The sequence below is a fragment of the Acinonyx jubatus genome, chromosome B2 (genome assembly GCF_027475565.1).
Source record: "Acinonyx jubatus isolate Ajub_Pintada_27869175 chromosome B2, VMU_Ajub_asm_v1.0, whole genome shotgun sequence".
NCBI classification, from domain to species: domain Eukaryota; kingdom Metazoa; phylum Chordata; class Mammalia; order Carnivora; family Felidae; genus Acinonyx; species Acinonyx jubatus.
In genome coordinates this window covers 105,683,020-105,819,449 of record NC_069385.1, presented here as the reverse complement: position 1 = coordinate 105,819,449, position 136,430 = coordinate 105,683,020, and the positions used below count along the sequence as shown (strand labels likewise).

At 42.8% G+C, this 136,430-nt stretch overlaps 4 protein-coding genes and 1 long non-coding RNA gene across 11 annotated transcripts in view; 4 read left to right on the top strand and 1 right to left on the bottom strand.

Annotated features, from left to right (window-relative positions):
• The window catches only part of TDRD6 (tudor domain containing 6), a 15,377-nt gene extending 14,639 nt beyond the window's left edge, over window positions 1-738 (top strand). Inside the window, exon 4 of the mRNA XM_027057613.2 lies at window positions 135-738. Coding sequence (XP_026913414.2) covers window positions 135-158 — 24 coding nt within the window. The 3' untranslated portion in view covers window positions 159-738. The remainder of the gene's footprint in view (window positions 1-134) is intronic.
• Window positions 739-7,916: 7,178 nt separating this feature from the next.
• On the bottom strand, window positions 7,917-47,651 carry PLA2G7 (phospholipase A2 group VII). 4 transcript variants are annotated; one of them, XM_053222714.1, is made up of 12 exons: window positions 47,504-47,651; window positions 26,254-26,396; window positions 21,164-21,285; window positions 20,581-20,725; window positions 19,023-19,116; window positions 16,889-16,957; window positions 15,906-16,032; window positions 14,656-14,769; window positions 13,403-13,494; window positions 11,590-11,760; window positions 8,949-9,097; window positions 7,917-8,407 (listed from the first exon to the last, which is right to left on the bottom strand). In XM_053222714.1, exons 2-12 carry the CDS (start codon window positions 26,360-26,362, stop codon window positions 8,277-8,279), a joined length of 1,323 nt encoding a protein of 440 aa, XP_053078689.1. In that variant the 5' UTR covers window positions 26,363-26,396; window positions 47,504-47,651; the 3' UTR covers window positions 7,917-8,276. The 4 variants fall into 4 exon arrangements, with proteins under 4 accessions (XP_053078689.1, XP_026913412.1, XP_026913413.1 ...); XM_027057611.2 differs by lacking the exon at window positions 47,504-47,651 and adding an exon at window positions 47,191-47,349; XM_027057612.2 differs by lacking the exon at window positions 47,504-47,651 and adding an exon at window positions 47,191-47,349 and having other exon boundaries at window positions 26,254-26,393.
• Window positions 46,720-48,659, top strand: LOC128315624 (uncharacterized). The gene is made up of 2 exons (XR_008298575.1): window positions 46,720-46,922; window positions 47,617-48,659. It is a non-coding gene; the product is annotated as an uncharacterized LOC128315624 (long non-coding RNA).
• An 8,713-nt stretch (window positions 48,660-57,372) lies between these two features.
• ANKRD66 (ankyrin repeat domain 66) lies at window positions 57,373-71,522 on the top strand. 4 transcript variants are annotated; one of them, XM_015071169.3, is made up of 5 exons: window positions 57,373-57,523; window positions 63,363-63,527; window positions 65,375-65,603; window positions 70,111-70,308; window positions 70,852-71,522. In XM_015071169.3, exons 2-5 carry the CDS (start codon window positions 63,365-63,367, stop codon window positions 70,946-70,948), a joined length of 687 nt encoding a protein of 228 aa, XP_014926655.3. In that variant the 5' UTR covers window positions 57,373-57,523; window positions 63,363-63,364; the 3' UTR covers window positions 70,949-71,522. The 4 variants fall into 4 exon arrangements, with proteins under 4 accessions (XP_014926655.3, XP_053078686.1, XP_053078687.1 ...); XM_053222712.1 differs by lacking the exons at window positions 57,373-57,523; window positions 63,363-63,527 and adding exons at window positions 64,428-65,219; window positions 65,897-65,993; XM_053222711.1 differs by having other exon boundaries at window positions 57,376-57,523; window positions 70,111-71,522.
• A 16,869-nt stretch (window positions 71,523-88,391) lies between these two features.
• Window positions 88,392-135,655, top strand: MEP1A (meprin A subunit alpha). The gene is made up of 16 exons (XM_053223396.1): window positions 88,392-88,617; window positions 89,354-89,403; window positions 94,585-94,792; window positions 95,660-95,891; window positions 99,953-100,038; window positions 104,237-104,277; window positions 105,005-105,080; window positions 115,601-115,718; window positions 120,094-120,269; window positions 124,183-124,404; window positions 125,174-125,323; window positions 128,102-128,317; window positions 129,628-130,101; window positions 130,837-131,010; window positions 131,530-131,830; window positions 134,850-135,655. The coding sequence occupies exons 1-16, from the start codon at window positions 88,392-88,394 to the stop codon at window positions 135,004-135,006; spliced, it is 2,907 nt and encodes a 968-aa protein (XP_053079371.1). The 3' UTR covers window positions 135,007-135,655.
• Window positions 135,656-136,430: the final 775 nt, after the last annotated feature.

Sequence of the window (136,430 nt, the reverse complement as noted above, 5' to 3'; positions counted from 1 at the left end):
TAATTTGCCATAGAATAATTCTCACCATTTTGAAAGGACATTAAATTTGTTGTGGTAGCACTCGTGTAGATAATTTTCTTGTTTTTCTTTCTCAACTTGAGGTTTCTGTCTCTTCTCTCTCTCTTTTTTTCCAGAAAAGGGGTCTGGAGGTGATATAGATTTAACTGTGGATCCATAGACGTGGCCAATCTGTCCGAAACTGCTCTTAAACATGTGGCATCTTGCCCAGACTGACAGAGTATTTGAGCAAGTCGAGAGCATATGATCACAAGAAGTTGTCATTTTTGAAAACTCTGATATGCACTGAAAACAAAATAGATCTCAGGGCCACTACGAAATGTATTTATAGTGGTTTTGCCGTACATATGGATCTGGGATCTTTCTTCTCCCTTTAAATATGTTATGTTTCTAATCAGTTAAGTGGATTTATTTTGCTAAACAATATGCTAACACATTACTCAAATTGAAAAAAAAAAAACAAAAACAAACAACCCACCCCTATTTCTGTTTCTTTTGAATATAGTGTTTAAATTAAAATAGAAAATGCTAGGTTTATGGCAAGTATATTATATGATACTACTTATAGGGATGGCTTTGTTAGCAATAACTCCTTCAGATTTTTGTTTTGTTTCTGAGCTTTGTCTTGTTGGTCTAGTTAACATTTGATCAATATTCTGTTTGATTTTGGAAGTATTCTAATATGACACAATATTTGAATAAAGTTTCTCCTTAAAGGTGTGGTAGTCTCATTTTATTAAAAAGGAGGGGCGCTGGGGTGGCTCAGTCAGTTAAGATTCCGATTCTTAGTCTTGGCTCAGGTCATGATCTCACAGTTCCTGAGATCAAGCCCCATATTGGGCTCTATGCTGATTGTGCAGAACCTGCTTGGGATTCTCTCTTTCCCTCTCTCTGTCCCTCTCCGACTTGTTCTCTTTCCCTCCCTCCCTCCCTCCCTCCCTCCCTCTCAAAATAAATAAATAGACTTTAAAAAAATAAAAAGGAGGGGTGCCTGGGCAGCTCAGTCAGTTAAGTGTCTGACTCCAGCTCAGGCCATAATCTCACGGCTCATGAGTTCAAGCCCCGCATCAGGCTCTGTGCTGACAGATCAGAGCCTGGAGCCTGCTCTGGATTCTGTGACTCCCTCTCTCTCTCTGCCCCTCCCCTGCTCATGCTCTATCTCTCAAAAAATAAATAAATGTTTAAAAAAATTTTTTTAAGTTAAAAAGGAAATATGGGGCACGGCAAAGGCAGTCATAAGAGGGAAGTATATAGCAATCCAGGCCTTCCTAAAGAAGGAAGAAATGTCTCAAACATATAATCTAACCTTACACCTAAAGGAGCTGGAAAAAGAACTGCAAATAAAATCCAAAACCAGCAGAAGAAGGGAAATAATAAAGATTAGAGCAGAAATCAGTGATAGAAAAATCAAAAAACAGTAGAACAGATCAACGAAACTAGGGGCTGTTTCTTTGAAAGAATTAACAAAATTGACAAGCCCCTAGCCAGACTTATCAAAAAGAAAAAGGACCTAAATAAATAAAATCACGAATGAAAGAGGACAGATCACAACCAACACTGCAGAAATACAAACAATAATGAGAGAATATTATGAGCACTTATATGCCAACAAATTGGGCAATCCGGAAGAAAAGGATAAATTCCTAGAAACATATAAACTACCAAAACTGAAACAGGAAGAAAGAGAAGATTTGAATAAACCCACAATCAGTAAAAATATGTTGAGTCCGTAATCAAAAATTTCCCAACAAACAAAGAGTCCAGGGCTGGACGACTTCCCAGGGGAATTCTACCAAACATTTAAGGAAGAGTTAATACCTATTCTTTTGAAACTGTTCCAAAAAATAGAAATGGAAGGAAAACTTCCAAACTCATTCTATTAGCCCAGTATTACCTTGATTCCAAAACCAGACAGAGACCCCACTAAAAAAGAATTACAGACCAATTTCCTTGATGAACATGGATGCAAAAATTCTCAACAAGGTACTAGGAAAATGAATCCCGTAATACATTAAAAAAATTATTCATCACAATCAACTGGGATTTATTCCCACGCTGCAGGGGTAGTTCAATATCCACAAATCAATCAATGTGATACATCACATTAATAGAAGAAAAGATAAGAACCATACGATCCTCTCAATAGATGCTGAAAAAGCGTTTGACAAAATACAATATCCTTTCTTTATAAAAACCCTCAAGAAAGTAGGGATACAAGGAACATACCTCAACATCATAAAGACCATATACGAAAGACCCACAGCTAATATCTATCATCCTCGATGGGAAAAAATGAGAGCTTTCCCCCTAAGGTCAGGAACATGACAGGGATGTCCACTCTCACCACTGTTGTTCAACATAGTACTGGAAGTCCTAGCCTCAGCAATCAGACAACAAAATGAAATAAAAGGCATCCAAATTGACAAGGAAAAAGTCAAACTTTCACTCTTCACAGACAACATGATACTCTGTGGAAAACCTGAAAGAATCCACCAAAAAACTGCTGGAACTGGCCCATGAATTCAGCAAAGTTTCAGGATATAAAATCAACATACAGAAATGTTGCATTTATATACACCAATAATGAGGCAGCAGAAAGAGAAATCAAGGAATCTATCCCATTTATGATTACACCAAAGCCCATAAGATACCTAGGAATAAATCTAACCAAAGAAGTAAAAGATCTGTACGCTGAAACTATAGAATGCTTATGCAAGAAGCTGAAGAAGACACAAAGAAATGGAAAAACATTCCATACTCATGGATAGGAAGACCAAATATTGTTAAAATAGCAATGCTAACCAAAGCAATGCACACATGCAGTGCAATCCTTATCCCAACAATACTACCATTCTTCACAGAACTAGTACAAACAATTCTAAAATTTGTATGGTACCAGAAAAGACCCCAAATAGCCAAAGTAATGTTGAAAATGAAAACCAGAGCTGGAGGCATCATAGTCCCAGACTTAAAGCTGTATTACAAAGCTATAATCATCAAGACAGTATGGTACTGGCACAAAATCAGACATAGAGATCGTTGGAACAGAACACAAAACCCAGAAACGGACCCACAAATATATGGCCAACTAATCTTTGACAATGAAAGAGTATCCCATGGAAAAAAGACAGTCTCTTCAGCAAATGGTGTTGGGAAAACTGGACAGCAACATGCAGAAGAATGAACGTGGACCAGTTGCTATACACAAATAAACTCAAAATGGATGAAAGACCTAAATGTAAGACAAGAAACCATCAAAATCCTACAGGAGAAAACACGCAACCTCTTTGACCTTGGCCACAGCAACTTCTTACTAGGTATGTCTCCAGAGGCAAGGGGAATTTTTGGGACCTTATCAAGAAAAAAAGCTTCTGCACAGTGAAGGAAACAATCAGCAAAACTAAAAGCAACTGATGGAATGGGAGAAGATATTTGCAAATGACATCAGATAAAGGGTTAGTATCCAAAATCTGTAAAGAACTTATCAAACTCAACAGTCAAAACCCAAATAATCCAGTGAATAAATGGGCAGAAGACATGAACAGGCACTTTTCCAATGAAGACATCCGGATGGATAACAGACACATGAAAAGATGCTCAACGTCACTCATCATCAGGGAAACAGAGACCAAAACCACAATGAGATACAGGTGTGAGGACACTTGTCAGAATGGCAAAAATTAACAACTCAGGAAACAATAGATGTTGGGAGGGATGAAGAGAAAGGGGAGCCCTTTTGTACTGAGAATGAACACTGGTGCATGCATTCTGGAAAACAGTATGGAGGTTCCTCACAAAAATTTAAAATATAACTACTCTATGACCTAGCAGTTGCGCTATAAGGATTTTATCTAAAGGACACAAAAATGCTGATTCAAAGGGGCACATGTACCCCAATGTTTATAGCAGTGCTATCAACGATAGCCAAATTATGGAAAGAGCCCAAATGTCCATTGACTGATAAATGGATAAAGAAGATGTGTATATACAATGGAATATTACGCGGCACTCAAAAAGAATGAAATCTTGCCATTTGCAACAACGTGGATGGAACTAGAGTGTCTAGTGCTAAGTGAAGTAAGTCAGAGACAGATAAATATATTTCACTCATATGTGGAATTTAAGAAACAAAACAGATGAACATGAACATATGGGAGGAAAAAATTAATAAGATAAAAACAGAGCGGGAGGCAACAATAAGAGACTCTTTTTTTAAAAGCGTATTTATTTTTTGAAAGGGAGTGAGGGAGGAAGGGAGAGAGACCGAGAAAGAGCAGGGGAGGGGCAGAGAGAGAGGGAGAGAGAGAGAATCCCAAACAGGCTCCACGCTGTCAGCACAGAGCCTGAGGCGGGTTCAAACTCACAAACTGTGAGATCATGACCTGAGTCAAAATCAAGAGTTGGATGCTTAACTGACCAAGCCACCCAGGTGCCCCAAGAGGCTCTTAAATACTGAGAACAAACTGGGGTTGCTGGAAGGGTGGGTGGGGGATTTATGGATGATAGGCATTAAGGAGTGCACTTGTTGGGACTGGCAATAGGTATTATACATAAGTGATGAATCACTAAATTCTACTCCCGAAACTAATACTACACTATATGCTAACTAACTTGAATTTAAATTAAAAAAAAGAGAAGAAAAGAAAAATTCCCTGTAAACTCACATTAGCATCGTTCATGTAAAAAACCTGAAATGGGGCCCCTGGGTGGCTCGGTTGGTTACGTGTCCAACTCTTGTTTTCTGCTCAGGTCATGATTTCATGGTTTGTGAGTTTGAGCCCCGTGTCAGGCCCTCTCTCTGCCCCTCCCCTACTCGTTCTCTCACTCTCTCAAAATAAATAAACTTAAAAAAAAAAACTAAAAATAATCAGAAATAAATGGTGATGAGAGCCTAAAACAAATAGGAAATACGATTGTGGAATATCTGTGGTTCTGGATTATCTGTAGTAATGGAATCACAGTTCTAAAAATGGGGGAAATAGTAAAGTCAGTATTAGCTCTTATGTGTCAGTCACTCCGCTGGTACTTTAAATGCATTTCCTCCTTCAATTCTGAACTCTGAGGGGCGAATTAATATTATCCATGTTTTATCGGTGAGAAAATTGAGTATTTATTTTTGAGAGAGAGGCAGAATGCAAGCGGGGGAGGGGCACCGAGAGGGGGACACAGAATCCGAAGCAGCTCCAGGCTCCGAACTGTCCGCACAGAGCTCCACACGGGGCTCAGACTCACAAACCACGAGATCACGGCCTGAGCTGAAGTCAGACACTTAAGGGACTGAGCCACCCAGGCGCCCCAGGAAATTGCAGGTTTTGGGAGAAGTTAAATAACTTCTCTAGGTCAAAGAGCTGGAGAGTCTCAGAAACCTGATCAAACGCAGACCGATCGAACTTCAAAGCCCATGCTTTGAAAACATGGTTTTGTGTAGGTGGTGAGACAGGTCCCAGCTTTAGGACCTCAGCTATATGCTACTGATTAGATATGCGACCTGGGCAGGTGATACAATCTGTCTGAGGCTTCATCTTCCTCATCTGTCAGATGGGGTTAATGAAACCTTTCTCGAAGTGTTTTTAAGATTAGAAATAGTATTCTTTTCCCTGAAAGATACTCAGTGCGCGCACTACATCATTATTGTATTTGTAACCTTTAACTCGGGTCTTTCTCCTGTCAGCATCTGCATGTACCACCCACAAAGATGCTACCGAATGGGCCATCACCACAATTGGAAGGACCATCCATTTCTAAAATGAGTAGAGAGGTTTGCTCCGTGAGCGGGGAAAAGATCCCTGCCTCTGAGACATTACCAGACCCTGAAGCCTGATGGGGTAATGGTGAGAACTAAGGACATTAAAAGCTGGGTGTAATTTCAATAAGTAGAAAGGAGAGGGTTTTGCATTGAACAGAGCTGAGGGAGAAAGCGTGTTACCTGTTCCTGGGATGAGAATAGACAAGTTTGGTTCATTCCTGTAGGAGATACAGTTGTGGGGTACTCGCAGAAAAGGTCAGAGAAGATGCATTTGGGCCAGATGGTGGAGAGGCTTCAGTGTCCTGCTAAAGAGTTTAACTCTTAAAAATTTTAAAAACCGGAATTGGCTATAGGATTGAGAAATTAAATTTCTCAAAAAGAGCGATTTTGCACCCTACCACATTAGGATAGCCCGAAGTGCCAAATCAAAATACACCGTTGCTTATTAACTGAGCACAATAAGTAGGTGATGGAATAGTTACAGTTAACCTGGTTTGCTTATGAAGTCCTGGTTATCCTGTTCACACAGGCTTAAACAAGCTTAATTATGAAGAATTCATAGGAGCCAGACCATAATTAAGCCAAAATATACTTAACTATGAGTGGCATAAATTTTTATATTCATTGGGAAACAAACGATTTCCCATGACGCCCGACGTATAAGTGCGTGAAGTTTTAAGCCAGCTTTTTACCTCCATTTACAGCTATACCTGAGAGAGATGTGGGTTCGGCTCCAGATCGCCACAAACACCACAATGAAGCAAGTCAAATAACTTTTTTGGTTTCCCAGTGTGTATACAAGTTATGTTTACACTAGAGTGTAGTCTATTAAATGTGCAATAGCATGTCTAAACAAAGCAACGTACATACCTTAATTTAAAAATACTTGATTGCTATACAAATGCTAACCATCATCTGAGCTTTCAAGTGAGTCATAATCTTTTTGCTGGTGGAAAGTCCTGACTCCATGCTGATGGCTGCTGACTGATCAGGAGGCTGCTGATGGCTCGGGTGGCTCTGGCACCCAAAATGGGGGCGCCTGGGTGACTCAGTCAGTTGAGCACCTGACTTCAGCTCAGGTCATGATCTCACGGTTCGTGAATTCAAGCCCCGCATCAGGCTCTGCACAGACAGCACAGAGCCCACTTCAGATCTTCTGTCCCCCCCCCCTTTTCCTCTCTCAAAAATAAACATTTAAAGCGTCTTTTAAAAAGACAATGAAGTTTGCCACATTGACTCCCTTCCATGAACAATTTCTCCGTAGCACGTGATGCCGTGCGGTAGCCTTTTACCCCCAGTAGAACTTCTTCCAAAATCGGAGTTCATCCCTTCACGCCCTGCGGCTGCTCTGTCAACTAAGTGTACCTGGCGTTCTAAATCCTACGTTGTCATGTCAACAGTCTTCCTGGCATCTTCACCAGGAGTAGATTCCATCTCAAGAAGCCACTTTCTGTGCTCATCCGTAAGAGGCAACCCCTCATCCGTTCACATTTGATCGTGAGCTTGCAGCCATTCGGGCACATCTTCAGGCTCCACGTCTGATTCTAGTTCTCGTGCTATTTCCACCACAGCTGCACGCACTTACTTCCTCCACGGAAGTCCTGAACCTTCAACGTGTAAAAAATGCAGTATCTGCCCTGTGCCATAAAGCAAGGTATATGCCTGTGTTGTGCTATTCCACTTCTACCACTGCATACACAATGTAAAACATAAATAAAACCAACTGGAAAAACAAACCAATTAAAAGCAATTCTGTTTCCTTTGTTATCCTTCACAGGCTTCGGCTGCATAACTAATATGTTGTAACTGGAATCCCTGGCCCGGGTCCCGTGCACCTTTCTTGAGTAGGTGGAATCCATCAGAGATAAAGCATTAAGTAAATGCAAACAAATTATAAACTCTCTTTAATCCATTTTAATCTGCTGCCTTTGCCTTGTCTCCAATAGTCTCATCCTTGGCCACTCCCCTAATTTAGTTTTCATACTGAAATTGTACAGTATCCCTAATCCTGTGGTAAATCAGTGCTTTAATCATCTGTGTGATCTGATTTTTCTCACCATGACCAAAAGTCAAAGGGGAGTGCTTCCAAAGTCTACCTAGAATACCATATTGCCAAAACTCAATTCTACTCATAATAGAAAAGAGAGGCAAAAAAAAAAAAAAATCTGTATTTATTGTATTTGGGGGGAGTTAGTTATGTCATTGCAACATGTTTTCATTAGCATTGTGCCTGTTTTGATATACTTGTCCACTAAAGAAATGTAAAAATAGTTATTAATTTTGGCACTGAAAAAGTATCATCTTAGTAAAATAAAAATTTAGGCTGGTATGATTGTTATACATAGCAGTCGTTCTTTACATTTAAAGAAAAAAATTCCAGTACGAGCTTCAATCACTGTCATGATACAGTCTACATTTTACAATAGAGTTATTTGAGAAAAAAAAAACATTAAAATCACACACATACACACACTTTTAGACAGCTTTTTAAAAAGTGCTCTTGATCTAAATTCTATTTCTCTCTTCCTGCAGAGTTCTGTAGAGTGACATGCTGGTTGGTTGTGTCAATGTTGGTCCCTGGAATAAGATTATCATCTTCTCCTTCAATTAAAGAATCCCACTGATCGAAATCTTTCTGCAGTCCTGGAAGAGAAAAATGTTAACAAGAATATGAAGCTTTGGAGAGTACGAGACAGCTCAGTGCCTCTAGGTGGCAGGACAGCCTCACAAATTACACCACAAACGGCCACCAAGTCTGCACAGAAAGACAACAGGATTCCACAAGCTAGACTTCCAGGGCGCCTGGGTGGCTCAGTCCCTCAAGTGTCTGGCTTCAGCTCAGGTCACGGTCCCACGGTTTGTGGGTTTGAGCCCCACGTTGAGCTCTGTGCGGACAGCTCAGAGCCTGGAGCCTGCTTCAGATTCTCTCTCGTTCTCTCTCTCTGCCCGTCCCCTGCTCATGCTCTGCCTCAAAGATAAATTAACAAGTAGACTTCCTATCTGTGATATGTAGCATGAGAAGCAGCAAAACTCAATCTCTCAAGTTTCTTTCTTCAAACTGATTTACTGTTCTGGGACATTGTAAACCAACTGGAGACAGTTAAAATGGGACTCACACTGCAATAAAACAGTTTTGTCTTAAGAAGCACCTGGTTTGTGTCCTGAAACACTCTTAGTTTCTTACCTAAATGCTTTTGTAAGAATGCTAATGAAGCTTTGTTGCTAAGATCAATTGCTACATTTGAATCGATATCTCCTTTTAAAGTGAACATGTATCCAATTATTTTGCCAGTTGCAAAAGTGAAATCCACAAAATTCTGATGCACTGAACCCCTGAAAGAGAAATGAGAGGTTTATAAATCACATTGTTTGACAAAATTATTTTGGTACTTAGGGTGCAGGAAGGATAGTGGTCTAGGTAGCCTATTGAGTGAAAACTGAGGAAATAAACTTGTAGATTTGATCTCTGTAGATGTGTTTGTGGGTCACAGGCTGTGCATCTTAGTATCTATACATCCTCCCCTCTAGATAAACAAAGATTCCTGAGTTCCTTGGCATCTTGGTTTTAGAAGAAATGATTCCAGCTTTTCGGTGGGCTAGAATAGTCCCAATTTGAGCTGACAAAATGTGTTACGTGTTGCAGGGACTGTATACTCAGAGCCAGAAGCCTTTACCAACACTGTTTAACTTCGTATCTATGTGATGCTATTCAAAACACACTGCACCTAAACCTTGGATTAAATATTTGGTGGGGGGGGGGAACCTCTTTTCCTTGTATTATTTAAGCTGTAAACACCTTACAGATATCATTTACACTGCTCTTTAAATCTACCTAACATCAAGTAAATGGCCTTTTTTAGTGATCACTTTCCACTGCCTGTAAGAAGACATTTGACACTTTCTTGCCGTTTTTTTTTTTCCTTTTGTTTCTTTGATCTCCTTTCCCTTGTTTGTACCTTCCCTTCTTCCCCTAACAACTCTGTTCTCTTCACATACATATAGACATTCCTCGATATTCTGCTCTCAGACCACTTCTTCCCCTACTTGGTGGCTCTTATCTACTTGGTGGTCTTATCTACTCCCAAGGTTTCAGGTGTAAGACACAAATCTGTCCTGCCCGGTTTGTGGCCAGACATCTCTACCCTGGTTTCCCCGTCCCAAGCTAAGAAATTCCGAGATGAAAACATATGTCTCCAGCCCCGAATGGTGCAACTCTTCCTCTTCACTTTGCTGCTGCTTCTAAGCAAACACCACTCTTTCAGTTATCTGTACTCAAACCAGAGCCACCTGCCTCCTGCTCCTTCTTCCCTGCTTCCAAACACAACGTGAGTGTCAGAAGGTAGAACCGGGTCATGAGAGGGCTGGGAGTAGAAGGCTGGATGCTACCAACAGTGGAGGAATGGCCTCAGGAGAAGGAGAGGGTCGGGGAGAAAGGGAGGGTGCAGTCTAGATGGAGCAGGAAAGAGCAAGGGTGTGGTAACCAGGGGAGGAGAAACAGGGGGAGTCCACAGTGTCTAACGGATGCAGAGAGCAAGCCTGAGGCTGCGAATAGGCTGCTGGGCCTTTTATGTCCTCCACAGAACGCATTTCGGCACATTGGTGGCGTTCAGGAAGCTGGTCCACAGGAGTCAAAGTGGAAATGGAAGTCAGGATGAGCTCTTAAGTATGAGCTATTCTTTCCAGGCTCCTCACAGAGAAAGGATGAAAAAGGTAAAGAGCCTAGTAAGGAAGTGGGGTTGAGGGAGGCTAGGCGCTCTGCATTACCTCTGTTTCAGAATTAGACTTATACATACAAATATTGAAGTCCTTAACTAACTTGAAGCTAAATTGAGGTCCTTAACTAAACCACCTTAGACCCTCCTCACTATCCGTTTAATGTCTCTTGATCCTTCAAGGCCAATTCTATTCCCGTGTCTTCCAAGGCGTCTTCTGACCACATCAGATAAAAAAGACTCCATTCTCCGACCCTATCACAGCGTTTATCACCTATGCTCTTTGTGTTTCCTTCCTGCTATCACTTGTCTTCTTTGAAATAAACCATGTTTCAGATAGAAGAGGAATGCCCCCTACCTTATAACATCACATTGTGAGTTCAAAACTCTTTGGGGATTTCTTTTTCACATTCGTGATATACGCGTATCACGGATGCTCAAGGGGGTCCCATTATAGCTTTTGGGAATTTCAAGATTCTTTCCAAACAGGTAAACACATTGCCGATCTCAACAGATGCTCTGACTTTTTTTCCAAAGAGTTCCCAGCCTGGCTTAATGATACAATACCTCTCCCTACCCTTGCCCCCCAAATTGCATAAGCCTGCTCTTGTGTTTACATAAAAATAGCATGTATCCTAATGCAAATTTTAATGATCAATATATGAATGACATATGTTAACACTACTCAAAACATTTGCATTTTATTTTTTTTTAATTTTTTTAAGGTTTATTTATTTTTGAGACAGAGAGAGACAGAGCATGAGTGGGGGAGGGTCAGAGAGAGAGGGAGACACAGAATTGGAAGCAGGCTCCAGGCTCTGAGCCATCAGCCCAGAGCCTGACGCGGGGCTCGAACTCAGGAACCGCAAGACCATGACCTGAGCTGAATTCCGACGCTCAACCGACTGAGCCACCCAGGCGCCCCAAAAACATTTGCATTTTAAAAGAGTAAACACAAAGGCTCTTAGACCCTGAAAGTATCTAATATTCTCCCTTATTGAAAGTCTAAACAGTGAATTTAACAACTCTGGGACGGCTACCAATGGTACCTTGGGATGCTTATCCAAGTTTCAAGTTTCTTTTCAGAGGATGAAATAAATCACTAATACTTACCGGATTGTAATCATTTTTCTTTCTTTGTCAGGTGAGTAGCATTTTTTCATTTTTATGATATTAGCAGGATATTGGAACCGTTCCGAGTTGATAAAAAAGAGGGGCTGAGGAATTCTGGAATATACTTCGTCACCCAATGGAAGCATCCATGCATCCAGGGCAATACCACACCTGCAGGTGTTTGTAGACAATGATAAAAGAAAGCTGGTTACACGCTGGCCGACATACAGTGTTCCTGATGATGCCAGGATTAATGGACATGCACCACACTGGTTCATTACAGGTTAATCTCACTGGTACTATACTTCAGTGTGGGAAGGGAATATGATTAGCTTCATAAGGCGGTCGACTTGGCATTACATAATCATTTTCTTTAGGAGACATTTAGGAATCGTGACCTTTAGAACGATATAATATGCTTAAAATGTTTTCATTTTTGTTACGGTCTTCAAAATACATTCTCGAACAAGTAACGATTTCTTCAGAACTGTAGGGTGTCTGAAGAAATACAATACATGCACTATTGCCCCTGTTTCCAGCACGTACGGCCAGTCTGCGGTTGATTTATTATGCCTTTTTCAGAGCAACCGTTGGACCACTTGCTTTGAGGTACTACACCTGAAAAAGTGGGGCTTGAAGAAAAACATAGGAGGCGTATCATTCGAAAATGTAACTTTCTTTTTAAAAGTATGTTTATCCTGTTTCTGGACCTTTTGGACACTCTGTTTTATGTGCTAAATGGGCAAACTAAGATAATTCCCTTAAATGGAAACCGATTTTAAGGAAGAAATGTGAGATGAAGTTTCAGAGATGATCCTACCCACTTTCTTTTTTAAATTTTTTTTTTTCCCAACGTTTATTTATTTTTGGGACAGAGAGAGACAGAGCATGAACGGGGGAGGGGCAGAGAGAGAGGGAGACACAGAATCGGAAACAGGCTCCAGGCTCTGAGCCATCAGCCCAGAGCCCGACGCGGGGCTCGAACTCACGGACCGCGAGATCGTGACCTGGCTGAAGTCGGACGCTTAACCGACTGCGCCACCCAGGCGCCCCGATCCTACCCACTTTCTTACTGGTTGGCTCTACATGATCTCATTAGTCTGTGATGACATAGTTCAAGAAAGAAAGTATTTTTTTCTGGGGTCTGGTCCTGACTGTCACCCAAGTTAAGTGTAATTTAAGACCTCTGTCCATCTTAAGGATGGGGAAAAAAAAATTAAAAATGCCCTGCATATTGAGGAAGTCTAGAAATACTACAAGACGCATTACTGGCATCACAATCATATGTCATATATGAAATGTATACGGGGGCGCCTGGGTGCTCAGTCGGTTGGGCGTCCGACTTCGACTCAGGTCATGATCTCGCGGTCTGTGGGTGCGATCCCCACGTCAGGCTCTGTGCTGACAGCTCAGAGCTGGAACCTGCTTCAGATTCTGTGTCTCCCTCTCTCTCTGCCCCTCCCCCACTCACGCTCTGTCTCTCTCTCTCCCCAAAATAAACACTAAAAAATAATAATAAAATAAAATGATGTATAAAGATAAATTTCCAAGTGAAAATGTTAAGTCCTTAAGCAGATAAATAAGAATGATGAAGAAAAATATATAGGAATGGGGAGATCTTATGATAGCAAGAGAAGTAGATTATTTCTGTCTAGGAAAATTCATATAGAGTACTTATGGAGGCAAAAGAACAGACTTATAAGCCCTGAAGGGATCCTTCCTCCTTAAGAATTTGAAAAATACTCTATCTCACATAGGTTATCACTTCCTCTCTTCCAATAGCTTACTATTTTCTCTCTTTGCCTCCTCTTACCTGAATCTCTGGTCTTCACTAAGAGTCTGAATAACTGTGGCTCCACCAAAAGAATGTCCAATTACTGCTAATTTATTCCTGTCAATAGAGTCCTATATGAAAAAGCATGATATATATTCATAACTATCTCACAGGTTGTTAGAATAGACTAAATTAGTTTTTAAATTATAAAATTATTAATAATTTCATGGGCATGGTTAAGTACCTTGATTTCTTATAAAAGAAATACATACATACATACACACAAATACACACATATACATACATGTGTATGTACACATATATGTATATACGTATACACAAATAACACACACACACATGCACACACATTGAGCATTCATAGAAGTTCAGAAGTGAACTTAATGATCTTCCTAGGCACCCACACTTGCAACACCAGCATCATTGCTGACTTCTGCCTCTCCCTCCGTCCACATTTAATTAGTTTGTTCATTTCATGAGTATCTATTGAACACCTGCTCTGTGCCAGGCACCGTAGTTCATTTTCAATGAGCTCCCAGTCTATCAGTGAAGAAAGAGACATGGACACGTGATGCAAATACAACAGGGTGGTGCCAAGGAGCTAGGAGGGTGATAGATAGTTCGCCAGTCCAGGGCGGGGGTGACAATGGGGTCCAAGAAAGCTTCTCGGAGGAGGTGATGCCTGACTTGAGATGAAGATTAAGCAGGACTCAGGGAGAAGAATGTGTCAGGCCAAGGGGAAAACATGTACAAAATCATGGAGACAGGAGAGGGAGTAGACGGTCGAGGGACAAGAAACTCTTCACTGTGTCAGGAGAACAGACGATCATCTTCTATCCAGACTGAAGCCCTTCTACCTAGACCCCTCTACTCCCTGTCCTCCGTCCTCCATACACACTCTTGGGTCTTTGTGCATGCCCTCCACTTTGATACTCTTCCACCTCCTGTCCATATTCTGCTGAAAACTTTTGGCCACCATTTCAGGATCACGCTCAACAATATGCAGGAGCCATCCGAGAAATGACGACACTTCTGCTGGAGCTCTCGAGTTGAACCACAGAAACGGCTGCTTCTGTAGCTCAAAGGTGACTGTGGGCAATCTCATCTACAGTTCAGCCTAGTTCATTCCTCATCACTATAATACTTCACATACACTTTTTTTTTTTTAATTTGCAGCCTTTTGTCACACGGTTCCATGCATTACAGCAGAAAAGCAGATGACAAGGAACAATAAAGAACTACAGGACAATGGAAATGACTTTTTTCAAGCTCACCTTCAGTTGTTCCACATCAAACTCTACATCTAATGCATTCTTCACTGGCCTTCCACGATCAATGTCCAGAATCAAATCGAGAGCCTGGGAACACTCCTTTGCCCTTTGGCGCACCTAGTGTGATTATTAGAACAAGGAAATGACCAGTAAAGGAGCTGCGATACTTATTTTAAAGTGTGTGTACGAGTTGCGTGTGGGAAAGACGATTGATTGCTTATAAACTACAAATGTCTCAGCGATTAGTGACTGGAACACAACCTAGTGTAAGGACACAGGCTTTAGCCCTGCAGGTAGTTACAGCTGAGTCCAGATCCTGTCTCTGCTGCTTCCCCACGGTGTGACTTCAGACGGTTTCCTTAACTTCCGCAGCTCCCATTTGTTGTGTAATAAGGCTTACCTCAGTGAAATGTGGGTGGGGTTAGATGCAATGACATATGGAAAACGCCCATTGTAGTAAAGCTTGGCACAAAGGTGGAAGCCAATGTGCCCTCTATCACTTATTTTCCAGACTCCCCCGTGAGCCAAAGACGGTTATTATTCACTACTTTGCAACAGGTAAAACATAGAAGCAAAATAGAGTAAGTCGCTTGATCGAGATCATCCCACTAGGAAGCGAGGGCATCAGGATTCAAACATAGAAATTTGGATTCTAAGGCCTGGACTCTTAATACTGTCCTATACTGCTTCTCCAAAAAGTAGTGCTTTTAATATGGCCTTGGCAGCAAGGGTATTTATGGATTCCTTTTCTAGCACCTCTGAGATTCTAAAATTAGAAGTTCTTTTTTTTTTTTTTAATTTTAACGTTTATTTTTGAGACAGAGAGAGACAAAGCATGAACGGGGGAGGGTCAGAGAGAGAGGGAGGCACAGAATCCGAAGCAAGAGCTGTCAGCACAGAGCCTGACGCGGGGCTCGAACTCACGGACTGTGAGATCATGACCTGAGCCGAAGTCGGACGCTCAACCGACTGAGCCAGCCAGGCGCCCCTAAAATTAGAAGTTCTGATGCCAATGATTTCTGAATATCTACTGTCATCTCTCAAGATTTTTATGCTGGTCTTTTGTTTTTACCATGATCCAGACTTTTCATCAAGGGAGCTGTATCACTCTGAAGATCTTCCGACAGGCCTTTTGGGAATGGGAAATGGGAGAGCTCGGAGCAGACCTTACCATGTGCAAATTAAATCAGCAAGCATCATCATCGTGCATACGATTTTTAGTCACCACGCCTCCTCCTGCTGCTGCAATGTACCTGCTCATTTCGTAGAGGCACCTCCTGGTCCCCTGGTTTTAGGGTTTTAAGATAGAGCCAAGACTTGTTCCCTATTTCTACAGCAGACTGGTCCCTGAAATAGTAAGTCGCAGACGCAGATCCGTCTCTACAACACAAACAAATCAATTACTTACATTCACTCTTCCTCATCCCCATCCCGCACTTCACTCTGATCTTTCCGACTTCCCTTTCTTCTTCCACTCTACCTTTGTTTTAAAACCGTTCTCACTCGTCTGTGGACTGTGAGGAACTTAACAGAAGACCGTGGGGGAAGGGAAGGGGAAAAAAAATAGTCACAAACAGAGAGGGAGGCAAACCAGAAGAGACTCTGAAATACAGAGAACAAACTGAGGGTTGCGGGGGGAGGGGCGGAGGAGAGGGGCAAAATGGGTGATGGGCATTGATGAGGGCACTCGCTGGATGAGCACTGGGTGTTGTAAGTAAGGGATGAATCACGGGAATCTACTCCCGAAGCCAAGAGCACACTGTGTGATGGCTAACTTGACAATAAATTGTATTTTAAAAATAAATAAATGAAAATAAAAATAAAACCAAAGAGGCCCCCAAGGGAGTCCTCAGAAAGAGCCATCGCTGCAGGTCAAGTCAACCCGTCCTATAGTCATTGTTCTAGGAGGCCCCCTCGCAAACTCATGCGTGGAATCCAATCCCAGTGCTGCCATTTTTTCACTGTGTGATTTACAGCAAGTTACTCAACCTTCCCCAGCTTCATTTTTCCTCCTCCTTAAAAGAGTGACAACAGTAACCATTTCAGAGGGTTGTTCCAAAGATTAAATGATGTATGAACACGGCACACAATGACAACTCTAGAAATGCTAGCTGGTTTTCAACTCTTGACAATTTAACTCAGTCCCCTTTTATCCCCTCATCACGTAACCATAGTTGACAATTTCACTGATTTCTTTCTATAAATCTTCTTGGAAGTTAGAGCCCAGGCGACATACCTGTGTTCTACAGCAGCAACTATGAACCCATGAGATGCAAGATCAATGCCAACAGCAGAATAAATTGTCCTTCAAAACAAAACAAACAAACAAACAGGAAGCACTGAAATAGCTGTCATGCAAAGGCGGGGTCCACTAACGAGCCTCGGAATGTGGAAGCCATCACACCCCTGTGGTAGTGCCCAGGGGTACACCAGAGAACTGTGGTTCTCAAAGGGGGCACACTTCTGCCTCTTGGGGGATACCTGACAATGTCTGGAGGTAACTTCATTATCATGACCGGGCAGAGGGTGCTGTTGGCATCCAGTGGATAGAGGGATGCTGTTAAAAATCCTACAGTGCACAGGGCTACCCTCCACGGTAAGAAATTCTGAGAAATGTCAGTAGTCCTGAGGTTGAGAAACCGTGATGCAGTGATTCTAAATATTGCCTTTGAGAGCGCTGGATTTTAATCTTGGTCCTACCACTGACCAGGTATATAACTTTAGGCAATTGCATGACCAGATCTTTGTCTGCACCTGTAAAATGGGACTTTATAAAGCCTTTGCTTTAGAACAGTTAGAAGGTTTTGCTAAGACAGCGTATGTAGGAAGGCAGTGCAGTGTGGTGCTGAAGAGAACACGACCTGCTGTCTGACCACTACATTTGAATCTACCACTGCTTTGGATAAGTAACTTATCTGTCCTCTGCAACACTATGATAACTGGTGGGATTCTTGTAAGGATTAAGTACATTAATATGTTTTCAGTGCTTATAACCACATCTAAAACAGGGGAAAGGCTGAACACGTGTCAACTGTTATTTATTTAAAGGACTGGAAACAATCATGTGCTAAGTAAGCTGCATTGACCCCTTCCAGTTCCTCATTCTGGACGATCTTCTCGTGTCATGCATTCAATAGGAAATGGCAATAGAGAACCAAAGAGAGGTAGTGGGAACGATGTCCTCTATTGTTGAAGATACGCAATCTACCCAGGAAGGGGAAATGGGTCTAGTACAGGGATCAGCAAACGTCTTCTGTAAAAGACCAGAGTGTAAATATTCCCAGCTTAGTGGGCAATACGATATCTGTCACAGCTGCTCAACTCTGCTGTCGTAACACAAAAGTCGCCGCAGACAATGCGAAAGACGAATGAGTGTGGATGTGTTTCAGTAAAGCTTTATTTATAGAACTGAGCAGCAGGCTAGAGTTGGTCCTCAGATTCTAACGTGCCAACCACTGGTCTGGTAGAAATCAAAGAAATGGCTCCAATTGAAGTACCGAAGATAATTTCTTATTGCAGAAGCTACCCAACTTCTGGCCAACTAAAAGTCACCTTTTATTTTCTGAAAGTCTTATAATCCTCTGAGGTAGAAAGAAAGGTAGGCAGTTGAGAAAACAGAGGAGGCGTGGGTGTGGCAGTCATGAAAACGTGCCACTCTGAGATCATGCCACAGAGAGCATAGTTGACTAAAGACCCCACTGAGCCCCTTCCCCTTTGGATCTACCACCACCAGCTAAGCTTTCCGTGGGCTGTGCCCAGTGACTGGGCATGGCATGGGTAGCAATAGAGACCCATTCCTGTGAGATGCGAGGCTCCTTTGATGAGCAACTTCGAGTTAAGCACTCTCTCATTTGGCCTGGTCCAGTGTCTGCTAGAACTGTGCTGTAATCTGGGATTCTCCATACCCAATCTCTCCATTCCCCATCTCCTTCCCAAGTGTCCAACCTGCATCATGATCTGAAGATTCTGTCTTTTCCTCTCTGTTCCCTCTATCCTTCACGGGCATTTCTCTCCATAAATGTCTTTTATAGCCAATCCAATCTTGGTGCACGCTTCTCAGAAGACCTGAGCTAATCCAGGGGATGGTTGTGAGAGTGTATTGTACTATAGAAGGGTGACAGCCCCAAATGCCACCTCTTCTGTCCTCATCATGAGGCTAGTCCCCATGAGCTGGAAGGAGAGAACAAACTACTTGACCAGATAGGGCTGGACTGATCAACAGACCATGGTCAACATTTGAGGAACCCCAATTCCTCCAAGACGGGGGTGACCATGATACTCCAAACTCTGCTTTTCTTTTTGCGAGGGGAGGGCAGGGAATGCATTGCCATTGGACCTTAGGGGTTAAAAGTTTTCCTCTCACACGTTACCGGAATGCTCCGAGACCATGAGAAAAAACTATTAGTGGGTATTTTTCACCAGTCCTCAGAGGAGAATTCCAGTTTGCAGGAGTTGTCATTGAACCTAGACAACAATGAGAGATTATAATTAGTGTTTGCTCCGACTTGAATGTTGCCGCCTAATTTAATTTACATCTTCTTAGTAGAAATCCTAACTCATGGAATTTATACTTATGTTTTTATGTACTAATAGTAAATTCATTAAAAAGTCTGCTGCTAGATACTTAACACCCAAAGACCTGAAGCATGTAGTTTTTCCTAAGACGGTAAAATCATGAATTATCAGCTTTCACTGCCAGCTCTGAACTGAGGGTGAGACTTTACCCCTTACAGGTGTATTCAGAAGGCTGTTCCTGAGCACCAACCCCGGGTCTTGGTGAAACTTCAAAGGGAATATTCTGAAACCAAACTACCGAATAAACCTCAGGAGTGTTACCCTGAGAACCAGAATCTTCAAATCTCCTTTCATTCCATGCTAATTTGGTAATGATCAAGACAGACCGCTGACTTCATACTCGGATGTGCCTTTGGATGCAGCTCTACCACTTACTATTGACCTTGAGCAAGTAAGGAGAATTCTCTGAGTCTCCGATTCCTCTTTTGCACAATGGAGGAAATGATACCTGATAGGGCTTTTGTGAGAATGTTATCTAAGTAGGCAACATATGTAAAGCGCCTATCTCGTGCCGTAAGAAGGGGCTCACAACGTGGAAGGCTTTGTCTTCCCTCGTTTCACTTCTCCATTGCTATTGTCATTATCACCATGAGTTATTTGTGTTTCATTTTCTCATTTATAAAATGGAGAGGCAGTCATAAAGCTTGAACGTGATGATTGCCGTGGAAGTGATCCGTTAACTTATTCGGCAACATAAAGAGGTGTTAGTTACGGTTCCATCATTTCTGTTATTAGGTGGTTTTTAGGAAAACTCCAAGGAGATGTTTCAAAGAATGCCAAAAGTGGCAGGTAGTTTTGAGAGGGAAATTTGAAGATGTAGTCAACACCGGCCCAACAGTAGTGTCTGGTCAAACAGATAAGGAAGGAAACGTCTATATTAGTTATAAGTAGACAAATGAAGTGGGGAATGCACATCAGATTGTCTTGGTGAGGGAGGCTGGTCCCTTGGCAGGTAGGAGATGGGAATGACAGCGGAGTCTCATCATTTATGACGGGTGAGAAATTAGTTTTCACTTTCGCACAAAGCATACAAAAGGGAAGTGGGCACTTACCAGATTATTGCTTCCCTGCAGTATATGAGCAGGAATATCAAAGAATATCTGCCACAGGCAGATATTACAGCCGTCTTAAGTCTGGCACTTTCCCTACCTCCATATACCCCGATATATGCAAAACGAACAAAACGAGAACCCCTGCTTCTCTGACAGTTGCCTGGGCTTTTAAGAAGCAATTTGTCATCTTAGAAGTTTAGACTGGAGAAAATCTACTTTGATCTTTGCCAGAAACTCCTGCTGTTTTCAAGGTTTTCTTATATTCTAGAGCCTACCAAAGCAGGATCAACAGAAATCTTACCAAAAAAGAAGCTCAGTATTTTGCCCATAAGCCAGTGTGTTCCAAGAAATTTACTAAGACCAAAAAAATATTCTTTGTTTGGGATCCAAAGGGTGTCAGAGTGGTCATCCTCTTGGGATGGATAATACAAACGCAAGAAGGTGCCCTGGAGAGGAAAAGAAATCAATGTACTTTTAGTGAAGTTGCTTCTCCATTATGTCCCAACAGCTATTTGGCATATTTAATTAGAGGGGAAACCTCGGTTGTTCACAAGGAGGTCCAGAGAGAACTTTTTAAGCTGCTGTGGTGCCTGAATACAGTAGAAAGAGAAGGGGAAACATGTTTTCTGAGTGAAAAGAAAGCATGAGCAGGCTGGTTTCAACCATTAAGGAAGGGGAAAATAGAGCTTATAGATAAATAAATCAGATGATAGCAACAAATCTGGGAAAGACTTACGTAGCAAAAGGCTTCTTATGCAACAACATAAATAACAACATGAGTCATTCTCAGGTGAGGGCAAGAGCAAGTTTCAAAACCTTCTAGGGGACCACAGGAACAGTCAATGTCAGAACATAAAGATTAGTGCTATTAATCAAAGCATTACCTTATTACTGTAGTCAAACATCAAGTCTGTACAACCGACAGAATAAGAGCCATTTCCTTTGGGAATTTCAGTTTGGCCTAAGCTTGCAGCAGCCATCAGAGCTTGTATTTTATTGACCCATGCTGAAAAAAAAAAAAAAAAAAGTGAATATTATCTCACTGTCATCCATTACACCCCAGACTTTATCATGCAAAAGGAAATTCCAAGGGAATTAAGTTACACCCCTTCGTTTTTGGCCTCCTTCATTTCTTTACCTAACTAGTAAAATATGCAAATAATTATTAAAGGCCTGATATAAGCAAAGTATTGTGGGGGAATAAAGATAGAGGTAGACATTTCTTAAGATGCTTAAGACCATCACCTCCTAACACTTACAAACTTGCCCTTAGCCTCTGCTCTGATCCAGATCATGTTAAAGACCCCTTCCCCCGACTGTTTTTCCCAAACAGGAACCTTATCTCACACTTCAGATTTGGGCTTACAACTTCCCGTTGGGTGCCTCTACCTGCTATCCTTCCCTTTGGAACATCAAGGCCAATGGTCCAAAATAAGATCGAATGGCCATCTCGCAACTCTCCTTCCTCATCCCCCAACCACACAGCCTGCAGCTCCAGCATTTCCTAGCTCGTGTAGCCCGAGTCAGAAACCTGGGAATCCTCCTCCTATGTCCTTCTCATCAAACCCCTCCATCCAACGAGTCTCAATTTTAACATTTTGTTTTTAGCCTAAAATTCTCTCTCCAGTATAGCCCTGATCCCCTAATTGTCTATTTACACTTTCAAGGTCTCAGACAGTTGTCATCTCCCCTAACTGTCCTATTCATCTTGGATCTTAACCTTCAAATGCATCCTTCACATTTTACCAGGCTACTCTTCTTAGAATTTATCAATGGCTTCCGATCACTAAGTGGCTATTTCTGAAAGAGGAATATATTGGAATCTTTTTGGAAGGCAGTCTGTAGACGGTATTTAAATCTACACGTCTTCCTAAGCTACTTCCGTTGCTACTTGAGGCACAAATGTGGCCTATCCTTCCAATGTTCTGGAGTTGAAATGTGTAGATTTCATAGGGGCATAAGTTACATCCCAAGTTCTTGGGCACTGTAAGAAAGACCCTCAGTGATCTGAAGGTCTACTGCCTTGTACTCTTCTGCTTTTTCTTTACCTGCCTTCCGTGGGCTCCAGCACTCCTGAGCGATACACGGAGCTGTTCGACGCCTCGGCACCTTTATAAATTCTATTCCTTGTGTTTGAAATCCCAGGGGCAAATTCCTGTTCACCCTTTAACATCTTGATCAGATGTCAGGTCTTCTCTGAAGCCTTCCCTCATTCCCCAGACTTGTTTCATTCTCATTATTAAATCAGTTCCCTCTATGTGTTTCTATCATTCTTTTTTTCCTATCGTATTAAAATTATGTGTTTGTACACTCTGCTTCCCACACTAGGCTATTTCTTAAGAGCTGTGTACTTTTGTATATTCAGATCCTAATGTTGGCACACAGCTGGTGCTCCATAAATCTTTGTGAAAGTAAGCTGAGCTGAGCTTTTCCACGGCTCACCAGGCTCTCATCTGCATCAATCCCTTTATGGTATATATTCTTTTACCCACCCCCTCTTGAAACTGTTTCTCCTTCTTTGGTGCCTAAACTCTTCAACACACCTGCAGTTTTGCCTGTTACCCTCCTTTCTGAATCCCAGTTGAATCCGTATTTACTTGGTAAGATGGTGAGTCCAACTATCATTATAGCCAGACTTTCACGTTTCTATTTGTCTTTCTGAGCTTGCCTACCTGATACTGTGTGAGTCGATTTCACTGCTCGACAGACTCCTTCAAGCTTTCCATCGCATTCTGCCTCTGCCACTAAGACACAGGGAGCCGTTTTAGGTATGGAACTTATGTCGATATCATGGGGCATCACCCAGAAATGTTCTGAGGTCTGAGAAGAAGCCTGTCTTTCATGTCGGTGACTAATGTGTGAAGCACTTGCCAGCGATGGGCCCTTCAATACATGAGGCTTGCTAGTCAAAGTTGGTCCCTGAATCAGCATCACTGGGAGCTTGGAAATCAGGATCTTCAGCCGTACCCCAATTCTACTAAATCAGAAAGGCTGTGCCTATTCAAGTTTACAAAACGACTAGGCGAAGGTACCAGACCACCTGATCTGCCATTCATAGTCCAATAGTAGGAGCTAGTTCCAAGGAAGGTGGGAGTGAGGTGAATGGCCTGGGGTATTAGAGCCAGGTAGTCCTATTTTGGATTCCAGCTGTACCCCTGAGAAGCTATGGCGCTCTGGCCTAGGCAAGTTGCTCCCCTCTCTTATTCTCATTTGTCAAATGGCGGAAAAAGGCACTTGACAACCTGCAGGACAGCTGTGAGAATGAAGTGATGGTAGAAGTCAAGGGCCTAGCACAGGACACATCAGCAGCAGACAACTGACACTGTGTGTCCCTTACCTAGAGGGAGTTAACTCTGGCTACCCAAATTCAAGCCCTCAGAAGAGTTTGAGCAGATGGAAACTAGACCATACTATTTTCCCTTTGGGCAGATTCAAAATCCAAAGTATTTCCTCAGACGTTTAAACAACAACAACAACAACAACAACAACAACAACCCACTTTACCTGTAAAGGCTAACGGTTTCAGTGCTATTTAGAATCACAAAAGGCTCTTTCTTTCCCATTTAAGATTGTCTACCAAGTCAGGCTTCGTGGTGTAACAGGGAGATGTTAAGCCCTGCCTTTCCCTCTGTGAGGGGCAGGCTGTGTCCAGCTGTGCCCCCACCCACATCAGCCATGATGTGATGGTACGGGCATCGAAGGGGAGGGCTACGGCTCATGGAGTTTGGTGAGGAGCGCAGAGAACGCACAGCCGCCTTGGAGGTACTCTACCTCTGGAAATTAGGAGTTCAGTTCTAGAGTAATGGGAGGGTTCCAAGGCCCACAAGGTTTCTCTTGTGAGATCTCAATTCCACCTCGGCTCTGGGAACCTTCTCCAATTACCTAGGAGTGCCCTGGTTCTCTAAATCCTGCTCTACCAAAAAGCCCCCTTGCTCAGCATTCAGGAGCCGCAGGTCAAGGTGAGTCTACAGTTCTGCCCATTTGAAGACGGCCCCTCAGGAATCTTGGAGCTAACCCAGGTGTGGGTGTAGGTCTACAGAGCCCTGTGGCTGTTCAGTGCCAGGGGGTTACAGAAAAGTTTCATCAGCCTGCAGGTAATCCAGTCACTGTCCCCGGTTTCCTGTTCTCCAATCATCTATCAGGACTCATCATGAAGGGAGAAACGAGGAGTCTTATCAGGTTGAGCATCCATCCTCTAGATGATACAGTTTGTGGTTCAGAACTCATACATGTCACTCCTTGTTTTTCTTCAACTTTATTTTAATAGGAGCGTTGGAACCTCTGGACTATTTATAGGCTATTAATCTTACAATACATTTTTTGGGGTGTCCATTTGTCAAATATTCCTGATACTCACTCCTGGGTTTCGAGATGGATTGTATACACGCTAGGAACATAACATTTTCTTATACAGCTTTATGTCCTCCGTTAACAAAAAGGATATTTCTAGCCCATACTTTACCTGCATAACCATGTTTTCTACATACTCACTTAGTTAGGATATGAACAACCATCTATTATCCTAATCCTTTATTTAACCAAGGATTTCTAACAATTTACAAAATATGTATGCATTCGGTTGCTCAAGACCGAATGGGACACTGGCCTTGACTGTGGGACTACAAAAGATGAAAAATGTAGTGTCCCTGTTCTTAAGTTTCTGCCAGTCCAATGACAGCCTTCCCATGACTTTCAAACATGGGATATAAAACATGTTTTGAAATTCCCACCCTGATCCAATAAAAAGTGCATGATGTAAACGTCTCCTAGCTGATAATCTGTCCGTCGGGTAAGATGTTACTCGTTTCCAATCCTTGGAAAAGGTAATGGGAAAATTAACTTCACTAGGCTGGAAGGTCCTTGAGCTTGACCACAAGCTCACCGTCTTAGTCACCGGTGTATCAGCGATGACTCAACTTCCTGATAAGTGTTGTTGAATGAATGCACCTGTGAGATATTATGCCATTTCCTGTGTAAATACAGATACAACATATAGTCTGTCCGACCGATGCATTTGCTTTGCCAACTACAAAGCAAGGCAGTATTTATCAGGTGCAGGGTTATGAAAGCCCTTTTGTAAATGTTACAGTAAGGAGTCACCCATCAAACCTGAACAGCTAGATCCAGAGTCACCAGGTCTGTGGCTTCAGAAGCCACCTACACTGCTCACCTGAGGAGAAGCTGGACAGAGAAGACCGTGCAGCACCATGCTCTGGGATTCGCAGGAACCCACAAAACTCCGGAAGCAATCTCTTTGCAATACAGGTCCTTCTCGGTGATGGCAGATGTACCTTTCTAGAGGTGGCTGTCCCACTCTGGCCACCTCTTCTGGGCCTGACTAAACCTTCCCCTCCTCCCCTTCCCTCCCACCACAAGGTAAGAGAGAGCAAGAGATGTGCATCCATTGTCCCCTGGAGCTCTTCAGCTGGTCCCTGCTTCCCCTTGTGATAACATAGAAAACATGGTTTCCCTCTGGACCCCAAGAGCCTAAATGGCCGTCTTCTCACATCAACCCCCCCACCCCCCCAGAACTAACCAAGACTACACCTGTTGATTAAGACACCTGCCTCTCCTTCACCTTCATGGGAGCAGGTTTTGAGGTTGCCTCTGAGAGAACTCCAGGGGCTTTGTGTCACTGCGCCTGAGTGAGAGTGGGCTAGGGCAGTGAGGGACAGAAGGGGCCACGTTGAGGAAGTTCTTCACAGTGGTTGCCAGCTGAGCTTCCAGTCTGTCTGAAAATGCCTCATCTTGTTTCTGTCCTGCAGTCATGATATTGAAGAAGACAGGTGCTTCTTCAGTTTCAGTTGCAATGAGGAGAAAGTGAGGCTCTCTCCCCAACCCCAGGAGAACAGGTCTCCATGAGCCTTTTTATAATAGAACTTGGTTAGAAGTCCACACATGCAACTTCTCCGGGGCCACGTGGAATCTGGCCACGGATCAGTTGCTCAAGCCCTGGAACAAAGATGCCTCTTACCTGATGATCTAATATGGGCAACAGGATTTAGGTCTTGCCAGTCAAAAGGATGAACCAGTGCGAGGCTGCTGCAGAGGCAGAAAAGCGCATGCAATTTGGATGGCAACATCTTGGAAGCTGAGGAGTGGTTTCAGCTTAACCTTCTTCAAGGCAGGTTATTAAAAGAAAAAAAAAAAACACATGCAATCAAGAGGACTTTAATAGGCTGACAAATCAGAGAGATTAAGGCACTAGCAACACGATTTTACATACAATTATGGGAAGAAACCACCTGGAAAAAAACGGAATATGCATTTTCTGGGCCGGGTTTTTGAAAGGCATCAAGGTGGGCAAATCCTTGGGAATGCCGGATCATATCATAGCGTGTAGAAATAACACGTTGAGGCAGTCATATTAGGTTTCTGGTCACTAATTCTCTAACTCTGTAGCAGTCTAGTTTGGTTATAAAGAATAGCATCAAAATAGAATAATTGTAGCAATCACAGATGGCAGTCAATAATGTCCACACACATGTCTAGCACATTCGTAAACGCTCCGGGAGTTCTGGCTAATGTTTCCGTCACAATTATAAAGTCATATTGCTGCAGAAATGATGTTTCATTTTTGGTGATCTCTATGCCTCTTCTACACTGAAACCTTCCCAGAGGCAGCGAGGTCAGGCCTTATGCATTCTTCCCACTGCCTACCAGGGGCCTGGCATGCCGTGGGTGTTGCATAAATGTTTACAGAATTTGTGAAGGAATGATTATAGTCCAACACGTGGTATATTAGACTCATGATAATAACAAATGATATTACAACTGGGCGCTATGCTAACATCTTATTAGCAAAAGCCTATCTTGTAGTTGTGCATCATCTTTACCTTCTAGAACTTCTCCCTTCATAAAACTGAATTGTTTCCTCACTGGTAATAACTTGCTAACAGACTTTTGTTTTCAGATGTATTTCTATGCTTGAATACATGCATAGAATACATACATAGCTATAAATACACACATACATATAAATATCAATATGTAAAACTATACTCTTAAAATTTATTTGCAGAACTTCATTTCAAGTTACCCTTTTATTTATTTATTTTAACGTTTATTTAGTTTTGAGAGAGAGAGAGAGACAGAGCATGAGCAGGGGAGGGGCAGAGAGAGAGGGAGACCCAGAATCCAAAGCAGGCTCCAGGCTCCGAGGTGTCAGCACAGAGCCCGATGCGGGGCTCGAACTCACAAGCTGTGAAATTATGACTTGAACCGAAGCCAGACGCTTAACAGACTGGGCCACTCAGGTGACCCTCAAGTTACACTTTTAATCTGATAATATGGTTAGAGTCTTTTCATATGAGTATACGGCACTATAGTTTGTCTTTTTATGTAAAATGGCACTTAGGAGTTCCTCAAAAAAGCTTGTTCACTAAACAAATGACAATATTGCCAACATTTGAAGGCTTATTATGCACCCAGCATTTTTCATAGTTTCTGGCATGTGTTTTCTTATTCAGTTGGCCCTAAAACAATCTGTGAGGGAGATTTAATCATCCCCATTGTATTGATGAGGAAATTGAGGCAAGGAAAAAACAATTTTTATATAATTTATCAGGTTGGCTAATATACATCGTATCCAGTGTGCTCTTGGGTTTCGGGAGTAGATTCTTGTGATTCAACACTTACATACAACACCCAGTGCTCATCCCAACAAGTCCCCTCCTCAATGCCCATCACCCATTTTCCCCATGCCTTCCACCCTCAGTTTGTTCTCTGGATTTAAGAGTCTCTTATGGGGTGCCTGGGTGGCTCAATCGGTTAAGTGTCCGACTTCAGCTCAGATCATGATCTCACAGTTCGTGAGATCGAGCCCTGCGTCGGGCTCTGTGCTGACAGCTCAGAGCCTGGAGCCTGCTTTGGATTCTGTGTCTCCCTCTCTCTCTGCCCCTCCCCTGCTCATGCTCTGTCTCTCTCTCACAAGTAAATAAACATTAAAAAATTTTTTTTAAAAAAAGAGGGTCTCTTATGGTTTGCCTCCCTCTCTGATTATAATTTTTTTTCTTTCTCTTCCCTCATGGTCTTCTGTTAAGCTTCTCAATTTCCACATATGAGTGAAAACATATGACCCCTATCTTTCTGACTCATTTATTTCATTTAGCGTAAGACCCTCTAGTCCCATCCACGTTGTTGCAAATGGCATGATTTCATTCTTCTTCAGAGGCAAGGATAATTTAACCGACTTGTCCTAATCAAACAGTTAGCAAGTTGTTAGCTGAAGTTGTTAGCCCCGCTGGAGGCGGGGCTTGAACCCAGACTATCTGAGGCCCTGCTTTTAACCACAACTTTGGGCGGCACCAATTTCTCTTCACCTTAAAATGATAATCTTCTAAAGTTAACGAACACAACGCCTATTTTAATGACGCTAATGTGTCATTAAACTTCCTGGATTGAAAAGATGGCTTAATAGGGGCGCCTGGGTGACTCAGTAGGTTAAGGGTCTGACTCTGGCGCAAGTTGTGGTCTCATGGTTCATGGATTCAAGCCCCACATCAGGCTCTCTGTTGTCGCTTGCTTCGAATCCTTTCTCCCCCTTTCTCTGTCCCTCCCCCCAACAAACAGGAATAAACATAAAAAAAAAATTTTTTTTAACGTTTTTATTTTATTTTTTTTGAGACAGAGAGAGACAGAGCATGAACGGGGGAGGGTCAGAGAGAGGGAGACACAGAATCTGAAACAGGCTCCAGGCTCTGAGCTGTCAGCACAGAGCGGACCGCGAGATCATGACCTGAGCCGAAGTAGGCCGCTTAACCGACTGAGCGACCCAGGCGCCCCTAAACATTTTTTTTTTAAATGACTTAATAAAGGGCTAGAAACTGTTCTCTAAAGAGGGGAGACTCTGTCTCATCGTTCTTGCCCTAATTCATATTTGGAGCAACATGCTAGAACCCTTGGAGACGGCAGAGTGCTGTGTATGCATCCAGAGAAACAGCTACTGAGTTTCCCAAATAAGCAGCAGACGAAGTCGAACAGAAGTCAGGCGATCCGCTCCCCAGCCTCCACCAACCACTCTCCTGTTATACAGTCACAACTGGGGTTTTCACCAAATGACACCATCCGCAGAAAGTATTTACAGGGCCATGAGCAGAGGGCTTTAGAAAATTCTGCCCCTGGTGCTCCAGCCCATGGCTGAGTTAGAGGAGCTTCATTTGGCCATCTGGAAAATCACTGGGGATGAAGATGAGGAAGAAGGAAGGCCACGTGAAACACACAAGGAGATCAACAGAGAGTTTTAGGAACACTGCACTAACCCAAAGAAAGTTAGCTTTTGCCCACAGCTCTGTGGTACTCATGACAGCTTCCCTGTTAACAACCTCAGGAAGAGCTAGAGATGGCCAGTTGCTGGAAGGGCTTTGCCAGGTCCTCCACGCAGGACTGGGGTGCTTTGCCCCCCCCCCCATGTTTCTACCAGACCTGTGCCAACACCATCACCGTCGGTCCTCAGAGTGAAGCAGGACAGACTGAAGGCCAGGTGAAATGGCACGTTAGAGTTCCCACCCTGACCTCATGCTAGCTACAACGGCTCTTGGGGAACCTCAGAACAGACTGCTTCCTGAGTCCCACCCAGACCTACTGATTCAGAATTTTTATAAGGCACGTTGGGGCATCTGCACTTTAGCTCTTGAGGGATCCCGACACAGCCACTCCCAGAATGTAGCATTTGGAAACTGCTGCAGTGGGACAAAAAGAGTACTATTCAGTTAGCATTATTAATTAACTCACTATTTTTTTATTTAAGTCATCTCCACTCCCCCCGTGGGGCTCGAACTCATGACCCCAAGGTCAAGAGACACGTGCTCTGCGAACTGAGCCAGCCAGGCACCCAGAGAGTACTACCTGTTTAGAGGTTTTCACCACCCTCTTATAATGTGCTATCTGATCTCATGCTCAAGAGAGTAAGCCTCTAAATAATTTAATAATTGGCTGACTCATTCATTCGTTCATTTGTTCACGTACTCATGCACTCAATTTTAAGAGCGCCAATGTCACATTTTGGGATGAGCACTGGGTGTTGTATGGAAACCAATTTGACAATAAATTTCATATATTGAAAAAAAAAAAAAGAGCGCCAATGTGTCAGCCCATGTTTGGGATAAAAATACTTTTTAAATCAAACTTTTTTTTTTAATAGATGTGATTTTTTTATACTAAAAATTCTGGTGGGCAGAGAGACTTTCAAACAATTGTGGTAAATGCCGTAACAGATTATTTACAAAATGTAGGGGGAATAAAGGTTTAGTGGACATAAAGGAGAAGCAAACTTTAGCACCTGCATTTTTCCTTTTGGGGGAAGAAGGTCAAGGAAACACAGAAAGGCTCCGGCTCCGGCCTGAGGTCACCTAGTCACTGTTTGCGGCCAGGAATGGACGGCGGGTCTTCTTCCTTTGGCCCCCGTGTACCGAGTGATAGAAGGATCCAGATGGGATCCTGCCTGCTTTCCACGCCCCCCCCCCCCACCCCGTGCCACAGAATGAACTGCCTTCCCCTGCTGCCTCCTGCTGGTGTGCTTTGTGGGATGAAACGATATGCCAACACTGTCCCCAGCTGATGGCAAGACAGCTGGGTCCAAAGCAGTGGACAATCGTCACCAAGGTTTCCTTGCAGTTGGGAAAGGAGGCCTTCTCTGGGCCTGGCTCCTCAAGGACACCAGGGAAGAAGGCATTTCCCACCCCAGAGAACAGGGGCTCCTGTGCCCTGGAGCCACTAGCAACACAGAAGTCTGCCCCCCCTCTGGTAGCATTCTTGTTATTTTTTTTTAACTTTTTAATTTATTTTTGTTAACGTTTATTTATTATTGAGAGACAGAGAGAGACAGAGCACGAGCATGGGGTGGGGGGCAGAGTTGGGGGGAGGCACAGAACCCGCACCAGGCTCCAGGCTCCGAGCTGTCAGCACAGAGCCCGACGCGGGGCTCGAACTCACAAACTGCGAGATCCTGACTTGAGCCGAAGTCAGATGCTCAACCGACTGAGCCACCCAGGCGCCCCTCTGGCAGCATTCTATACACGTCCTCCTTTGGATACTTTGCAGCCTCCAGTACAATGCTCTGTTTACAGAATTGTTTCACCCTTAGCCTGTGAGCTCCTCCAGGGCAGGGATTGGTCTCATTTACCTCTTCACTACTTACAACGGGGCCAGTATATAGCAAGTATGAGTAAATACTTCCTTAATGAGGATGAAGAATCCTGTTTTCTTTTTGGTACAGGCTACCAAGCAGCCCAGAAACACATTCCCAGATGATTTCACACCAGGGGTGACTTCTCAATACACCAAAGTGGGTAGGGGTCAATTACTTGGGCTTTAGTGCCTAGAGCCCAACTGCCTGGGTCTGAATCCCAGCCTGGACGCTGGTAGCGTGACCCTCAGCAAACTATGGAATCCCTCTCTGCCTTATTCCCTCATCCGTAAAATGGGGCTGAGGATGATAATAATATTACCCAGGGTTAAGTGATTAACATGCGTAACACAGTGTTTTTGCATGGAGCTAGATGCAAACATTAGCATACTCGTTTTGCATTCCTAGCACCGTGGGTCACTCCCAGGTAGGGAGTTGCTCAATAAGTGTCATCCAAATAAAAGCTAGTGTGCCAATCGAGACCTTGAGATAGAAACAGGAAGTCATGCTTGGTCATCATCCCCTTTGTCCATAGGTGGTTCTGCTGAATAGATCTTCTAGGTTTCATTAAGGGCTCCAATATCTTCCAAACACTGTAATTAGCATCTCCCCTATAATTCTGGGGGAACTTTGTATTCACTGGCCTTCTCCCCCTCTGCAGGCTGCTGGTGCCCCCATAATGCCTGCGCACCTCTTATCATCTACAACCTGCCTCTTAAGACTTCTCAAATGTTCCACCTTTCAGCTTCTCACGTGGCTTCTCGGAGTGACAGCTCCCCAGTCTCGCAAGCTGCTAAAAGGTACTGGTGTGTTCATGGGGGCTTTCCTCATCAACTTCCAAAATAACAGCCCCTTCCTTTAGCCAAGCTCTCCCAGAGGCAATCTATCAAAGCCCCTGAAGATTTACTCCCAAGGAAAGAATCATAAACTATTGGGAAGAAATGCTTTGGGGAAAAAAGGCTTTTCAAAGTCCTGCAAGTCAGATCCTGTGGTCAGTAATCCACTCTGGCTACCCCAGCACCCTCTGGCCTCCAAGCTTCAGGCAAGAGTGAGCGAGCTGTGCTCTACCATTCGGTACGGCACTGAAGAGACACTCTATAAACTAGGGGACTAAATTGTCCCGAGTATAGTTTGTGATGTAACTTTTGTGTTTGAAGGAGATAGGTAACAGACAATACTTAAGGGGTACGAACAGCTCTGTTCTTGGGATGCAACTTCTCATAATTAAAAAAAAAATAGGAAAGTTGGTTTTTTTGAAACCATTTTTTTCTCTCTGTATTTGGGACGGTATCAGCGAGTACTCTCTCAGGAGGTTTAGTAGTGAAACAGGCAATCCTGGGCAATAAGTCCTTTTAAAACTAAACTAGGGAGGGGTGCCTGGGCGGCTAGGTCCGTTGAGTGGCCGACTCTTGATTTCAGCTCAGGTCATGATCCCGGGGTCGTGGACTGGAGCCCCACCTTGGACTCTGTGCTTAGCAGGGAGCCCACTTAAAATTCTCTGTCTTCCTCTGACCCTCTCCCCCAGCTCGCGAGCACACTCTCTCGTTCTCTCAAATAAAAGAACAAACCAAACAAACTCGTGATGTTATGAAAAAAGCTAAAGAAGTAATAAGATAATAAGAAAGAGGATTTTGATACACATTTTTAAATGCATTTTAATCAGTTTTACATTTTCTTTTCTTTTTTTTTTTTTAAGATTTTATTTTTAGGTAATCTCTACACCCAGTGTGGGGCTCAAACTCACAACCCTGAGATCAAGAGCCACATGCTCTACAGACTGAGCCAGCCAGGTGCCCAGTTTTACATTTGCTTAAAACCTGAATGAGCACTCCCTGGCCCAGGAGAAGGACTTGCTGAAGCATGCTTCTGGAAGTCTCCAGGAAGGCTCCTGATTAACATATCGTAGGCATCTGAGAAAAGACTTGGAGATTAGTTTTCCAGTGTCTCAACTTGTTGCCTTTGGTTTTGGTTTACGTGACTTTTCGCAGAAACTCTAAAGATAAACAAAGAAGTATGTTCACTGCAACTCAGTTCTCCTGAATATAAAACCTGATTACTGGTTAAGAAATTTTAAAAAGGATACGAGGTGTAAATGACTATCTTACCTACTTAGGTGAACATGAGCCCCACTCTGGGTAAAACAGGAGTCCTGCTTCAGGTGAGCCCCGCTTCTCTCTCTCTCTCTCTCTCTCTCTCTCTCTCTGCCCCTCCTGGGATTCTCTCTCTGTCCCTCGCTCACTTGTGCCTTCTCTCTCTCTCAAAAAAAAAAAAAAAAAAAAAAGTGGGCGAAGGAAAAGACAGGCCTATCTTATCGACGAGATGGGGCAAAACCACATAGTCAATAAAGACCAGAGTTGAAAACCATTGATTTTAAGAGAAAGAACTTTAAGTATGAGCCCTCTTGCTAAGCAGGTAGGTTGATCTAACAGTAAACATAGGGTTGAGTGGTTGGTTTAGGTTTACTAAGAGATGTGAATTCTTCAGTAATGTATTCAACTTGTGATATGCACGCGCCCTCACACTTGCCTTTCATCTTACTCTCCCTGTAGTCTAGTTGGGGATCTTTTGCCGAGATGCCCATGATGGTTTCCCCGAGCGGAGGCACCTGCCCCTCCCCACAGTGCCCACATATTTGTTCCTCCCAAATGGTGTGTACTCTCCCCCACAATGCACTGTGCCACAACAGCCTCTATGCCAGGCCATCCGTTGGCCCATCCCTCCACTCAAGCATTTCCTAAGCACCATCACTGTGCCTGGTCTTGAGAGCTAAATGGATGGCTGGCACCTATAAGCCAAACCCTATGATATATATATATATATATATATATATATATATATATATATATGCACGCCAAACCCTATGAAGGGAAATCGTGTGGCAAGGGCTCCAAAGCTAGGAGAAAATTTCAGTTTTGATAAATTTATTTATAATATTTCAATCAAAAAGTCTAAATGAATTATTCTAAATTAACATATACACAGGTTTTATGTGTGATTTTTGGCTTAGGATAGTCTTCATCTTGCATTACAGGTAGAGGACGGGGACGCTGTAGTATATTTGCAACACTTGTAGCTTCTAAAGGTCTTAACCCTCCTTTGGCTAAATGCAGAGGAGGCACAGAGAGAGCCAAGGATTTATTAAAATGCAATTTGGAGTATGAGATGTTTTGATAAAAGTGTTTTCGGTGCGGACAAAGGTCAATTTCAGGGGGTGGGCGATGCCGGGTGGTGTGGAAAGCCCTAGAAGAGGAGGTCATGCTGGAGCTGAGGCTCCCAAGAGGAGGACGCCTTAGCGGACTGGCCTGGGTTGATGAGGAGACGGAAGGCATGCCCCAGAGGAGGCTGTAAGTGAAGGCACTGTGGGGATGCAGCCTGGGAATCGGTGAGGCGTAGAGGGTGGTAGGAGACTGGAGGCAAGCGCAGGGGCCAGAGCACAGAGACCCTTACAACAGTGCATCTCAGGGGGGACTTTTGTCCTGCACGTAGTGATACGTCCCGCTGCGCCCAGCAGTGAGGGCCTTTCAACCAGCAGGTGACCAATGAAGATGTGCTGAATTAACACAGGAATGACTTGGGCAGTGCACAATGCTGTCTGTGGGTGTCCTTAGCCCAGTGACGTGTGTATGCATGTGCACGTGTGTGTGTTTGGGGTTTACAGGGGATGTAAAGTGCAGGGCTCTGGGGCCTCAGCACCGCCACCGAGCACAGTTGTGTCCCCAGGCCACAGTTCAGTCTACAACTCGTGTCCCCATGATGTCACGGCAGCCCCTTGACCCTTAAGCTCATTTCTTCCTGCTAGGTGAAAATTGTGACTCCTTGAATGATGCTCTCTCCTTCTCCCTGCCCTCCTGTTCCCTACAACTGAAGATGTGAAAGCTTCCCCAAGGAAAACGGAAACCCCAGGAGGACACTCCCTCCGGAGCCTTTCTCTCCGCCTTTGATTCAATTCCAGACCACGGCTCATCCCCCCCCCGCCCCCCCGCAGTCCCAGGCTGTGGCCCCACACCTCCTCATCAAGGGGATCTGAGCTCCTTAACGGTAACATCCGTTCCCCCAGTGCCTCCTCAGCACCCCAAAACCATGCTCACTCTATCCCATTACGTTGCAGTTAATTCGTGTGTCGCTTTGTCACATTTAAAAATCGTGTCCATTTTCTTACCCCAAATAGACTGAAGCTGCTCCTGAAAAAGGTCCAGTATCCTTCACCTTTTCAAATTTCGCCTTTTTATGGACCTTCACAATACATTCTTTTGGTTTCTAATCCATTTCTCTAGCTTTATTTCTTACATGAGCTGTTTTGTTGCTTCACGTGATTTTATTATAAGCAACTGACAATCCTCTCTGGAGGTATTACCCATTTTAGATCAATATGACCAAACAGTTCCCATATTATTAAAATGAAAAGCGCCAAAAAAAAAAAAAAAAAAAAGAAAGAAAGAAAGAAAAGAAAAGTGCTTCTTGCTTTTCTGAACAAAGGGCTACTATCACCGGCTACAAGTCCCTGGCTTTCTCAAACACTGGCTTCTTTTATCTTCTGATGGCCATTGAGATGTCTGAGAAGAGGACTAGGGAGGCCTCTGAATCCAAACAGAGGGATAATTCATAAGAAGTCTGTTAGCTGTCATGGTTCCCCTTCCACAGAAAAATACCTTTTTCCTAACCACGGGCTTTGAGTTAGCTAGAAATGTATTTACCTCTGAAAACGAGGGCCCTGAACAGTCTAATATTGACTTTGGACATTTACAACTGGAGAATCCAAGGCGACAGTGCTAAAACGTTTGATCCTGCAACCTTACTAATCATAATGTTTGAGGATTCGTTACTAACGGCGCCAGCCAATACAAAATCTTCATTGAGAAAGAGGTACCTGGCCAGGCAGAGCAGTAACTGGTAAGCCAAAGGCTGGAGAACACAGGATTTACCTTTTTCTTTAACACTGTCAAATTTACCAAAGCAAAGTCAGCAGTTCTAGCGGGAGTATAAATAGGTACTCTGACTTTTGGAAGGCGATTTGGCAAGCTTTAAGTTGTCCATATCCTTGGACCTTTTCACTTCATTCCTGAGATCAGCACACATGAAAAAATCTTATTCACAGGGAAAGAAAAGCCTAAAAATATAATGCACTATGGTGTTCATTCCAATTCCATTTATGAGAGCCAACCCACACATACACACATGGAAACCCTACGGATTTCAAGCAATATGAGAGTATCGTCAATGGGATTTTATTCAGTTACTAACAACATATTTACAAAACAATTCATTATGACTTAGGAAACCTTTACAATGCAATTTTGATTGGAAAAAAAATGATGCTGTGTAAAAATTCACACTAAAAAGACTATTGATATAATAAGGGTGATAGAATTATGTGATTTTCCCATGAAGTTTCATATTTTCTTTTACAATAAAACATAATGCTTTATTGTTAACAATTTAATTTTTTTCTAAAGTTGATTTGTTTATTTTGGAGAGAGAGAGAGAGAGTGAGCAAGTGAGAGAGGGGCAGAGAGAGAGGAAGAGAGGGAGAATCCCAGGCAGGCTCCGAGATGCCAGCCCAGAGCCCAACGGGGGCTTGAACTCACGAACGGTGTGGTCATGACCTGAGCTGAAATCAAAGGTCGGACGCTTAACCAACTGAGCCATCCGGGTGCCCCCTAACAAATAATTTTAAAAGAATATTTAGTAGAGTTGGTATGACCATGGAAAGTGTTTACGTTTAACATTAAGTAAACTGTTACGTGGAGAATAAAAAGGATTACCCACAATCTCAGATACATAAAAGAGGAAGAAGGAGTGCGGGGGATTGGGGGGCAGGGGGAGGACGGTGGGACAAGAAGAAGACCCAAAATCAATAAAAGAAATAACAAACATTTACAAAGTTTACCTTCTTGGAAGAGTTTTGTATAGGTAAAAACTGAAGGTAATTTTCTATCCTTTCTACTTTTCCCTTGGCCCAGATCTTAAATCAATGAGAACATTTACTTCAAAAAAAAAAAAAAAATCACTACTTTTTAAAATAATAAAACCTGAGAAGCATTTTCTTCAATTTTGACGCCCTGACCATGACATAAAATGCCATGTTGATAGATCAAGAAGACCCTGTAAAGAGAGCTCAAAGAACATCTTCTTTCTAAATCCATCTAAAAGTTAATACCTTCTTGGGGCGCCTGGCTGGCTCAGTTGGTTGAGCATGCCTCTTGATCTCAGGGTCATGACTCCAAGCCCCACGGTAGATACGGAGATTACTTAAAAAAAAAAAAAAAGTTGATACTGTCTTTTCTCCTGTACTTCCGTCTGTCCCTCAAGCCACAGTCCCCTACTTGCCCTTCTAATCTCAGCTGAGATCTCTATATTATTAACGCCGTGACCTCTGCTAACCCTCTGTTCCCCTAACGGTCACTAGTAAACTCTTATCAGGCATCATTTCCGTTTCTGAAACAAAAGACAAACCAAAATAGTAAGCAAGATGCCCACTCTTGAGTCCAGGATTTATGTCAAGAGGTGATAGGTAAACCTGTGTAAATCCCAATGCTGGTGAGAGATTAGGGCATGGGCCTTAACTCTACTGTTCTTGGTAAAGAGAAAAGAAATGGTTCTTTCACAAGTGCCAGTACTCTGTTCCTCAGATTCTTTCTGAAGAACTTCTGGAATGGGGGTATAAGGCAGACAGAATAGCGACACGCCCCAAATTCCACATCTTAATCCCCAGAACACGTAAATATGTTTTCACGTGGCGAAAGGGAATCACGGTTACAGATGGAATTAAGGTGGCTAATCCGTTGACTTTAAAATAGATTATCCTGGGGGTGCCTGAGTGGCTCAGTCGGCTAAGCGTCGACTTCGGCTCAGGTCATGATCTTATTGTTCACGGGTTTGAGCCCCGCATCGGGCTCTGTGTTGACAGCTCGGAGCCTGGAGCCTACTTCAGGTTTGTGTCTCCCTCTCTCTCTGCCCCTCCCCTGCTCACATTCTGTCTCTCTCACAAAAATAAATAAACATGAAAAAGACAGATTATTCTGGGGACGCCTGGGTGGCTCAGTCGGTTGAGCGTCCCACTTCGGCTCAGGTCATGATCTTGCGGTTTGTGAGTTCGAGCCCCGCGTCTGGCTCTGTGCTGACAGCTCGGAGCCTGGAGCCTGCTTCAGATTCTGTGTCTCCTCCTCTCTCTGCCCCTCCCGTGCTCATGCTCTGTCTTTCTCTGTCTCTCAATAATAAATAAATATTAAGAAAAAAAATTAAAAAAAAATAGATTATTCTGGATTATCCAGGTGGGCCCAATGTAATCATGTGTCTTTAAAAGTGAAGAGGTGGGGCGCCTGGGTGGCGCAGTCGGTTAAGCGTCCGACTTCAGCCAGGTCACGATCTCGCGGTCCGTGAGTTCGAGCCCCGCGTCAGGCTCTGGGCTGATGGCTCGGAGCCTGGAGCCTGTTTCCGATTCTGTGTCTCCCTCTCTCTCTGCCCCTCCCCCGTTCATGCTCTGTCTCTCTCTGTCCCAAAAATAAATAAACGTTGAAAAAAAAAAAAATTAAAAAAGTGAAGAGGGAGGGTGGCCAAAGAGGGCTTTGTGTCTCGAGACCAGACACCGTGCTGTGCAGTCCTTGGGTGCAAGCCAAGAACCCTGGGTTCAACACAGCGAAGTCCCCAGTCCCTGGCAGTCCCTCGAGGCTCTCCGAGTGCCTCTGTGGATGCCTGAGACACACACGCAAGGTGACCACCGCAGTGGGTGTGGATGCATCCGACAAGATGATGAGCCAAATCCTAGTGGTGCTCCTGGTTTGTGGCTCCCTCAGTCCCATCCCCAACGAGCAGCGGCGTCTGTCTGAGGTGGCCAGAGACTGCCAATGCCAAATGAGCAGGTCAGTTGTGGGGGGGCCAGGTCCAACGGAAGAACCAGTAGGACTGGGCCTCCTTGGGCTTTGCTGACGGTTGTCATCATTGCCATTATTGACACTGCTCAGTTTATGAACTCACGGCATAACTGGGGCTGTACGTTTCCTCCATCATATTTGAAGAGCTGACGCCCCGTAGCCCCGTGACATGTGTACAAGTCATACCCCCGGCCATAGTTGAACACTTCTCAGTGTCCACCACCCACTGCCATCTCCCGTTGCCCATGAATGCCAAAAAGACCTTGGGCACTTTATGGGGTGCCTGGCTGGCTCGATCAGTAGAGCTTGATCTCGGGATTGTGAGTTTGAGCCCCGCACCGGCTGTAGATTACTAATAAATAAGTAAGAAAATAAAATAAAATAAAATAAAATAAAATAAAATAAAATAAAATAAAAAAAGAAAGGTGCTGAGCACTTTCTAGAAACTGCATCTCAGGGCATTCTTTCTGGTATTCCCAGGAAGCATCTACCTACATAGCCAGATGAATGGGTAGCATGTGCCTCTAAGAACTCTTGGGATTCTTCAGTGGGAAAGCAAATATGCTGTAATGGGAATTTCGGCATTATCTCCTTTGAAAGACTAGATGTTAGACAAGTACAAATTAACCATCTGGCCTGTGGGGCGTTTCCAGTACAGGTGGTATGGCTTTGCTAGACATATTTAATCAGCTGGGAATAGTTAATCTCGAAATACTTCATCTCTTTGACTTCCCAGTTTATCTTTAAGAGAATAAGACGGCGTTTGGGATCTGAAAAAATAAATAAATAAAAGTGGAACAGGCTGGAAGAAGAGGAAGTCAGAGTGATGAGATGTGAGAAGAACTTAACCCACAATTGGTGGCTTTGAAGATGGAGGAAGGGAGCCATGAGACAAGGAATACGGGCTGCGTCTAGTGCCTGGAAAAGGCAAGGAGACGAATTCTCCCCTAGAAACTCCAGAAAGGAATGAAACCCTAAAGACACCTTGCGGTTAGCCCAGGGAAGTCGTGTTAGACTTCCGACCGATGGAACATTAGGGTAATAAAGTTGGGTTGCTTTAAACCAATAAATTTGTGATAAATCATTACAGCAGGAATAGAAAACTCACAGAGCACATAAAGCTACAGAATGAAAGCAGAGAACAAATATAGGCTGATTCACTTTCAACTAAAGTTAAAAAATAAAAAGTGCTTTAAATATCTCAAAATTGACCCAATATCAAACTGAATGACTGAAGAAGATAAAATCTTCCGTTTTGGATCTTTTACAATAGGATGAAGGCAGGAGACTGTCAATTTTCCAGCCCTGATTTCTAAGCAATCTAGTACTTTTTTTTTTATGTTTATTTATTTTTTTCTTTTTTTCAACGGTTTTTTTTTTTGGGGGGGGGGACAGAGAGAGACAGAGCATGAACGGGGGAGGGGCAGAGAGAGAGGGAGACACAGAATCGGAAACAGGCTCCAGGCTCCGAGCCATCAGCCCAGAGCCTGACGCAGGGCTCCAACTCACGGACTGCGAGATTGTGACCTGGCTGAAGTCAGACGCTTAACCGACTGCGCCACCCAGGCGCCCCATATATTTATTTATTTTTGAGAAAGAGAGGGAGAGAGACACAGCACCAGTGGGGGAGGGGCAGAGAGAGAGAGAGAGAGAGAGAGGGAGACACAGAATCTGTACTAGACTCCAGGCTCTGAGCTATCAGCACAGAGCCTGATGCAGGGCTCAAACTTAAGGACTGCAAGATCATGACCTGAGCCGGAGTGAGATGCTCCTCACTCACAGCGTGGAGCCTGCTAGGAATTCTCTCCCTCCCTCTCTCTCTCTGCCCCTCCCCCACTCACTTTCTCCAAATAAATAATAAACTTTTGAAAAATATAGGGGGAGGGGCACCTGGGTGGCTCAGTCGGTTAAGCGTCCAACTTTGGCCCAGGTCATGATCTCAAGGTCCATGGGTTCAAGCCCCACTTTGGGCATTGTGCTGACAGCTCTGAGCCTGGAGGCTGCTTCAGATTCTCTCTCTCTCTCTCTCTCTCTCTCTCTGCCTCTCCCCCACTCATGCTCTGTCTCTCCCCATCTCTTAAAAATGAATAAGCATTAAAAACAATTTTTTTTTAAATATATAGGGGGTGCCTGAATGGCATAGTCAGTTAAGCATCTGACGTCAGCTCAGGTCATGATCTTGGGGTTTGTCAGCTCGAGCCCTGCGTCGGGCTCTGTGTTGACAGCTCAGAGCCTGGCGCCTGCTTCAGATCCTGTGTCCCCTCGCTCTGTGGCCCTCCCCTGCTCACACTCTATCTCTCTCTCAAAAATAAATAAACATTACAAAAATGTTTAAAAAACTTAAAAATAATAAAAATAAAAATAAAAGCGTCAGTAAAAAGTTCTTGCCTCAGACTTGCTAGTACTGAAACTCAAAAAGAAAAAAGATAGTACCTAATCTATTAATATCATTTTTGCTCTGCCGTTTTAGCTAAGGGAATCAACACTTCATCTGGACATTGTCTCAAATGAATGCAAGACTCTCAAGGGACTTCTGCAAAGTCTCTAAAGCCTCTTATCTTGGGCACAGCAGACACAACTCTTGTGTAATCATTTCACAACCCAAGAAAAATGATAGATTCCAAAAAGCAAGATAAGGAGCAGTTCCCTGTTGTGCGAGTAATTTAATAAAACATACGCTCATAAGCGTAAGCACTGAACAGCTGCAAACAAAACGCGATGAACTGATTCTACTCACACGCTGAAAATGTGCACTCACCTGCATCTGGTTTCCAAACGTTTGGTGCCCTACATGGCTTCCAGGCCACAAATGTTAACAGTTACCTAAGATCGCTGGACAGTTTGCGGCCGTGCTGGAAGCATATCGGTATATTTCACCCCGGTTAAACCCCACCTCACTGAACTGGTCAGGTTTTGAGGACTTCAACAAATGACAGTTTATGCAGAAGGACGATCGCTGAACAATAACCAGACTGATAAGGGAACAAGGCAACAAATCAAAAGAAGAGCTGTTCAAGGCACCAGGGATGTTTTCTCTGGGGGAGACACGGATGGCACACGGCCACCATAGTTCCATGGAAAGAGGACATGTTGTATATACACCCAGACTGGAGAACTCTGTATCAGCAGCCTTTCAACAGTTACCATGTTCAATCAGAGGAGCAATGTAAATGCAGGTCTGGGGACTCCTAGCAAAGACACTGAAAAGGGGACTGTTGCATTGGCTAGAGGTAGAAATGGGATGCACAGGCTGGGCTAGGTAACCCTAAACCTGAGGTTTAAGATCAGAAGTCTGCAAGGGCCAGCCAGGTAACTCAGATGAGCTAAACGGGACGTGCGAGAAAGGAAAAAACAGTGGTGGGGACAGGGGCAAACAAGACCAGCTGAAAAGGAACACCACCACCCTGTTCCAGTTGATTGCTGTCATGTAAGGTTGATAGCTCCATGGTACTAGATTTTCTTCTTTCCAAGAAAAGCTGGGAAACCGTATTTGTATGTACAATCTACTGACTCTATTGATTTTTAAAGGATAGTGGCTAATTCAACATTTCAAAACATTACGGAAGTCAAAGAGAATAATTAGTCGTCTCTAGGAGAAACTATAATCTCTCCCTCAAAGATGCCCCCATTGGGGCGCCTGGGTGGCTCAGTCGGTTAAGCGTCCGACTTCGGCTCAGGTCACGATCTCACGGTCCGTGAGTTCAAGCCCCGCGTTGGGCTCTGTGCTGGCAGCTCAGAGCCTGGAGCCTGCTTCGGATTCTGTGTCTCCCTCTCTCTCTGGCCCTCCCCCGTTCATGCTCTGTCTCTCTCTGTCTCAAAAATAAATAAACATTAAAAAAAATTAAAAATAAATAAATAAATAAAAGGAATGATTAAAAAAAAAAAAAAGATGCCCCCATTACTCCCAACCCCAAGGGGAGATACAGATCCCACAATTATTGTCATATTTTGCCTGCAGTTTGAATCACCAGACTGGCCACTTCAAGCTAAAATCAGATGCCCCAGCCAATAAATAATTCATGGGGCCTGGGGCGCCTGGGTGGCTCAGTCAGTTGAGTGTCCGACTTCGGCTCAGGTCATAATCTCCCGGTTTGTGAGTTCAAGCCCCACGTCCGGCTCTGTGCTGACAGCTCGGAGCCTGGAGCCTGCTTCCGATTCTGTGTCTCCCTCTCTCTCTGCCCCTCTCCTGCTCGTGCTCTGTCTCTCTCTCTCTCAAAAATAAATAGACATTAAAAAAATAATTAATGGGGTCTGGCAAATGAAGATAAATGACGGCCCATTCCCAGAGCAGAATCCTCCACTGCACACAGTGTAAATGAGGAAGGACTTCTATTTCCTTGTAAACAGATACATCCCCTCTTAGTATGTTGCATGTCAAAATGAGGCAGGAAAGAGAAATAGCGTTGCCTCATTGTGGCAGTTAGTTGTCCCGTCCCTGAGACGGTCATCCCTACCCCAGTTGGTAAACAACTTTGAAACTCCTCCCTGGCCCTCTAATATTTAGTCAGTGATCAATCAGGGAAAGTTCAAGAGTCCCCTCTGAGAGAGAATGCTTCACTAAGGGAAGCAATTCCTATTCAACTCTGGGTCACAGCCCTCTCCAGAAATTCTGCTGCCACGTATAGACTTTCAATTATCAACAGACCTTTGCACTCAGATCTCTGCATACAGCCCTATCCAGGACAAAAGGAAATCTGCTAACTTCCTTGTGAACTGTTTTCAGATTCAAATACTCTGTTTTGAACTTTACCCGATCACATTCCACTCCTCACTCGCATCCTTTTACTCCACTCTGAGATGGCGCGTTTAATTGGTAACTCTTAGTTGAGATATTCCAATCTTCTGAGCAGATCAAAGTATTTTTTATGTGCAATACACATAATTTATTGTAACGAGTAAAGTAAGTGAAAAGAATGAAATCTATGGTAAACTTTTTGAAAACGAAGCACAGAAAATTCCAAGTAATGCGGCATTAGCAAATAATGCCAGTAATAAAGTCTTACCTCACCCTTAAGAGCATAATCAATCGCTAGCTTATTTATTTTTACAAGCTAAGTGGACCAGGCATAGCAATGGCATCCCCACCAAGTAGAAGGGAAGTTTGAGAGAAAAACATTAAGGAACTTCCTACTCTGCTTCCCCAAACAGCTTCTGCCCACCTACGGCTACCATCATCTTCTAGGTCACCATAAAAAGCCTGGGGCTAGTCTCCTTCTTGCCCTTCTTTCCCTGCAATCCATTCTTCACAAGGCACCGAGAGTAACTTCTGAGGAAACGTTAAGTCTATTATGGCACGCCCCTGCTTTCGGTTTACCACTGCCCTTGAAGTCCAGACAGTGTGCCCGAGCCCAAGAGGCTCTGCATGACCTGGCCCCTGGCCCTCAACCTGACTCTCTTCCCTCACCCTGTTCCAACCTTCGCTCTCTTCCCTCACCCTGTTCCAGCCACGCTGCCCTCCGACTATGTCTGGAACACACTGAGCTCGTGGTCAGAGCTGTGTGATTGTGGTTCCTTCACCAGAACAATCTGTCAATGTTCTGGGAGCTCATCTCAAGGCCATCTCTCAGAAAAATCTCTCCTTAAAACCCAATCTAAGAAGCTGGGCCTCTCCCACCATCTCTGTCTCTGTCTCTCTCTCTCTGTCTTCCTCCCTCCTTCTTTCTCTCTTTCTCTCACACACACACTCATCACAGTACTCTACCACAGCACTCTGTTGCCTTTGCTTTAAAACATCTAGTGGTATCTGAATTTACCTTGCTCATCCCTCGATTCTAGAAGGTGAACTCCCTAAGAACAGAGACCACATCTGTCTTATTCACTGCTCTATACTCAGTGCCAGGCACACAGTAGGTGCTCAATAAATATTTCTTGACATCAATGAAGGAATGCACAAACTTGTTATGAGGAATCAACTGGCCCATTGAATCCAATCACTATTGATTCTTACAGCTGATTTTTTTTTCTCAACTAAGTTTCTTTTTTTAAAAAAATGACAAGCCCATATAAGACTGTTTCGATTAGTGTGCTATGAGTCATACCTGTAAAATGGAGCAAAGTGACAGTGAAGGTACATAATAAGTGCCTGGCTTCATAGAGAGAGGCGGTAAGAATCTGCTGCCCGTCCCTTCAAAACACAAAGGTTCCTCAGAATTCTGGTACAATGCAGTTTTAGAACCAGACATTCCCCTTCAATTGCCCTTCACTCAATACTTTCTCTTCAATGCTTCACTTCAATGTAAATTTCTCAATACCTCCAGAGGTCAGTCTAGCCAATAACCATGGATCTTGGGGGAAAAAAAAAGGTTCATCAACCTTCAGATGAATCAAAGTACAAATAACCTGATGATCACCTTCCTTTCCAGGAAATAATCCGTTTTCTGGGGTGTCACTGAAAGGAATACAGATTCCTAAGCTCCGGTGACATTCCCAAGGGTTGCACTCGTGTTGCTCAGGTACCTAGTCGGCACTTGTCTCAATGCTCTATGATGAGACTCTCAAACAGTATGGTAAAACCTAACTGGGTAGGGAAGGCGTACTCCTCACTACTGAAGTTCAAAGGGCACAGACATACAATGGACAGGAAATGAGGAGCCAGCTGTCCAGGGCTCTCTTTACAGGAAAGCCTTGGGGTGCTGGGCAAACCCCTTCGACACCTCGGAAAGGATTTCTCTACTGTAAAATGAGTGGCTGAACCAGATTAATATCCCTCACAATTCATAGTGTCCGCCTTGAGTACAAAGGGTCCCGTTCAATGAAGAGCATCACCATGCCATCCACGGCGGCAACCCCTGCCCGAATGTCTGGGGAAGGGAGAGAACCTACAGTGCCCACACACAATGAGTGGAGGCTGGGAAATCCAAGGAGGTAGGTTCTCACCAGCTTCTAGGGGACCACCAGAATTCCCTCCCTGAGGAGATCTGTGGGGTGCTAGCAGCTCACCAGTCCCTTGTGGTGGCCAATACTTAATGCCCTGGTCTGTTGAGTTCAAGGGGAGCCCAAGATTTGGTCCTGAGCCTTTTGGGATTGTCAACACTTTAAGGGATACACTTTCCAGCTCCTACTCCCATACCAGTCTGTCTCCCAGCTCAGGATTCTCGCCTAGGTCAAAGGTAATTTGCACAAGTCTGATTTGTTCACACAAATCTCTCCCAAACCCGAGCTCACGTGTCCTTCAAGAATGGTGAGCTCCCCTTTATGAACCCTACACACCTCTCCCTCCTCCTGCCTCATCACCTCTGCGGCAACCGCAAGAACCAAAGACCTGAATGAAAGCCTGACCTTTTCGTTCTCTGGGGCTAGAAACTTCTACCAGAAGCTCCAGAGTATGATGGGAGGAGAACGCTCTCTGCTGTCTGGTTTCGTGTGGCTTTTTACAAGCAAGCTTCCCCTTTACTCTGGGTAGAGCCGGGGTGATGGTGTCTGAAGGGGGGGGGGGGGGCGGCGGGGGGAGGCGTGGGACCCGCGGAGCCTGTGAGCAAAGCAGAGGTAGTGCTTTTTATTACCCTAGTGGTACGGCAGCTACTCGGAACTGGTCTGGAAAACGCCACACGCCCCAAAGAGAAGTGTCCGTTTTGTCCCAGCACAGGAGACCTAGAGATGAGAAACCTCCCCGTGTCCCCTGATTCCCTCTGGGCACCGAATTCTTAGGTTAGGAGGGTTGCCTCCTCGGTGGGGGGGGGAACAGGCGTGGGAGAACTGGGCTCCAATTCCGTGACCCTCCCCGCAAAGATGCCAGCGTGCTGTCGCCAGGCGGCAGGGACGGCGAGCCGACCCCGGGCAGGACGCGGCGCGGCTGCCCCCCTCCCCCCCACCCTCCAGACGCCAGTGGCCGTGGCCGCTCAGGGATCGCCGGCCTCCCGCGCCGGGGCCGCGAGGGTCCGGCACGAGCCCGGCGCGCCCCGCGTTCGCTCCTCACCCGGGCGCTGCGGTGAGCTGCTCGTCTGAACCAGGAGCCCTGGACCGCTCCTCGCCGCCAGCGCTGCAGTTCCCCCCGGGGCGCGCGGCGGGCGGGTGGGGTGCGCGCAGGTTTTGCCCTCGGTCCGCCCCGGTGGGGGGTGGGGAGGGACGGGGCGGAGCGTGTGGCCGCCGGCCTCCCATAGGCAGACGCGCGTGGGAAGCCAGCGCGCTCGGGCGCAGCCGGCACCCTCCCCGCGGCCCCGGGGTCCCGCACCCCGCGCCCCGCACCCGCTGGATAACGCAACACGCCCCGGGGACGGACCCTAACGTGCCTCGGGTGGGTGCTGTGGCGCCCAATTTCTGTTCCCAGACTCCGGCCTGATCAGATCCGCTCCCTGCTGCACTCCGCATCCAGCCAACCTTGTCTGTCCTGCTCACTTTCCAGGCACTCTGCTTCCATCTGTAATCCCAAATAGCCTGCGCCTTCCTCATTTCCCGACCCTTGTGCGTTCGACTCCGACTCGGACACACTGGGCTGTGCTCAGGTTTGGAAAGCCTGCCACTGTGTCGGTTTCATTTCTGCGTGGAGATGCGCGGGAGGGCCATCAGAAGAGCATTTATGACGGGAAACGTAAGAAGGGCCAATCTCGTAGCTCAATTTAACACAATTATTTGGGGTTTAGCTGACATTTCCTCCGTTTCCCAATGCCTTCTCCTCAATCTGCTTTCTAATGAAAACATACTCATTTAAAACTTCATTTAGAGACTCGGGGAAAATAGTTTGAAATTCCTGCGTGGCGTTATTAAAGTTCTGTACGTTTAAAATAGTGATTTTTGGTTTGGGGTGAGGTGACGGAACGACTCTGGGCACGGTTTTGTTTTGTTTCGTTTTGTTTTGTTTTTTCACTTAAATCCCTTCTGCTTCTCAGTTTCCTCACCAGTAAAATGGAGATAATCAAAACACATCAGTCGACGGCCTCTTGGAAGAATGAAATGCCTGTGCATGTGAAATGCAAGGACAGAGCAGTCACCTGGGCAACAGTCACACTGTTATCTCATATCAGTATCTTTAAAGAAGCAGGCACTTATTTAAACCTAGCAGTAGATGAAAATTTAAATAAAACTTGATCAGCTTAACGACATTTTCCTGTACTTCCTGGGCTGACCTCCTGTGAAGCAAACTGTCCCAGAATATTCATGGAAAAGGGTACATGTGCCCTACGTAAGAGATCTCTAAGGACCTCAAGACCCGATGAAGAAGCTGGAAATTCAGCATCACACCTAAAAATGTGGTGGGCTTTGAAAGCAGGTCTGGAAGGCGAGTATGAAATACTGTATTTGTTTCTTTCAGTGCCAGCCAGCTCTATGCTTTTCCCATCATAATAAGGTCAGATTCTCTGATGGGATGACAGTGGTTGGCATTTTATAGGTTAGTGCCCTGAGAAAATACCCAGTGTAGGGTTGCCAGATTTAGCAAAAAAATAAAAACAGGATACCCAGTTAAATGGAATTTCAGATAAACAACAAAAGCTAAAAAGCTTTATACATATGTATAAGTAGGTTCCATGGGACTTGGAAACAAATGAGCAGAGAAAGGGAATCCCAAGACGACAGCTAGGCCTAGCCTGGAAGCCAACCCATCCTGATGAAAATAATAAGCTAGAGGAGAAAATGGGATTCAATAAAACTGAAGATATGATTGGGAACTTGGAAACCCCTGAAGCTCTTAGCTGGTGACAGAATGCAAAAAAAAAAATTAAAAGATTGTGGGGGGAATAAGCTTAGAAATTCCCTGGCTTACACCAATGGGTTACCAAGGCATAAATAAATACAAAGCCATAGGATGCCCACACACTGAGCTCACAAGATTAGGCGAATAAGGATAGAGAAAGGGGGCTTAGGCCTCCAGAATGGGGGGGGGGGGGGCGGTGCAGAGCCCCCAGGATGGAGAGGGAGGGGCAAAGGTCCCAAAATAAGGGCACAAAGGTGAAATAAACAAGATTAGGTGTTCAGGGTGGAAGCACCCCCCCCCCCCAATTTAGTACTATAGCATCAGGAAGATGCTATCTTAGTACTTAGATATTAGTACTATCTTCACAGGAAGAAAGGATCAAGTTAGGTAAACAGGTAAATTGGGCTATAGACCACTATGCTGCAGGTAAAGCAGCCCAGAGCAAAGATGATTAACAAAAGAAAAGGTGCCTTGTTAATTCTGAGGTCACATGTCCTACCTGTCCCATCCCCTAGGCTAGCTAAGATAAACAAGGGGGGTGCCTCAGTCTTCTGTAAACAACCTTCTACCTGACTGCCCAGTGTCAGGATTTTGTTTTGTATTAACCCAAACCCCTAACCCCGAATATCTTCAAGACCTCGTCCCTCACATCCACAAGTTAATGTTCACAGATTCATTGTCTCTTTGTGCACACCCATCACCATGTTTGTAAGCCTTCTGATCCCAATAAAAATGGGGCAAGTACCCTTATTTGAGGCTCTTGTCTTTTCCTGGACGTTAGCCATCTCTTGCTTTTCATCCTGCATCCTGCTCTTTTGCTGGCCAAAAGAGAACTTCAGATTTAGAGTCTACGACAAAAAAGAAAATTAATTAAATTTAAAAATTTAAAAATTATCCTTTGGATAAATACCTAGTAGTGCAAAAATGTTGATTCAAAGAGGCACATGCACCCCAATGTTTATAGTAGCACTATCAACAATAGCCAAATTATGGAAGGAACTCAAATGTCCATCAACTGATGAATGGATAAAGAAGATGAATCAGGAAGATGGAATATTACTTAGTGATAAACAAGAATGAAATCTTGCCATTTGCCACAATGTGGATGTAACTAGAATATATTATGCTAAGGGAAATAAGTCAATCAGAGAAAGATAAATATCATATGATTTCACCCATATGTGAAATGAAAACAAAGCAGATGAACATAGGGGAAGGGAAGGAAAAATAAGATAAGAACAAAGAAGGAGGCAAACCATAATAGACTCTTAAATACAGAGAACAAACTGGGGGTTATTGGAGGGGTGTGGGGTGGGGTGGGGCTGAGCTAAATGGGTGATGGGCATTAAGGAGGGCACTTGTTGGGATGAGCACTGGGTGTTATAGGTAAGTGATGAATCACTACATTCTATTCCTGAAATCTTTATTAAACTGTATGTTAACTAACTTGGATTTAAATAAAATTTAAAAAATAAAATAAAATAAAAGTAGGAGCTCCAAGGGAGGAAATGTCCAGGAAAGGCCTAACGCTAGTGTGACACAGCTTACAATAGATTGATTTTGAACTACTGAGTCGTATCTAAATATAGAAACTACATTTAAACCAGAAATCCAAGAATATACCTCTCTGAATGGCCCAAAGAAAAAAAATATGAGCAGTGTGCTCTATTAGACTATTGGAGACAATATTCAGATAGTCTAATAATGGGAACATTGCTTATTGGTTTTCAACTTTTAGAATCACCTTATAAACAAGCCAAAGTAGAATAAACTATGATTGTACAAGACAATGTAAATAGATTAATTTTTAAATGTAAAAATAAAGGTAGGTAGGTAGAAGGAAATAGAACTGGGGAGGAGGGTGGAGAGAAGGTTAGGTTACTAAGGGTCTCATTTTAGAAAATCGAGAGATTCTGTCTACAGTTGGTAGGACAGAAATAAAGTTCTGGATGTATAGCAATTCTGCAGAGGAGAGAACAAGTAGACAGCATGAATATACAGAAGTAATTCTATCAGGAGGCTCAGGGAAGAGAAAAGATAGGGCCGGTGTGTTTGTGAGCCAAATGCTCCCTCTCTTAGTAGAAATTAGATAGATAGTGCCTAAGATGACCGACTAAGAAATAATAGTACCAGGTATTATTTTGGAAACACAGGGAGATCACCAAAAATCCAACAAGAAACACTGTTAAGATTGATTATCTTTGGGGAATTAGACTGGGGTAGGGATGGAAGAGTCTGACTTTTCTGTTCTAGTACTTCTTTTCTGTTCTAGAACACCTTAACAATTTGAAGTATGTGCATGATTATGTTGAATAAATATTTGAAACTTTTTAAAATAGGAATTTGTCCAAAGGAAGGCTTCACAGAGAGTGGCTTTTGTGAATGAGTGGGAGGTCATCTGGAAGAAAGAAAGCAAGAGCACGTAGAATGCTGGAACAGAATGTAGAACTATATGAGCAAAGGCACAGGGACCTAAAGGTGAATGACGTTCCTTGGGAATGTCAAGTTCCCCACTGTGGCAAGCATCAGCTGTACAGATGGGGTGGGCCAGAAGTTAAGGATGACAAGATAAGCTGGGATTACTATAAGAGTCTTCCGAGTGATGCAATGGGGTGTAGAGTGTGAGCTCCTTAAGGACCAGAACTCTGTCATTTTTATTCCCCTGCATCCAGTACGAAGCCTAGCACACATTAGTTGCCCTCTGGAATATTTAAATGAATGCAAAACATCGTGGGGCGATGGGAAACCATCAACATTTGTAAGCAGAGCAGTAGCATTACTGATTTTTGGAAAACAATACTGTACTAAAAAAAAAATGAGATTGGAGAAATTGAAAACAGGGGATGAATTGGGAGACTATGGGGTGAAAGGTGGTGATATAAACTGGGATAGTGACAGTGGGAACTGAGGTAGGAAGATCTACTTAAGGGATATCAGCAAGGTATAAAGGATAAAGCAGAGGGATGAGTCCAAAATGGCCCCGAGACCTCTAGTGGGGAAACCAGGTAGATGATGGAGCCATTAATTGAGAAAGGAAAAGCAGGAAGAGGAGCAGGTTGTTGAAAGTGAGATAATAAATGCAGTTCTGTACACATTGAGTTTGAAAGACTCGAGGATGATGTTTTTAAATTGTGAGTCTTGAACCTTTAATGGCTTATTAAATGTACTTGGTGAGTTGAGACACATTTTTTAACGAAATGAAACGTGATAGACTTCAAAGTATATCACAGGTGATAAGGTTATGTTGTTTCACAGAACAACTTTGTTCCAGTCGTATACATATTCAGGTAACTGACATAGAATGTGTTTTCTACCATATGTTAAAAAATAATGTTTGAGAGCCTTTGGCCTTGGATACCAGGCAGAACGAGTGGGGGCGTGGAGTTGACTTATTCCTCTTCAACCCCTGCCTGTGCACATCTCTTTCCAGCTCTGTAGTCAGTGACTTCGCTCTGATAGCTTGAGATCAGCCATAGGGAGGGCTTCATGTCACAGAAATCAGCAAACACTACAAAATGATCCTTTCTTCCAGTGAGCTAGCACATCTGGGTGGAACCATCTCCTGGGCCGTTAGTTGTGCAGGTCCAAAACTCAGTCTCAAACCTGTGCAGAAGTCATTTATTTGGAAGTGAAAATGCTGAGAACTCATGGGATTGGCCATCAAGGGTTTGCAGAGAGAGCAGAGGTGGAAGAACTCTAAAGAACATCACAGTCATGGACGGTAGGGGGAGGAGAAGCTGGTGAATGAAATTGAGACAGGCTAGTCACAGTGAGGATAGAAAATGGGAAAGAGAAGCTCTGTGGAATCAAGAGAGAAAAGAGGTTTTAAAAGGTAAGTATGACCAACACTGTTGATGAGATAGAAGGAATGAAGGCTGAGGAAAGGGTCATGAGGCTTAGCAATTAGAAAGACGTGGTGACCCCTAAAACTAACAGTATCATGACTGAGGGGTGAAGTCAGAGTCTGTAAGGAGTAGAAATGCAGATGCAAAGACAGTGAGTGTAGACTACTTTTAAGATAGTTGATGGAGAAGAAAAGGAAGGAGATACGGCTGTGACTTGGGTAACAGTAAAGCATGAAGAGAGTGATAATGTGGGAGATGGTCCTGGGCTCTGTCTGAGGCTGTTTGAAGCTTTCTGAGCCCCATGGTGGCTGGAATTCACTCCTTAGTCATAGAGTCAGTCTGTCTGGTGATGTGCATTCCCAGATGATGTTTGCTCTTCCAGGAACAAGGCCAGAGTGGCGGCTTATCTGGTCTTGCAAAATTAGACAGCAGATTGACCAAAGGCAGAGAAAATGAGGGAACTGATGGTAATTTGAAAAGAGATTTTTTTTGTAGTTAAGATGAAATAATACATTCCTGTTATTAGAAATCTAAACCAAACAGCAAACATAGGAAGTGGGTGGGTCACGCAACCCCAACTTCATGAAGTAGTTATTTAACATTTGGTGCATATCTTCCTGACATTTTTTCCAGACATAGTGTGGTAATTAAGAAGGCTGAGTCAGACAGAGCTGGGCTTGAATCCAGTTCTACCTTTACTAGCTCTCAAGGCCTTTGGCAACTTCCGTACCCTTGTAACCCTTCAGTTTCCTAATCTGTGAAGCAGAAATAAGAATAGTATTTGTATCACAAGGTTGCAGTAAGAACTGAAAGGGATAATGCATGTAAATTGCTTAGGACAATACTAGGCAAGCAGAGTGAGCATTTGAAATACATATGCATGTGTATGTATGTGAACATACACATTATACGTGTATATGTACAGTAAGACCTTGGTTTGGAAGCATAATTCATTCCAGAAACATGCTTGTAATCCAAAGCACTTGTATATCAAAGCAAATTTCCCCATAAGCAATAATGGAACGCAGACAATTCCTTCCACAACCTAAAAATACTCACACAAAAATGATTACAATACTGTAATATAATACAAAATAATAAAGAAGATACATAATAGAAAGAGAAATAAACAGCACTTACCTTTGAAAACCTTCCTGGAGGGTGTGAGGGAGATAAGAGAGAGGAGGGTTACTGTGTAGGAGATCTTTCACTATCACTAATGGAATCACTGCTGTCTATTGGCTCAGTGGAATCTTTCCCATTTTGTGCAACTTTAGCAAGGAACCTATCTAATGACGTTGGTTTTGCCTCCCTTTGAGGCTTTCGCAGAAATGTGACATTGCCTTGTCCTTAAACAGATTCACTGCTCTCACTGCTACAGCCTTATTCGGGTGGTGCTTTCCTACAGAATTTTGCACTGTTTCTCACATTTTACACATCTCCCTAATCTCATTTGAAGTGAGGGATCCAATTCCCCTGCAGACGAGGTGGAGATATAGACTTCTCATAAAAAAAAATCTTGCAATTTTGGCCACTCGCATACCTTGTACATACTTCTTGATGATTTCCTTCTTAACTTCCACAGCAATCATCTCCTTCTTACCGCCTTTCTTTTCAACCTTTTTCTGCATGGGGGCCGTCGTATACACTCACACGGATGTTGACTGTGATACAGTGTTAATAAACTCTTGTCATATACTGTATTTAATGTAACTGGCAGTAAGAGGAAAGGGTATATATCTTCAGGCAGCCTGACCTAGAATGAAGCAAAGCATTCATCAGCTTCCTCTTGAATGGAAAAGCAAAGGACTGTCCATAGGTGTTTTGAAGTGACAAAAAATACATTAGTGCCAGGTGTGGGCGCCTTCCAACGTTCCGAAAAATCACTGGTTTCTGCCAAACACCGCAGCCTGAGACCAAGCATCTGGGCATTCCATAATCTCACAGCGAGAGAGAAAAGAACCATTGGCTCAGTTGTGATCTTGTGACATTCGGCATCCCGTACTACCACTCGGGTTGTAAGACATCACTCCTTTATCAAGTTAAAATTTATTAGAAATGTTTGCTCATCTTGCGGAACACTCGCAGAACAAGTTACTCACAATCCAAGGTTTTAGTGTATGCGGGAAAGAGAATTAATATATATAAATGCACACATACATACATAACATGAATAACCAAGAAGAACTGAGAAATATTGGTCACGTGGGTGGGTTGAAAGACAAGAGAGAGGAGAGTTATTATTGTAAGCCTTTGACTCTTGGTTTTGGCTCAGGTCATGATCTCATGGTCCATGAGTTCAAGCCCGGCATTGGGCTCCATGCTGTGGGTGTAGAGCCTGCTTGGAATTCTCTCTCTCCCTCTTTCTCTGTCCCTCTCTTGCTTGCTCATGTGCTCTTTTTCTCTGTCTGTCTCTTTTTCTCTCAAAATAAATAAATACATTTTAAAAAAAGATTGATGAGTAATATCCCAAACACCTAGAATAATGCCTGATGCACAAAGGCATTCAACAAATATCTCATTTTTTCCTGTCACTCCCAGATGCCAGATCACCATTCTGTCCTCCCCACTGTATTGCCTCCTCACAAGTATTGCTTTGAGAACAAAGTCTATATAGGTTTGTTGTTATCAACTTCTTTAGCATTGGAGGGAGGCAGAAGAAAATCAAATCATGGTGTTCTCAGCAGAGGTCAACAGTAAGCAGTAAATATACAATGGAGTGACAAAGCGGCCCAGCCAAGCTTTGAACTTGTGGTCACTGAGCATCTCTTATATATCCTGAGTTTAGTTAGGGTGGGGATTGTGGGGAATAAGTTTAGGAATTCCCTGAACTTGCACCAATGGGTTAAGAAGGTTTAGGCTGGAAGCATCTGAGATTAGGTAAACAGAGCAGAAGCGCCCCCAACATAGTACAAAAGCAGAAAGCTGCTTTCACAGGAAGGAAAGTCCAGAATAGGTAAACAGGTAGACAGGGCCATAGACCTCAGTAGGGTGAAACTGACTGGAGTAGGGCTAATTAGCAAAAGTAAGGTGCCTTGTGGACCCATGCTCTGTCTTACCCCTAGGCGAGCTAAGATAAACAGAAGGCTCTCCTTGTGCCTGTGGTAAACAACCATCGGCCCAGTGCCAGGATTTTGTTTTGCATTGACCCAAACCCCTATCACAGGATATCTTCAAAACCGCCTTTCTCTCACACACATGAGTTAATGTTCGTGGTTTCATGGTCTCTTTCTGCACGTCCGTCATGTTTGTAGGCCTTCTGATCCTAATAAAAATAGAGCAAGGACCCTTACTTGGGCCTCTTGTCTTCTCCCAGACATTACATCCTCTCTCACATTTTAATTCTGTGTTTGCTCTCTTGCTGGACAAGAGAGAACTTCAGGCTCAAAGTCTGTGACAGGGGGAGATGGTAAGAGATGCATTAAAACACAGTGGCTGTGTGAATTAATCAAATCACATAATGTCAACGGATCGCAACATTCTCATCTCTAAATGAATTTTTGAATCACGATTTCTAAAGTCCCTTCCTGATCTAAAAATGGCTTCTATGGAGAAGATACTCAACGGCAGTCACTTCAGCCAGAAATGCTCGTCCCAGTGCTTGAGCCAGTGTGACCAAAGGTCAATGTCTGGCCCATAGATGTTGCCGGGTGGCCTCTGTGTCCTATCACAATATAAGCAAGTGACCCTTGAGGGTAGATTATTGACATTCACCCCAGATGAAGGCATTCATTCAGTCATAATTTAAAAAAAAATTAAAATTTTGACAGAAATAGCACACAAAGCTTTATAAACATAAGATGAAGATAAATTCTGATCTTGCAACAATATCAATTCTTTGTACACTGCAAGAAGTGGACTCTGCTAATGGAATACTGAATTTGTGTAGTAAATGCTTTCAACATGGTCTGTCTTTTATTTTGGACTCTCAGCTCGAAGAAGAAAGGAACATGAGTCTTGTTCTCCACAGAGCCTAGTACAGGATATAAGGCATTCAGTAAACACATGTGGGAAGAAAGGTAGCAGAGAAATGATAGGAGAAAGAAAAAAAAAAGAATGAAAGAGGGGGGAAGAGAAAGAGAGGGAGGGGGAGAGAGATAAAGAGGGGGAGGAAGAAGAAAGGAAGGAAGGAAGGAAAGGAGGGAGGGAGAGAGCGAAAAGGGAGACAGGAAGACCAGCATCACCATAAAGATAGGAGATGCTAGAGTAAGGGATCAAAAACGAGGAGGCCATGAGACATTGACTGAAGGCTTTCTCCTTCCTCCACCCTGTTAGCAGGTGCTTTATCAATTATTTCAGCTACGCATCTTTTGTTGCCGAATGAGAAAAGTGTTAAAACTTCCTTTTATTGCTGAGAATTGAGTTTCAGCAAATTTAAGGGTCTTGCGCAAGATCCCAAGCTGGTTCTGAGAGTGCGGGGTGCATGTCATCTACGCCACCCCGCGGTGGTCACCGGGCAGCGTGTTTCCTTCACAGTGCCCTGTGGACTGGCAATCTGTTTTTCCATTTTCATGCATTTGGATGAAATGCTACTTGAAGAGAAGCTGTCAAGGACCACACTCAGACTACAGAAGCAGGCCAGGACCGCTGACCAGCTTCAGTGGAAGCAAAGGGGCAGTCCCCTTTCCTCCAGCAAGCACCCCCTCCCGGAGGCCTACCTTGATTGACAGGCTTTACTGAGGAAGGAGGGGCCAGTTTCCATGGTGCGAACAAAACAAACCTCTGGCCCCTAAGACGCCTGCCCGTGCTGGGTGCCTCAGATCTCAAGCAAGAGAGTAAGTATTTTTATATTACTCCTGCCTTCAGCTTTTTACACCTATTATGGATCATTCATATTATTAGAACTTATATTTACTGGCTACTTCTTTACATTTGGGCGCCTGTACCAGAAAGACAGAAATTCAGGTGCACTTCATGAAATTTATGAAGATTCATGTGAAGGAAAGTTTGCTAAATTTCAGTAGTCAGTTGCAGGCTAGTGAATTGGACGTTTTCTACAGTTTTTTTTTTTTTTTTTTAAAGAAAGCCTCTAGCAGTATCATTTATTTTTTAATTTATTTTTTAAAAATTTTAATGCTTATTTATTTTGGGGGGGGGGAGGGGCAGAGAGAGGGCGACACAGAATCGGAAGCAGACTCCAGGCTCTGAGTTGTCAACACAGAGCCAGGCAGGGCTCAAACCCACGAACCATGAGATCATGACCTGAACTGAAGTCGGAGGCTTAACTGACTGAGCCACCCAGGCGCCCTCTCATTTATTGTTTTTAAACAGCTTTATTGAGCTGTAATTCACATACCATAAAATTCATTTATTTATAGTACATAATTCAGTGGTTTTTAATATATTCAAAGTTATGAAAGCATCACTTGCCCCTGCCTAATTTTAGAATGTTTCATCACCCCCCCAAAGAAATCCTATCCCCATTAGTAGTCACTTCCTACCCCCGCCTCCTCCCAGTTCAGGCAATCAATAATCTACTCTCTATCTCTGTGGATTTGCCTATCCTGGACACTTCACATAATTGGAATCTTACAATGTGTGGTCTCTTGCGCCTGGCTTCTTTCCTTTAGCGTGTTTTCAAGGTCCGTTCGTGTCGTATCAGGTGTCAGTACTTTATTCCTTTCCTTTGTCAAATAATGTTACATCGTATGAACTCCCACATTTTATTCATGCATTCACCTACTAAGGGACATTTGCGTTGTTTCCACTCTTGGCTATTATGAATAATGCTGCTGGAAACATGCGTGTAACAAGTTTTTGGGTGGATATATATTTTCATTTCTGTAGGTACATAGCTAAGTGTGGAGTTACAGGTCATATGATAAGTCTAAGTTTAACTTTTTGAAGCACTGCCAAACTGTCTTCCAAAGCAGCTGCCCCATTTTATATCCCTACCACATCTGTGAGGGGTTCAATTTCCCCACAGCCTCAGTGACACTTGATATTGTCTGTCTTTTTGATTACAGTTATTCTAGAGGGTGTGAGTGGTGCTTCAGTATGGTTTTCATTTGCATTTCCTTCGTGACTAATGATGTTGAGCATTTTTTTCAGGTGCTTATTATTTTGTGCGTATCTTCATGTGCCTATTCTTCTGGAGAAACTTCTGTTTATATTCCTTGACGATTGTTAATGGAGCTTTTTTGTTGTTGTTGAATTGTAAGAGTTCTGTATTCTGGATACAAATCTCTTATCAGATATATAATTTTCAAATATTTTCTCCCGTTCCATATTTGCTTTTATACTTTTCCTAAGGTATTGTTTGTAGAAAAAAAGTTTCTACTTTTGGTAAAATTCAATTTATCTGTTTGTTCTCTTTTGTTTCTTGTGCTTTTGCCGTCCTGTCTGTGAACCGTTTCATTGTCTGACCCAAAGTAATGAAGATTTGCTCCCATGTTTTCTTCTAAGTGTTTTAGTTTTAGGTCTTCTAGAAGTCTGCAATTCATTTTAAGTTAAGTTTTGTGTGTGGCATGAGGGAAAGGATTAACTGAATTCTTGAGTATGTGAATACTCAAGCATTCACTGTGTCAGTGTCTCTGTGTCACTGTGACCCAACTGTGTCAGCACTATTTGGAAAGACTACGATTTTCCTGGCACCTTTGCTGAAAACCAAATGACCATAATGTAAGCGTTTATTTCTGGACTCCCAATTCTGTCCCTTTTCTCTCTCTGTATCTATTTCTATGCCACACAGTGTACTTTGTATCACACTTTTTTCGTTACTGTATCTTTATAGTAAGTTCAGAAATCGGGAAGTTTGAGTCCTCCTACTGTGGTCTTTTGCAAGATGGTTTGGCCTATTCTGAGCCCTTTGTATTTCCATATGAAGTTTTAGGATCACTTCATCAATTTCTCTGCAAATAAATGTAGCTACTCATTGGAAACTTCTACTTGAATTGTAGCTTCTCTGTGGGAAGTTGTGGAATTTCCTTGGTATGAACACAAATGTGACCCCGATGGAGTTGATTTAAGCCCAAACCTGGTTAAAGGTTGGCGTGAAATGTAAGCAGAGGCTTCCAGACAACTGATTCTAAAAATGGTTTGGTTTTGTGACACCTGCAGGTCGGAAAGCCTCCAGCACTTGTTCACTATTTGATTTATCATCGATCAAATCTTCCGGTGTAAGGGTTTTCTTACTAAAACAAGCCAAAAAGAGGAAACACATCCCATGCCATCTTCTCTTACCTAACATATACTGAGTGCTCACTTCATGCAAAAAGGCACGTCCTTGTCCGACACATCTAGTGACTCTGAAGCACTTCAGGCCGAGGCCCGGGCATCTATTTTTTAAAAGTCACCAGTAATTTTCACACAGTCCTTCAGTGAGGAACAACAGCCGCATCTTTACTGCTTCTCCCTTACTTCAAGTCTCTCCCCTGCCTTGTAGCCAGAGACATTGCTACTCAGTGCGGTCTATGAACTGGTAGTTGTCGTGTTGACTTGCTACAAATGCAGGCTCTCAGGTCTCCTCTTAGACCTACTGAATCAGAATCTGCATTTTAACAAGATCCCAGATGCTTTATATGGACCAGAGGTTGGTAAACTATGGTCTACGGGCCAAGTGTGGCTCACTCCATGTTTTCAGGCATGCGGTCACCACTTATGATGGTGGCTCTCGGGGGGCAAGCACAGTGAGCTTTGGAGAGCTAACTGCTCTCTAGTCTGCTCTTAGCACTTGTCCGCTGAGCTCACGGCTGTGCCTAGTCCCTGCCCAGGACCCTGCTGGTCAGCACCTACACTTTGGGGACTCTGCTGTCGGCAGTGAGCAATAGGAATGGTCCAGCCAAGTTACCTTGCCTCCCACCAGCTGTCAACTTGAACCGATTGGGCTGTTGGAGAGGAGAGAGGGCATGCTGGGATCTGGGCATCACTGGAGTAAAGGGCAAGTGACCATCCTTTCAGCCAGACCCCTCCTCCCTGGGCTGGTTGCCCTTGGCCCTGAGAATGTCTCCAGCTGAGCGTGACTGGGCACAAAGGACGCTCACCCACCACCACCGATCCTTCCCCTCCCAGGATGGCCCGCCTCTGGCAAGAGGTTTTCTCTTGTTGCATAATAGTTAGGTAACATTAAATAATAGCCTTGAGTTTTGCCTCTTGGCCTATAAAGGCTAAGAAGTTTCCTAGCCAGCCCTTTATTGGAAACATTTGTGGATCCTTGGTCTGTACGTCAAAGTTAGAGCCACTTGCTTTTTGCAGAATGTGCCTCCCTCCCCACTCCCGATGTGCTGTTGCCTGGGCTGGATCTTCCACTATGGCCATGCCCGAGAAGACTCTTACTCATCCTTTTGGGACTCGGCTTAGGTCACTTTTGGAAAAAAGTCCCTTTCACTTCCTAGTCCTGGGGAAATGTCCTTTCCTTCTGTCCCCAGAAAAATCACTGCCATTATAACACTTAGGACATTGCATGTTAATTATGTTCCGCACTTCTCTCCCCCTCTAGGGCTGTCCTCATATTTCCGTCTACATCAGGAGGTCTGATATGAGGCTCAATAATTCACATTTCTAATAAATTCCTAGGTGCTGCTGCTGCTGCTGGGCCACAATGTGTCTGGCTGACTCCAAATTCTTCTTGAGATCTCAACATTTCAGTTGAGACATTCTCGCTGGCCCCACCACACGTGGCTCTCTCCTCATTCTTTAATTCTATCCCAACCCCTGGGGCGCCTGGGTGGCCCAGTTGGCTAAGCGTCCGACTTCGGCTCAAGTCATGATCTCACAGTTTGTGGGTTTGAGCCCCGTGTCAGGCTCTGTGCTGACAGCTCAGAGCCTGGAGCCTGCTTCGGATTCTGTGTCTCCCTCTCTCTCTGCCCCTTCCCCACTTGCAGTCTGCCTCTCTCTCTCTCTCAAAAGTAAGTAAACATTTAAAAAATTTCTATCCCAATCCTTATTTTGTTTATATCTGTAATTCCCAAACTTGTTGGTCTCAGGACTCTGTTACCTTATTATTTACCTTATTAGAAATTAAAACTGAGAAAAAAATTAAATGTTTATTAAGTCACTTACAAAAATCATAACAAGCCTAATATACAATAACAAAAATATTTTTATGAAAAATAATTACATTTTCTAAAGCAAAAGAAATGAGAAGAGTAACATTGTTTATGTATGTATGTATGTATGTGTTTATGTAGTTGAATCCCTATAATATGTGGCTTAATAGAAGATAGGTGGGTTCTTAGATCTTCTGTATTCAGTTTGTTGTTTTGGCTGAAATATTGAAAGAAAATCTGGTTCCACATATATTGGAAAAGGGAAGAGTATTTTGTAGCCTTTTCAGATAACTGCGGATATTCTCTGATACTATGCCCAAACTGACACATGGCTGTGCTTTTTAGTGACTTGGAATCTGAAACAACCTCAGTGTATTTTTTGTCCTCTGTCTCACTACAATCCACAGGTCTATCTTGAATGGGTCTCTTTACCCATGCATGATTTTGTAGCATCATCCACTTGTCATTTGGAAGACATCAGTTCAGGGAGTTATGCAGACTTCCCAAATGTTGACACATTTCGTTACAGAATCTTTTAAAATAACTTTTGTGAAGTCATGCAATTAAGGGTCAACATACATAGTTCTTACTACTTTAGTTTCTTGGTTGAAACTACCTTTTCGTTTTTTTTTTTTTTTTTTTAATATTTATTTATTTTTGAGACAGAGGCAGAGCATGAACAGGGGAAGGGCAGAGAAAGAGGGAGACACAGAATCTGAAGCAGGCTCCAGGCTCTGAGCCATCAGCACAGAGCCCGACACGGGGCTCGAACTCACGAACTGTGAGATCATGACCTGAGCTGAAGTCGGACGCTTAACCGACTGAGCCACCCAGGTGCTCCCCTTTTCGTTTGTTTTTGACTCTCCGTGTGTGATGCCACTGCCTTGCTTCATGCTGAGGCAACAGCAGCTTTGTACCTCATTGCTTTTCAACCCTCAGGGCAAATGTCGGCACAGTGAACAAGGCCAATGGCATTTTCACATTATAATGAAAATAGTTTTGACTTCATGCATCCCCTGAAAGAGTCCTAGAGATTCCTAAGCATCTGTAGACTATAGTTTGAGAACTGTCGGTTTCTGCATTGATGTTGTAGATAACTTGTAGCTGTGTTGTTTCCATGTTTACATCTAGTCCATCTGAATTGGTGTGCCAATAGTATTGACTTTCTCTGGAGTCCCTTCTCTGCATTCAGTCAGTAGACTTTTCACATAGATTGTCATTGTACCCTCACAACAACTCCGGCAAGTTGTCTCCAGGTTATAGATGAGAAAGCCAAGGCGCAGAATCACACAACTAATTCAGAATCGCACTACCAGCCCTTTGGAATGGGAACTGGAGATAGCACTGGAAAGTGGTTTGAGGCCAAATAGAAAATGCCAGCCCATGAATTCAGCCTGTATGCCTGGAGGCAGAGGGGAGCGTCGATAGATTTTAGGTAAGGGACTGGCATGTACTAACCATGGTGGCTGAGATCCAAATACACCCTCAGCAGCGCACACACATGCGAATTTGTGAGCTGAGAAAGAAAGTAAATGGTAAAGAATCCCGTGGAATCACTTACTGAGAAGAAAGAGCTGTAAAGAACTTCCTAAGGGGCATGTTCCCCCCCCCCCCCCCATTATTTCAGTCATGGAATCGACCAAAATGTCAGACATGACAAAGCTCCACCAAGCTGTGGCTGTTGGGGATTACAGTTTCGTGAAAAAGATTTTGAAGAAAGGTCTCTGTGACCCAAACTACAAGGATGTGGACTGGAATGACCGAACTCCACTTCACTGGGCTGCAATCAAAGGTGAGTGGGCAGTGCCTGGGTAGAATCCATCTTTTTGGGAAGTGACCAGTCTGTGTGGGGTAGTAGAAAGAACATTTCTTGAGAGCCAAATGGAACATTTCAACCCTGGCACCACCACTTACTGGTTGTAGCACCTTCAGCAAATTATTTAATGTCTCTGGGCCTTAAGTGAGTTATCTACATAATGGAAACTGATGCTACCTTGGAATCTTGTGGTGAGGGTTCACTAAGATAATGGATGTACAGTGCCCAGCCCATAACTTGCTCTCAATTGGTATTAGTCTTCTGCCCTCTTGACCTCCAACAAGAAAGGGAACATCATTGCCGAGGTCGGACGGGGACTCTGCCTTGTTCATTGCTATAACCCCCATGCCTCACATGGCTCAGTTACAGAATTCAAGGAGGATAGTAGCAAAAGCAGCCAATGGGCCTATCAAGGCCTTCAGCAATGGAACACCATGGAAGGATGTCAAGTAAGAGAGTGTTCCGTTTGCTTTTTAAAATTTTGTTTTGACTTCTATATGGAGAATGGATTGGCAGGAAGCAAGACTGGATGCAGAGAAATCAGTTGGCAGAATTTTGCAGAAACTTAAGTACAAGGTGATGGTAGCTATAATGAAGCACCTTTTAGTGAACATTTGCTTTATGCTGGGCACTGCGCTGTATACATTATGTCTGTGATTTCATTCGTACTTCACAAGAACTCACTGAGGGAGGTGATAATATATAATATATATTATATATAATAGAATATATTATTGATTATATATTATATATAATAGAATATATTATTGATAATATATTATATATAATAGGAAACTGAGCCTCACACCTTCGTTTCTCGTCTGGGATGCCGTAGTTAGCAACTGTTATTTCCTGGCAGGTATGAGCCCACATCCGTCGTCCCCAAAAGCCTGGGCTCTTAACTGGTGCTAACTATAAAGTCGGTGGGACTTAAAATATTTTTTATGGAGGTGTAATTGATATACGGCATTATATCAGTTTCAGATGCACAACAACACAGTGACTAAACTTTTTTATGCGTTGCGAAATGAGCACCACAGTAACTGAAGTTAAAATCTGTCACCATTTGTAGTTACCAAAAAGTTTTCTTCTGGTAAGTTTTAGGATCTGCTCTCTTGGCAGCTTTCCAATCTGCAACACAGTCTCGTTAGCTATAGTCACCCTGTGGTACGGTGCATCGTCGGGACTTACTCATTTTATAATGACGTTTGTGCCTTTTGCCGGGCTTTACTCGTTTCTCCGGCCCCTTACCCCCCACCTCTGGCACCCACCAGTTTGTTCACTGAACCAGTGATATTGGCGTGTTTGTGTGTGTGTGTGAGGTTTCTGTTGTTGCTGTTGTTGTTGTAGATTCCGCGTCCAAGTGAGATCCTAAGGTATTTCTTTTTCTCTGGCTTATTTCCACTCAGCGTAATGCCCTCAAGGCCCATCCCTGTTATTGCAAAATGTTTGTTTTTCAATCACCATTGACACTGCCAAAAGCTGAGTGAGCCTGACCAGTGCCCTACAGGCATGAATACAGCGCCTTAGGAGGGAAAGCAAGATTCCTAGGAAGGGATTGGGGGGAAGGGAATGCCCTGGAGGGAGGGAGTAGAGGGAATAGTTGGAGGGCCCAGGCCCCTGGTAGGAGCAAGGTTCATGGGGTGAAAGTGGGGCACTGAGTCCCTGGTAAGAAGGGGAGGGCGGAAGGAGAGGGAGGGTGAGGAGGGGCTTCCCAGCAAATGTCTTCCCTTCTTTTGGACAACCTAGGCTAGTTCTGGCCTCCGCGGGGGCAGAGACATTTTAGTCTTAACCTCCTCCCATTTCTTCCTGTTACATCTAAGGGCATGTGGAGGTGATGCAGCTCCTTATAGAATACGGAGCCAGGCCCTGCCTGGTGACTGATGTGGGCTGGACCCCAGCTCATTTTGCAGCTGAGTCAGGCCATGTGAGTGTGCTCAAAATTCTCCATGCATTGCATGCGGCCATCGACGCCCCCGACTTCTTTGGAGACACGCCGAAGAGGATCGCACAGATCTATGGGCAGACCGCCTGTGTGGCGTTTCTGGAGAAGTAAGTTTCCTTTATTTCCGGCTAGAGAAGTGGCAGAGAAACAGGAGCCTGTGATCAAGATATCTGCCAACTCAGTGGTCTCGGCTCCGTCCAAGGGAATGAGCAAATTCAGCTAACTGTTGTCTGAGTTGTTTTTATGAACTTTTCACAGAAATGACTAGTTTGGGTGGAAGCGACATTGCTGCAGATTATGTGAAATCTATTGTTTTTGTATTATACCAAAATTAGTCATTTTAATGATACATATTTATAATAATGTTAACAACATCTCATTGTTATAATTACTATTTTAGATTGTACAAAAATTATCTCAGATAAGAGAGGTGAGACACCAAGTTTGCCAATGGGACGTGGGACAAGATTCATGCAGCCCCTGCAGATTCCTGAAAGGTATTCATACTAGCTCTGTGACCTTGGGCAAGTTAAGCCACCTTGCTGGCTCAGTTTTCGTATTAAAAATGAACCTGGTGAATTAGGCTATCAGCTGTAAGGTCCTTTCTACCTTTTAAAACTGCTGTTCGCCTATGAATCTTCTATTCTCACACTCACCAAACATAAGGACTCTTCTAGCACTTGTTAATCTTTTCTCTCACCCACACATTCAAATGGAATTAAGTGTCAGTTACGCACGTGACAGTTACAGCTTCGGGAGGCATGGAAATAACGTTTAGGAATTTATGATCCGGTTGGGTTAATCAGTAGTTCGTACACGAGGCAGTAAAGTAACAGAATGAGGGTGGCGTTGCCTGAAAACCAAAATGAGATGCGTAGCAAATCTGACTCCAGGGCAAGGCAGTTCATGGTGGGGAGGGGGGATGACCGTGAAATCACCTTCTAAGAACTTGAAGATAAAGTTATCTTCTGTAAAGTAAAATAGTAGCTTACAATGAGGTTAGATATCTGTAGAAGTAACCAAAGAGACCTTCTCTTAAGAAGGTGTTCCACAGTAAAAAATACTCAAGCAGTGCCTGGGTGGTTCAGTCTGTGAAACCCCTGGCTCTTGATTTTGGCTCAGGTCATGATCCCAGGGTTGTGGGATCAAGCCCCGTGTTGGGCTCCGTGCTGAGCACAGAGCCTGCTTGGGATGCTCTCTCTCCTTTTCTCTCTGCCCTCTGCCACATGTACACATGCACGTGCTCTGTCTCTCTTTCTGTATCTCAAAAATAAATAAATAAATATCATGATTGAGGTGATTTGGAGGTTAAAGAGACAGAACCTTGAGTCCTGACTCAAAGGCTCTTCTCCCCAATCCTGCATCATCCCCTACATTCAGTGAGCGTCATCCATTGTGGACCTCAGCATCTGCAGCATTGTTCTCTGAACTTGTAAAAACTCTTAACATATCACTATGTGAGCGTGGTGCCCTCTCTTCGTTTTGCCAGTTCCTGGATCACCACACGGGGATTTGAATGCATCAAGACCTCTCCTCATTCAGCTTCTTCTTTCCTTCCCGATCCGTCGTCTGCCTGAAGGTTCCACGATCTTCCGTCTATCTGCCATGTGGACGCCATGATACACTGCTTCTTCCACTCTGTTCCCATGATTCTTAAGTTTCCAACCGTTTGTCCTTCTGTACCATATGACCCAGCATTCCCACCCTTGAGTCAGTGTCTGTCTTCTCCACTCCTGTGCCTGTTCTGGTTGAGAAAAGCCCACAACGACGTACACAGGCACCATCAGAAATTCTGGGATTCCTGTCTTCAGCTGAGCCCTCAGGACAGTTGGACTATCCCTTCTTGTCCTGCTCCCTCATTGACGACTCACGTCCCCATCGTACTTCCACCTGTTCCTCAGGCAGTAGGCTTTCCCCTTCATAGAGAAGATTGAAGCCAAGAGCATATGTATTTCAACCTCCTACACCTACATGTGGTATATACACCACATCTGTTCCTTCTTACCTTCCTGTCTGTCCTTCTGGGAGAAGTGTTATCTGTCCATATAGGCCCTGACCCAAATCTTTGTACCTCCTACAAGGCCATCGTTCCCATACTCTCTGTTGCATCTTTTATCCTCTCTTCTGTCTTTTTGGCTTTTTTTCTACTCCTTCCCTTCAGTCCTCATTGGCCTTTGAACCTGTTCAAATAGATCTTACGGAACAAACACACAAACGATTGGAGGTCCTTCTGCTGTCTGCTGTTTCTTTTCTCTTCCTGCATTTCTGTGCTACTTGAATGTTAATCTGTGTAATCGTCTCTCCTTCCTCACCCACCTTTGTGCTTCTTCCCCACTGTTGTATGAATCAATGCTCATCCGGGGAGGTCCTTGTTGCTAAATGAGTGACCTCTTATCAGTTCTCATCTCCCTTAATTTGGTATTTGACTGCCCTTCTCTTTTGGCATTTCTCCTTGGATAACTTTTTATCCTCTCTGATGCTACTCTCTTCTATTTCTCCTTGTACCTATCTGATCATTTCTTCTCATGATTCTCTTGGGCTCTGATTCTCGCTTGCCTTTTAGATGCTGAAATTCCTCAGCATCTTATCCTTGGCTGTCCTCTGCTGAACCTCTCTGCATAATCTCATCCCCTTCCTAGTGACCCGTGGGTGGATAAGCATGATACATGAGCCCAGCATAACTGAAGTGGAGGATGGGTGGTTCCTCCAAAGAGCGGGGGGGTGGGGGTGGGGTGCTATTACCAGGAAAAGTGGGCCTGCAGGGCTGAGCCGACAAAAACAACAACGATCGGCCACATCACGTGTAAGTCATGTTTGGGTATCATCATCTTCCATGTGGAACTTCCCTTTTGACAGTTGAAAGGGGTTAGAGAGAAGGAATCCTGGTTAAGAGGAAATTAATCTGGACCTTGAAAGATAGCTAAGGCCTGACTAATGCAGAAGGGAGAAAGATTCTTGATTTGGAGAGAAGGGCACCAAGTTGGAAGTATGCAGAGGTTGTGCATACGTGTGAGGGAGCGGAGGGGGAGTGAAAGGATGAGTGGCCTGGCTAAGTACACCACTCATGCTAGAGAGAAGTGGAGAATAAGGTTGGGTGGGTGGGTGACCATTATGGGATGGGCGAGCAGATGAGTGTGAACTCATCCAGGCATTGAGGAGAGGTAACAGATGCTCTAGCAAAGTCCCTTCTGTAGGGGAAGAGACAGCAGGGGTGGTATGCAGCTAGGATTGGAGGCACTCAGACCATAAGTAGGGAGGTCACTGAGGAATTTCTTAATGCCTCATGTTGCAAGTAGGTGATCTCCTGGGCTAGGATGACGAAAAGAAAGGATATAAGAGAATTTCAGAAAAAGCCTAGACAGTATTTGACAACTTGCTGAATATCCTAGGGGTCCTAGTGAAATAATTCAACTTTTGATTCGGCTTCCTCTAAGCCGTGCATTCAACAAATATTTTGGAACCCTACCTACCATGCCCATTGCTTCGAACTCGATACCACAAAGGATTTAAAGATAAATCAGATACAGTGTTGGATGTCAAGTTCCCTGTGTGAGAGGAGAGATACTTGTTTACATAAATAGTGCTACTATGGGATAGCAAAGTCCAAAAAGAGCAGGGCAGAGGAAGGATGTTATGTGGTCTAAATACAGAGCGGTCACTTCTTGTTGTTAAGGGGACAAGCAGGTTTGCTATCTCCTTATTGAACTGTGCTTTTTATAAAACTTTGTACCTGAACTACTTCAAATGATACTGTTGTCTGCTTTCCTTTGTCCATGTGTGTATGATGATCTCTTTACCCATTCCTCTCTTACCTCTTCTATTGTTCCATATCTATCACCTGTCTATATATCGTGTAAGTATTCTTTTCACAAATCCTTCTATGTACAAATAATACATATATGATTATGAGTACTTTTCTTTCTTTTTTAAATGTTTCCATAATTTCAATTCTTATACAACAAGGGTGCCTGAGCGGCTCAGACGGTTAAGCACCAACTTTGGCTCAGGTCATGATCTCTCAGTTCGTGGGTTCAAGCCCTGCGTGGGGCTCTGTGCTGACAGCTGAGCCGGGAGCCTGCTTCGGATTCTGCGTTTCCCTCTCCATCTGTCCCTCTCACACTTGCACTCTCACTCTTTCAAAAATAAGTAAACATTTAAAAATTTTTTTAATAAAAAAATAAAATCTTATGCAACAAATGTACATGGTTTTATAATTAAGGAAAAAATACAAGGGAAAAAGAAATGAAGGAAAACAGCATCCTAGTAATATGCTGGTGGCTCTGTGAATGTGAGTCCTTCAGCATTAACAGTGTCGTGTTCACGCTAAGCGCCCATCCTTCTATGAACTTCCCACTCTGGGTATGCCATTTTTCTCCACCTCAGTAGCTTCTTTAGTGTCCGAGGTCCCGAAGCGTACACTTGGAGATGCTGGAGCTCGGCCCCCTTCTTTCTCTCCGGGACTCCTGAGGTGGCCAGGCTGTGTGCAGAGGGCTGGAAGAGACACCCACGTCGATGTCAGCCCAGGATCTCCCATCCGGGTACTGAGAGCCGCCATCTTGCCCACACAGGCTGTCCCATCTGGGTACTGAGAGCTGCCATCTTGCCCCTCTCCAGGGCCGAGCCCGAGTGCCAGGACCATCGCCGCACTGCCAGGCAGAAGGGGCTGCCTCTGGACCAGAGGGACGAAGACTGGGATGCCAAGAAAAGGGAGCTGGAGCTGTCTCTTCCCTCCTCGAATCAAAAAACTAATAAGAAAAAGATTAAAAAAATCCGAGGCCCCACCAGGCTGAGCCATCCCAAGGAGAGGAGAATGTGAGGACAGCGTTGGTGGCTCTGGCACCCATGTTTTCGGCGGAAATAGCTTTCCCTGGCACCAGACTAGGAGTGGTTAGATCTGTGCTGTCTTTACATGATTCTAGAGAACATTCTGTAAGACCATTCTGTAGACCCGCCTTCTACCGGCAGCTCATGACCTGTCATTCAACCCAAAGCCTTGCTGGGTGTTCCCTACAGGAGCTGCTGCCTCCTTGCTGATCCAAGCTGTCCACAAGTATTGCCAGGAAGGGACAAGTGTTAGCTGCTTGTGTTTGGCCACGAGTCCTTTGCACTGTCAGCACTCCGTGACCCACTATATGCAATTATTGAATTACAGGGGCAAAGAAAGAGCTCTCCCTAAGGAAATTGGATTGTTTCAATGAAAAAGAAAGTAACAATACAATCCCAATAATTTCCAACCTACTCAGTTCAGTTAATCTATGAAAAAAAAAAAAAGGTATTTGTTATCACGTAAACCAAGCAAGGAGGTGAACAAATGTAGCTCCCAGTTTCCAGCTTTTTTTTTTTTTTTCTTTGCAGAGTAGGGGCTCACAATCTCAGCATGGTCATTTTGATCCATGATCACTTTCACATAAGAAAAACGGTGTGGGTGATGGACCAACTCAGTGAGCGATAACCGGAAACCCCGACAAGAATTCATTTCATCCCACTTAAGAAATGAGAGGTAGCAAGGATAGCGGATCATGTGAATACAGCTGTATTTGTGCAATGTGTATTTTAGGGACTCTGAAGACAGATCAGGTATTTCCAATGAAAATATTGCATCCAAATTGAGATCTGCTCTAACTGTAAAATATATATCAGTATTTGAATACTTAGAAAAAATGTAAAACAACTCATTAATGTTATTGATTACACGGTGAAATGATAATATGTTAGATGTTGAGTTACATAAAACGTATTACTAACATGAATTTTATCTTTTTCCATCCACTTTTTGAAACACGTGGCTGCCAGTGGGGTGCCTGGGTGACTCAGTCCGTTAAGCGTCTGACTCTTGATTTTGTCTCCGGCCTCAGGTCACGATCTCATGGCACGTGAGTTCAGTTGGAGCCCTGCATCCGGCTCCGTGCTGACAGCACACAGCCTGCTTGGGATCCTCTCCCACCCCCCCTTCCTTCTCTCCCCACCCCGTGCGTGTTCTCTTTCTGTCTCAAAAATAAATAAAAGCTGAAAAGAAAAAAAGAAAATATGTGACTGCTAGAATGTTTGAAATTCCAGGGGCGCCTGGGTGGTGCAGTCGGTTAAGCGTCCGACTAAAGCCAGGTCACGATCTCGCGGTCCCTGAGTTCGAGCCCCGCATCGGGCTCTGGGCTGATGGCTCGGAGCCTGGAGCCTGTTTCCGATTCTGTGTCTCCCTCTCTCTCTGCCCCTCCCCCGTTCATGCTCTGTCTCTCTCTGTCCCAAAAATAAAATAAAAACGTTGAAAAAAAAAGAAAAAAAAATTAAAATTCTGTAGGTGGCTTGCCCTTTTTTTTTTTTCCTCCTGACAGCACTGCAGAGATTTGCTAGTTTCTAGATTTTCTAGATTTACTAGTTTCTCTACCTAACTCAGTGTCTTTAAGCATCTAACGTCTTCATTACGCCTTCCTCAATCCATGTTTGTGTTAATACAGGCCGCGCTCGGTTTGAATTACCTGAAATGAACAAATGCTTGAACGTCTAATAGGAAAGTAGCATAGCTGTGGAGGGTACGCTTTCCAGTGTCTATATCCGTCCTGAGCATCAGTCCCCTTTCTCCTTGCTCAGCAATGCACCAAGGTGGCTCCTGCTCCCCTTGATCCTGTTGGTCCTCAACCAGTATGAACTTCGGAAGGCTCCTGACTCAAGCTGGTCCAATAGGATTCTTCTCCCGGGAGGGTCAAAATGGAGGCTCTGGGCCAGCTGGTTCTGGGGTATGAGACTAAGCTCTGGGTGGAGTAGTGTCTCTGACTCTGTCCTGACACCACCCCACCTGCCCCCCCCCCCCCCCCCGCCCCACTGCCCTTGATGTCTGCACAGAGCCCATCTTCTCTCTCTCTCTCTCTCTCTCTCTCTCATTCACACTTCCCTCCACTTCAAGACACAACACACACAGAAGATTGTAGGTGGAGGTCTTGGGGGTAGGATGGAAAAAGGCCCAGGCTGCAACACAGAGCCCCCTCCCCCACCCCCACTCCCCCAAGTTGGGGGGAAAAATGCCTGTAGTTTTCTGTCGTCACTCATCCCGAGACCCAGTCTTCTCACCAGTCACCCCCATCCCACCACTGATGGACCCTTCACAAATAAACCCCCTCCCTCATTGAACCCTCATTCCTCTCACTAAACCCCCTCCATCTCAAAGCCCTCACCCCCCTCAAAGAACCCCCTGTCCACAATTTCCCCTCCACCCACAGCACTGGCTAGGCCCTCAGAAAGACCGCCATCAGAGCCTGTGACTGAGCTGGGGCATGGTCGGGGTTGGGCTCTGTGCCTCCCCTCTTGACTGGGCCTTTCTGGGGTCCCTGCCTCCCTGTGAATCCTCAGGAGCAGAGGAGTCCCCATTACCACCCCCTGCCTCAACATTGCCTCTGCCCCTGAGCAACCCACAATGGGTCTTCCTCTGGAGCAGTATGTCCCCCTCAGCACCAGCCACCGTGTGCTGGGCTGAAAACCAGTAGGGAAATCTTGCCCAGAGGTTGGAGCTGGAGGGTGGTAGTCTCACCTGTTTCAGAGGAACACTGATGACCGGAGCTTGTGGCCCAGGGGCTGGGGTGGGACGAACCATGGGGCTGAGGCCACCTCCCAGGCCTGCCCCTCAGCCTTGGTAGGCCCCATGAAGGAGACTTAATAAAGGTAAGAACAGTGTAAAGGAGGATATTTTAACAGCCAGGACGCCCACAATTAAACTGGCTGTCTTGGAGGTGTCTACACTGAGGTGAGCACACTGTGGGGGTATACAAGACTCCCATGTACGAGTGGGCTGGACTCAAGAATTTCTGTGGCCCAGCTCAGATTTCACACCCCTCAGATTTCACACCTGGGCCATAAATACATACATACATACATAAATATGTAAATAAATAAAAGATTCTTCTCCTGCTAACTGGAAAAGAAATCTTCATGAGAGGATGGGCCAGTTGCCTATAACCTCAGAACTGTGGAGTGGCTAATTCTACACAGGGCTGAGGAAGTTTTGGGAGGTGCTCCACGGAGAGAAAGAAAAGACTGAGGGAAAAGATGGCGGGTGGGGGGGTGTGGGGGGGATGAGGGTGGGGACGGGGTTCAGTGAGAACACGCATGCACATGCACAGCTTTCTAGTTTCCAGTTCTGGTTCCTTACTCAGGAAATGTGTGAAAAACTACTTTCATAATAATATTTCCTCTTTTGCTTACAGCGTATTGAATTGATCCCTCCCCCTCTTTTTTTTTTTTTTTTCTAAAAAATCTTTTCTAAAAAAGACACTATTTTAAGATCATAGGCTTAGGAGTCAAGTTGATTTAGGTTTATGTCCTCCTCTATGAAATAGGCAAAATAATCCTTACTTCTTGGGGTTGTGCAGTGAGGATGAGATGAGATGTGCAGCCTAATGCTGGCATTGGCACTCTAACAGGTCGGTGTGATGGCTATTATGTTTCTATAGGAGTGAGCTCAGTTTTCTCCTGAGAATCCCAAAGGGGTCCAGGAACAATGCTCTGTAGGGGTCAATTGAGGGTCCCCCATTGTTCAGTTCATAAACACGCCCGGTCTAGTTTCCGTCTTCCATCAGCTTCACAGACCCGGACCAAACTGATAAGTGTTCTCAGGGTCCTTTACTGCAGCTACGGCCTCCCAGTGTCCTTGCAGAGTCCTTTGTTCATGGTTAGTCTCATTGAGACGCTAGAAAGGAGAGATTGTGTATAGTAAATGAAAGCAATAGGAAGAAGACACTGAGGGCTCTGCTGGAATGTGGATTCTGTACTAAGCATGTATTATATCTAATCTCCATGACCCACCTGCAGAGTAGGTCTTACTGTCCCCCTGTGACACCACAAACTGAAATTCTGAGAGGTTGTGTGACTTGCCCTAAGCCCCTGGCTAACGCTCCTATAGCCTTGAAATTCTGCCCACATTGGAAGGCGTTCTAACCCTTCAAGCTCTGGGATCTCAGTCAGATTGCTTAACTTCTCTAGAGTCCTCACCTGTTAACTGAATTTTAGCTGAGTTCACAACAATTCTGAGAATTTGAGACAGAAGACACGCACTTCCTCAACCCCCTCCATTTTAAATAATGCTCTCAGCAATGCTCTCAGAGATGTTTACCCTCATTTCTCCTCTGTATTCCAAGAATCGTGACCAGCTGAGGAAATACACAGTGGGGAATGCAAGTGGTTAGTAATAAACACCAGCTATGACCATGTGATCAATTTCAGAGATAAGGACTGTGATTCTCATAAGTATCCCTCCTCATTTTGTTATGAACATGTTTGGTGTGTGTGTGCATGTGTGTGTGTGTGTGTGCGCGCGCGTGTGTGTGAATGCAAAATGGTACAGCCACTTTGGAAAGCAATTTGGCAGTTTCTTATGTGGTTAAATATACACTTACCATATGACCCAGCAACCCCAATCCTGGATTTCACTCAAGTGAAACAAAACTTACATTCATATACAATCTGTAAGTATTTATAGCAGCTTTATTCATAATTGCCAGAAATTATGGGGACTATCCAAACATCCTTAACTGGTGAATGGATAAACAAACTTGGTGCATCAATATCATGAAATAAGTATTACTTAGAAATAGAAGGGAATGAACTACTTTTGCACAAACACCATGCATGAACCCCAAGTCCATTATGATAAATATAAGAAGGGCAGATCAAAGCCTGTATGAATCATTTGTAGGACAATCTGGAAAGGACACAACTAGGACAGAAAGCACATCAGTTGTTGGCAGGGACTGTCTACCAGAGGGAAGAGAGAGGGAAGGACTATCTACAAATTTTACCTGTATAAAATTTTAGGGTGATATAACTGTTCCATATCTTGATAGTTGTTGTGGATGTATGATTATCTGATACATGAAAAAGTATGAATGTTACTGTATGCAAATTATATCTTAAATACTTTTTTTATAGGAGGAAGGAATTAATGACTACTTAACTCATACACTGAGATAAATCTTTCAAACTACCGGGTCCACGAAAGTTGAGAGTGGAAAAGGGAATATATATCAGAAATTCTTGGAGAAATTCCTTGGAAATACTAAGAGTTCAATGAATTCCTTGATTGCCTGTGCAACAGAATCACCTTTGGGATTTATAGAAAATGTACGTGGCTTTGGCTTCAGAGATTCTAATTCAACAAGTCACGGCTAGGTCCCAGGAATTTCTATTTCTTCAATATTCACTAAATTGTTGTGAAACCCATCTTGGTTTAGAACCCCTGAGACATAATTTCTAACGTCCTTTCCAAACTAAGCATTCCCATGACTGCATAGAAATTAGAATTTATGTCAACTTCTCTGGTGGAAAAAAAAAAAAAAACAACAAAACAATCTTTACTTTTACTAATACTGATATTTAGCATTTCTTTCAATTATGAGTTGGGTAATAAAACTCAAATATTAAGGGTGCTTGGGTGGCTCAGTCGGTTGGGCGTCTGACTTCGGCTCAGGTCATGATCTTGCGGTCTGTGAGTTTGAGCCCTGCATCGGGCTCTGGGCTGACAGCTCAGAGCCTGGAGCCTGTTTCAGATTCTGTGTCTCCCTCTCTCTCTGCTCCTCCCCTGCTCATGCTCTGTCTCTCTCTGTCTCAAAAATAAATAAATGTTAAAAAAAAAAATTAAAAACAAAACAAAACTCAAATATTAGCAGTTTCTATGACTTTGCTGCACACAGACACCTCATGTATTTTCATTACATATTGACATAATATAAATCATGGTATTTCAGATTATTAAATATCTAGATATGTTAGATCTCTTGAAATAACATTAACACTCATCATTAGTTGGAAATTATGATAACTATTAGAATTATCTTTGTGTCTAGTTATACAATACATTAATAAACATACATATTATATCACAAGCTATTATTTCAACATTTTGATAATTGCATTTTAATAAAATTAGTTTCCTTTATACTCTTTTACATTTTATTTTATTAAAAAAATTTTTTTAAATGTTTTTATTTATTTTTGAGACACAGAGCAACAGAGCATGAGCAGGGGAGGGGCAGAGAGAGAGGGAGACACAGAATCGGAAGCAGGCTCCAGGCTCCGAGCTGTCAGCCCAGAGCCCGATGCGGGGCTCGAACTCATGGACCGTGAGATCACGACCTGAGCCGAAGTCAGATGCTCAACCGACTGAGCCACCCAGGTGCCCCTACATTTTATTTTATTCATTTATAAACACTTATTCTAAGGTTGGCTCAGTTGGTTGAACTTCTGACTTCAGCTCAGGTCATGATCTCACAGTTAGTGAGTTCCAACCCTTCTTCGGGCTCGAGGCTTTCAGCACAGAGCCCACTTTGGACCTTCCGTCCCCCTCTCTTTGCCCCTGCCCCACTACTGCTCTCTCTCTGTTACAAAGAAATTAAAAAACATAAAAAACAATTTAAAAACACTTTCTCTAGAAGAGGTCCAGTGCTTTCCCAGATGACCAAAGAGGCTCACAGCACAACAGACTTAAGCACTTTCATGGTAAGTCTTCTGGATTTGAAGTGTGATAACTTCCATAAATGAGACACACCCATATTTAAATAAAAGCAGAGGGGAAAACTGGTCTAAAATACAAATAGCCACTGGGTTTTGGGTCACCTAAAGTATTTCTGGTGAACAACGCCCTTCTGCTCAATCAGGTTGGCAAGGGAATTTGTTTACTTGTTTGACCCAAGTTGACAGGTTGAGGGTAATAAGCCTGGGGTTTGAGAGCCACGCTGAGCTAAATCTGAGCAATCCCCTATCACACACACTGTGATACTTCCACATATGCACCTGATGAGACCTCTTCTTCACCTACGCTTTCAAGAGCATGACAAAACAAAGCAAAGAAATCAAGCCCAGCCAAGGTTCTGAACTGGGTGCAAAGGCGTAGATTTGTAAAAGCAACAGATATCATGGAATACACACAAGTACACAAACACACACAAACGCATGCATAGAATCAAACAGTAAATGTTAAGCTCTATTGAAGAAGGGCCACATAATTTATATATCCTCTTTTAAGATACTATACTTAATTATTTATTTTTATTATTTTAGTGTTCGTTTTTGAGAGGAGGGGGAGCATGAGTGGGCGTGGGGGGCGGGGATACCAGAGAGAGAGAGAGGGAGACAGAATCTGAAGCAGGCTTCAGGCTCCGAGCTATCAGCATAGAGTCTGACGCAGTGCTCGAACCCATGAGCCACGAGATCATGACCTGGGCTGAAGTCGGTAGCTTAACTGACTGAGCCACCCACGTGCCCCTAAGGTACTATATTTAAAGCTCTGATCATAGCACAGTGAATAAACCATGAGGTGTTTTTGTCGTTGCTATTGTTTCATTTGGCTGTAAAAGATATTAATTGCCTATGGAAAACAATCCCTAGTGGAAATGAGCAAAGATTATCAGAGTGAAGGCATAATGACTACTTTTGGAAAAGTACTGTGTCAGAGGGCATAAGAACATGAGGGTAAGAGTCTAGCCTTTAGCCCAAGAGACATATAGACTCTACTGCTTCCTAGCTAAGCGATACTGAGTGAGCTGCTTACCTTCATGACCTCATCCTTTATCCATAAGGCAGGATTGTACCTGCTACATTGGCTCTTGTGATGATTGAATGGTATGTGGACAGGGAGAAAAGATTGAGAAAATGTGATGGGAGAAGCCTTTCTCCAAAGATCAAAATCAAGGGATTCCGTAAAAAATAAGATGGATGGAGGAAGAGAGGGATGGATAGGTAGTTGGCTTGATGTGTGGCAAAGTAAGCAGTGAGAACTAGTAGAAAATCAGTGTAAGGGTGTTTACTGTAAAATTCTTTCAATGGTTCTGTAGGCTTAAAAGTTCTCTAAATACAATGTTGGGGAAAATAATCAAGAGGCTTTTCTGTAGCAGTGAGTGGCCTTTGGAAATGTCGATGGTGCCAGGAAATGAGGAACGACTCCCTCACGTTCCACTGTGTAGTTGGGTTTAGGGCCCAGTGTAGAGTAGACAGATTTGGGCAGGCCCAAGTAATTTTGTTTCCAAGCACTTTGAACTTGAGCAATTTTTTTAGCCTGACTTGTCCTCATTTTCATCCATGACAAACAATGAGAACCATGCCTACCTCTTAGGACGGAATGCAAATGTTCCCGGCACTTATGATTAGGAAAATGGTTAGGGAATGAAAATTATTATTATTATTTTTATCAGAGTAAAGAACACCTTAAAATTCATCTAATCCCAAACCCTCATTTTACAGATGGACAAGCAGATGCTCAGAGGGGAAAAGTGATTTCTCCTAAGTCACACAGCTGATTAGTTGTAGAACCAGAATTTGAATTCACATCTTCTGTGTTCCAGTCCTGTAATCTGTCTCTTGAATCGCTCTTTCTCCCAAGGCTGGTTTCTTAAATCTTATAGAATTACATGATCCAACTCCATGGCAATCAAGTATCGTCAATCAATCCCAATGCAAAAGAGCAAATGCCTAGTAAGAGACAGACCAAGGCTGGAATGGTGGAGTTCTCACCCCTGCTGGCTTTGCTGATCTACCCTCAGGCAGTCCCAGATTCCAAGGCATCAAGAGATTTTGGAGCTGCCCGCTTTGAGCCCTCTAGGGATCTTGGGCCTGAGAAGCACCGTGGTTCTCCCACTGGGGCACAGGGCATGTGGTAACTTCACAGGTGTAGCTGCAGCCCCTTACCAAAACATTCCTTGTCCGGTCTCATTTGACAAGATCAGGGCAAAGAAGCAGTCCTACTGGAATATGACTGGGGTCCCAAGGCCTGCCTGTTCCCACATATGCTCCCCACGTTGGGTCAGACAGCTCCAAATTCTTGCTGAACTTGCAGAAGGGAAATCAGAGAACTTCCACCCCTTGGGAACCATGTGACTATTTAGCAACATTCCACCGAGAATTCAGCAATTGGAGAAAACAGCTTCTACTGTCTGAGTCATTCTCCAATCTCTGGCCGGCTCACACGGGGACATTTCTCCAGCCTTATCTAACCAGGACACACGCCGTGCTAGTCTTAGAGAAAATTAATCTACAAACATTTCTTCTTTAATGTTCGGTACAGGAATTCTCATGGCAATATGATTCTGGGCTTCCTTATCAGTTGCCATGAAACTTGATGATTGTAGACCCTGAAGAATCTAAAGTAGCAAAATACTTTCCACAGAGAAGTTCAAGTTGTGTATGAAACAATGAAATGCGAGGTCTGGATATCATTGTTTTTATAAAAATGTTAAGCTACGTCAGATTTTCGGATCGCTTTCCTGCCGTCAGAAAAAACATCTCTGGAACTGGCTGGCAATGAGCGAGCAGACACTGGATGCGTTCTTTTTTTTTTAAAGTTTATTTATTTTGAGGGGGGTAGGGGCGGAGATAGGAAAAGAGAGCATCCTAATCACACTCTGCACTGTCAGCACAGAGCCCTACATGGGTCTCAAACTCCAGAACTGTAGGATCATGACCTGAGTCGAAACCAAGAGCCTGATGCTTAACCGACTGAGCCACCCAAGTGCCCCTAGATGCATTCTTTAAATTTGTTTTTTATTGCTGTGTAACTTACATGCCATTGTCATGGCTCTCATTTTAAGTGTACTTACTGTTCAATGATTTTTAGTTAACCGAAAGAGTTGCACAACTATCACCCCAGTCCAGTTTGAGAACATTTCCATCACACCAAGGAGATTCCTCCTGCTACTTAGGCAGACACTCTCCATTTCCACTCCCAGCCCTTGGCAACTGCCAATCTACTTTCTTTCTCTATAGATTTACCTTTTCTAGAAATCATACAAATGGGTAGATGGCTTCTTAAGAGCTGAGAATCATAAATATATTACTCACAGATTCAATCAACCACTTACCAATGTGTATTATGCATACCAGTTGCTTGCGAGTGAAACAGACTAGTTCCTGTCCAGCTAAGAAGGCAAGAAGTTCAAACAACTAAAACCAAGAAAAGCTGATGGTCTATGAAAGGGGAGGTCCAGGGCTCTCTGGGAATGTTTATCTGGAGTTCATAAAGTAGCCTGGAAAAGTCAGAGGAGTCGTCTTGGAGGAAGTGACATATGAGTGAAAGACTCAAGAGTAGGCTGGAGGTAAGCAGGAGAATTGGGAGAGAACTCTGCAGCCCAGACGTAGAGGATGTGTGTTGAATCTGAGGGACCCAAGCAGGTTTGGCAAGGCTGAAAATATAATGTGTGTGAAGGAGCAGGGAAGGCCAGGGGACATGGTGACCACGGCGGTTGGCCTTGGAGGGTACATAAAGCCAGGTCACAGTCGGCCATGGTGTGATGCTCGGATGGTGTCCTGAAGGCAAGAAGAAGCCTCTGAGGAGGTTCAGGTAAGGTTGCATGTGACATCACAAACAGACTGGAGCAGGGCAAGAATGCAGACAGGAAGACCAGCTAGGAAAGTGCTGGAATAATCTGGGCGAGAGATGCCACTGGGAGGCAGCATAGCCATGTGGTTAAAAGCTTTGGACTTTTCCAGAGAAGACATACAGATGGGGGTGTGGAGAAAAAAGGAATAAGGAGCTGGCTTACACAATGACAGAGGCTGGCAAATCCAAAACCTGCAGAGCTGATGTTTAAATTCAAGTTCAGTAGTTGGCAGTTGTCGTAGTACCAGGAAGAGTGGGTATCTCAGTTAAAAGGCTGTCAATTAAAAAGAGTGGATATCTCCGTTAAAAGGATATCTCAGTTAAAAGGCTCAGTTAAAAGGATATCTCAGTTAAAAGGTGGCTCAGGTAGGAGAATTCTCTCTTAGTTGGGGGAATGTGAGCCACTTCTTCTATTCAGGCCTTCAACTGATTGGAGGAGGCCCACCCACATTAAAGAAGGCAATCTATCAATTACTTAATCTATCAATTTAAATGTTAATTCCGTTCAAGAAGACCCTCACAGAAAGACCCAGAATAATGTTGAACCAAATACCTGGGCACCCCATGGCCCAGTCAAAATTAACTATCATCTAGGTTAAGAGTAAAGGTAGTAGCTAGGGGTACCGTTTTATAAAGAGGAGTCAGGGAAGGTATCTCCAAGGAGAAGCAAGATGCTATGGAGGAGGCTCATTCTGGGTGGAGGGAACAATAAGTACCTAGGGCAAATCCAGAACATCTGAGCTACAGTAAGAAGCCACCATGGCTGGAGCAGGAAGCTGGTGGGGGACGCCTGAGGGAAGGAGCTGAGGTTGAAGAGGCGGTCAGCAGCAGGTTCATGTCAACCTTGTGAGCCACGGCAAAAATTGGGCATCTCGTTTTAAGGGCTGTGGAAGACTACTGCAGAATTTTAACCACATTTCTGACTCCTGTGCTGAGACTAGGTTGCAGAGGGGCAAGAGAGGGAGCAGGGACACCAGTAATGGAATTTATTGTGATCAGGCTAGAGATGATGGTGGCTTGGGCTGTAGTGAAGGCTGTAAGAAGCAGCCGGATTACAGGCATACTTTGGAGGGGGAGCAGAGGACCTGATGGTAGGGTAAATAGACACATTAATAGACAAGAGACAAATCCTCAGGATGTGCCCCATCAACCCTTTTCACAGACCTCAATTATGCTCAATGACAATTCAGCTTTCACACAGGGAAACCCTTTGCTGGGGCGGCCTCTGTCAGCTGATGCTTTTTCCGAATGGCTGTGGATGTGCTCACTCTTCTGGAAAGTTGCTCTTGCTTTATTCATCACTATATGCTTCTGTCTGTTTGCCAGGAAAGCTGTCTGTGCACGTGCTGCCTTCACTAGATCTTGGGAGCTCAGCTTTGCTTTGTGAGAGCTTCTTGGCTAAATATCATGGACTTGTTTGTTTGCTTTTGTCTTATCTTTCTGAAGAACTACAATGTTATTGAGGTCTAATATACATATGTCAAAGGCACAAAGCTTACGTGAACTGTTTAATGTGTATATTTGTGAAATCTACACTCTAAACAGGACTAGAACATTCTCATTGCCCAAGAACGTTTCCGCATGCACACTTCCAATCCAACCGTACCACCCTTGTCCCTGTTCCCCAATCCTCTGTTCTGATATCTGTCACCATAAATTAGTTTGGCATATTCAATGTGATATAAGGAACTCATTAGTATGCCTTATCTGCGTCTGGCTTTTTGCATTCAACATGATGTATTTGGACCATTCATCTATGGTATCGATTGTGTCAGTGGTTCATTCCCTAGATGAAGAGAGCATAATTTACTTATTAATTTACTACTTGGCGGACATATGAGTCGTTTACAGTTTGAGGTCATTATGCTCAAACTTCAGTGAAGCATTGTTCACAACAGCCAAGAGGTGGACATAACCTGGATGTCCACTGATAGACGTATGGATAAAAAAGATGTGGTGTATACACATAATGGAATATTATTAAGCCTTAAAAAGGAAGGAAATCCTGCAATATGTGACAGCATGGGTGAACCTCATGGACACTATGATAAATGCAATAAGCCATCACGAAAGGACAAATACTGTATGATTCCACTTCTACGAGGTCTCTAAACTGGCCAGAGTCATAGAAGCAGAGAGTAGAATGGTGATTGCCAGGGGCTGGGGAGAGGGAGAAATTGGGAGTTGCTATTCAACGGGGAAAAAGTTTCAGTTATGCAGGATGAATAAGTTCTAGATATCTGCTCTACCACATGGTGCCTACGTTAACAATGTTTTACACTTAAAATTTTGCTAAATGCATAGATCTAATGTTGAATGCTTTTACTACAATAAAAAGTTGCAATGAACCGTGGGTACATGACTTTTTATTTCCACATATTTTCATTTCTCTTTGGTAAATACCTGGGAGGGGAATCACTTGGTCACAGGGAAGGTGTATTGCTAAGTTTTAACAGAGTTTTGTTTTCAATTTAGTTTTCACGCGTGGGAAGGCACACAGGACACCCACTTAAAGGCTTTCATCAATAGACCTTAGAAGGAAAACAATACGTGGCGATAATGATAAACATAAAAATTATAGGGTGCCTGGGTGGCTCAGTGAGTTGAGTGCCCAACTCTTGATTTGAGCTCAGGTAATCATCCCACGGTCATGGGATGGAGCTCAGCATGGAGCCTGCTTGAGATTCTCTCTCTCTCTCTCTCTCTCTCTCTCTCTCTCTCTCTCCCCCTCTGTCCCTCCCCCACTCCCTCTCTCTCTGTCTCTGTGTCTCTCTCTTATTAAAAAAAAAAAAGAACACGATAATGGGGCTCCTGGGTGGCTCAGTTGGTTGGGCGTCCGACTTTGACTCAGGTCATGATCTCACAGTTTGTGAGTTCGAGCCCCGCGTCGGGCTCTGTGCTGGCAGCTTGGAGCCTGGAGCCTGCTTCGGATTCTGTGTCTCCCTCTCTCTCTGCCCCTCCCACACTTACCCTCTGTCTCTCTCAAAAATAAATAAACACTAAAAAATTTTTTTTAAAAAGATACAAATGATGATAAAGAGAAAGAGAGGATCATGATAATGGTGATGTTTTTGTAGTACTTACCATGTATAGCTTCATATTTGTTAATTTATTAAATCCTTACAACAACACTGAGAGGTAGGTATTAACTCTCCTCATTTTACAGTTGAAGAAACTGAGGCTTGGAGATGTGAACCAATGTTCTCAAGGTCATTCAAACCCATATTGAAAAAGCCCATATTTTTCAACTAATCGTACCACGTCATATAACAAGTCCTATGGCCATCATCTCTCACATCTTCTCCCAATGCCCTGACCATCCTTCTGGGTGGCTGCTTTGCTTTTTGGTGGACCTTTTGGAACCCTGTTGTGTCCAGTTTGCTTGGCGGCTGCTCTCTTGTGTCTGAAGTGCTAACAACATTTGCCTGCCTAGAGGGTCCCTTTGACCAGTTTGTTTGCCTTCCTCCGACCCCCTCCCATTGGTCTCCACACCCCTCTCTCTTCCCCTTCCTTATCCCTACCCGCTTCGCCCAATCCTCCATCATTACTGCACCCCCACCGCCAGACCCCATTATCATTTACCTAAAGCCCATAAACATGCATCCTTGAATCAACTTCTCTCAATGGTTAGAAGAATCTTCCCTCAATAAAACGGCTTATTTGCTCTCCAAAGTATTTTGTTGTTTTTGTGAAGAATTGTGTCCAGAATCGTTTTTATAATGAAAGTATTTGACTCAACGTCCTTATTTTGGTTAAACCACCTTGTAGCATCAAAACTGTGATGCTGCTGAACACAGACATGCTGTTTATGTGGGTACCTTTCTTCTATCCGATGGGGATTTCAAATGAATGGATTTCAAGGGAAAAAAAACCACTGGATTTGTTATGATTTCACTTTACTTTTTTCTTCTAGATATGTCTAATTATAGTTAAAACAATTAACACACATCCCGAGTCTTGGTTTTTCAGCAATAAACTCCTGCCTAATAACAACATACTTGAGTAGCCATTTTCATATCCTTTAAATTAATCTCCATGAAACCCTCCAAGGTAGATCCAGCAGAAGTAAGTGGGAAATACAGACATTAAGTAGGAACATGGCTAAGGAATGGAGATTGTCTTGAGCTTGGAATAGAACCTCCAGTTCAACTTCATACAAATTTCATATATTTCATAACTCCAATATCATGGGGAAAATAACAAATTCAACCCGTTGTGGAGATGCTCTTTTTAAAACATTGAAATCAATTTGTACTAACAATTATCTTAAGTTGTTTATAATGCTGTACTCGCTGAAATGTTCCTGAAATGTAGGAGATGATTTCTGTGAAGCCAAGGCGCTGATGTCCAATTTGCTAGAAAGTCGGCGCCCCCTGGTGGACTGTAGAACAACAAAGGGATTTCTGTCACGAAGTTCCAGTCTAAACAGGACAGATAGCCTTCACCAAAGTACACACTGAATCCCTAGCATTGGATTATAAAAGCAAATAAAATTTTGAAAGCGGGCGGTTAAGTTTATTCAGGACATCATAGAACCTTCGAATTTGAGGTGCTATATCATCAAGGTATAACATCATTTTACAGATAAGGAAACCAAAGCTCAAAGAAGTCAAACCATAAAGCATCAAACCCTAATGTCCTGACAAGATATGAAGACCTTTCATGAAAACAGAGTTAACATGCTCAGTAACCACACAGGCATACATATCAAGAGAAATACCTATAGAAGGTATGGCAAATGTGAAAATGTGTATTAATACCCTACTATTCTGCATTCCTTAAACATTCTTGATGTTTCCCACCCCACATAGAGTGAATTGGTGGAGAGGCAGGTTAGGAGGCTGATGCAGTCATGCAAGGGAGTGGTTATACTCATCTGAGACATGGTGAGGCTCTCCGGAAGGGTGGCAAGCAGATGGTTTTGAGAGTTGGTTATGAAGGCGAATCCACACCCCTACTGCCATTAATTTCTGGGAGAAGGAAAAGGCAAGGATTGTTCCTAACGTTCTTGTTTGGGGCCATTGGGTGGATGGTAACAGACGGGGAATAGAAGATCAAGACCAAAGGAGAAGACTTTGGAACATTGGACCAAGATTGTTTAATAGTGGATTTTCAGGAACTGAGACATCTGATAAAGAACATGTCTCGGGGCCCAGAAGGGCTGAATATAGTGTCTCAAATCACACTTGAACTAGTCCCCATTTCCCCCTCCTAGAGTGAAGGGGATAAAGCAGATAGAACATGGACTGTGGCATCAGACACAGGTGAATTTAAAAGCTGGATTGGGGTACCCGGGTGGCTCAGTCAGTTGAGCACCCGACTTTGGCTCAGGTCATGATCTCATGGTTCATGGGTTCGAGCCCCGCATCGGGCTCTGTGCTGGCAGCTCGGAGCCTGGAGCCTGCTTCACATTCTGTGTCTCCCTCTCTCTCTGTTCCTCCCCTGCTCCGCTTTGTCTCTCTCTCTCTCTCTCTCAAAAATAAATAAATGTTTTTTTTAAATTTAAAGTAATTATTGATAGGTATGTACTTACTGCTATTTTGTTAATTGTTTTTTGGCTGTTCTTTTTCTCTTGTTCTTTTCCCTTGTGATTTGATGATTTCTTTAGTGTTAGGCTTAGATCCCTTTCTCAACTTTTGTGTATCTCCTATAGGTTTTTGTTTTCTGGTTACCATGAGGCTCACCCCCTATAATATATGCAGTCTATTCTAAGTTGATAGTGATATAAGTTTAAATGCATTCTAAAACTCTTCATTTTTACCCCCCTCCCCCATTTTATGTTTCTGAAGTCACATTTTACATCTTTATATTTTTTGTATCCCTTAGCTGTTTATTGTGGTTATAGTTATTTTTACTACTTTTGTCTTTTAACCTTCATTCTAGCTTTATAAGTGATTAATTCACTACCTTTACTGTATATTTACTTTTGCTGGTGAGATTTATACTTTCACATGTTTTTGTCTTATTAATTAATGCCCTTTGTTTTCAGCTTAAAGAAGTCCCTTTAACATTTCTTGTAAGGCTAGTTTAACGGTGATAAACTCCGTTAGCTTTTTTTTTTTTTTTTTTTTTTAAACCTGGAAAGCTCTATCTCTCCTTCAATTCTGAATGATAACCTTGCCGGGTAGAGTATTCTCAGCTGGAAGTTTTTCCCTTCCAGCACTTTGAGGACACCGTGCCACTCTCTGGCTTGCAAAGTTTCTGCTAAAACACACTACTGATAGTCCCACGGGCTGCTTTGTACGTAGCAAGCTTTTTTCCCTTGCTGCTTTTATGATTTTCTCTTTAACTTTTAAGTTTAATTTTAATGTGTTCTGGTGTGAATTATTTGGGGTTCATCTTCTTTGGAACTTTCTGACATTCTTGCATCTGATGTCTGTTTCCTTCCCCACCTGGGTGAGGGACGTTTTCAGGCATTATTTCTTCAAATAAGCTTTCTATCCCTTTCTTTCTCTTTTCCTTCTCCTCCTCCTCCTCCTCCTCCTCCTCCTCCTCCTCCTCCTTCTCCTTCTTCTTCGAACCCTATAATGCAAATGTTATTCTGCTTGATGTTTTCCTATCAGTCTCTTAAGCTATCTTCACTGTTTTAAATTCTTTGTTTCTTTCTGGGGCTCTGTTTGGGTGAGTTCCACTGCCTTGTATTCTAGGTAACTGATCCTTTCTTCTGCTTCATCAGTCTGCTATTGAATATTTCTAGTGTATTTTTTGGTTTAGTTATTGTCTTCTTCAGCTTTGTGACTTGTTCGGTATTTTCTTACGTTTTCTGTCTCTGTTGAAGTTCTCACTGTGTTCATCCATTCTGTCAAGTTCGGTAAACATTTTTATGACCATTACTTTAACTCTTTTCTTTTTTTTAACATTTTATTTATTTTTGAGACAGAGAGAGAGAGAGAGAGCATGAACAGGGGAGGGTCAGAGAAAAAGGGAGACACAGAGTCTGAAACAGGCTCCAGGCTCTGAGCTGTCAGCACAGAGCCCAACACGGGGCTCGAACCTACGGACTGTGAGATCATGACCTGAGCTGAAGTCGGACGCTTAACTAACGGAGCCACCCAGGCGCCCCTACTTTAAACTCTTTATCAGGTAAATTACTTCTCTCTGCTTCATTATTATTATTTTTTCCTGAGGTTTCATCTTATTCTTTCATTTGGAACATATCCCTCTGTTTCCTCATTTTGCTTTTCTCTCCGTGTTTATTTCTGTGTATTAGGCGAAACAGCTACCTCTTTCAGTCTTCAAGGAACGGCCTTGTATAGGAGATCAGCCTTATCTTTCAACTTTGCCCTAGCTCTTGGTTGTCTCTTAAGCCTTTGTGATTGCCTATGCAGGTTGATTTATACTTAATAGGTCCCAGTTGTTGAGGGTGTGCCAAGACCTATCAAGTTTTCAAAGGGACGGGCAAGATATATCTCAGTCAGCACCTCATTTCAGGTTGATTGGAAGCCAGACCTTAGCAGAAGCTTTTAAAGTATGCAAATATAGACAATTCTGCAAATATATACAGTACATACAATTGCAAATGCAGATATTTACTGTAGGATTGACCATGATAAGTCCCACAGTCACCCCTGGTGGCCTCCAGATCAGGAGAGCTGGAGATGTTCCTTGGGTAAAAAGCTCCTTTCTGGAAGATAGCAGGAGATGTAGCACGGCCAAGAGAGATCACAAACCTGGCACTTCCCAGCCTATATTCCCCGAGATCTCCTCCATAGCCAATAGATACCTGGAAAACCTGAATTCTGCCTTTCAGACTGAAGCTCCAAGACAAGAAAGTAGGTCTTTTTCGTAGAAAAGGGGGCATAGTTTTTGTCTGCTGCTTATGTAGCATCGTGGGGATGTTAGCCTGACAAAAACTATCTCTCCATTTATAGTTACAGTCTTCTGGGGCCCAGGAATACAAGCCCCTTGATCCAGAGCCAGGCAATCAAGGAGCATCCCCTGTGTGGGCTGCACATGCCCACCACCTTTAGCAGGGCAGGGTTGTGGGAGAGCACAGGGCTGGGGCACGCCCACTGACACTATCAAGATAGAGAGAGAGCACAAAAATTATTCCTGCCATTGCCTCCATCCCTGGAGAGAGCCTCAACAGGCCTCTGCTCCTCTGGCAGATGCTTTAAGATCAACAAATGAATCTCCTTCATGTATAATCTGGGTACTTTTTAAAGTGCTGCTTTTGCACTGGTCTCTGGGGTGAGTGAGTCTGTGCACAAGCGCTTTAAGAAATGTATCTCCTGGACAGGAGCCCCATTGGTTTTCAAAGCCAGACATTTTGGGGATTCCTCCTTTCACTGCAGGTTCCAAGGGCTGGAGTGCCTGATGTGGGGCACAAACCCCTCAGATCTCAGGGAGAAGTTCCGGATTCATGAGACACTTCCTGATTGTGCATTGCCACACCGTGGGTGGCATGTGGGGCGAGACTATGTCTCTGTCACTCCTATGCATCTGGATGTAGACTTCTTACTCTTTGTTGTGAAAGAGTTGTTCAGCTAGTTTTTACGTCTTTTCCAGAGGGAATTGATCCATATGTAGTTGTTGATTCAGTGTGTCTGTGGGAGAAGGTGAGTTCAGAATCTTTCTATGATGCCTTGAAAAGTCCTGTCCTGTTTCCCTCCTAAAGGGTTAATTCTGCATTCTTTGGGTCTTTGGCTAACGGACTTTGAATCACCTTCACCTTTCTGTGACGTGGTTTCAGAGGGTGAGGAAATTAGAGATTCTCTTAAAATTACCTTCCTCAAAAATAAATAAATAAATAAATAAATAAATAAATAAAACAACTCAATACATCAACTCAGCAATTCCACTTATTGGAATTTGTTCTAAGGCAATAACATGAAGTATACAATTGCAAACGCAGATATTTACTGTAGTATTGACCATGATAAGCAAAATCAACTGAAAATAACCACTCTATCCACAACACAAACTTCATTAGTTAAAGCCAGTATATCCATTCAATGGAACTATATGTAGCCCCGGAAAGGCATTTTGTTAAAGAATATCTATCGACATGGGGAAACATTTATAAGCCAGGCTATGAATGTAATATAACTAACATTTGTACAAAAAAAAAAAAAAAAAGAAAGCATGGAGAAAATTCTAGGACATATACTAAGATGCTAACTGATTATTTTGGGTAGTGGGATTACAGTTAGCATTTTCCTACAGTGTTTTCCAGTCTTTCACACTGAATAACTACTAATTAAGTTTATAAAAGAAACTAGTAAGTTTGTAACTATAAATTCATTTTATAACAAAACTGAATAAATATTATTTTTCAAAAGCTGAGGTATCTGAAGATGCCACAGTTTTTTGTTGTTGTTATTGTTGTTGTTGTTTTGGGTGGGGCTGTTCATTGGTGAGAGCCAGTTGAGGGAAAACTGAGCACTGATATATGTTCTCAAGAAGGATAATTTAGCAAAAATAGATGAAATTCTAACTCAGTATTTCCTTTAAAGACTTGATGACCAAAAACTAAGTGAATAAAAATTTATATCACTATTATATATATATATTTATATACATATATACATATATACTATATATACATATATAATATGTATATACACTATATATACATATATAATATATATACAAAATTTTTTTATTTTTTTATTTTATTTATCGTTTAAAAAAAATTTTTTTTAACGTTTATTTATTTTTTTGAGACAGAGAGAGACAGAGCATGAACAGGGGAGGGTCAGGAGAGGGAAACACAGAAACTGAAACAGGCTCTAGGCTCTGAGCTGTCAGCACAGAGCCCGACGTGGGGCTTGAACTCACGGACCGCGAGATCCTGACCTGAGCCGAAGTTGGCCGCTTAACCGACTGAGCCACCCAGGCGCCCCTATACAAAATTTGCTAAATGAAAGGTAACTGACTATGTCAAAAGTGAGACTTATGGTGACTTTTCTCTTCTTTTTAATATATTTTTAAACTTTAAATATTATATACTTCATAATGTACGCATTACCACACTATAAATATATATTTTTTCCTGATCCAGTAAATGAAAAGGCTGAACTCTCAGGAAAAGCTAAGTTTAAGGGCCTTGAGGACAAAAATGTGCAAGGTTCTTCTTGGTTTTCTCCTTAGCATCCACCATGGACCCAAGTGCATTTTGGTAACTGGATCAAATACCAGCTGGATGGTTACTGTGTCAAGGTGGATTCATGTTCTTTCTATGTGAGTAACTGCAAACTCAGTGACATGTTAAACTAAATAAATACATTAAATAAATAAAGATGAATAGCATAAGAATTGCTTTCAGAATTGAGAATAGAGCAGTTCTGTTTCTTCGGGAAAATAGTTGGCGGTAAAGCGATAGATCCCGGGATGAGAATCAAGAGCTTTTCTAAACATACAGCCAACCATCAATTGCCCTTTTGGTTTTGTGGCCAGAATCTGGGGATCCACCCTCAGCATTTGTCTCTTATCCAGACAGACTTGTCTGGATACGGACTTGTTAACTACGTAGGGATGTGTGGTGATTGGGAAAACGCATCGGAACAACGTTGTTTCCATTCGCTCAGTAACTTGATGGTCCAAATCCAAAGCAGATGGTTGAGTCTTCTCTAAAACATGTGGACTCAGGACTATGAAACCCTGCCTGAGGCTCAGAGGCTGTTAAGAAACCTATCAAATTAAATTCATTCTAGGCCTCTGGGAATGGAGATGGCATTCCTCCATGGAGATAGTCCTCAGTGCGGAAACAATAACAGTTAAATTACGTATTGATAAAGCATTTGATACATGGTAAAACATTTCTCCACATTTAAAATTCCCTTGACCTAGTAGTAAAAGAGGGAGAACACGTCTCATTAGCCCCATATTTTTGAAGAATAAATCCAAACATAGACTATTCTGCCCAATGTCATCTGGTGCGTTAGTGGAAGAGATAGGATGTGAACACCAGGGTTCCTGATTTTTTTTTTTTATTTAAATTTTTTTTTTCAACGTTTATTTATTTTGGGGACAGAGAGAGACAGAGCATGAACGGGGGAGGGGCAGAGAGAGAGGGAGACACAGAATTGGAAACAGGCTCCAGGCCCTGAGCCATCAGCCCAGAGCCTGACGCGGGGCTGGAACTCACAGACCGCGAGATCGTGACCTGGCTGAAGTCGGACGCTTAACCGACTGCGCCACCCAGGCGCCCCCCTGATTTTTTTTTTTAAAGTCAGTCTTATTGACATATAATTTACATACAACAAAATCTGCCAATTTTAAGTGTACAACGCCTTGATTTTTGACAAACTTATACGGTTACATAACCACCAACACAGTCAAGATATAGAATATTTTCATTACTCCCGCAAGTTTCTTTCTGTCCTTGGTAGTCCGTCTCCTTCTACTGCCATCCTTTGGTCCCTGGCAACTGCTGATTTGGATTCTACTACTATAGTTTTGCTTCTTCTGGTGTTTTATATAAGTGGAGTCATACAACATATGGTCTTGTATCTGACTTTGAGAGCTCAGCATCATGCTTTTGAGGTTTATCCATGTTCTTGTGTGTGCCAATAGTCCAATTGTTTTTTTATTGTTTAGGAGTACTCAATGGTGACTGTTTTATTGTGCATTCTATTTTATTTTAGTAGAAGTCTGCTGTGATCTATGTGATCAATGAATACATCATGATTTGTTCATCTATTTCCCTTTGGCCCATCTTTACCTTGGGATCTACTAGTAACGCTGAGAGATGCTGGCCTCCCCATGATGTTCTCCTCTATCTAAGCTCCATGAGGGCAAGGACAATGTCTGTCTGGTTCACGGGTGTTTTCCTAATGCCTAAGACAATGCCTGGCACAGAGGACGTGCTCAATAAAGGAATTGTGGACAAATGCATGGATGAACAAAGAAATGAATGAACCCGATATGGTGGTCTAGCTAATCAGGTAAGAAGGAAACTGCCCTGGAAAGAGAACCACATTACTAAGCTCATTTCTCTGTTTTGATATTTTTCAGGTTCTGGGTACTATATACAACCTCTCTGAGCTCAGGCTTATAAAATGAGGGCAATAGTTTTTACCTTATGGGATTGCTATGAGAATTGAATGAATTGGCTTATGTAAAGCATCTTACACAGTGCCAGGTCATAAGTGCCTAATAAGTCATCTGGTTAGTATCATCATAATCGCTCTTATTTGGATAAGAGAAATGGTGCTCAAGGTAGGAAACTTTGTAGGCAGTTAGCAAAGTGCTCTTCCCAGAAATTCTATTAAAAAACCTAAGGGACAGCTAGTTTTCTTCCTTTCCTGTTATGTAGCATCACTTAGCCCATCCATTCACAGGACGTCAGTGACTGGCATCCTTGCTTGCATGTTTGTGCAGAGCTGTCCTCATGCGTGTTTTGCAAAGTGGCTGCCACTGTAGTCTTCCTGCTCTCGCCATTGGTAATTAGAAGATGAATTTATGTTTAAAAATTTGATTCAGCATATGAATGTGAGCAGACCTGACAGATGAATGTCAGGAAGACCTCATAGCTCATCTATTTACTGTGACTAATTACTCTCAGAATTTCCAGTAATGCCCCCACATAGGTCCTCCTGATACCTTCCGCTGTGCTAACTCAGATTCCTATTAAGGTGTCAGATATTGCGACTGGCCCTGAAAATAGGGGATGGCCACTTGCATAAGAGAATCTGCTGTCCCCAAAACAATTTTGTGGTTTTCAAGGGGAAATGGGAGTGTAATTCCCATTTGTCTTCTAAAACGATTGACCTTCTTGTTCTCTGGATTGAGTTACATGTGTGACTTACCATCATCTTGCTTCCATTAAATGACCTCTGAAACTGAATGACCTCTCCCAGGACAAAGAAAAATCCTCAAGCCAAGCCTCACCCATTCTTTCTCTGACAGCATCTCTTTCTGAAGAATTTCATCTGTCCACGCGTGACTCACCCTACCCTGTAGCTTTGGTGTTATTCTCTATGACTAACACTGTCTCCCTCCTTAAAACACTTTAGAGCCCCCAAATCCTCAGATGGCAGGAAGGTCTTTGTATCTAATAATTAAGCATCCCTTTTGCAATTTAAGCTTGTTTCTTTGTACCCTAACTTCAAGGACAGCAGTGTTGAAATAAATTTCCAAGCCCAGATAGAGCCACTTTTGCCCAGTAAACGGAACTTCTGTGATCCTGTAAATGCTCCGTGTGACCAGAAATGCAATGTATCCAGTCAACCAGTCCCCAGCCAACAAGCCGACCTCAGGCTTTATGCTTATTTCTTGTTCCTCGATCTAAATAAGGTCAGATATGCAACCCCAGTCGATCATGCCCTGTTTCTGTGTTGCCACTTCCAATGCTTTGGGAACATGCTCTTGCCCAAAATCCCTCGGGAGGAGCACGCCACTGTTCGTGAACCACAGTGCCCCCACCCCCATCTGTGGATTATTTCCCTTGGATAAGGGACATCAAACTTATTGCTCAGTTGTTTTACGTTTGTCATTTGACACTAGAAACCCGAACTCTTCCTCTTTAGAACCACGTTTCCTTTTAAAGGAAAGCCCATCCCAATAGTGTCTCCCCTTTACTCAGTAATTCCCATGTGTTTGGTCTTCCTCCTAGATGCCATGGTCTAACCTGGCCTCTTGGGCAGTAATGATCTTTGTAATTAGCAGAGGTTATAGATTTTTCCTAAAATCAGGGGCAATGCTGTATCTTTCCGCTGAGTCTGTTTCAACTTCAATACGTAGGAAGGGAATCGGCAAACAGAAAAGTAAGTCTCTTATCTGATTCTTCCCCACAGCATGAAAGATGGGTGACTGTATGCTCTTTCGATCCTACAAAGGAGGAAAAGCTGAAACCAAACCCACTGAATGCCGACCTGGATACGGAGAGTAGCTTATCAGGGGTCTCAGTGCCCAGGATAGTAGGACGTCTCTACTTGGCTCTCCAGTGGAGGCCACTGGGATTGGTGTTGGTACAGGGCAACGTGGAGTTGCCTGCACAGATCAGTGGGTCTCATATTTTCCATATAGGGTTCACCGTCATGCTTGTTAAAAATGCAAAATTTCAAGCTGCACCCCAGAGAGGCTGTTCCTGGACGTGTTCTGAAGTGGATTTCTGCACCAAAGATCTTTCTAATTCTTAATATTGTATATGTCCCTGCTAGGAAAAACTGGAGGCTGCTATGATCTTTTGATTTTTTTTTTTTTTTTATTAAAAAGGAGCCGGGTGTAAGCTAACTACTAACCACAGTCAGAATGGAAGCATCTGGTTATTGTCAATTCCCCAGGGTCCTGTTTATCAAAGTGTCTTCCATAGACTACCTGGCTGTCACCCTCAGGTAGATTCCTGGCTCTTACCCCTGACCTGAATTAGAATTTCCAAGTCCCAGGCCCAGCCATGTTTATTTATTTATTTTGAGAGAGACAGTGCAAGTGGGGGAGGGGCAGAGGGAGAGAGAGAGAGGGGAGAGAGAGAGAATCCCAAGCAGGCTCCACACCTGTCAGCACAGAGCCCGATGCGGGGCTTGAACTCACGAACCTCGAGATCACGACCTGAGCTGAAAACCAAGAGCCGGAGGCTTGCCTGCCTGAGCCATCCAGGTGCCCCAGGAATCTGTACTTTAAAAGACTTTCCAGGGTGCTTTTGAAAGATACTATAGCTGTTTTCCTAGCGGCTAAGTCTTCTTAGTAAAAGGTTGGAGACGGACGCTATTGGAATGGGGGCCCTACATGCTGCAGCCTGATGGCTGAGCCTCTCGCCTGGGCTGTAGCTGTAGGTAGAAACAGCTGACTCACAGGTGGTATTTTAGGAACATTGCCAGGAGCCCTGTGGGTTTGGTCAGGTCTCTTCATCTTTCTGTGTCAGTGTTTTAGTCTTTACCATGGGCATGAGAGGAGTGCCTGCTTCACGGAATTGTTGTGGGGATTCAAGGAATAGCTATACTTTAGATCCGCAGAACAGCGTCTGGCCCACAGTAAAAGCTGTGGACACGACAGTTGCTGCTGCCGCTCACTTCGATAGTTTGCCAGTTCTTGCTCTGAGCACCTTTGAGCCCCGGTTACACGTCGATCGCCTGGAGCAACAGCAAAGGCAGTTGTGTCAGAGGTTAACCGATGGACTGATAGTCTGTTGAGGGCAAGCTCAGTGAGTGAAGCAGAAAGGGGCACGTGGAGGAGGCAGAGGGCAGGGAGCATCCCTGAGAAGGGCCTGGGGGGATAGGACTTTGCCGGTCTGGAGGGGGGTCCTGGCCTCCGCTTGGACGAGGCGAGAGGGTGTGTGACAACGGGGGACGGCTTCCCTGGCCCCACCTGCCACTGGCTTTTCTCTTCCAATCGTCACAGCACTTTCTCAATCGGTCAGTTTATGAAACGTCCTCCCTGAGATCAAAGCAAACCGCTGCACCCAATAGCTTCAGAGAAAATCCCATCTTACTGTATTTCATCCCACATGATTACAAAGTGCCTACTGTGCGCTAGACACCGGAGCAGGTACGGAAAGTAAAATGTGACCCTTGCCCCGTGGAGCGCCTGATCTAGCTTTGAGCTGCAAAGCCATAAACTCTTTAAACCTGGGACTTAAGACTCCAGCCTTGCTCACTTGACACTCCGGGACATGAAATGCCTAGGACTGCAAACAGCTGGTAACTGATTAACGTCCGCAGTCAAGATCATGAAAAGAAAGTCGTTAGAGACAGGTTGCGTCTGCTGAAGACCTATGATCCCATCAGTGGATGTTCGGCTAAGCAAGAAGTGTGCTGGGCTTTCGTGTTCTTATGGCCTGTCTTTTGCCAGAAGGCAGTGTGTACGGTGGGAAAGAGCTATAGCTTACTGAGCGCTTCCTAGGTTTCTGGTGCCTGTGGTTTCCGTAGGTTATCTTTCAATCCTTACAGTAGCTTCATTAACTAGGCACTGCTGTCCATTTCACACACGGAAAGCAGGTGCTCAAAATGGCACAGCTAGTCAACGGCAGAAGTGGGATTTGAGTTCCTGTCCATCCGATTCCCAGAGCCGTTGTTAGAGTATATCGTTTAGATAAGGATAAGAAGGAAGGGAACGATAAATGCACATCGGGAGGCAGGGAAAGGTGGGGAGAATTCAACAGCCCTGCAAGTGTCTGTTTGAAAAGCTAACAGGAGAGATTTTAGCTGGAGGGGGACCAAGGCAAGAGTGTTGCCCTTTTCTTTAGAAAACAAATAGCAAAGTCCTAAACCCCTGCTTCCTGGCTTCGGAACGAACAAATATTCATTCTTTTAATTGCTTCAAAATTTGAGAAAAATTAAACCATACATTTAAGAAATTAAAGCCTCCTGTGTTTTCCTCTCTTATACTCAGAGCCAATTATTCTCACAAAGTTTATGTTTCTCATGAAGTCTCCTGTTTATCTAGTCCCTCCCCACCCCCCTTTTTTAATCATCAAGATTGTATTTGCTGACCTAAGCCATCTTTAGCCATTGGGCAAGTTCGGGTTCTTTTTGAGAACACTGGTGGCTTCCCGTGGTTCGAGAGTGTGGGCAATGGCTCTCTACCCGCCCTTACGACCTCACACTCGATGGCTGCAGTGACAAGGAAGTCCGTCGCAGATCTCTGCCCATCCAAGGCTGACTCCGGGCTGTCATGCCTCCTGTTTTATTGCTCCGGAAGCCCACTCTCTGCCTGAGGAAATGCTTTTCTGACAGGAAGTGCTCTTCTGACCACAGGACTGGCCCACCTGCCCACAAAGTAGGTCTGAGATGGAGACAGGCAGGCCCTGGACCTTGAAGATTGCTGATATCAGAGACTGTCATACGTCCTGCATGCAAGAGTCGGAGGGCATGTAAATATACGCAGTCCTGTGCTGGGGCAGGTACAGCCCATACTGAACACCTCTTCCCCACACTGCATTCGGTGGCATAGTGTTGGTAGCTTGAAATTAACCCTGGTAGGGATATTTACAGCCAGGAAATCAACAAACGCTACAGGTAAAAGCTTGTTCCCTCTGAGATCTGGTTGTTGAACATTTATCCGTGCATGACTGGTACTTTCTTTCTCCCAGTATAAATACATTTTTCCAGTTCTTTACTATTACAAAAAAAAAACAACAACAACAACCCACAATGATATGGTACTTCGTTATACGGTACTTTGTATACACGTCTGTGAATCTCTAGTTAGAGTATATAACTGGAAGTGGAGTTTTTAGCTTCTAAACTATGCACATTTCAACTTACTAGATAGCATCGATTGCTGGTCTGCCAGCAATGTGTAAGATTTCCTATTTCCTCACTTTCTTGTTGACATTTGGTATGGCCAGCCTTCTTCATTTATGCCAATCTGAGCTTGAGGTAGCATTCATTGTTATTTAAACTGATATTTTTGGGGGCGCCTGGGTGGCTCAGTCGGTCAAGCGTCCGACTTCAGCTCAGGTCACGATCTCGCGGTCTGTGAGTTCGAGTCCTGCCTCGGGCTCTGTGCTGATGGCTCAGAGCCTGGAGCCTGCTTCCGATTCTGTGTCTCCCTCTCTCTCTGCCCCTCCCCCGTTCATGCTCTGTCTCTCTCTGTCTCAAAAATAAATAAACATTAAAAAAAACCTGATATTTTTCTGATTACTTGTGAGGTTGAAAATCTTTTTACATGTTTATTGGACATTTGGGAGGTTTGTGGTGAATTTTGTGTTCACACTTTGCCCGTTTTTCTCTCGGATCATCTCTCTCTCTATTTCATATTTATTTGTAGGTATTCCTTTATATACCCTGGATAACTTACTCTCACTCAATTATATGCAGTATCAAAGTCTTCTTCCATCTGTGGCCGATCTTTTAACTATACTGTTGTGTCTTTTGTCACAAAAATTTTAAATCCTGATATAGTCAAACTTACTATGCTTTATATGGTTTTTTTTTATTGTTTAAGCAATATTTTCTGACCTCAAGGTTAAAAGCATTTTTTCCTATATTTTTTCAAAGTTTAGATTTTTGTATATACATCTTTAATCTATTCAGTTTGTGTGTGTGTGTGTGTGTGTGTGTGTGTATGAATGGTGTATGAATTTAATTTTTTCCTCATATGGAAATGCTGTTGTCCCCACATTACTGTTGAAAGACTAAAGTTTCCCTATGGACTTTTTGGCTCCTGTCATGTGAAATTCCCATATAGTCTTGCATCTGTTTTGATAGTCTATTCCATTCTGTAGACTAATTTTTCTGTCTTTTTTGGCAATAACACACTCTCTACTATGACTTCAAAAAATTCTTGATATTCCATTAGGGCAGTTCTTTCTCCTTGTTCTTTCTTTTCAGTTTTCTGATCTACTGTTGGAAATTTACTTTTTCATGTAAATTTCAGAAAGGGTTTGTCAGTTCATCAAGTTTCACAAGAAACTTGGCAAGATTTTTATTGGAAAATCACTTAATTTATAGACAAATATCAAAATAATGACCACCTTTATTACATGAAGTCTTCCCATTCATGAATATTTTATAGATATAAATATGTGCGTGTGTGTGTGTGTGTGTGTATGAATAGATCTATGTCCTCTGATAATTGCTCAAAACATTTCCATAAAATTTTAATATTTTTATTGGATTTAAGTACTTTATAGATATTTTATAGATTGTTTTGATTTATACCGTGGAATGGGTTTTTTTTATCTGTTATATTACATGAACAGTTTTTGCTGCTATATAGGAATGTTATTGCTGGTGTATAGAAATGTTACAGGTTTTTATATATTCATCTCAATATTATCCTTTTCAAACCTTTCCCTGGTCTGGGGAGCTGGAGATTTTATGTTAAACTTGGTATCTGTTCTTCAAAGGACCAATGACATTTCCTTTGGTTATTTTTTTTTAATGCCACAGTACATATGTGAGGGTCAAAGTTTCTAAAATGACGGCCAGGGCAAGGTCCGAAAAGTATTTATCACAAGGTGTATTTGCTAAATGTGTTCACTTGCAACAATGATTTGGATTAGATCCACTTGTGTTCTGTCTTTCATCTTGTTTTGTGCCCACATAGCAGCTGTATCTGTAAGTAGAGTTCTTCTGTTATGAGTGTTCAGAAATATTAATTCTGGTATATGTTATCCATTTTCTGTATATTTATTTCTTTCAGATTAAACATCTCTCTAAAGGAAATGGTAAGAATCCATTGAAATGCATAGAGAGTGTTTCTGAACTTTCTTTTGTTCAGCAAGATTAATAAGAATTTTTCCCTACTTTTGACAGTGCATGATGAAGATTTTGATGAACAGAGGGATATTTCAGAAATCAATTTTGGTGGGTATAATTTCTGCATTATTAATGCCTTGAAATAATTTTAAATCTTATGATACAATTGTTGAACAGCTCTTATCTCCATGATAGAGTACTGGGTAACTTTAGGGGAGAAATATCTATTGGTGTTTCTTTGGAATTTGCTAAGTTTCTGAAAAATGGAAATGATAGACCACATTTTCTAGAGAAACTAGTGAGTGCTCCATGGATTTAGAAACATATAACATGATTTTTGTTTACACAAATTTCAGTGTTCCTGTCTTTATTTTGAAAAAAGGAAAGAAAAGTAGGTGATTATTCTGCTTGATATATATATATATATATATATATATATATATATATGTACATGTAATATATGCCTAGGGCTATATTTAGTGGGGGAGGGGGGAACCCAGCCCCTCTACTGGTGTGTCATATTCATTAACACCTGTTTGCTTAGGATTTAGAGAGTGTAAAGGTATTCCATTTCAACATCTTGGCTGCAAACATTTTTATTGAAGAACTCCAGCAATCTGGTCCATTACCAAAAGGAGAGAGAAGCTTTTCTCTCTCTTGTTCTGTTTCTAAAATGAAGGAGAAGCCTTTACATTCTGGGTATGTTTGGTTAGGATCGGTGGGAAACAGATATGCACGATCCTAAATACCTTATCAAGAGCTTTCCTATCCAATTGCCAAAGCCTGTAATAGAGTAAGCGCTAATTTTCATTTTGCAAGAAGGGACAGGAAGCTCCTTGTGGTGGAGGTGATCTGCCCAGATCACAGATGGCAACGATGGGGCTCACCTTCAGTTCTTCTAACTCAACCCAGTACTATTTGCAGACTACAAAACTGGAAAAACCCACAGCTAAAAGTCAAATTTCTGTGGCTTTGTCCCATTTACAGGAAAGGGAGGCTAGTCGATATATAATTGGAAGAGCTTGAAATAGTTTTAAAGAAATAGTTCGGTAAGATAAATGGGTGAACGGGTCCCAAGACTTCAGAGCCAGGCATGAAATCATCTCTCTTTGGTCAGGCGATCGAGGTGTATGTACCTGAGAGGATCGGCTGTATTTTAAAACAGGGCTGGCACTAGAGTTAGAGTTTTTTCCTTATCACATCCTTATTTTTCTAGACAAGATCATTCTTCTATCTTAGAGCCATTGTTTTCATCTCCACCACCGCTCTGAGCTGTGTGACTCCAATGAAGAAATTTTACCATGTGGGTTTTTTCTCTCTTTAGGTCATTCCAACCAAGCTGCTAGGATTGTTAGGGTTAGCTACATAGCCGGATCCTACATCACAAAAACTGTTCGGGAGAAACCACACACCGGAAATTGTTACCTTTTTACCTATCTTGTCTCCATGCCTCACAATTTAACCTTTCTATCCCAAGATTTGCTTTTTTTCAGACTTTTCATTTCACTTAAAGAAATTCCCCCCGTCTGGATCAGTAGGCTCAGATCCTCAGAGCTGCCCCAACTCTTATCTGTCTCCCAACATGCACACCATCTATCAGCAAATGCTATTAGATCTGCCATCAAATTATATCACGAGTTGTGTGTGACTTTTGAGCACTTTCCCTTTACCTGTGTTGCTCTAAGGCATCTGGGTCTGGCCAGGTTCTTGCGGTGGCCTCATAACTGTTCTTGCCTTCCTGCCCTCACCCTGCACAAGGCTCTTCCTCCCAAAGTAGACAGAGCTCTCCTTCTGATATGATTCGGGCCACGTCACTTCTCTTATCCAATCTTCCAATCTCCCAACACTGACCAGTGCTGGTTGACATCTTGTCCAACACAGAATAAAGCCCCTGGAACCTTGACTCCCCAAATGTGTTCTGCAGGTCAGTATCACTTGAACCACCTAAGAGCTTTCCTAGAAATGCGGCATCTTGGGTCCCACCCCCACCTCCCTTTTTACAGACCCCAGCTGATTCCCTGCACATTAAAGTTTGAGAAGAGCTGAACTTAGCCAGCCGTCTGATCTCTCCTTTTTTTTTTTTTTTTTTCTACTTTCTCCCTTAATTACTTGGATTTTCCAGCCACCCTGACCTCATAGCTATTCCTCTACAAAGGTGGTCCTCAGTGTGTGGTCTCCCAGCCAGAAGCATTAGCATCGCCAGAGAACTTATTAGAAACGAAAATTCTCCGGCCCTGCCCCAGACTTGCTGACTGAGAAGCCCTGAGGGTAGGCTCCGCCATCTGTGTTTAAGAAGCCCTCAGGGGATTCTCAGGCTAAAGTTTGGAAAGCTGCTCTGAGACATCAAGGCTTTCCTCATTTCTATTTGCTGTTGCCTTTGCCCTCAATACTCTTCCTTTATTCCCCATTCCATCAGATTTCTGCTTAAATGCCACCTTCTCAGGGAAGCCTCCCCTGACCACCCTTTATAAAATGTCAACCCTCCCCTGCCTCAACACTTTCCCCCTGTTGTTCTTTTTTTCTTTTATTGCTCTTTTCTCCATCTTCTACTCAAGTTCATTTATTTGTGTGTCTCTCCTCCCTCCCCAGTCAAGAATATCACCTCCTTGAGGGCTTTGTTTTATTCCGTTACATCCCCAGCAGGTAGAACAAAGTCTGGGACACATTAGGCGCTTAATAAATATATATGCTGCACGAGCAACTTGGGTAGTGAATCTCCTGAGGCTTCTTTTTAAGGGATATGTGCTTCTTTGAGAATTCCTCCCCCCAGCTGCTCTACTCTCTCACACCTCCATGACCTCATCTATGCTGACCAGCCTGGGCGCCAAGGTCTGAATGGGCTTGTTCATATCACTCTGGAAAAGTCCAGCTCTCATCTGCATCCCTAATCCAAACCAGGTGTCAGGAAATGTATGCTTTTGTTCATGACATGCCTAAGGCAGAGAGGGGATAGACCAGCACATACTACCCCTATCAAAAAGGCAATTTTACGCCGATGAGGCAGTCGTGTCATTGCTATTTGTTTTTGTTTAATTGTGCTGTGATTGTACACATAGGTTAGGCTTATGGAGGTTGGGAAATGTGTGCATGGAGGGGCACCTGGGTGGCTCAGTTGGTTGAGTGTCTGACTCTTGACTTCAGCTCAGGTCGCGATCTTGCAGGTCATGGGTTCAAGCCCTGCACTGGTCTCTGTGCTGATGGTGTGGTCCTGCTTGGAATTGTCTCTCTCTCCCTCTCTTTCCGTCCCTCACACACACTCTCTCTCTCAAGATAAATAAATAAACTAAAAAAAAAAAAAAAAAAAAAAAAAAAAAAGAGATGTGTGCATGGGGAAAGGGATGATACAAGGGTAGGCTTAGTCATTAGGAAGTGAAAACACAGCTTCTCCTAATACCTACAACCCCAGGGGTGTCCTTTATCATGAACGAGCCATCAGCTTTGCCAAATGGGACCTCTGTTACCATGTGAGGCTGTGGTGATAATTCTCTAGCTTGGTTTCCCAGCTGTAAATCAGGAACTGTTCTCACAATGAAATAATCTACCGACCCTGTTTGAAGTCCTTTGTGTTTTACAGGGGAGGCTGCTTATCAAATATAAGGGTTATGATAAGAAGAGACATTCTTTTACGTGCTCATAATTTTCCCCACAAGGGTCTTCCCTTTTAAGAATCCTATTTTCAGAAACACAATGAGGCCAGACTCAAAGGATACCATCAGGGAGAAATTTTATCGTGCTAAGCTCCTGATAGATATTTGGAGATACAGTTTGAGTGGATTTATCCATATTTGCCTGGTCTTTATTGCAAGGGCATTATCTTGAGTTTGGCTTTGGAGAGTACCATTGTTTATTCATGGGACAGAGAAAAATCAACCCATTTACCTACAGTCATGAAGAAGGATGGAACAATAGCAGAGAGTGCCCTGAAAAGCAAGTCAGGAGTTCTCAAGCTCCCTCAACTGTTGACCACCTAGTGCCTTACTTCCTGTCTCAAGATTCCCTTGTGCCCTCCTCAAGTATGAGAGATTTGGAGTCAATGATCAAAAAGATGCCTTCTAATTCATTGCTTACTTTTAAGATTCTTGGACCAGGTTTCTTGTTGCAAAATGAGACCAAGGATGTGATAAGACATGATATTTATGGGTTGTTTACATTTACTCAATTAGAAGAAATTTTGCCTATTTCAAAGTGACTTTTATCACATGAAGATGAACACTGGAAGATTTACAATGGAAAAGATTAATTTTATTATGAGAAATGCCTTTTAGTAATGCTCACTCAAATATATATTTTTTATATCTGCATCTAGCTGAAGGCTTGGATCTCTTTCAAGGGGACATCCTCCTAAGGGTGAGTACCTGTTAAGGACATAATGATGATCCTCAGTACTGGCTGTTTTTTATGACTGGGAGCCTCTGCTGTGTCCAGCCCTGGCATGGGCACTGTGGAGGACATGAAAGAATCTAATCTATCATCTGTACCCACAGGGGCTTCAACTGTGGTCGATGATGACAAAAACAGATGAAAAATAAGTAAACAGTACAAAGAGTCTATAATTACCATATTACATGTTCACTTATTTTTCCCAGTAAGTGAATGAGAGAAGGAAATGCACCAATATATGTATCTATTTTTGAGAGACAGAGACAGAACACAAGCAGGGGAGGGGCAGAGAGAGAGAAAGAGACACAGAATCCGAAGCAGGCTCCGGCTCTGAGCTGTCAGCACAGAGCCCAACACGGGGCTTGAACTCACAAGCCGTGACATCATGACCTGAGCCAAAGTTGTATGCTTAACCGACTGAGCCACCCAGGTGCCCCAATGCACCAATATGCTTAAAGTGACTATCTCAACTTTTAGAAATTGTAGGTCTTTTAAATTTTGTCCTTAATAATTTCTCTGAAGTTTCCAAATTGTCTATAATGAACTTTAATCACTTTGGTCATCAGAAGACAAATGTGATTAAGTTGTTTGAAATTGTATGACAGGTTGTTTGTGGTGTGAAAATTTAGTGAAAGAGGAGGCCAGGGGGGCCTCAAGGATTGTCTTTCTTGTCATCTTTGCCTTGTTTCCACAGAACTCCAGAAATGGCCTGAGAGACCCTAACACCAGATGGAAGTTCCCCATCCCTTACATTCTGGCTGACAATTTGGGTAATATTAATTGTTTTAATTAGACACTTTGGGTTTTACTCTTCTCCCCCCCCCACTCCTCCTGTTCATCAGCTTCAGATTGGGAGTAACACCATTGCATATGAGGGGTTCCAAGTCCTGATGGTTCTTTATCCCATGGAATGGAATGTATGACATTACACTGACACCAGGGCAGCTTAACTGGTTGGAGATACAAGAGGTAATTTTAAAAATTACAGAATATCAAATAACAGTTTAAAAATGCATAACACATTCCATGTTAATAAAACCAAGGGCACCATAAAGAACAAAAATACAATGAAATATAATTTGGCTTCACCACGGTGAAAAACTTACACTTTATTTTTTTTTAATTAATTTACTTTTTTTTATGTTCGTGTCAGTATTTTCTTTTTCTTTCTTTTTTTTGTTTAAATATGAAATTTATTGTCAAATTGGTTTCCATACAACACCCAGTGCTCATCCCAACAGGTGCCCTCCTCAATAGCCATCACCCACCCTCCCCTCCCTCCCACCTCCCATCAACCCTCAGTTTGTTCTCAGTTTTTAAGAGTCTCTTATGGTTTGCCTCCCTCTCTCTCTAACCTCTTTTTTTTTTCTCCTTCCCCTCCCCCATGGTCTTCTGTTAAGTTTCTCAGGATCCACATAAGAGTGAAAACATATGGTGTCTTTCTCTGTATGACTTATTTCACTTAGCATAACACTCTCCAGTTCCATCCACGTTGCTACAAAAGGCCAGATTTCATTCTTTCTCATTGTCAAGTAGTACTCCATTGTGTATATAAACCATAACTTCTTTATCCATTCATCAGTTGATGGACATTTAGGCTCTTTCCATAATTTGGCTATTGTTGAAAGTGCTGCTATAAACATTGGGGTACAAGCGCCCCTATGCATCAGTACTCCTGTATCCCTTGGATAAATTCCTAGCAGTGCTACTGCTGGGTCATAGGGTAGGTCTATTTTTAATTTTTTGAGGAACCTGCACACTGTTTTCCAGAGTGGCTGCGCCAGTTTGCCTTCCCACCAACAGTGCAAGAGGGTTCCCGTTTCTCCAATCCTCACCAGCGTCTATCGTCTCCTGATTTGTTCATTTTAGCCACTCTGACTGGCGTGAGGTGGTATCTGAGTGTGGTTTTGATTTGTATTTCCCTGATGAGGAGCAACGTTGAGCATCTTTTCGTGTGCCTGTTGGCCATCTGGATGTCTTCTTTAGAGAAGTGTCTATTCATGTTTTCTGCCCATTTCTTCACTGGATTATTTGTTTTTCGGGTGTGGAGTTTGATGAGCTCTTTATAGATTTTGGATACTAGCCCTTTGTCTGATATGTCATTTGCAAATATCTTTTCCCATTCTGTCGGTTGCCTTTTAATTTTATTGATTGTTTCCTTTGCAGAAGCTTTTTATCTTCATGAGGTTTGCCTTTGGGGATGTGTCAAGTAAGAAATTGCTTCAGCTGAGGTCAGAGAGGTTTTTTTCCTGCTTTCTCCTCTAGGGTTTTGATGGTTCCCTGTGTCACATTCAGGTCCTTCATCCATTTTGAGTTTATTTTTGTGAACAGTGTAAGAAAATGGTCTAATTTCATTTTTCTGCATGTTGCTGTCCAGTTCTCCCAGCACCATTTGTTAAAGAGACTGTCTTTTTTCCATTGGATATTCTTTCCTGCTTTGTCAAAGATTAGTTGGCCATACATTTGTGGGTCCAATTCTGGAGTCTCTATTTTATTCCATTGTTCTAAGTGTCTGTTTGTGCCAATACCATGCTGTCTTGATGATTACAGCTTTGTAGTAGAGGCTAACGTCTGGGATTGTGATGCCTCCCGCTTTGGTCTTCTTCTTCAATATTACTTTGGCTATTCACGGTCTTTTGTGGTTCCATACAAATTTTAGGATTGCTTGTTCTAGCTTGAGAAGAATGCTGGTGCAATTTTGATTGGGATTGCATTGAATGTATAGATTGCTTTGGGTAGTATTGACATTTTAACAATATTTATTCTTGCAATCCATGAGCATGGAATGTTTTTCCATTTCTTTGTATCTTCTTCAATTTCCTTCATAAGGTTTCTATAGTTTTCAGCATACAGATCTTTTACATCTTTGGTTAGGTTTATTCCTAGGTATTTTATGCTTCTTGGTACAATTGTGAATGGGATCAGTTTTTTTATTTGTCTTTCTGTTGCTTCATTATTAGTGTATAAGAATGCAACTGATTTCTGTACATTAATTTTGTATCCTGCGACTTTGCTGAATTCATGTATCAGTTCTAGCAGACTTTTGGTGGAGTCTATCGGATTTTCCATGTATAATATCATGTCATCTGCAAAAAGTGAAAGCTTGACTTCATCTTTGCCAATTTTGATGCCTTTGAATTCCTTTTGTTTTCTGATTGCTGATGCTAGAACTTCCAACACTATGTTAAACAACACGGTGAGAGTGGACATCCCTGTCGTGTTCCTGATCTCAGGGGGAAAGCTCTCAGTTTTTCCCCATTGAGGATGATATCAGCTGTGGGCTTTTCATAAATGGCTTTTATGATATTTAAGTATGCTCTTTCTATCCCGACTTTCTCAAGGGTTTTTATTAAGAAAGAATGCTGAATTTTGTCAAACGCTTTTTCTGCATCTATTGACAGGATCATATGGTTCTTATCTTTTCTTTTATTAATGTGATGTATCACATTGATTGATTTGCGAATGTTGAACCAGCCCTACAGCCCAGGAATGAATCCCACTTGGTCATGGTGAATAATTCTTTTTATATGCTGTTGAATTCGATTTGCTAGTATATTATTGAGAATTTTTGCATCCGTATTCACCAGGGATATTGGCCTGTAGTTTTCTTTTTTTTTGATACAAGAGGTAATTTAAAAAATTACAGAATATCAAATAACAATTTTAAAAATGCACAACACATTATCATGTTAATAAAACCAAGAGCACCATAAAGAACAAAAATACAATAAAATATAATTTGGCTTCACCACAGTGAAAAATTTACACTTTAAACAATAATAGAGGTGAATCTAAATATATTGTCAGCATACTGATGTCTTCCCCTGTTGTTGCAAAACAAACCCTCCATCCTTTTGAGAAATAGAAAAGTCTATATTTCACATTCTCAGAGCCCTTCCTCCTCAGAAGTAATAATTTCAATTCTTTTCTCTCTTAAGATAAAGGACTGGATAAGTTATAGTTCACTCATTGTTAGAAATAACACTTGGGGGAAATAAATAAATATTTGAAGCCACGTGTGGATACTGCCTGACCTCAAGCAGGTAACTGACAACTGAACAGCCACGATGATGCAATGCCTGTGCGGCCCATCTCATGGATGGGGGAAGGTCACAGGAGAGGGGAGGCTGGGACAGGCTTGCTCTATCTTAATGGGCTGCCAGGCTACTCCCACTCTCAGGAGACATAGCTTATGTTTCAATATTTTCCACCGCTGTTATTAGTGCTGATCCCTTTTCTGGAGAAGAGCTAGATATAAACAAATGCTGTTGTCCTCAGTTATTTATTTATTTATTTATTTATGGAAATTTGAGTTCTTATTCCCCCAGTGTTTGCCAGCACATTTGCAAATTTATGGAGCACCCATATTTATTGATATGTGATTGAAGAAACATCAACTTTTGAGAGGGGTATTTGCCCCATTACACTTTTTCTTCCTGTCTGTTGCACCTGCTCTGTCCCCCTTCCATCAAGACATGGACATGATTTTTGAATCACTATTATGTGCTGGCCACTGTGCCTTCACCTAATATTGTATTTAAGCTTCGCCATGCCTTGGTGAGGCAAAAGTCAGTGCCTCACAGACTTTAATGTCAGTAAGGCCCCCCTGAGGATCTTGTGAAATTGCAGAGTGGGTCAGGGGTGAGGTCTGAGATGCTGCACAGCCGATGCTAATGTTTTTGGTCTGCCGGCCACAGCTTGAGTAGCAAGGTCTCTTTAGCAGTAATGTAGGTAACAGATTAAAAGAGCAAGCTGGAAGACAGAGATGGCCTGAAATAAGGTAGCAGCAGTAAAGATACAACAGTGGTTCTTAAGTAGTATCACAGGAGAATCACCTTTAGGGTTAAAAAAAGTTCAGATGCCTGGGCCCAAACCATTGGAAAGAGCCAACTTACTAGTTTCATTTTCGTTTATAATTCTTTTATCAAAGTTAAATTTACATGGATTGAAATTCACAAATCAGTGTAAAAGTCAGTGGCTTTTGATAAACACGTAAACTTATGTAACCCATGCTCCCATCACTCCAGAAATTTCCTGTGTGCATTTCCAGCCAATCTCTACCCCACGCTCCAAAAGACACGACCATTCTTTTCCCTTATACATTAGTTTTACTAATGTATACCGATTTACCGATTTACTAATGTATACTGGTTTACCGATAAATGGAATCACACAGTATGTACTGTTTTGTATCCAGCTTCTTTTGCTCAACATGTTTTTGAAGATTTTCCATATTGTTGTGGACCAGTATTAATTCTTGTTTTACTACTCAGAAATATTCCTCAGTATTATGGCAGCTGTTTATCCCTTTTTCAGTTGATGGACATCGGGTTGTTTCACATTTGTGAAAGTCTTGTGTACAAGACTCTGATCATTGTGTACAAGTCTTTGTGGATATGTATTTTTTAATTTATCTTGGGCCAATGTCTAGAAACAGAATTGCTTGATCATATGGCAAATATATGTTTAACTTCAATAAAAATGCCAAGCAGGTTTCCGAAGTGGCTGTACCATTTTTCATTTTCACTAACAATGTAGCAGTGTTCCATTTGTTCCACATTTTCAGTAACATTGGCAATGTTTACCTTTTTAATTGTAGCCATTCTGGTGGTTGTAAAATGGACTCTCATTGTGATTTTAATTTGCATTTTCCTAATGACCAATGATATTTCCCACATTGTCATGTGCTATTGGCCATTTGTGTATCTTTTTTTATGAAATGTCTGTTAAACTCTTACCATGATTTTTAAAAAGTTTTATTATAGTGAATATTTTCTCCCAGTCTATGACTTGCCTTTTTTGTTTGTTTTTTAAGCAGTGTATTGATTTATTAATCTTTTCAAAGAAACAACTTTTGACTTGTTAATTTTCTCTTGTTTGTCTGCTTTCTATTTTGTTGCTTTTCGCTTGTCTTTATTATTTCCTTTCTTCTACTTCCTTCCAGTTTAATTTGCTCTTCTTTTTTTATTTTTATTTTTTATTTATTTTTTTAACATTTTATTTATTTTTGAGACAAGGAGAGACAGAGCATGAACAGGGGAGGGTCAGAGAGAGGGAGACACAGAATCTGAAACAGGCTCCAGGGTCTGAGCTGTCAGCACAGAGCCCGACACGGGGCTCGAACTCACGGACGGCGAGATCATGACCTGAGCCCAAGTCGGCCGCTTCACCGACTGAGCCACCCAGGCGCCCCTGCTCTTCTTTTTTTTTAAAATGAAGGTGGAAATTTATATCATTGATTTTAAAACTTCATTTTTAGAATATAATATCTAAATCTGTACATTTTATTTGAAACTATGCTTTTACTGTTTTTCACAAATTTTGCTATGGTTGTGTCTTTATTAAAATTTAGTTTAGATATGCTCTAATTTCCTTTGCAATTTTTTTAAATCAATGGGTCAATTAGATGTGTGCTTTTCAATTTACAAATGTCTGTAGCTCTTCTAGATATTCTATTATTAATTTCTAGTTTAATTTTGTTGAGGTCAGAGAACATATTGTATAAGATTTCAATCTTTTGAAATTTACTGAGACATGTTTCGTGGTCTACCTTTGTAACTATTCCATGTGCACTGGAAAAGAACTTGTATTTGGCTGGTTTGGGGCATGTTATTTTATCAACGTCAAATAGGTCAAGGTGACTGTGTTGTTCAAATACTTATATCTGCATAGAGTTTTGGACTTATTGTTTTATCTGTTACTGAGAGAGAGGTGTTAAACTCTTTGACTATAATTGCGCGTTTATTTCTTCTTTTTGCACTTGCGTGAAACTGCTCTTCTGTGCAAGCACATTGTCATATCATCTTGCTAAATTGACTCTTCTCATTTAGAGAAGTATCTCTTTATGTCTGGCAATCTTCTCTGTTTTGAAGTCTACTTTGTCTAATGTAAATCTAGCTACACCAACTTTATAAACTTACTGTTTGCACTGTGCATCTTGTGCAACTTTTTACTTCCAACCTATCAATTTTTTTATATTTAAAGTGTCTCTTTTTCAGACAGTATATATTTGGGTCTTACTTTTTTATACAGTCTATCAACCTCTGAATTTTAACTACAGTATTTGGTGTATTTATATTTAATGTAATTATTGATATAGTTTGATTTAGAACAGTTATTATTTGTCTTTTATTTTTGCTTTTATTTCTTCTTGCCTTCTTTTGGTTAAATCCAAGAATTTAAAATTTCACTTGGGGCCTGTAGTGGCTTTTCAGCTCAATCCCTTTGTATTGTTTTGTGAGACTTTGCAGTAGGGATTACAATTTGTAGACCTAATATGTGACAGTATCCTTAGACTTAATATTGTGCTGTTTTGCATAAAATGTAAGCATTTTAGAACAGTATAATTTCATTTAAAACCCTTTCTTTTGTGCTATTGTTGGCTTATACTTTTCAACTGGATACTTTATAAACCTCATAATACAGTGTTATCATTTTTGCTTTAATTGTTGTCTTTTAAAGTAAGGAATGAAAAAATTTCTCTATATTTACTTTTATACTTGCTATTTCTGGTTCTGTTCATTCCTCCTGGAGATCTGGGCTCTTAGCTGGTGTCATCTCTCTTTAGCCTAGTGAACTTTCTTTAGCATTTCTTGTAGAGCAAATTCTCTTCTTTCTTCAAAATCACCTCTTTTTTGCCTTCATTTTGAAGGACTTTTTTTTTTTTTACTGGAAATAGAATGTAAGCTGATAGGTTTTTTCCTTCTTTCTTTCAAGTTGTAATTATTGTCCTTTTCCACATTTTATTATGAAAAAACTTAAATATACAAAAAGCTAAAACCATTGTACAGTGAACACTCATATACTTATCACCTACATTATACAAACAACATTCTGCTATATTTGCTTTATCTCATCTATCCATCCTGTCCATCTTTCTAAACTTCTGTCAATACATTCTATTTTTGATACATTTCAGAGTAATTTGCAGGGACCAGTATGCTTTACCCCAAACACCTGAGCATGCATATCTTTAACTGAAATTTAATATTTATTTATAGTTCTTTTTTTTTTAAATTTTTTTTTCAACATTTATTTATTTTTGGGACAGAGAGAGACAGAGCATGAACGGGGGAGGGGCAGAGAGAGAGGGAGACACAGAATCGGAAACAGGCTCCAGGCTCTGAGCCATCAGGCCAGAGCCTGACACGGGGCTGGAACTCACGGACCACGAGATCGTGACCTGGCTGAAGTCGGACGCTTAACCGACTGCGCCACCCAGGCGCCCCTATTTATAGTTCTTTTTAATGTAAGATGTACAGAGAGTAAAATGCATGAGTCTTAACTGAACAGTTCAGTGGGTTTTATATATTACACTTCTACAATGTAAACATATTCATACAACTCCTATTAAGAGCACTTTTATCGGGTGCCTAGGTGGCTCAGTGGGTTAAGCCTCCGACTGTTGGCTTGGCTCAGGTCATGACCTCCTGGTTCATAGGATTGAACCCTGTGTCAGGCTCTGCACTGGCAGCATGAAGTCTACTTGGGATTCTCTCTGTCCCTCTCTCTCTGCTCCTCCCTCCCTCTCTTTCTCTTTCTCTCTCTCAAAACAAATAAATAAACTTAAAAAAAAAAAGAGCATTTTTATTATCCCAGAAGGTTCTCTCATGCTATTTATAGTTCTTCTCACCCTTCCAGAAACAACTCCTTTTTTGTTGTTGTTGTTTTTGCCTGTTCTAGAATTTCATAGGAATGGAATCATATTTTATGGGTTTTTTTTTTGATTACCGAGTAAAATGTCTTTGAGATTCACCAATGTTGTTGTGTTTATCAATAGTTTGTTCCTTTTTATTACTGAGTGGCATTCCATTGCGTGAATACAGTATATCACAGCTTATTTAACCAATCTCCTGTTTATAGACAACGGGCATTGATTCTATGTTTGAGCTATGATGACTAAAGCTACTCTGAACATTCTTGTACATGCCTGTTTGGAATATATGCGTTCATATTCATGTCTCTGGTGTAAGTATCAAAAGTGAGGGATGCCTGGGTGACTCAGTCGGTTAAGCATCCGACTTGGCCCAGGTCACGATCTCATGGTTTGTGGGTTCGAGCCCTGCGATGCGCTCTGTGCTGAGACCTTGGAGCCTGGAGCCTGCTTTGGATTCTGTGTCCCCCTCTCTCTCTGTCCCTCCCTGCTCGCACTCTGTCTCTCTCTCAAAACTAAATAAACCTTAAAAAAATTTTTTTTAAGTGAAATTGTTGGGTTATAATACAGACATAGGTTTAGTGTTGGATCTCTTTCAAAGTGCTCGTACCTTTTTACAAACCTCTACAAATGAGGAATGAAAGTTCATTTACACCACTTTCCAACATTCGTTGCTGTTATTTTTTTAAATTTTAGCCATACTGGTGGACATGTAGTGGTATGTAATTGTGGTTTTAGTTTACTTATTGTCATTTTACGTTCTTTTTTATTTACTTACTGTTCATTTGTATGTCTTCCTTTGTAAAATACCTGTTTAAATAGTTTGCCCATTTAAAAGATTAGTTATTTGTCTTTCTTCTTTGAGTTGTAGGAGTGTTTTACATATTCTGGATGCACGTCTTTTGTCAGATATGTATTTTGCAAACATTTTGTCCCAGTTTGTGACAACTTTCGTGGCAACTAAGCTGTCTTGAGTACAAATATTCATATTACAGATGTCACAGAGGATAGGTAAAACTTCATGAAAATCTGTCATGTTGTCGTTGTTACCTGTGTTGCTTCCACAAGTAATTTACTGATTATTCCATTGATTATTTATTTAATGACCTTGATCTAATCTTACGACATCCGAACTGTGAATCTCTAATTTGGTAGTTTATTAAATGACATAGGGTCAGGAAACCATAAAGTAAGTACAGAGTAAACTGCCAAGAACTATAAACTCTTTGAGAGAATGCACAAAAGCAAATGTACAATAAATATAATGTAACTTGATATAACATAGCTTAATTTTTAACTTAGAGCCCTACCTTCAATAAGTTGATGGGAGAAAAAAGGACACACACTAAGTAAAACATAATCTCTGTTGCTCCAGAGTATCTTTCCTCCCCACCCCACGCTTATCTTTTGCAATGTCAGCATGTGTGCTTGTTAGGGGACAGGAAAGACATTTGATCTTTGGTCATTGGTCCTAACCTACAGTTTACCAGTAAGCATCTATTGTGCTGGCCTCTTCAGGTCCATTAGGCTTCTGCTGCTTTGGTTCCAAGTTTGGGTCATAGAAATCTTTTCCAGGGGCACCTGCGTGGCTCAGTTGGTTAAACGTCCGACTTCGGCTCAGGTCATGATCCCGCGGTTCGAGTCCGGCATCAGGCTCTGTGCTGACAGCTTGGAGCCTGGAACCTGCTTCGGATCCTGTGTCTCCCTCTCTCTCTTCTCCTCCCCCACTTGCACTCTGTCTTTCTCTCTCTCTCTCTCTCTCTCTCTCTCCCAAAAATAAATATTAAAATTTTTTTTCTTAAAAAAAAGAAAAAAGGAAATCTTTCCCAAGGCTGTTTCCAGCGCTGTTTAGTCTTGTCATCTCTCCAGAAGCCTTGCCGGGAAGCAAGGTAAAATATCAGATGCGCTTCTCATGCTCTTAGAGCCCATAAACTTCTCAAAACTCTGCTGTCCAGCAAGAAGGTTATCTTTTTAGACTTCAGTGAGCACCATTCTCACTGCTTCTCTACAAGGTACTTTATTCACACAGAAGACAAATGGCTTGCAGTCTTCTGCTCTGCAGCGGGACTTTCCTGAGGCAATTGTACTCAGGATCTCTGCTTGAATGGGGAAAGGGGAAGGGAGGAAATAAGGAAGTCAGTTTATAATTTTGTTCAGCTACACATAGGAGTGTATTCTTATTTTGTAGTTATATTTACATTATATATTTAAAGTTTGCACTTAATGTTTTTAAAACAATTTTTTTAATGTTTATTTATTTTTGAGACAGAGAGACAGAGTGCAAGTGGGGGAGGGTCAGAGAGGGAGACATAGAATCCTTAGCAGGCTCTAGGCTCTGAGCTATCAGCACAGAGCTGGATGCGGGGCTCGAACCCACAAACCCACAAACCGCGAAACCATGACCTGAGCTGAAGTTGGACGCTTAACTGACTGGGCCGCCCATGTGCCCCAACACTTAATGTTTATATACAGGACTAGTTTTATACTTGTAGTTTCCAAAGAATCTACTAACTACCGAAAAATATACCCATAAACCTCTGTGGATTTCATGTGGTGGCAAGATTTTCTCTGAACCATGTTATATATATTATCTAAGGTTTAAGTAACGCTCATTGATACTTTTACTGATTTCTGCAGGGCTGAACGCCAAAGGAGCCATTCTTTACGCCTTTGAAATGTTCCGCCTCAGGTCCTGTGTGGATTTCAAGCCCTATGAAGGAGAGAGCTCATACATCATATTTCAGAAGTTTTCTGGGTAAGTATGAAATTTTACAAAGTGTGAAGCGACACATGTCTTTCAAAAGAAGAAACCGGAAAGAAACGGAGAGCGGAATCAAGTCTTGCTCTGTGAATTTTGAAACTATCGTATTTTTAATGTTCTAGATGAAGAATGAGTCATTTGGCTATGTCTGGGCAACAGGGAGATTTATCTCAATTCTTTTCCTGGGTTTAGGTCATGTTTTAACTTGCGGAGTGTTTTTTTTTAGGTCAGGTGTATTAAAGTATAAATTACACTCTTTTTATGGTACTGTTTAAAATTTTTTTTTTAACGTTTATTTATGTTTGATACAGGGAGAGACAGAGCATGAACGGGGGAGGGTCAGAGAGAGAGGGAGACACAGAATCTGAAACAGGCTCCAGGCTCTGAGCAGTCAGCACAGAGCCCGACGCAGGGCTCGAACTCACAGACCGTGAGATGAGATCATGACCTGAGCCGAAGTCGGACGCTTAACCGACCAAGCCACCCAGGTGCCCCTTTATGGTACTGTTTTAAATTATAGTACTCTATTGGGTGGAACTATACATAGAAAAGTTCTATGTACAGTTTTTACTTTGTATTTCTCCTAGGAAATAAATGATATATCAAGAAAGAAGCTCTTCTTTCCCAGTGGTGTTTATGTCAACCAACCTGGGCGAGATGCAGTGGGGAAGCCAAGCTGTCATCTGCTGTGACGGCCCCTCTGTGTCTTTCAGCACACATTTCCTCATGCTGCAGTTCCCCAAACTGCCTCTAGGTGTTGCCTGGATTTGGTTGTCTCCTTCTGATGGTGGTTTTGTTAATCATGGATGGATAGGAGATGGGGAAGGAAGTTAGCATATGATTTAGCCTCTCAAGAAAAAAAAATATGCAAAAAAATAGCAGTGAAAAAAGTAAAAGTTGTGGCGACCACTTAGACACAAGTTCCTTACTTACCTGAGTGCTTTTTTCCTTAGCTCGGACTTTTATTAAAACTGCAATTTATGCACACCTACTCTGGGCCGGGAAGTGTGTTAGTCTCTAGACACAAAGAAGCATGCTGCAGGGTCTTAGATCCCACAAGGTTTACAGCTGGCAGCTGGGGGTGGTGGAGAAAATTATATATGCTAAGGGGAGTGCCGTGGGCCATAAGAGGGAAGAAGCAGGAACTCTCACTTAGCATGTAGTGAAGCATCAGGGAAAGCCACACTGCTTGTTAAATGAAGATGGGAGAAAGACATAGAGGCAGAAGAGAGGGAGGTACAAAATGGGGGATGGGAAGAGCGGGAGAGAAGGGGGGGGGGAAAGAAAGAAGAGGAAGAGGAAGAGAAGAGAGACAAGAAAAAAGCAAACATAAACACGAATGTGTCTTACCCGGAGAACTCATGTAAGCGGCATGTAAGGGGCAGCGAGATGAGCCGTGGAGCCAGGCGATAAAACGGAAGCCTGGTAATAGACAAACCACGCGTGCAGGAGTGCCCTCTTCTGTGCGTGATTCATTATATGTTCAGTTTTCCATTTTGGAAAGATTACTCTAGCAACCGTGGATAAAGAATCGAAGTAGGGGCAAGACTGGTGGCGGGAGACCAATGAAAGAATGTTCCAGTCGTCCAGGACAGAAATGAAATGGACACACACTAAAGAAGAGACAGTTGGAATAGAAAAAAGGGAATGAATTTCAAAACAATGAAAACGGGGGGACTTCTCGAAAGCTGGTGGCTAGTTGATGGGAAGGGTTAAGAAGAACGAGGAATCTAAGATTTTTGATTCAGTGACTGCCGGGTGGTTACTTCATTCACTGAGCTTGGGAATATTGCCAGAAGAACCGCTTTCAGGGTAAGAGACTGAATGTGTTCCTGGACAAGCTCTGAGGTTCTTGTGGCTCATGTAAGTGGAGATAACCAGTAGTGTTCCCACAGTTCCTCTTTTTGTGAAGGAAAAACATGTAAAGTACACCTCGGACCTCGCCAAGAACACGGATTTTAGAGTTTCTCTGCTTTTGACATGTTCATTTTGTCCCTTGGCGACCTTTGCACTTCAAGAAAGTACGGAAGCCGGGGTGCTGGGTGGCTCAGTTGGTTAAGTATCTGACTTCGGCTCAGGTCATGATCTCATGGGTTCGTGAGGTTGGGCTCTTGTGCTGACAGCTCAGAGCCTGGAGCTTGCTTTCAGATTCTGTGTCTCCCTCTCTCTCTGTCCCTCCCCCACTCACACTCTGTCTCTTTCTTTCTCTCAAAAATAAATAAACATTAAAAAAATATTTTTTTTTAAGTACCAAAACCTTTAATTATTTATTGAAGGTTTCAGGGAAAAAAGTTCATTTTCTTAACACTTTTATTTCCATTTGTAGCTACCACGGTTTCTCTTTTTTTTTTCTCTTAAAAATAAAATGAAGCTTATACAATCACTTTCCAAAAGTTCTCTTTCCCCTAGTAAAATTCTCTGGACTTGTTCTCAGTTTGTAACTCAATCCCCAAGTACTTGATGAAGGGGAAGGTCAGTTTTAAGGGATGTTCTTTCTTGTGGAATCTGAGTCTGGGAGATTCTTACTGCCTGTGGCTTAAGTTAGGGGAACGGAAAAAGGAGGAAGAATGGTGAAAAAACTGGACCAAAGGACCCAAAAACCTTCAAGGCCCTGGTCCCCTGAAGGGGGTGGGGGAGTTAACTGGGTTCTTTCTAGAAAGACAAGGTAAAAGAGTCAGACAGGCAGAGTTGTGGCATTCTTGCAACTTACACATTTCTGTTGGGAGAGGGATGTTTAAAAACAAGATAAATAAGTACTTCCTGTAGATTGTGGGTATTTTGCAGAGTCAACTCTAGTTTGGAATAAAATGCCACCGTCAGAGATGCAAAATGATCATGGTGATGCTCGCATAACTCAATACATTTACAAAAGAGCATTGATTGTATTCTTAAAATTGGTGAATTTCATGGTATGTAAATTATACCTTAAAAAGTTGTTGGAAGATAATTAAGATCTATCTTTGAGTAGAAACCAAAGTCATTAGCATTTGAAGGTATATGATGTTAGCAATCTTGGTGACAACAATGGTGGGTAAGACAATGTGATTGTCATCAAAGAACTTGTAATCCATTGGTCACACTTAAAAGTTGGGCGGGGCACCTGGGTGGCTCAGTTGATTGGACTTCAGACTTCAGCTCAGCTCTTGATCTCACAGGTTCGTGAGTTCAAGCCCCCATGTAGGGCTCTGCGCTGACAGCTCAGAGCCTGGAGCCTGCTTCAGATTCTGTGTTTTCCTCTCTCTGCCCCTCCCCTGCTCACACTCTGTCTCTCTCTCAGAAATGGATGAACATTAAGAAAAAATTTAAAGTATGAGCAGATCTCTTATTCTGTAGATCACTGGTTAGAGTATAGATCCTGTTCCACAACTTAAAGCAAAGGAGACAATTCGTGGAAAGGTTCAGATTTGCTACTAGAGGCGGAAAGTTGGATTTATGAGAAAAGACAAAAAATAATTGGGAAAAAAAGGGGCAAGAGACTGCACCGTGATGAATTTAGAGAATCGGCCAGCAATTGCTGAGTCTATCGCTTTCTGTGAGAAGTTATGTGTCCTTCTTGCCCCGAGTCTGTAGAACTGGAAGGCAGCCAGCCCTGCGCTTTCGTAGTGCTGCAGGTTGGCCGACAGCCAAAGAAGTAGACTCGTCTCTTTAATGAGGTTCTTTTTCACGACTGTAAAATTGATACCTGCTCCTTATAGGAAATTTGGAAATTCATTAAAGTACAAAGGAGAAAAATTTAAATCAACCACAGCCACTACCCAGAGACAACTTAATACTGTGGTACAAAGGCAATAGTGTTATACTGTGGAATGTCCTTTGAGTTTGTGGAGGTGAGAAAGAATGCCAACTTTTACTTTTTTCTACCTGGTGCATTATTAGGATTGATTTGCCTCTGAGTAGGTATCACACTGATAATCGACCATCACTTTTATTTTTTTTAATTTTATTTATTTATTTTGAGAGAGAGAGAGAGAGAGAACAAGCATGGACCATTGGGGGAGGGTTGGGGGGGGAAGCAGAGAGAGAACCACAAGCGGGCTCTGCATTGTCAACATGGAGCCCAATGCAGGGCTCGAACTCAGAAACCATGAGATCATGACCTGAGCTGAAATCAGGAGTTGGAAGCTTAACTGACTGAGCCACCCAGGGGCCACTGGACTACCACTTTCAAAGACTGTATGTTATTCCCTGCAGGGAATGTTGCTCAGTTAACTAGTCCCCTATTTTGAACTATCAGCTTATGAGAATGCCGTTGACAGTTCCTTTTTTAAAATCAAACCTAACTTCCTTCAAATTTGTGTTCTGGAACCCCATGAATTACAGCCACTTGAGAGTTCTTTAGGAGAAAATCTCCCTCTCCTCTTCTTTAAAGGTGCTGGTCTGAGGTTGGAGATCAACACGTGGGACAGAACCTTTCCATTGGCCAGGGGTGTGACTATAAGGCCATCATTGAACATGAGATTCTCCACGCTTTGGGATTTTACCATGAGCAGTCAAGAACTGACCGGGATGACTATGTGAACATCTGGTGGGATGAAATTCTTCCAGGTGTGTACAGACCCAAGGGAGTTGGGTGGGATTTACCTTTATCGCTTGTTGGGACCAACCCTGGGATGTCTAAGCCACACCGGTGTGCAGACAGAAGCTTCAGCTAGAGCACAGCGGAGGAAAAGTATATTATTTGTTGGCCTATTCTGTGGGTGTTGCTCATCTGATCCTAACTGACCCCAGAGAAGGGCCTTAGGGAGTGATGTGTGTTGGCTAACTCAATGCCAACTGAAAGTTCATCGGAAGCTTTTGCTTTGTTTCGGTGTTTTTGTTGAAAATCCATCTAGAATGCTATCGTCCTGTCATTGTAAATTGAATTAGGCTTCCGAGGATGTCATGGCCATTTTTCTGGGTGTGAAATCTCATGTAGGTCTAGGAGTCTGCATGAAGTTTGGCTGAACAAAAGACGACTCAAATATATACTCAAGAACTTTGCTGGTGCTTTACCAAATCAATGATAGGTGTTTAAAAACAGACCAAAACAGGGCGCCTGGGTGGCTCAGTCGGTTAAGCGGCCGACTTCAGCTCAGGTGGTGATTTCGCAGTCCGTGAGTTCGAGCCCCGCGTCGGGCTCTGTGCTGACAGCTCAGACCCTGGAGCCTGTTTCAGATTCTGTGTCTCCCTCTCTCTGACCCTCCCCTGTTCATGCTCTGTCTCTCCCTGTCTCAAAAATAAGTAAAACATTAAAAAAAAAATTAAAAAACAAACCAAAACAACAACAAAAATGAATTCTTTCATCTGAAATTGTCCCCCCAATTGTGTTAACTCTGGCTGATGATCTGAATTCTAGTTAGTAAAAATTTACTGGCCTTTCTTCCTCCTGTACCCCTCCTCCCCTTCCTTCTCCTCCTTCTTTCTTCCTAAATACCTCTCTCCTCCTGCCCCCAGCCACATTGTGCAAGGGATAATACAGTCTTATTTCACTTATTGTTATGCAGGTATGTTATTCTAACAATTTCTGTTCTGTTCTGTAGTTTCTTTAGACTTCCTTGGCATTACCTTTCCTAGTTGTTTGAGACAACTAAATGGTGCTCTTAGGTATATGAAAAACACTCTTTTATCGAACAGCTTCCCAACGTGCTGGGAAGAAAGCCAATACTGTGTTTCTGAAAACATCTGGTTTTTAATTAGGACTTAGTTCAGGAAGGGGGAAAACATCTTTTCTTGGCAGCAATAGATTAATAAAACTCCCATGTATTAAAATGCCTTCACCATTACCAATCGTGGTTTTCACAAAGCAAGTAATTGTCTTATAATTATCGGTTTTATTTAGATACCAGTTTCACGTATGGGTTCATATACGGCAGTGCGTCTATAATGATTCGACTTTGAGGGACTTGTCAGAACCACGATTAACCCCCCCCCCCACTTCCACTGATCCTACCACCGAACCACTGAGCTAAAGTAATATTTTTCTTCGCCCTTCAGTCCAATCTGGAGATATGTTAGCAAGTATTCACCCGGACATGAAATAACAGATCAAATTTGATGCATTTGTCTCCTAGATGTAAGTGTGTTAGAACTGGGTCTGCGTAGGAGGGAAAGTAGACTGGGGGTCATTGGTCCAGGGCACTGGTGGACTGCCTGTATTTGCCTCTAGGCTTGACTTTCTTACCTCCCTGTACATATACTTGGTTCTGCTGAACATTCATTAAGGGTGCAGAGAACGTTCACATTTTTCAGTCTTGGAGAACACAACGGTTAGTGTTTTAATACCATGTTAGGCCAAATGATTTCTCTTTCTCAGAGGGAGCCAACGCATTTGACAGGGTAATTTTCAGACTGGCTCGGCTCTTGGCTGAACATGAATTGCTCAACACATGTTGTTTATCTCCTCCCTATATTTTCAAATTCCATATATCTAAATTGCTCACTATCTCTGGAGAACTGCTCTCAAATGAGACTTCGAACTAATAAGACAGTAAGGGAGGGCGCTATTATGGCTCAGGGTAATTTATAACTTTCATTGCGTCTCATCTTTCGTAGATGACAATCTAATTGTTCAACCTAAGAAGATAGTATACTGGCAATGTAGTTCTCTCCCCAAATCTGTCTCCGTCTCTGTCTCTTAAGCCAGAAGTGTGTTTTCTGGATCATTTCTCTCCCACCAAGGAAAGACCTCAATTTCTGAGGTCAAGCAGGATTCCGCAAACTACAGCTTGTGGGTCATATCCACTTTCTTTTGTAAATAAAGTTTTATGGCAACACAGCCATGCCCGTTTATTCACCTATTTCCTATGGCTGCTTTTGTGCTACAATGACAGAGTTGAGTAGCTGTGACAGAGACCACATGGCTCCCAAAGTCAAAAACATTTTCCGCCCGACCCTTTACACAAGAGATTTGCTGACTGGCCTCTCTGGGGTACAAGACGGCTCCCTCTTTGAGGCTCTCAGCTGCGAGTTCCCTGAAGGCAGGACCTGGCCCATCCTACTCACTGCCAGGGGCCACCACCACTTAGCATAGCTCCTCAGATATAGATAGTAGGCACAGCAAAAATGTGTTGAATAAAATTTTAAAAATTACTCAAAACGTTTATGTCGTGAAGCATTGTGAAAAGAATCCTTGAGTAGTAAAGAATGAAATGGTCTATTCCAACCCGGTGATTTTAGTTAAAGTTAAGGAAAACCTATCCGGTGAATTTGAGAGTGCTTTTCTTAAGGTTTCATCACAAGTCACCAGGAGATCCCAGACCAAGCCTCAGTCCTCACACTGGCTGGATGTTCTTTCTAGTTCTATCCCTTAGGGTAGGACAACCTAGGGCCAAGTGCTCTGGAAGGAGTTACTTTCCCCTTCTGTTTGGCTCACTTGTTTCTTACAGTCCTGTGCCACCTTCGAAAATGCTTTGCTCCCTTTCAGGTTAAGTCTCCACGAAATCCCATGAATTGGGAGGATGAAGTGTTGGTATTCTCATTTACAGTTAAAATCAAGTTTTGATCAGCAATATTTTCCTTTGCTATTTTGGATGGAAAGCCAATTTTGCGCTTCCTATTTTATTTTTCTGTCCATGAGGCCATTTCTGGAAAAGGACGTGAGCCTTGATTGACAGGATGCCCCTTCCTTGGCAGTACTGACCTTTCCTTCTGCCCCTTGAATTGACTTTCTAACCTATGGAATTGGTACAGCTTTTGGTGGATGAGGTACTTGCTTATTAGCAAGATGCATCAATCCTGAATATTTTTCTGAATTCACAAATTTCCTTTTCCTGACTTTTGGAACACCTGCCTCTACTTTAATGTTTTATCTTCTCTTTCTTAAAAGCTTATACGTACACACACACACACACACACACACACACATTTATTTATTCATTTATTTGTGAAATGAATCTTTGATGTAAATGTATACAAATATTTAATAAATTGTATGCAAATTTATAAATTAATTATAACATGTGTTTTTATATTTATTTTTAAATATGCTTTTGATTTTTATAAGTGGACATACTATTATATAATAAATTAATGTAATTAAAATATGATTTGTTAGGGGCACCTGGGTGGCTCAGTCAGTTAAGTGTCTGACTTTTTTTTTTTAACATTGATTTATTTTTGAGAGACAGAGTGAGACAGAGCACGAGTGGGGGGGGCGGGGGCAGAGAAAGAAGAAGAGAGAATCCTACGCAAGATCTCAACTCAGGTCTTGATCTTAGGGTCGTGATATTCAGGCCTGTGTTGGGCTCCACTCTGGGCATGAAGCCTACTTAAAAAAATTATTTGTTGCTATTAATTAATAATATGTATTGATATTATGTACATTATTCTAGTATAAAATATGTTAAGTATACATATATTTGTATATTTAAATCAAACGTTCATTTTTTCTTTGTGGTCTCTGCTTAAGTATCTAGTCAAAGGGGGCACGACAGGGGAAACGATATAACTAAAAAGGACCCGTCGATGCCCTCTCTGATAGGTTTTGAGCACAACTTTAACACCTACGATGACAGCTTCATCACAGACCTCAACACGCCCTATGACTACGAGTCTTTGATGCACTACGAGCCTTTCTCATTTAACAAGAATGAAAGCGCTCCTACCATCACGGCCAAGATCGCTGAGTTTAACACCATCATTGGGCAGCGCCTGGACTTCAGTGCCACTGATTTGGAGAGGCTGAACCGAATGTATAATTGCAGTGAGTACTGCTGGGTCTGAGAAGTAGGTAATCGAACCTCAACAGAGCTTCCTCTGCTCCCCCAGTTTCCCCTATATTTCCTTTCACTATTCTTTCCTGTTCTAGTGAAGGACAGTGGACAAGCCACATAACTTTAACTTATCGCTAGATTAGAAAAAATAGTAACACCTGCCTCACAAGATGGTTATGAAAATCAGTTACGTGGTTGTGCTTTGCAAAGTAAAAGTATTGGACCAATGATGTAAGAAGCTGTAATTGTCCAGCTTCTTTAGCATCCTTTTGAATGGTGCATCATTCTGTAAATCTCAAGATAGGGGACAAGCTTGGCAGTATTTTTTATCCTGCAAAATTCTTTACCCAGAGTAGTTGTTCTAGAGCAATCTACTGCTCAGAGATGGGATGTTTTCTAAAATGACTCTACTAGTCTTGAGAGACACATTCTTTAATTCTGTTCAATATGGATGTACAGAAGACTTACTACATACAAAGATCTACTAGGTACCTCCTTCTTGATCTAAAGCAGTTCTTGGTTGGCATTTATAGCAAAGCATGATGACAGGTCTTTTTATCATTTGACTCTGTGAGGTGGGTAGGGCTGCATCTATGTTGGATGTCCTAAGATGTAATAGAGGACAGCAGAATTTGCATTTGAGAAAAGTCAAGAAAGTGTGCTGTATCTGAACAATGAGGTCTTTCTAGCACAAGACATCAGGTATTTGAAATAAGAGGACTTAAACTTTAAACCAGGTGACAAAAATATCATTTGCAGCCACAACTCACACCCTTTTGGACCACTGTGCTTTTGAGAAGGCAAACATCTGTGGGATGATTCAGGGGACCAGAGATGATGCTGACTGGGTCCATGAGGACAGTTCTCAGCCTGGACAAGTGGACCACACCTTGGTGGGACAATGCACCGGTGAGTGAAGGCAGAAAGTAGGAACTCTGCAGTGGTTCACCAGGTTCAGTCAGGGAATGGCAGCTTACATGTTTTGTCTCAATTGCAATGTTAGTTGTCCAACATGGAAATCTGAACAAGCACAAAGAACATTTCTCGTATCTTAATTATTAGCTCAACAAAAAGCATGCAGGTTCTGGGCGTGCAACAGAAAGATGCACTTAGGTCATGACAAAACTAATACAGACATGTGGTTGCTAATACATGATTTTGTAAATAAAGGTCATGTCTCTAGAACAGTGCCCTCCAATTGAAGTATAATACAAGTCACATACATAATGTGAAATTTTCTAGTAGCTACATAAAAAAGAAACAAGAGAAATTGTCTCTAGCTACACATTTTATTGAACCCGATATATTCAAAATATTGGCATTTTGATATACTATCAATATTAAAGTTATCAATAAGCTACTCCACACTTTTGTATTAGGTATTTGAAATCTGGTGTGTATTTTACCCTTGTAGCACATCTCAGTCCGGATTGGTCACAATTCAAGTGCTCAATTACCACGTTTGGTAGCCGCCATATTGGATGGCACAGCTTCAGATCGTTCCTAGGTGTGTTTTGTACAGTGAAAAATTCATAAAGTCAGATGGGCCCGGACAGGAAATCTGGCCCCACCACTTGCTAATTGTAACCACAGAAAGTTGTTTTTGTTGGTGCCTTTTTTTTTTTTTTTTAAGTCTTCGCTTTTGTCAGACTCTCTGAGCATTCCAGGATTTTGACACTTAAACATGAAGATGGAAGGAAATAATGCATACAAATCCTCCGGCTGCAGACCAGCAGCTGCCCTCTCTACTTTTTTTCTATCTTCCCTTTCTGTCCAGAGGTTCCATTCATTTTTTTATTTCTACTTTAGCAGCCTTTTATTTAGTGCCTGTCTTAGAAAAAAATCTCAACCCTATAGATTATAGTCAGTTTCTAAAGACTAGACTGTTACTGCCTGTGGGAGTTGGTTATATTTCCTTCACAGAAGGGACCTGGCTTGTCACTCAGTTGCCAGGCCACTGGGCTCAGAGGTTGTAAACAATTGCCACTCTCCCTCCAGCCTCGGCAAAGGGTGAAAGTCTCTGTCACACATCATATTACTAAACACATAATCTCAAGTGTCCAAAGGGTGATCTAAGTCTGAAGTTCCCTCTAAATTCCCATCAGAGCTTCCCACCCACTCTCTCCCATGGGCTGGCTGACAGGCCAATGTACAGTTTCAGGCTAAACAGAAGGGTGACCTTCATGTGAGAAGTCCCAGTACCCTAACAGGAACAATGTCCCAGCACCTTAATAGGAAAGGAAAGAAGAAATATCTGAAAAGTTTTATCAGGTTAGCTTGACAAGCCATTATGCATCTTCCACGGGGGACATTTAATGGGAGTGTATTCCCTCTGCTAGAGGGCACCGGTGGTGGTAAGGTAGATGTATAGACTTAAAGAGCACAAAGGATCCCTTGGGATAGAAGCCACCTCCCATCTGAAACCAGGAGAGATGAATGGGCACCTTCTAGTTAGAGGCAGAGCATGGGCAAAAATTCAGGTGCCCCGATTCCCAAGTCTGAGTTATTGGACTTTCATTTCCTACCCCTCAGTGCACCTGGGTGAAATTCCTCAGCAAGGACCACCTGGAGACCCTCTTAGCCATGTGACCTCTTGAATTTGACCCAAGCACTCAGTAATTCACAACGCAGACAATTCAGGCTAGTAAGTTCAAGTACTCAGAAGAACATGCAAGAAAATATCATGTTTCCCGATATAACATTAAAGCCATTATGATATTGTTAAGCTTTGTAGAAAGCTTATTTAACCACTGATGCTTGCTGCCATTGGGGAAGGTACAGTGCCCCATGTATGACACTGGATGAAGCGGAGAGTCATATTGCCAAAGTACCTAGAACTGTACTAGAAGCTCACTTCGTTTGTACTTTGTGAGATATTTTGAGTGGGCTGTTTGGTAAGAAGTTGAACGCTGTGGTACAGCTTGAAGGACTTCTTTATATGCAAGAATTGTTCTTTGTGGTTGACTTTGATGTGCTGATTTTCCATATGACATATTCCTTGAGCTGCCTGCTTCTTTTGGGGGAGAGAGTTCTGAGGTTTAGGAGTTGGACAAACCCCAGCCTGGTTACAAATACAGACATTTTGCACCCTCCTTTTCAGTGTTCTTTCGAAGGTTTCCTTACAGGCAGGAGAAATCTTCAACTAGTCCCCTTAATATGCCTCGAATGCCCCTTCTTAAGGCACAGTAAGTGTGATTCTTTACCATCAATAATACATCCAATTGCAGGCTAGAAACAGGTGAGACTGAATCTTTATTATCATAAATATTTAAATTCCAGTTTCCAAATATGGGGAGCGCACAGTTTGTTATACAACCAGAAGTCAGCTCTTTTCCTTGGAATGAATCTCTAATTCAAACAAGAAAGCCAATGAGGAAGATAGAATTCATCTCAGAGATGAATTTGCTTGAAGCCCATGTCTCCTTAAGTCAGAAGTATACATTTCACAAGCTTGGTGACAAAGGCATCAGAAGAGGCACTGGGGCGCTGGGGCTTTAGCTGGGGAGTCAGTTCACGGAGACACAAAGGAGACTTACTGACAAGCCATCTTTGTTCATTTTCCCCAGTAGAGTTCTAGCTTGTGTTGCCTGGATAATGGCCGTTGTTCACTATTTCACTTGGCTGGCATCCAGGGCCCCCTGGGGTGTGGGCAGCTGGAGATGGGTCACTGGGGTGCTCTCGCCACAGGTGCCGGCTACTTCATGCACTTCAGCACCAGATTGGGGGTGGCGGAAGAGGCAGCCCTGCTGGAGTCACGGATTCTTTACCCAAAGAGGAAGCAGCAGTGCCTGCAATTTTTCTATAAAATGACAGGAAGCCCTTCAGATCGACTCGTCATCTGGGTCAAGAGGGATGACAGCACGGGCGACGTTCGCAAGCTGGTCAAGGTGCAGACCTTCCAAGGTACCTAGAGACATTCATGCAGGGGCTGATTTGGCTTAAATCTGGGACCCTGCTCCTTCTTCCCCTTTCCCTTTCCCTTCTGTTGCTCCCTTCCCCCCCCCCCTGCTTTGTTCCTTCTCCTCTTCTTTCTCCTCTCCTTCTTCTTCCTCCCTTTTCCTGCATCCCCCCCCCCCCCCACTCCTGCTCTTCTAAGAGCCCAGCATAATGTCTGGTATGTTTTAACCCCTCAGTGAATATTTTAACCACTCAGAAGTCAGAAATAGCATCAAAAATTTAAGTGAGGCTGAAATACACTTTTGCAAGAGGTCCTAGACCCTCAAGATCCTTTCTGGTTTCTTACGCTGTCCAGCCCAGGACCCCATGTTCTAGAATGACCTCACTTCTTACTCAGTTCTTTATTCAGAATTATTACTTCCCATTCAGTCTCAGGAAAAAAGCAAATAGACCTAGTTTTCACTAGAATGTGAATATCTGGATAGTAGCAACCCTGATTGTATTATTTGCTTCCTGAAAGAGGATGGATCCCCTACTTGGTGGAATTTCAGATAATATGGAAAACAGAAAAAATTAGGTGTTAGTGGGTGAGTCGGTTCTGCATAGGGGAGATCCAGCTTGTCCTGTATATGAACATTTAATGTAGAGTCTGTCATATATCTCTCTAGCATCAAGTCTTAGGTTGGACCATATGAAGTTGCCATTATTTGACTTTGAGTTTACAAAATGATTGTTTTATATGGTTCGGACTAATATTTAGGTATTCAGTGCAAACATTAGGGGCTGGGGTGCATTTATACCATGAAACCCATGGGGAAACACAGAACCTATGGAATTTAATAATAATGGAAAACAAATTCTGGTTAAGATTTGAATATGAGGGGTGTCTGGGTGGCTCAGTTGGTTAAGCATCTGACTTTGGCTCAGGTCATGATCTCACTGTTTGTGGGTTCAAGCCCTGTGTCGGGCTCTGTGCTGACAGTGTGGAGCCTGCCTGGAATTCTGTCTCTCTCCCTCTCTCTCTGCCTTTGCACTCTCTCTCTCTCTTTCTCTCAAAAATAAATAAACTTAAAAAAAGATTTGAATATGCATGTGAAAATAAATTATAGTGTATCTTTTTATAGTTATTTTCCTTCAGTAGGTATGTGACTTTGGAGAAGTTCCTTAACCAGTTTATAACAGTATCTACCTCATAGGGATGCTATGAGGATTACATTAGATAATTCATATAAATCTCTTGGCCTGGTACCAGATTCATAGTCCGTGCTCAATAAATGTTGGCCACAGTTGTCACCAACCTTATTCTCTGTCCTTAGGAGATTTGGACCAAAATTGGAAAATTGCCCATGTGACACTTAGAGAAGAAACGAAGTTTCGCTACCTTTTCCAGGGCTCCAAAGGTGACCCCCAGAACTCAAATGGGGGAATTTACCTAGATGATATCACCCTGACGGAAACCCCATGCCCCACAGGCGTTTGGACAGTACGGAATTTCTCGCAGGTCCTTCAGAGCACAGTTAAAGGAGACAAGCTCCTGAGTCCTCGATTCTACAATTCAGAGGGATATGGTTTTGGGTTGACTTTGTACCCTCATGGCAGAGCAAGCTACAGTCCATCTGGCTACTTAGGAGTTGCGTTTCACCTGTGCAGTGGGGAGAATGATGCTATCCTGGAGTGGCCAGTGGAAAACAGACAGGTGATAATGACAATACTCGACCAGGAACCCGATGCCAGGAATAGAATGTCCTCAAGCATGGTGTTCACTACCTCTAAGTCCCAGACATCTTCAGGTAGGTGCTCTAAGATCTGCCACTCGACCCAAAAGGGCCAACAGATGTGGTTCCCATCTGTGTACAAGAGGTCAACACCTCCTCTCACATTTCCTCTTCGGGTGTATCAACAGCATAGTCATGTGGGAATAGTCAGCTGAAAATTTTCAATGTCATTGCATCTCCCTTCTCTTTTCAGAATTTACTCTTCAAGCATTTACTAAGGACTTGCACTGGGCCAAACTCAGTGCCCTGTACCCAGCATAGAAGCAAATCAGGCAGTTCCTGCTTCGTCTAACTCAGTCTAAATGAGAGGACAGAAACGGCTAATCATTTATCAAATACTCAGAATTTCCTAGCCTCTGTGCCGAACTAATGCACTGACTCCTAAAATATTAGTGATCGTCAGCATGTCAATGAAACAAGTTTGTATCAATAAAGAAATGCACAGACTTTTTAACTTTCAAATGAAGAACCTTAAGCCTTAAAAGGAAGAGGCTATCGCCATCCTGTCTTTCCCTCTTCACTGAGGAAGTGACCTAGTAATGGACAAATGACCATTCAGAGCTCTGGTTGTCTGCCCCTCCCCCTTCCCAATTCTGAGTTTTGATTCTCCTGGAAAGCATGAATAATCTGATTTTTTCCAACTTGGTTTTTTTTTTTTTTTCTAAGAAAGCTCTATATACTCATTAAAGACAAGTTGGAGAGTGAAGTATAAAGAGGTAATGTGATGTTATGTTACCTATAACTTTGCAGCCATAAATGACTCCGTCATCTGGGACAGGCCGTCGATTGTGGGATCCTATCATAAGGACTGTGATTGTTTTAGAAGCATCGACTGGGGCTGGAGTAATTTTCTCTCCCACGAAATGCTAAAAAGGAAGAGTTTCCTTAAAAATGACGACCTTATACTTTTTGTGGACTTTGAAGGTACTTTTCCTGATTTTCCTGAATAACTAAACCTATGTTCTGGGGCTTCTACTGATTTTACACCGATTTTTAAGCATCTCATGGGGGATAGGGATTGTTTTGCGGACCAGGTTAGAAAAAAAAAAAAAAAAAGATGTGCTCTAGGAGAGCTATTGCTCAAGGACTCTCATCTTTATTTTAACAGTCCTTGGGAGAAACTAAAACTTCAGTGTCATCTTTTTTTGATAATTTATCAAATATGACAGTTTGTTGACTTCAGTTTAGTTTGGGTCAGTGTATCTATGCTAGCTTGGTGCTTCTTTTTCAAGCTGGATAAATAAAAATGTGATTGCATTAGTTTGAAAAGAAAAACAGCTAGCATGCGAATCAGCCGGATTCAAAGCCACCTCTCCATGGCACTGAAGGTGATGTCCACGAGGGATAGGGGTGGCCCAGGGAACTTTCTCCAGAAGTGGAAGTTAATTGTAGTCAGATATGAAGTATAGATGTTCCTCACCGCCCTTTGTCTAATTCCTCAAGATATAACCCACCTTCTCCAGACTGAAGTTCAAATTGAAGACACAAGGCTGATTCCCCAAGGCCTCGTTCTCCAGGGCCGGGAGCAGCAGACCTCAGAAGAAGGCACAGGAAAGGGCTTGTTAGAGAAAGCCCTACCCAGCAACCTGGACCAGGGGCAGCCCAGCCGACCGAAGCGGTCAGTGGAGAACACAGGCCCCTTGGAAGACCACAATTGGCCCCAGTACTTCAGAGACCCATGTGACCCGAACCCTTGCCAAAATGAAGGCATCTGTGTGAACGTGAAGGGGATGGCGAGCTGCAGGTAGGCTCCCTGGCCATGTTGGGGGGGGGGGGCGGGCAGGCGGTGGGTCAGCAGAGGTGAGCCCAACATTTGCTTCCCCCTGGTAAAAGGTTAGGACAATGACTACATCAGATGGTCAACTGGACGTGTCAGTCCCTGACTCCACAAAGCTGTGCTCTGAATCAGTGGGCCTGTGCTGTCGGGGCACAGAAGGGGTCCTGCCAGGGCAAAGGGGTCCCACATCTCCTATCTCTTGACGTTTATCCCTTCCCCCGCTCTGGGATGTGATCAACAGGGTCTTGAATGTTGTGATTTTGAACTCCACTGCAGCGCTCACAAAAGTTCCAGGGACTTTCTACTCCATGACCTGCCTCAGTGGGACTTAGGGCCAAGCTTATGTTTACTGACTGCCAATGTTGTTAATTATGATTTCTGTTGTCTGTTCTGTTGTACTATTTTTATAGCTATGTTTTTAATAATAGTAATAAGGACATCTGATATTTTTTGACTGCTTGCTCTGGGTCTTGGGGTCTCCTGAGTAGTAAACATGCATACTCTAAATTATTTGTCACATCCACCCTGTGACATAAGGACCCCCCTTATCCCCATTTGGTGCTTAAGGGAGCTGAAGTTTAGAGAGGTTAAATAATTTGTCTAAAATTACCCAGACATCAAATACTGAAGCTGAGACTTGCATCCAGGTCTGTCTGTCTGCACGGTTCGCTGTATTTAATTGTCCTTTTTATAATGTTTGTTGTTTGCATAAAATATTTCATGAGAGGATATACGTGAGGACAGAAGCATCGATTTCATCTGGCGGGATAGTAGCAGAGGTAGCGACCAGTCTGCTCAGGTCAAAATACCTACGTTTCTTTGGAGTTCTTTTCAATCTCCACTTTGTTTCTTCTTCTGTAAACTCTTAGTTTGAAATAATTTTAGATTTACAGGTACATTGTGAAAATACTGCAGAGCTCCCCATTCCCTAATGTTCACATCTTACCTAACCACAGTACAATCAACAAAGCCAAGAAATGAACATTAATGCAACAAAATAGTGTTAACAATAGCATTACACCAAACTACAGACCTTATTCAGATCTCTCCAGTCTTTTCACCAATGTCCTTTTTTGTTCCAGGATCCGGCATAGGGCCCCACATCATATTTAGTTTCACCCTCCTTCAATCTAGGACAATCCCCCAGTCTTTCCTTCCCTTTCACTACTTTGACAACTTTGAAGAGTACTGGTCAACTATTTTGTAAATTGTTCCTCAATTTGCATGTATCTAATGTTTTGTCATGAGTAGGTTGAGGTTGTACATTTTTGGCAAGAGTCGGGACACCTGATGCCAATGGGCGTTATGACTGGTGCTTCTAACCTTGATCATGTGGCCAACGGGTGTCCGTTCCTTACTCTGTTGCTAATATATGTCTTGGGAGAGACATTCAGAGATCATGCAGCATCCTGCTTTTCCTCAATTCCTCATCCGCTGATGTCAGTGCCCATCGGTGAAACCGCAGCAACAATACCTCTGTAATATTCCAATGGTGATTTCTCATTCCCCCCAATCCCTCCGCATTCATTAAGTGACATTCTTCTGTAAAGAATAACTGTCCACTCCTCACCATTCATTTATTCATGCAATTACTTATTTCTATCGCTAGGGACACACAAATGTTGATTTTATTCTATGGGCTATAGTTCCATAATGCCAGTATTTCTTATATTGCTCATATTGTCCCAGCCTTGGCCTTTGGGAGTCCTTCCAGACTGGCTCTTGTGTCCTTTTTGCACACACTCATTTTTCCATGAACACAATTTTACCTTCTGGCACCACAGGATACTCCAGGCTTATCTTTTACTTTCCCTGTCCCAGCCCTGGAACGAACCGCTTTTCCAAAGAGCCCTGGTTCCTTTCATTGGAGAATGTCCTCCTTGTAGAGGGCTCCACAGCCATGGATCTGCACTGCTTAGCTGATAGGTCCTTGGATGCCAGATTTCCATATTTCCCAACTGGCTTCCTCCTCAGAGTAAGGACAGCCAGTGGTTTCCACTTGTGTGTCACCCTCTGCTAAACCCAATGATTCCTTTTCCACAAACCTACAGCTTGCGGTATAAGCTCCTCTAAGGTAATGCGAGGGAATTAATTAAACTGTATTTGGAGGGTACTGGGCCAGAAAAAAGATTGAATGAACTTGCTGTTATGCACTGATTTGTAAGAAGCCAACGTCTAGTTTGGAGGAAGATAAAATAGTTCCGGCGTTAGTAAAAGCAGTCCGTGACTTCTGATTGTCACATTCCACTCTGTGATTAGACTTTGTGGTGAGGAGATTGTTTGAAACAAAGGCTAGAATGGCTGCCATGGAAAGGATGAAACATCCCCCTCAATGCCCTGCTTCTGAGGTTAGTTGATCTCTGTACCAAATGACATTAAAAAACAAACCAGCAAACCCAGGGGGTGGCCATTGTGTGCCTACTGCGTACCAAACATGACAGTAAGCACAACGTGCTCACGATCTGGCATATTTCAGGGCAGCCTGGGATACAGGTGACAGGATGCTCATGTTACAGCAACATTCAAATTGATATTGTTGGAAGATCTTGGGCTCCCACCAATGCACTGAGCCAGACTCTTTCTGGAGAATTTCCCCTATAGCTTATAGCCCGAGCCAGTGTGGACAGTGTATTCTTCAAGTACCCCAAACCTTCCTCCTAAGCCTTGCACGTGGTGGCCAAGAGTCCCCGGTCTGGAGACGGACCTCCGGAAATTAGGCTTTTAAGTGTGAAACACTAAAAAAAGTGTGACCTTGAGCAAGTGATTTAACCTTTCCTGCAAGGACAGGATAATAAGAATAAGGATAATAAGATAATAAGGATAATAATAAGGATAATAAGAAGGGTCTGGGAATAACTACCACCTCCTAGGGCTGTTACAAGGTTGTATCGACTCATGCAAAGCCTGGAACGGGGCCAGGCACGTGGAGCTGCTCCGCCAGAGGCTCGGGTGGCTCCCATACTCCTCCTGTGTCCTGTTCCCCTAGGTGCGTCTCCAGCCAAGCCTTCTTCTACACGGGGGACCGCTGTCAGGCCATGCAGGTGCACGGCAGCCTCCTGGGCCTGATGATCGGAGGCACAGCTGGTGTGCTCTTCTTGACCTTCACCATCATCAACATCCTGTCTCAGAAGCCAAGGCAGTGACACGCCTGCTGACAGCAGCCAGATCACAGAAGCACCTTTGCTACTTCAGACCTTCCTTTCTGGGCCTCAGCACAGTTTGGGGCAATTTTTAGCAGCCTTGCTTTGAATAGGCCTCCAGCCTCTGGTGTGGCCATAATGGTTCTTCTGCCCCTGATTCCCACATGGTTCTGTGACCCTACCGTGTGCTCCGAAGGGATCTAGCGTGTCCTGGGACAGCATCCAGGACACTTCAGTGCGAATCACTTATTTAATTGGCTGTCTTTCCCGTAGACTGTAAGCTCCATGTGGGCAGGCCCTCATTTATCATGTTAGCTCCAATGCCTGGGGGCACACCTGGCTGGCACATCATGAGGACTCAATAAATACGAATGAATGAAATACTAATGAATGAAGAGCTAAGTTATAGAAACTCTCACTCCTACTGCAGATAAAATAGATACAGTGATACTTGTATGTCATTTATATTAAAATCAAATACTTATTTTTCATCAGACACCATAGTACTCAATACACAATAGTACATCAGACACAATAGTGTCGTGGGTGAGAGGAGCATTCCTCCTTACAGCAGACTTAATGGCATTTGCTTTCTTCCTCCTCTGATTCTAAAAATAGGTCTTTAATAAATTCAATAAATATTGAGTCGGTACCTTCTGTGTGTCCAACATTGCATGTAAATTTGTGTGTGTGTGTGTGTGTGTGCGTGTGTATGTGTGTGTGTGTGTGGAGAGGGAGGGTTGTCCAAAGCTCCCTCAGATCTGTTTAAGTTTAAAGTATATTTTATATACTGTTCATGTATAAAATTACTATATTAATAAACGGAAAGTATCTGGTAGAAGAAAGTTAAAATTTTTTTAATGTTTATTTATTTTAGAGACCGAGAGGGAGAGAGAGAGGCTGAGTGAACAGGGAGGGGCAGAGAGAGAGGGAGACACAGAATCCAAAGCAGGCTCCAGGCTCCAAGCTGTCAGCACAGAGCCTGACATGGGGCTTGAACTCACAAACCACAAGATCATAACTTGAGCTGAAGTTGGACGCTTAACTGAGTGGACCACCCTGGCACCCCAAGAAAGTTTTAAAGAAGTACTTTTAGATGCCCTTTCTTTCTGCAGTTCCTAAGGAGATAAAACTGTCTGGTGCAAGAAAGTTCCAAGATAGGTCAAGCCACAGGAAAGCTGAGATTCCCATCCCCAGTTGGCACAGACACCACAGAGGGCTGGCTCTGGATGTTTAATAAAGGAAAATACATCAAGGAGCCTGAGTGGTCCAGGAGTTAGGGTACCAGCTTCCTAAGTACACATTTTATGGCCATTCTGTAAACAAACATGAGGGGTTAAGAAGAATCCCTTGAATAGAAAGGTGTGGGGAAGGTACGTAGCAGGTGCAAACAGCACCTCTTGGGAATGACTCTCTAGTCTGAGTGC

Excerpts from the sequence above, each read along its gene's own strand:
- ANKRD66 (XM_015071169.3), top strand. The coding sequence starts at position 63,365 with ATGGAATCGACCAAAATGTCAGACATGACAAAGCTCCACCAAGCTGTG. Across the intron at positions 65,604-70,110 it reads TGTGTGGCGTTTCTGGAGAA|GGCCGAGCCCGAGTGCCAGG; the intron begins GTAAGTTTCCTT and ends GCCCCTCTCCAG. Across the intron at positions 70,309-70,851 it reads CATCCCAAGGAGAGGAGAAT|AGTAGGGGCTCACAATCTCA; the intron begins GTGAGGACAGCG and ends TTTTCTTTGCAG.
- PLA2G7 (XM_053222714.1), bottom strand. The coding sequence starts at position 26,362 with ATGTTGCCATCCAAATTGCATGCGCTTTTCTGCCTCTGCAGCAGCCTC. Across the intron at positions 9,098-11,589 it reads AGAAAAATGATTACAATCCG|GGGTTCAGTGCATCAGAATT; the intron begins GTAAGTATTAGT and ends TTTCTCTTTCAG. Across the intron at positions 8,408-8,948 it reads ATTCTTACAAAAGCATTTAG|GACTGCAGAAAGATTTCGAT; the intron begins GTAAGAAACTAA and ends TTTCTCTTCCAG.
- MEP1A (XM_053223396.1), top strand. The coding sequence starts at position 88,392 with ATGATAAGTCCCACAGTCACCCCTGGTGGCCTCCAGATCAGGAGAGCT. Across the intron at positions 124,405-125,173 it reads GAACCGAATGTATAATTGCA|CCACAACTCACACCCTTTTG; the intron begins GTGAGTACTGCT and ends TATCATTTGCAG. Across the intron at positions 128,318-129,627 it reads CAAGGTGCAGACCTTCCAAG|GAGATTTGGACCAAAATTGG; the intron begins GTACCTAGAGAC and ends CTCTGTCCTTAG.